The 128,071-nt window shown below is 47.4% G+C and overlaps 3 protein-coding genes across 3 annotated transcripts; 2 read left to right on the plus strand and 1 right to left on the minus strand.

Annotated features, from left to right (window-relative positions):
* Positions 1–10,015: 10,015 nt before the first annotated feature.
* Positions 10,016–53,503, plus strand: SIN3B (SIN3 transcription regulator family member B). Its single transcript, XM_066349111.1, has 19 exons — positions 10,016–10,154; positions 10,425–10,531; positions 12,087–12,240; positions 21,468–21,668; positions 25,651–25,794; positions 33,422–33,544; positions 35,060–35,149; positions 35,969–36,087; positions 37,782–37,989; positions 38,798–38,914; positions 40,223–40,461; positions 41,118–41,301; positions 43,600–44,254; positions 44,757–44,926; positions 47,752–47,925; positions 48,283–48,375; positions 50,356–50,450; positions 51,162–51,366; positions 51,646–53,503. Exons 1-19 carry the CDS (start codon positions 10,023–10,025, stop codon positions 51,874–51,876), a joined length of 3,441 nt encoding a protein of 1,146 aa, XP_066205208.1. The 5' UTR covers positions 10,016–10,022; the 3' UTR covers positions 51,877–53,503.
* Positions 53,504–56,934: 3,431 nt separating this feature from the next.
* F2RL3 (F2R like thrombin or trypsin receptor 3) lies at positions 56,935–58,834 on the plus strand. Its single transcript, XM_066361060.1, has 2 exons — positions 56,935–57,077; positions 57,351–58,834. The coding sequence occupies exons 1-2, from the start codon at positions 56,969–56,971 to the stop codon at positions 58,418–58,420; spliced, it is 1,179 nt and encodes a 392-aa protein (XP_066217157.1). The 5' UTR covers positions 56,935–56,968; the 3' UTR covers positions 58,421–58,834.
* A 3,846-nt stretch (positions 58,835–62,680) lies between these two features.
* On the minus strand, positions 62,681–121,509 carry CPAMD8 (C3 and PZP like alpha-2-macroglobulin domain containing 8). Its single transcript, XM_066369592.1, is given in 38 exon segments — positions 62,681–62,748; positions 62,751–62,877; positions 63,506–63,568; positions 63,603–63,743; positions 64,154–64,194; positions 64,197–64,244; positions 64,247–64,297; positions 64,442–64,514; positions 65,389–65,449; positions 65,745–65,794; positions 65,796–65,897; positions 66,713–66,787; positions 66,916–67,072; positions 70,389–70,410; positions 70,413–70,455; positions 71,542–71,687; positions 71,690–71,731; positions 73,480–73,706; positions 74,277–74,644; positions 76,877–77,108; positions 80,212–80,272; positions 81,898–81,901; positions 83,050–83,184; positions 84,730–84,794; positions 84,797–84,881; positions 86,098–86,206; positions 86,208–86,256; positions 86,843–86,932; positions 86,935–87,003; positions 95,617–95,724; positions 95,727–95,799; positions 112,239–112,409; positions 113,773–114,000; positions 116,363–116,471; positions 117,015–117,049; positions 117,135–117,152; positions 121,194–121,246; positions 121,323–121,509. Coding segments are annotated over 38 exon segments (3,786 nt in total).
* Between the last annotated feature and the right edge of the window lie 6,562 nt (positions 121,510–128,071).

Genomic DNA, 128,071 nt, shown 5'->3' on the forward strand with positions numbered 1-128,071 from the left:
TTTCCCAAACCAGGTTTCCAACAAGTGCTTTGGCAGTTCTGCATATAATGTCAAATTCCCTTTAAAAATATTTTAAACTGTAATTATAAATTGCATGCTCAGGTGCATTGGGTAGTAAGTTTTAAGGTGTTGTAGATCAGTGTTTTTCAACCAGTGTGCCATGAGACATGGTCAGGTGTGCCGTGGGGAAATTAAACATGGGTCCCCAAACTACGGCCCGCGTGCTGGATACGGCCCGCGGAGGCTATTTATCTGGCCCGCCGCCAGCTGCCTCCATCCGAACATAAACATTCCCCTCACAATCCCTCCAGCTATCAGAGACAGGAAGAGTGGAGGCACAGGGAACACTCACTGACCAATCACCTTCTAGGATTCATCCCGACCACTAGCGATGAACCAATAGTAGGCCGCCTCTCATCCACACCCGGGAAGTTCCCCGCTCGGGCTGCCACGCACTTGTCATTGTGTGGTCGCAGCGAGTAGTTGAAGCTGCTACTTCTCCCCATGGTCCTGATTTCTAATCCTGGTCAGGACTGGAGGTAAATGTTGCCACCACTAGATGAAGCCTCAGCCTCAGCTGGTTATGCCTATCCTGATGGTGTATATAGATATTTGACCTTTTTCTTTTTAAAAGAGGCCCCCGCAGAGGGTGATATACAATGCATCACAATGTTATCTAACTTTAAAACTAAAGTTTGCTGATCTTCCTTTGGACAGTTTTTGGTTATCTGTTGCCAAGGAGTTCCTCATTCTGGCCAACAAAGCTATTTTGACATTGTCCCCGTTTTCAACCACTTTTCTATGTGAGCTGAGCTTCTCAAGCCTGATTGTGATAAAAATTAAAAACAGAGAGAGACTGAGAACTGTTGAGGAAGAGCTTTGTGTGTGTCTTTCTACCATTCCTGCCAGGATATCCCTTTTGTGTTCATCAAAACAGGCCCAGGTTTCACACTAAGTGAGTATAAATACATTTAGAAACTATATTATTAACTATATGTATAATATGTACTGTGTTAGATTGTCATTTTGTGTCATTTTGATAGGTGGTGTGCCCCAGGATTTTGTAAATGTAAAAAATGTGCCGCGGCTCAAAAAAGGTTGAAAATCACTGTTGTAGATAATTAATTTAGGAATCTCCTGCTATTGCATTTAACTTAGATTGCAAGGGGAGCCCTTGAAAACATTGTTACTCTTTGCCACCAGTTCTCTGTGAGTTAGGGAACAAAGTGAATGTTGTAAAAAAATGAAATTTCTGGTTTAAAATGTGTGTGTCCATGACTTGTGGTGGCACAGTGGATAAAGCATTGACCTGGAACACTGAGGTCTCCAGTTCAAACCCCTGGGCTTGCCTGGTCAAGGCACATATGGGAGTTGATGCGTCCTGCTCCTCCTCCCTTCTCTCTCTCTTCCTCTCTCTCTCTCTGTTCTCTCTAAAATGTGTGTGCCCATCTCAACAGCCTTAGTGAGAATCAATTGCTTTGTGGGCAAATATTAAATTGAACATAGAAAATAAATTGTTACTAATAAAATGCTACTCCAAATTGTTGCTTATATTGGAAGCTTTGCAGTGAGTTTTCACTTGAGTTAGAATTTGGTTGCTATGAATGTTTGACAAGCCCTGACAAGTACTTGGAAGAGTGTCTTGCCTAAGGTCTCCCAGCTATGGCAGAGACAGGATGCGAGGGTGATTATCAAAATCCTCAGCTTGCTCTCTTATGCTAAGTAGAACCATAACATATCATCCAAACAGGGACACGTTTTGTGAATAAAAATGGATGCTTTTAACAATTACTCCTAGACTACTGAAATAAACTGGACTATCCCAAGACAATTTAAATTTTTAGCCCCACTAGCTATAGCAAGAATTAATTTGTTAAATTCTAGATACTTTTTAAAAATTGAGATAGAAGTGACATATTAGTTTCAGGTGTACAATGTATGATTCATTATGTGTATATATTACAAAATGATCACCACAATGTCTAGTTACTATCCATCACCACACAGTTGAAATTACTTTTCTTCTTACTTATTTTGTGGTTGCTACTTTATCTCAACTGTTTTTGGTTTGTTTTGTTTACTGAGGCATAATTGACATATAACATTACATTAGTTTCAGGTGTGCAACATGATGGATCTATATGTGTATATATTGAAAAACTATCACCACAATAAGTCTAGCTAACATCTATTACCACACAAAGTTGAAACAAACTTTTTGTGATGAGAAATTTTAAGATCTATTCTCTTAGCAACTTTCAAATATACAACACAGCATCATTAACTATAGTCATCATGTTAGATATTATATCACCAATATAATAACTGGAAGCTTATGACCATTTACCCATTTCACCCACCCCTCATTCCTCATTTTTGGAAACCACCATTCTGTTCTCTGTATCTATGAGTTTAGTATTATTTCATTTTATTTTATTTTATTTTTATTTTATTTTATTTTATTTTTTTTCCATTTTTCTGAAGCTGGAAACAGGGAGAGACAGTCAGACAGACTCCCGCATGCGCCCGGCCGGGATCCACCCGGCACGCCCACCATGGGGCGATGCTCTGCCCACCAGGGGGGGCCATGCTCTGCCCATCCTGGGCGTCGCCATGTTGCGACCAGAGCCACTCTAGCGCCTGAGGCAGAGGCCACAGAGCCATCCCCAGCGCCCGGGCCATCTTTGCTCCAATGGAGCCTTGGCTGCGGGAGGGGAAGAGAGAGACAGAGAGGAAAGCGCAGCAGAGGGGTGGAGAAGCAAATGGGCACTTCTCCTATGTGCCCTGGCCGGGAATCGAACCCGGGTCCTCCGCACACTAGGCCGACGCTCTACCGCTGAGCCAACCGGCCAGGGCTATTATTTCATTTTAAAAGTCAATTTACTTATCTCAACTTGAAAATGTTTAGACTTACAGCATAATTGCAATATATAGACAATGAACACACATTAACTCACCATTCTGAGATCCAGTGATTTCCCAATTACTCTCAATCTTCTGTTAAAACCATTTCAATGAGGCCTAGAACGAGGGTGATGGGAGTGAGGCATGCATCTGAGACACAAAGTTTAAGATGGCACCAAAATACTTCAGCAAGCAAGAGAAATAATATTTTATTACCATATTTAAAAAATATCAAAAGATATAAAAATGCATTATGTGCAAAATATCAACAATTTAAATAAAAATGGAACTTGAACCTGCATTTGCACAAACTTGCCTCACTTGCCTCATACTAATTCCAGCCCTGGTGACATCAAGACACCTTATCTATAAATACTTCAGAACAAGTCTCTTGGGAATAAGGTCATTCTCCTATATAACCAGACACACCTATGAAAACTAATAATTGTTATTTGATATCTTTTAATAGGCACCCCAATTTCCCAAATAGTCCTAAAACATCTTTTATAACTCTTTCTTTCCAACTGGGACCCAACCAAGATTAGTTCATGCATTGTATTTAGTTGTTTTGTCTGTTTAGTCTCGTATTCTAGAGCTGGAGTCAGCAAACCACAGCCTGTGATCCTGCTGCCTCTTCTTATAAATAAAGTTTTATTGGAACAGAGCCAAGTGCATCATTTACATGTTGCCTATAGTGGCTTTTATGCTACAGTGATAGAGAACATATGACCCCAAAGTAAAAAATATTTACCCTTTGGCCAGCAGTGGGATTCAAATAATTTACCAACTGGTTCTTTGCCCTAATGACTGTTTGAAGTATAAAAAAACGATATACCAAGAGGTAGTTTATTATTTCATGCATTTAATACTTAAATAAGAACAATAAAAGAAGTACACAAAACTACTTATGGTATAAGAAAGAGTTTTAAAATATTAATGAAAAAATATTAAATAATACCTGACAAAAAACAATAAAACTGTTATTTAAGATATTTCCATATTGCTCCTTGATTGGCATCCTCACTTGCAATTTTTTTTCACCTATGGACAGAATGAACATTACTATGGGTGCTTAGAATACACTGTTGCACAGATGAATGTTAAAAATGAGTAAGGAGTGTAATTTGTGATTTCCACATTGGGCGGCTACCCAGGCACCCACCTTAAAGAGAACTCTGATTACAAGTGCCATTTTAATAACTGGTTCGCCGAACTCAACAAAAAAATTAGGTACCGGTTATGCCATATCAGTGCAAACCAGCTGAATTCCACCACTGCCTTTGGCCCTTTTCAGAAAAGTATGTCAAGCTTGGACTTAAGGCTTGATTAGATTCAGGGTAAACATTTTTAAAATAGATTTTATATTTTAGAGCAGTTTTAGATTCACAGCAAAATTGATTGGAAGGTACAGAGATTTCCTATATGCCCCACCCCCACAAATGCATAATTTCCCCCATCATCAACATCCCACACCAGAGTGGTATATTGGTGACAACTTATCATTATCACAGGGTAAACTTTTTTTTAATGTTAAGTGAGAGTCAGGGAGGCAGAGAGACAGACTCCCGCATGCATCCTGACTGGGATCCACCAGACAATCCCCCTATAGGGGGATGCTCTGCCCATCTGGGGCTCCTGCTTCATTGCTCGGCAACGAAGCTATTTCAGTGCCTGAAGTGAGGCCATGGAGCCATACTCAGTGCCTGGGGCCAACTTGCTTGAACCATTTGAGCCATGGCTGTGGGAGGAGAAAAGAGAGAGAAAGAGAGAGAGAGAAGGGGGAGGGGTGGAGAAGCAGATGGTCGCTTCTCCTGTGTGCCCTGACTGGGAATCGAATCTGGGACTTCCACACACCAGGCTGACACTACCGCTGAGCCAACCGGCCAGGGCCAGGGGTAAACATTTTGACAAGGCTACCTCATAGGTATATTAGTTACCTATAGCTGTGTAACCAATTACCACAAATTTGGCAACTGAAAATAACAACCATTTATTATCTCACAGTTTCTGTGGTCAGGAATCCAGGCACATCATGGCTGATTTCTCTGTACAGGTCTCCACAAGATGTCAGCTGGACTGGGAAATCATTGAGAGGCCAGAGCTCTCTTCCATACTCATTCAGGTTGTTGGAAGGCTTGAGCTTTTTGTAGCTGTAAGACATGGGACCTCAGCTCCTAGAGGCTACCTCTCTTTCTAGGCAGTTCATAACAAAGCAGGTTCCTCCTTCAAGGCCAGCAAGATTACATCTGTTTGCTGCTTAAAGACTCTGACCTCTAGACTGTCTTTTAAAGGGTTCCCTGATTAGGTCAGACCCACCCAGAATAATATTCCTTCCGATGAACTCACCATCAACTCATTTGGGACTGTAAATACACCTGCAAAATCTCTTCACTTTTGCCATGTAGTCTAACCTAATTGCAGGAATGGCATGTATTATACTCCCAGGTCCTACCCAAACTTCAGGATGGGAGATTAGACAGTGCACACACACCAGGACTGAGAATCTCAGTGTCCATTTTGAAATTCTGCCACAACACATGATTCTGGACTTTAGAGATTTTGGTCATAAAGTCTGCCACCTGGGAAGACCTAGATTAAAACAGAATCTTTTGATCTTCTCTTCTTAACCTTGCCAAAATACTGTCCAACAAAAGACCTACTTAAGAATCTTACCTTAATGTTAAATTTGACAAATGGTATAGAAATTTGTGTTCCAAAGCTGCTCTATCTAAACTGTCGACTCTAATATTTTCAACTTAATTGGTGTAGATGACAATAGTAAAGAAAAAAGATTTAGCTTACAAACATTTTATGCTTTCTTTTTTTCTTCTTTTTCCAAGTGAGAGGAAGGGAGATAGATTCTGACATGAGCCCTGACCGGGATCCATCTGGCAAACCCCATCTGAGGCCGATGCTCTGTCCACCTGGGGCCATGCTGAGACCGAGCTATCTTTGGAACCTGAGGCAGAGGTTCTACAGAGCCTCCCTCAGCTCCCAGGCCGATGCACTCAAACCAATTGAGCCATGGCTGTGAGAGGGGAGGGAGAGAGAGAGAAAGAGGAAGAGAGAGAAGGAGGAAGGGGAGTGGTGGAGAAGAAGATGGTTGTTTCTGTGTGCCCTGACTGGAAATCGAGCCTGGAACATCCACATGTTGGGCTGACACTCTACCACTGAGCCAACTAGCCAGGGTCAAATGTTTTATGCTTTATAAAAATGAAAATGACAAGATGTATGTGGATCATTGTCCACATGTTGACACATATACATAAACATTCACATATAGGTTCTGGAACAGCAGTGGGGACAGGAAATATTGCTTTGACCATTATGGAAATATGCCTCCTGCTGCCCAGGGCACTAACCCTAGTCTAGCAGGGATTGAGGAAGGCTTCTTAGAGGAGGTGACATTCTAGCTGAGTTCTGATGGATGTATGCATGCACAAACACACACACACACCCTTAGGGTGGAATTGGCCTGAGGTTTGCCTGTTCTCCAAATGAGTGAGGGCTTCCTCTGACCTTATGAGATCTATGAAAAGAATGAAAAACTAAAAGTGATGTTTAAAATTTGAATAGAATCACACTCCTTGGAGACAGGGAGTGTTGTGTGAGAGAACTCTGTTGGCGTGTCAGAAACCTACACATGCTGTTGGTTCTCCAGGACAGTGACTAATAGATTGCCAGATGGCATAGGTGTGAAAAGGACTGTCCAGACATCTGGTGGCCTCAATCTGCCTTCGCTGCTGTTCTAACAGGAATGCAACGAAACTGCAGAATTCTTTTCTAGGCTGGGAGTCATGAATCCTCATTGCTTCATTTGTCCTCACACCAACTTCCACCCAGCACCTTATCCTCTCTGTTTTACTTCTAAATATTGCTCCCTTCCATCCCTCCTCTTTACCTTCACCATTCCCATCCTAACTCACCACCGTCCTTTGCCTGAAGTATGAAACAGCCTCCCTGCACTCACCCCTGGATCCCTCCAATCACTTCCCTGCGGAACAGTCAGAGAAATTCGCTTCCAAATTTAAAGCTGCCCAGGCACCTCCTTGAGTAAAATCTATGCGCAATTTCTACCAGCGTGAAATGCCAAGACCAAAATTCTTAACTCATCTCATCAGGATAACTAGTCTGCTCTCTCTGGCTTCTCAACAGTTATCCTGCAGCCCCCAAATGCTAGTATTTTTCTTTTTATTTTTTTAGTTTAAATGTGTCAAATTCCTTCCCATTGCAGGCCCTTTGCACAGCTGTTCCCCTAACCTTCCTCGTAAATGCCTATACATCCTTCAGAACTCAGCTAGCATGCCACTTCCTCTGGGAACCCTTCTTCATCCCCTACTAGACTGGGTTAAGTCCCCACGGTGGCAGGGGATATTTTCCCCAAATGGTCATGGCAATATTTTCTGTCCCCCATGCTATTCCAGACCCTGGCCACTCCCCAGCTTCTGGAATCTGTGTGCCCTTTTCTTGACTTTGGGAGGGACTTTGTCATGGGCACTATGAAAAAAACTGCAATGGAAATTATTCTGTGTGACTTGAGAGGCTGGATCAGAAAAAGCGATATATGGCTTCCACCTGGCTCAGTCACTTGTCTCATAGAAGGATTGTTCTTGGAACCCAGCTGCCATGTGTGAGAGCTCTGGCTACATGCAGAGGTAACATGTAGGTGTTCCTGGCAGCAGCCCCAATGCAGGTCTCAGCCTACAGCAGCAGAACAGGTGAATGAGAAACTGTTAGAGGATTCCAGCTCCAGCCTCCCAGCTACCCATCTGACACCCAGGGGCTGTGGATGAGCCATTTCTGCCAAGCCAAAATTGCATATTGGAGAACAAAATAAATGTTGTCATTCTAAGTCTTTAACTCTTGGGGTGGTTTGTTACACAGCCATAGTAACTGGAAGATAGTAATGGTCACATTTGTACCTTCTCTTTGGAGTATCTGTAATAGTTGAAACTTTTCATTTGTGTGTGTGTGTGATTATTTGATTCCTATCCTTCTTGAAAAACTAAAAGCTCTAGGGGAGTAAAAGCCTTGCCAGTTTTGTTCACTATTCTATTCCTGACACCTCACATAGTGCCTGGTAAATGATGCACTCATTGCCAGTGTATTCTTAGCTTTCCCGTACCTCTTCACATATAGAAAGAAATGTTTATTTGGTCATTGAAAGTATGTTCATTCATTTGATAAATGCTCACTGATGTGGCTCTGTGTCAGGAATTTGTGATGAAGCACGAAAAGATGATGTATAGCCTGACCAGGCAGTGGTGCAGGCTACCGCCTGCAGATAGACCAATGGATAAAGCATCAGCCTGGGATGCTGAGGACCCAGGTTTGAAACCTTGAGGTCACTGGCTTGAGCGCAGGCTCACCAGCTTGAGTGCGAAGTCGCTGGCTTGAAAGTGGGATCATAAACATGACCCCAATGTTGCTGCCTTAAGCCCAAAGGTCACTGTCTTGAAGCCCAAGGTCATTGGTTTGAGCAAGAGGTCACTGGCTTGCCTGTAGCCCCTGGTCATGGCACATATGAGAAAGCAATCAATGAAAAACTAAGGTGCCAAAACAAAGAATTGATGCTTTTCATCCCCCTCCCTTTCTGTCTGTCTGTCCTTATCTGTCCCTCTCTCCATCTTTCTGTCTCTGTCTCCCATAAAAAAAAAAAAAGATGATGTAGAAGGGACTGTGGAAGGGCAGAGGAAGGGCCATTTGGGTTGTGCTTGTGCTTTGAATGATGCATAGGTGTTTTCTGTGTAACGAAGAGATAGAACAGAGCTTCTAGCAAGAAAAATGAATGGGCCAATGCATGGGGCCATGAAGCAGCCACACTGGACAGGCATTGGCAGGAGGTTCTGCACAGATAGAGGGGCTGGTGTAAAATTCTGCAAGAAAAGGTTTGTAAGGGCTAGATTCTGATGGCCTTCAATGCTGCATGTAGATGCTTAAATTTCAACTCACAAAAAACAGGAAGGCTTTGTTGGTTTGGAAGCAGCTGTGGAATGATTCCAGTTCTTGATAGCACCAGGGCTGGAAAAAATGGTTAAGTGTCTCCTGAACTGGTCCAGGGGGGAAACGATGGGATCAAGACTAGGAAAGTGAAAGTAGGAGGAGACAGACTATGTTAAAAGTCACAACAACCCTGGAAAGCCAACATCTTTTTTAATTAATACATCAGGCTCTGCAGACCTCAGGATTTCACCTACTCACCCTGCTGTTGTAGCACAAAAGCAGCCAGAGATGATGGAAAGTGTGGGTGTTTCAATAAAACTTTATTTTACAGACACCGAAATTATTTTATTATTTTTAATGGAGTGATATTGATTAATTAGGGTACATAGATTCAGAGAAAACATCTCCAGGTTATTTTGACATTTGATTATGTTGTATACCCATCACCCAAAGTCAAATTGTCTTCCATTACCTTCTATCTGGTTTTCTTTGTGCCCCTCTCCTCCCCACACCCCTCCCTCTACTCCCTCCCCCTCCCTCCTCCTCCCCCTGGTAACCACCACACTCTTGTCCCATGTCCCTGAGTCTCATTTTTGTGTCCCACCTATGTATGAAATCATATAGTTCTTAGTTTTTTTCTGATTTACTTATTTCACTCAGTATAATGTTATCAAGGTCCATCCATGTTGTTGTAAATGATCCTATGTCATCATTTCTTATGGCTGAGTAGTATTCCATAGTATAGGTACCACATCTTCTTTATCGAATCATCTATTGAAGGGCTTTTTGGTTGCTTCCATGTCTTGGCCACCATGAACAATGCTGCGATGAACATGGGGCTGCACGTCAGACACGTAATTTTAATTTCAGAATTTTCACGTGTCACCAATAGTCTTCTCTTTTGGATTTCTTCCAATTTTTACAAAATGTTAAAACCATTCTGAACTTGCTTGCTAAGTAGGGCAATAAGGCGGCAGGGATTGGCTTATCCATCTCTGTACTATAAAAGGTATTACAGTACTCAGTATTTCAGTTGCAGCGTGAGAGATAAACTACAGGCCCTCAAGGAGGATCCCTGTCGCAGACATCACCAGGCCACGCCCCCAGGGCGGAGCCAGCGCATGCGCGTCCTACCTGTGGGCGGGGGCGGGGCAGACGGCGGCTTGACTTCCAACATGGCGCACGCTGGCATCGGTGGCGGCGGTGGCGGTGGCGGTGGCGGTGGCGGAGGCTTCGCGGGCCGGGGAATGAGCGGCCCCCGGTGGGGTCGCTCGGGCTCCGCGGGCCACGAGAAGCTGCCGGTGCACGTGAGTGGCGCCCCAACCCTCCTTCGGGGACCGTGTCATCCGATCCCCACAGTTCTGCGCCCCCAACCCGGGCCCCGCCTGGCCCCCCACCTCAGACTCTCCTCCGTGCGGCCCCGACCTCAGACCCCCGACCTCCGATCTCTCACCTCTCACCTCGGCCCTGTCGGAGGCCGGCCCTTCCCCATCCCCGCCAGAGACCCCCTACCCCAGTTCCCTCCGTTGACCGGTGACCCCGGCCCATCGAGATCCTCCCTCTCCCCTGCCCCTCAGGTGGAGGACGCCCTCACCTACCTGGACCAGGTGAAAATCCGCTTCGGCAGCGATCCTGCCACTTACAACGGCTTCCTGGAAATTATGAAGGAGTTCAAAAGCCAAAGGTACCGTGGGGCTCCTCTCCTTCCGGGGGGCCGCCTTCGGGCTGAGCGAGGTGGGAGCCCCCCAGCTGCATGACCTTGCCCAGGCCGTCGAATCTCTGGGAGCTTCAGTTCCTCCGTCTAAAAAAGCGAATGTAGCGTCCCCCTTGTGGAGGTGTTTATGGGGATTCCTGGAAGGAGGGCAGATGCGGGGATGAGGTGAGAGAGGCTAGTCTGACAAGCCAAGAGTCTTTCTTCAAAATGTTGACTTTTATATGAATTTTGTCCATTAAAGACTTTTAAAAATTATTTTTCAAAGCACTGCATTAAAATGTTATCTTGATTGTTGAATGTTTTGGCACCCCTCTCTCCCTTATGTCTTGTCCCCAAGGTGAGTGCCTCACTGTCCTCATTCACCTCACCCTAGCCAGGCCTGCTAGGAAGTTACCCACATAAAATGCTTAGGGACCTGGCATTTTAGAAGGCATATAAAACACATTAGGTGTTTGTGTAGGCACAGAATTGAGGATTAGCAATCCATAGGGGACCTCACAATCATGCCTTTCTGTGATAGGTGGCTTAATGTGGTTTAGGGGACCGAGTCAGGACTAGAACTTGGGTCCTCTACTCTTAGTTCTAGACTCTCACATCCCCACCATGCTGCTTCTCCCTCTGAGGAAATATAACAGGCTGGCCTGGTTTCCTTCTACAAGTGCAATTCTAAGGCCTTGTCCCTGACTACAGTCATGAGAGAGACCCCATTCCTCCCCTTGAATTCTTTTTTTTTTTTTTTTTTGTATTTTTCTGAAGCTGGAAACGGGGAGAGACAGTCAGACTCCCGCATGCGCCCACCAGGGGCGAAGCTCTGCCCACCAGGGGGCGATGCTCTGCCGAGACCAGAGCCACTCTAGCGCCTGGGGCAGAGGCCAAGGAACCATCCCCAGCTCCCGGGCCATCTTTGCTCCAATGGAGCCTTGGCTGCGGGAGGGGAAGAGAGAGACAGAGAGGAAGGAGGGGGGGGGGGTGGAGAAGCAAATGGGCACTTCTCCTATGTGCCCTGGCCGGGAATCGAACCCGGGTCCCCCGCACGCCAGGCCGACGCTTTACCGCTGAGCCAACCAGCCAGGGCCCTCCCCTTGAATTCTTAAGCAATTCCCATATTTGTAGGGCCTTTGGTATTTATGCATTGTGATCAGTTGCTGGGATCGACTCCTGTGTCAGAGTTTATTCCTAATTTATATAAAATGAGGGAATTTATCTCAGCTCATCATTTAGAAGCCTTTGGCATCCTGCAACTTACAGTTGCTCTCCTGACATTTTCAGCACTGAGTACATGTGCTTGGAGTGCCTTGGGAAGCTGTGCTGTGTGACTGTTCTCTTCTCACCAGGGGCACAGGGAGCTCAAGGCTGGCTTCTGTGGAAGTAGATCACTGTCAGCAGAATTACCCCAGTCACATTTTCGGGCACTTCATTGTCAGTGAGAAGCTAGCTACATGGCGCTGTCATGGGAGGCTGGAGTAGATTTCACTTTTCATTTCTACGCCTAGATGCTTTTGCACATTCATGTTCTTTTTTCTAGTATCGATACTCCTGGAGTCATCCGACGAGTCTCACAGCTCTTCCATGAACATCCTGACCTCATTGTTGGATTCAACGCTTTCCTTCCCCTTGGGTACAGAATCGACATTCCCAAGAATGGCAAGTTAAACATACAGTCACCTCTGTTCAGCCAGGTATGCTGCTGTACAGGGTTTGAGTAACCTTGGCCTTAACATGGCCCACACGATTTTCAGTATGTCATGTCTATTGCTGAAAACCCAGTATCAATCCAGTCTTTTTGTAGATGTGCTAATTGTTCCTGGCAAAAGTTAAAATAGATCAAAACACCTATACAGGTAGCCCAAATTGATCCGTTTGGAGGGTTTAAATCAGGAATGGATGTTTGTGCATATCAATCAGGGAGGCATTCTCCTAACAGTTTTATGTCCATTCAAAATAACTGCATCCTCGGGGGCCAAGGTCTCAGCCTGAGGCCTTCCCTGTGAGTGCACTAGGCAGGCCACATTTATACTTGGGCATGTGGTTGCTCTGATCACCCTTGGTGCCACCTACAAAACGAAGCAGTTGGGATGTGGTGTGAATGGCCATTTTTATAATTGCCTGCAGGGTCACTGGCCCAGCTCAGGCTTGTGGCTTTGGTCTCTTCTCTTTTGGTGACAGCTTGCTGACTTCTCTCTCTACAGTCCAAAGGCCTATTTGAGCTTTACTTTTATAAGGTTGTTATAGTTTTTTTCCACCTCAGCCCTGTTTCCATTTAAGGTATAGTGTTTTGCTTTGGGAGATGGGGGGTGTCCAGAGTATTGGGAGGTGTTTAGTAGTGTCCCTGACTCTAGCCAGTGGCTCTCACCCAGTGGAGACAAAAATAACACCAAGCATTGCCAGGTGTCTCCTGGGAGTAAAATCACCCCTGATGAGAACCACTGGTTAAGTGAACCCACTCTTTCAACCTCCTGCATCTCTGCCCCAGGGGTTTTAGTGGGGAAGGAAAAAATCTATTGCAGGAAGCATTTTGCAGGTTTATTCTCTGATGAAGGAGTGTCCTATCAAATGAAGGTGTCAGATTTGGAAGTAGAAAGGTGAGAGGCCTATGCAAGGCAAGCCCTACTTTCAGGGTGTTGTCTTATTAAAGCTGAAGTATACATCTCACTTTTTGTTATTATTATTAAGTGAGAGTTAGGGAAGCAGAGGGACAGCCTCCCGCATGCTCCCAACCGGGATCCACCCAGCAAGCCCCCTACTGGGCCATATTCTGCCCATCTGGGGATGTTACTCCATTGCTTGGCAACTGAGCTATTTTTAGCACCTGAGGTGAAGCCATGGACCTATCCTCAGCACCTGGGACCATCTGAGCCATGGCTGCAGAAGGGGAAGAGAGAGAAAGAGAGAGAGAGAAGGAGAGGGGGAGGAGTGGAGAAGCAGATAGTTGCTTCTCCTGTGTGCCCTGATCAGCAGTTGAACCTGGGACATCTTCACACTGGGCTGACACTCTGCCACTGAGCCAGTCAGCCAGCGTCCACATCTCAATTTTAAAAGGCAACTTGGAAGTCTGGGACTGCTGAATTCCAAAGAACTTCTATTTAATACTTGCGAATAGAGTTCTAGGATCCAGATGTGGAGTTCATGCCTCCAGACATTAAAGCATTGGCAGGATTAATCTTTGAAACATCACGGTCAGGGGAGGAAACCAAGCTCATTGGCAACAGCTTGCACGGAGCACTTTGTGCTTCTGAAGTGCCCTATAAACTTGGATGTCATTGCCATCACTTTCTGAGAAAGAGCAGAATCTAAGATCTGCTCCCTGTGCGGACATGGCCTTTCTCATTCTGCTCTGGGGGATAGCCACAGGCCCCTGCTATAATGAATACTCTACAGTGGGCTCTTCTAGAGATAACAGACCAGACCAGTCTTGTCTCCCCTGGCTGGCTTAGGTGACAAAGGTCCATTAACTTGAAGAAAGATATGAGAGAACTCAGTTAACAGCTACTTAACAGGGCTTATAGTCTTGCTGTGGTGCAAGAAGGCACATCCAGTGCCTGCTCTTGCAGCTGGAGAGGTGCATTTAGGAACACACCAGCCCACTCAGCCTCAGTCAATGCTAAGGACCAGCAGGGTGTTCAGCCTCCTTTCTCAAAAGTCCTCAATGTCAGGCACTAATGAGATGCCTTCCTGGCTTCCTGGAGTCCTTTGAGGCTCCAATAGCTGGAGCTCTTTACAGGGCTCCCCATACATCCCCTGCCCTTGTGATTTTTTTCTTTTAAATTGATTTTTCCAGCTTTACTGTTTTGAAGTACAGCTTTGTTCTTTTAATTTCTCACCTCATCATGAATCCTGTCAACTATAGACAAGGAAGGAATAGCTCTAAGATGCTGAGGAAGAGAAATAAAGGTATCCTAGCGTTTGTGGAGCCCTTTATGCAGGGTTTCTCAGACTTGGCACCATGACTGTTGGGGCTGGAGGAGTTTCTCATGGGCCGTCCTGTGCACCATAAGGCATGGAACAGCATCTCTTCTTCACCCACGTGATAACAGTAGCACTCCCTCCTCCAGTATGGCAGCTTAAAAATGTCTCCAGACATTGCCAGGTGTTTGTGGGGCAGAAGCATCCCAGCTGAGAGCACTAGTCTAAAAGGGAAGGCTGACAGACATGTACCATGACAAGGGAAGCATGGCCAAAGGAGGGCCAGGGGACCATGGTGGAAAGAACGTCCCCTTGTTGAGACCTCAGCCTCCTGAGTCGGTGCCATTTTGGATGTGGTCATCTTGGCTTCAGTTGTTATCTCTGTGGAGAGTCCCCCATTCCCACCTCCAAGTCATTTTTACATCACACCTTTTTGTATATTTCAAAATAGCAAAGTCAGGGAAAAAGTTTTAAATCCACTGTTTCTTGCTAATTTGCCTTTCCTGGAAAACTGGGACTCTTCCAGATCAGGCAAGACCCTTGTCTGTCTTGGTTATGGCTGTTTACCCCTTTGGGCACATATTGGCAGAGTGAGGTGCTAGATGTCAGTGGGTCCACTTGAGGGCAGACCCTGCCATCTGGGAGCTGACCTTTTTATGTTTGGCTGGGACAATAGCCAGCTTGAACAGAGTCAAAAGATAAACTTTTAGGTACAGCTTATAAGATAAGAGGCCCCCTTGTATTCAAAAGAAGGCCTGCTGTCTACTCTGGGAAGGGTCATTGAAAATTTATTCAGTTCCTGGTAGGTTATCTCTGTGCCTGAGTCACCCACAGAGTGAGTGTAGACCATCTCCTGCATCAGGCCCTGGGGTTGGGGTTCTCGCACAGTTGCGGGAACTCATGAGATAAAGATGGACAGATATGAAGTAACGTGAGGGAGTTCAGCACTGTAAGCAAAAGATGGCAGGTTTAGGGCCTGAGGAGGGCAACTGGAGCCATGCCTGTGTCTGGGGTGGGGGAGAGGGGTCATCCTGGTGGTGGGGGTAAAGGCCTGAGGTAGGAATGAGTGGATGTGCTTGAGAAATAGCTAAGAAGCTGTTGGGGTTGGGACATGAAGGGTAGATGGTGGGATAGAGAGCCAGGAGTGTGGGAAGTTGGAGAGTTCTGGAAAAGCCAGTTTGACTGTGCCACCTGTGGAGTGAGGGGCAGAGAAGTTCTGTGAGGCCAAGGCGGGGTCCATTGTGATCCAGACAGTGGATGGTGATGTGGACCAGGGGTGTATATCAATGAAAGAGAAAAGTCCAGGATGATCCTGGATGCCTGAGCCTCTGGGAAAAGGTCGAGGCCCCTGCTGAGATGAGCAAGGCCAGGGAAGAGTAGGGTGCTGCTGCTCTGTTTGATGAGCATCTGTTAAATACATTTTATTTAACATATATTTGAACAGTCTGGGGATCAAAATTTTTGCTGCGTCCACAAAAACACTTGTTCTTGCCTAATTTGAGTGTGTTGATCTCAAATCTGACATTAGTTTTTCTCTGTAAGCTACAGTTTTTTTTGCAATTCAAGATTTTAGGTTTTCATCTTACTGTAAAATTTTCAACATTTAATTTAACATAATGAAATAGAATGTCTTCTTGGGCATCATCTTTGTGAAAATATAATAATTTATATAATGCAGTAAATACACTAATACACTAAAAGATATGATTGCATCAGAATTTGTCTACAATTTCAAAATAGAACGTATTAAAACAATCATAAAATTTGCGCAAAACTTATTTAAATTCTATTCAGGCAAAAATTTGCGTTTGTAGCTCTTCCGTTTGTGTACTTGTTGAGGACAATCTCATTTGATGCTCCAGCAGTAGTCTGCTCATCATATTAGTGTCCCATCACCCCTGATAATGCTCTTCCATCATCTTCAGATCTTGATGAAAGCACTCTCCCTGCTCATCACTAACAGCTCCAAGATTTTTGGGAAACTTATCAAGGTGACTGTTCAGGAAGTGAATCTTAACTTTAGCTCATGTTACATCCAATGTCACGGAAAGCCAACAGCATCCTTTGAACCAGAAGTTCATAGTTTTCTGCTTTTTTATTGCCAAGGAAGTTCTTTGTAACTGCCACAAAAGACTGTCATGCTCCTCCTTACCCATCTTCCTGGCAAATTCTTCGTCACGTATGAGGGTTCGAATCTGAGGTCCATCAAATACACCTGCTTTTATCTTCTTGAAAGACAAGGCAGGAAAAGCAGAAATAATATGTTGAAAGCATTCACTTTCTCTATTCAAAGCCTGAACAAACTGCTTCATTAAGCCAAGTTTGATGTGAAGTGGGGGCGGAAATGATCCTGTCTTGATTAACTACAGGTTCATTCACAATATTTTGCATCCCTACTTCCAGAGCTTCACGTTTCAGTCACTCTTTCTGTGTCCAGTATTTCTCCTGAGCTCGGCTGTCCCACAAACAGAAAGCAAGGATACTTCGTGAAACCTCTCTGTTGTCTTAACAGGAAATTTACAATTTTAAGATCCACACAAATGATCCAGTTATGCCCCTCATACTTCAGAAAGTCGAGGACAATTTTTTTTTTCTTTCTGAAGCTGGAAACAGGGAGAGACAGTCAGACAGACTCCCGCATGCGCCCGACCGGGATCCACCCGGCACGCCCACCAGGGGGCGACGCTCTGCCCACCAGGGGGCGATGTTCTGCCCCTCCGGGGCGTCGCTCTGCCGCGACCAGAGCCACTCTAGCGCCTGGGGCAGAGCCAAGGAGCCATCCCCAGCGCCCGGGCCATCTCTGCTCCAATGGAGCCTCGGCTGCGGGAGGGGAAGAGAGAGAGAGAGGAAGGGGGGGTGTGGAGAAGCAGATGGGCGCCTCTCCTATGTGCCCTGGCCGGGAATCGAACCCGGGTCCCCTGCACGCCAGGCCGACGCTCTACCACTGAGCCAACCGGCCAGGGCCATCGAGGACAATTTTTATGTCATCCTTACTAAGTCATTCAATTTGGGTTGGCTAAACTGCTGAGGGGTTAATGACTGCTTGGCATTAGAAGAAGACCCTTCAGATTCTACAACCATTTCCTCATGCATCTTATCAAAATACACTTGATCACCATGTTCACTTTCTTCGTCCTTAGAAGAAATAAAACCATTGTAAACTGGAACCAGGAGTGTCTCAGAGTGTGGGATAGGTCGTATTGCTGAAGGAATATTAGGATATGTGATCATATGCCGTTTTTTCTTGCTGATGCCCTTTGTATGGATCAGACAGAAATAACAGTCACTGCTGTGGTCCTTAGGTTCATGCCAAACCATGGGAATACCAAAAGGCATTCCTTTGCATTTTCCTTTTGTCCAATCACGAAGCATTTCCTCACAATTATGACACACAATATGAGGAGCCCAATTCTTGTCTTGATCGCCAAGGGGAACTTGAAAATAGGCAATATATGCACGTGTCACAAATGATGAAATACTGCACTTTTGACGTTGAAGTGTGTAACAGCCACATATATATATAACAGAAGGTGTCAGGACTATTCTTACATTTACACCTACTCGAAGAAGCCATGATTCAATCTTAAAACTAAATAAGAAGGTGTTTTTATCAGATAATAATTTTTTACATTTAAAAACAACTACAATTATGTAAAAGTGATGTTTGTAAAACATTAATTGCCTTGTGGTTATGTTCAATCCAAGAGTCGTTGCACTTAAACTCCAATTTAAAAACCAGTGCATGCCATTAACTGTAACAAAAAGAAATTAAAATTGCATAAAAACTAGAGCATGCACCAAAAAACGGATTTCATATTTGGAATCAGCGATGTAAATATATAGAAACAGTTCTAAAACCTCACGCAACAGAAAATGAAAAAAAAAAAAAATTTGTTCCCCAATGATATCTAGGTAGGGCTGTGTACGGATGCTCAGATAGACTGGTCGGCCTGAGGAGTGGCTCATCGTGTCTAGGAGGCACTTCTAACTTTGCCAGGGCAGGCTGAGAAAGGACTGGGTTGTTCTAGAAGGTTCAGACCAGGAAATGGCAAACTGACCCATGGGCCAAAGACAGCTTGTTTTTGTATGGCTAGTGGTTTTTACATTTTCCAAAGATTAGATTTTTTAAATGTTTTTTAATTGTGGCAATATTTACAGAACAAAATTCATCATTGTAACCATTTTGAAGTGCCCAGTGGTTTTTAGTATATTTAAAATATTGTGCAACTGCCACCAATTCCTGAACATTTCTGTCACCCCAAAATGATACTGTGCCTCCCAATTCTCCCTATGCAACCACTAATCTGCTTTTCTGTCTCTAGATTTGCCTGTTTGAGATATTTCATGTAAATGGGATCATACACTGTATAACCTTTTGTGTCTGGCTGCTTCACTCATCATGGAGTTTTCAAGGTTCATTCATGTTGTATTAGAGCTTCCATGAATCAGAGCATCATTCCTTTTTTATTTTTAATTATTTATTTTTATTTTTAAAATTTTTCTGACGAGAGAAGCGGGGAGGCAGAGAGACAGACTCCTGCATGCGCCTGACCAGGATCCACCCGGTATGCCAACTAGGGGCAATGCTCTGCCCATCTGGGGCCTTGCTCCACTGCAACTGGAGCCCTTCTAGCCTCTGAGGTAGAGGCCATGGAGCCATCCTCAGCACCCGGGCCAACTTTGCTCCAGGGGAGCCTTGGCTGTAGGAGGGGAAGAGAAAGATAAGAGAGAAAGGAGATGGGGAAGAGTGGAGAAGCAGATGGGCACTTCTCCTGTGTGCTCTGGCTGGGAATCAAACCCAGGACTTCCTTTTTAATGGCTGAATAATATTCCAGTGAATGGATAGACCATGTTTTGCTCCTTTATCAGCTGATGGACAGTTGGGTTGTTTCCACCTATTGGTGATTTTGACTAGTGCCACTTTGAATATGCATATTCAAGGATTTGTTTGAATACCTGCTTTCAGTTCTTTTGGAATGATAAGTGGGAGTGGGATTACTGGGTCACATGTAACTATGTTTAACTTATTAAAGAAACACCAGACTGTCTGCTTTAGCTGCTGCACCATTACACTCTGGCCCATTTTGTAGAGTCATGGTCTCTAGGGATAGTTCTCAGTCATGTCACAGTAACTTACTCCAGGGGGTTGGAATGGGCATATGGGTTTGGTGCTTGAAAATGCCCCCTCAGAGTGGTGGGGAACTTTGGTGAGTGCACAGCTGCCTCTGAGGCAAACCCTTCCCCCAAGACTGCTTCTTCTACCTCTTCCATCACATGGCTAACCAGCAAGAGTGTCCCCAGAATGTCTTAGAATTAATTCCACTGCCAGGGAGAAATGGCATTTAGAATTGTGACTGATCTAGATGTCTAGTGTCTCTGTTTTCCTCAGCTCAGACTTTCTTGAGTTGCTTTTACACCTGCTGTTATGGGCTGAATTATATCTCTTCACCCCACCCCAAATTCTTACATTGAAGTCCTAACCTTCAGTATGTTAGAATGTGACTATATTTGGAGTTAGGGTTTTTACAGAGGTAATTCAGGTAGAATAAGGTCTTTAGTGTGACCCGTAATCCAGTCTGACTGGTGTCCTGAGGAAATTTGGATACATAAACCCAAGGATGTACACACAGAGAGACAACCCTGTGAGGACACTATGGAAAGGGGGCTCTCTGTGAGCCAAGAGGCCTCAGGAGAAACCAGCCTCCGGAATTTCTAGTTTCCAGAACTGTGAGAAAATAAGTGTCTGTGGTTGAAGCTGCCCAGTCTGTGGTATTTTGTTATGGTGTCCCCAGCAGATTCGTACACCCACCCAGTGATAGCCAGTGTGCCCAGCAGTCCCTGTTTCACCAGAGCCTTTTGGTCAGCAGTTAGTGCAGAGGGGTTCTGGGTGCCTGGGTGATGGAAACAGTAAGCTCAAGTGGTTCCTTCACCTGTTCATCAGATCATTCCCCGGCAGTGGAGGAAGCCAGCTGTGTCCCAAGCTCTGTTCCAGGCACTGGGGATACAGTTTTGGACAAAGTAGAATCTCTGTCCTCATGGTGTTTGCAATCTGGTCAGGGTAGACAGACAACAAAATAAGTACAATGTGTTACTTGTAGAAGAACAGCAAGAAAGAGGCTCAGAGCACTTGGAGACAGGGTCATTTTGATTTGGCACAGGATGGTTCTGGAAGACTGCCTGAGTACCAGCCCCTGCTTTTTGGGGATCTGTGGGATGCCATGGTCACTGATGGCCCAGCTGGTGTCAGTGGCAGAGGGAGGCTGTCATCAGAAGCACATGCAAAATTCCAGTTCAGAAACAAATGTTATTTTGGGGATGTAACTTGTCCCAACAAGAATTAGGATTCTGAGTGCACAGGGGACAGGTATGTGTGTGTTTATTTGTATTGATGCAAAAGCCTACAGATGAATGAAGGTCATACTTGAGGTGTTAGGGCCCCTCTTTTCTCAGGTGACTTGCCCTGGGCTTATCACCAAAACTCCCCAGGTCTGGGCAGCCTGAACTGTGGGCCTGCCTCGCCTGTGGGTTTTCAGTTTTATACCTGCTGAGAGCGGGTGCTTTTACAACAGAAAACAATCTTGCTGAAGTTGGGTGGCAAAATTGTGGGAAGGCTTCTTTTATAAAGAGACCAAAATGCCACTTCAAAACAGATTAAACAATCCACATTTTGTACATTTCTCACAAATGCTCATTTTTCTGGGGTAGAGTGTTTCTCAAACCTTTGTGTTCTCTAAATTATTTGGGAAGGATCAGGCAGAGGCAAATTCATGAGACTTACCCACGAGTGCACAGACCCACCAAGAGCCGTCTGCTTGTTCTGTGGGTCCCCCCAGCTGCATTCCTACCTCCAGGCCCCCAGAAGTAATATTTTTCTGCATCTAATTGAAACACTTGGCTCTGTGCTAGGTTTTGCCTGTTTTCATACAGATAGTGGCTTGGTCTGGCGTTTGTCACAAATTGTTCCTGGTATTGGGCTGACAGTAACTCACTGTCGTGTTGTCAGGAGAATTCGCACAACCACAGTGACTGTGCTGAGAACTTCAAACAACAGCTGCTGTACAAGGGGGACAAACCCCAGGTGCCCTTGGAGTCAGATTCTGTGGAATTCAACAATGCCATCAGCTATGTGAATAAGATAAAGACCCGCTTTCTGGACCACCCTGAGATCTACAGGTCATTCCTGGAGATACTGCACACTTACCAGGTAAGAGGCCTCTGTGGCTCTTCTTGGCATCATCTAGTGTCAGAATACATTGGAAGCATTTTTCTTGTCTGAATCATGAATCCTATAAAAATCTGACAAGCTTTGGGGCAGGATTTTAAAAATTCTTATAAGCGCTTTGTGTGTGTGTGTGTGTGTGCGCGCGCGCGCGCGCGCACGCACATTAATTTTTTACCCTGGTAAAATATAGATAATGGAAAACTTAATATTTTAACCATTTTTAAGTGTCCGGTTCAGTGGTGTTAACTATATTCACTTTGTTGCGCAGCCACATCTTCACTATCTGTCTCCAAAACTCCTCTTGCACAACTGAAACTCTGTTCCTATTAAACACTAGCCCCCCACCCCCAGCCACTGGCACCCACTGTTCTGCTTTCTAAGTGAATTTTTTGACTCCTCTAAGGACTTCACATAAGTAGGACCATACAGTATTATACAGTATTTGTCATTTTTTGACTGGCTTATTTCACTCAGCACATATTATAGCAGTTTTCAGAATTTCCTTTTTTTTTTACAGAGACAGAGTGAGAGTCAGAGAGAGGGATAGACCAGGGACAGACAGACAGGAATGGAGAGAGATGAGAAGCATCAATTATTAGTTTTTCATTGGGACACTTAGTTGTTCATTGATTGCTATCTCATATGTGCCTTGACCGTGGGCCTTCAGCAGACCGAGTAACCCCTCGCTCGAGCCAGCAACCTTGGGTTCAAGTTGGTGAGCTTTACTCAAACCAGATGAGCCCGCACTCAAGCTGGCGACCTCAGGGTCTTGAACCTGGGTCCTCCGCATCCCAGTCCAATGCTCTATCCACTGCACCACCACCTGGTCAGGCAGAATTTCCTTTTTAAGGCTGAATTGTGGATGGACCACATTTTGTTTATCCATTCATCTGTTGATGGACACTTGGGTTGCTTTCATGTTTTGCCTGCTGTGAACATGAGTGTACAAGTATCTGTTGGATTTCTGTTTGGTTTTGATTTTAATTTACTCCTTGAGGCAGCTCTTCACCCAGGGAAACATGCCTCAGAGGGATTAAAAAAGAACCTGAGGGGAGCGCTGGCCGGTTGGCTCAGTGGTAGAGCGTCGGCCTGGCGTGCAGGAGTCTCAGGTTTGATTCCCAGCCAGGGCACACAGGAGAAGTGCCCATCTGCTTCTCCACTCCTCCCCCTCTCCTTCCTCTCTGTCTCTCTCTTCCCCTCCCGCAGCCAAGGCTCCATTGGAGCAAAGTTGGCCTGGGCACTGAAGATGGCTCCATGGCTTCAGCCTCAGGTGCTAAAATGGTTCTGATTGCAGTGGAGCAATGCCCCAGAGGCACTGAGCATCACCCCATGGTGGGCATGCCAGTGGGATCCCAATCAGGAGCATGTGGGAGTCTGTCTGCCTCCCTCTGCTTCTCACCTCGGAAAAAAAAAAAAAAAAAAAAAAAAAAAAAAAAAGAACCTAAGGGGAAACTCTTTATAAGATGACTTTGTTATTGTTTAGACCACACAGCTTCCTTTATTTCTACTGAATACAATTGGGCCCTGTGCAGGTACTGGGGCAACAGAGATGAATAGTTGCTGCTGCTCAGGAATTCAGTCTAGAGGTGGGATTAACTTAAAGATGACTGGGGTGAAAAGAAGGGAAATGCAAAAGGTATGTCAGGGTTAATGGTTGCTAACTGTGCAGGGAGTCAGAGAGAAGATGTTCAGTTTGAATCTTGACAGATGGCTCAGCACCATCATGTGGACAAATGCAGATAAAGGGTGGACTGTTGGTGCAAAGAACCAGGGGACAGAAGGGACTTGACAGGAAGTATGGGCAGGCCACTGATGAGGGACATCTGTCATGCAAGGAGCTTGGATATCCTCCTCCAGACATGGAGTTTCTGGCACCTTTTCTTCTTCTAAGCAGCAGAACCCACTTTTTTTTTTTTTTTTTTGTATTTTTCTGAAGCTGGAAATGGGGAGAGACAGTTAGACAGACTCCCGCATGCGCCCGACTGAGATCCACCCGACACGCCCACCAGGAGCGACGCTCTGCCCACCAGGGGGCGATGCTCTGCCCCTCCGGGGTGTCGCTCTGCCGTGACCAGAGCCACTCTAGCGCCTGGGGCAGAGGCCAAGGAGCCATCCCCAGCGCCCGGGCCATCTTTGCTCCAATGGAGCCTTGGCTGCGGGAGGGGAAGAGAGAGACAGAGAGGAAGGAGGGGGGGTGGAGAAGCAAATGGGCGCCTCTCCCATGTGCCCTGGCCGGGAATCGAACCCGGGTCCCCCATACGCCAGGCCGACACTCTACCGCTAAGCCAATCGGCCAGGGCCAGAACCCACTTTTAAAAATGAAGTCTTTTGCATAACCTTGATAAGTGAAATAAAGAAGAGGTTCTCTAGCATAAATGTATAAGGCCAGATTGATAGCATTTGCTCCCTGTAAACCCAGTGGAACTGTTTTTATTGTTGTTGTTGTTTTTAGGTGAGAGGAGAGGGGACAATAGGCAGACTCCTGCATGCGCCCCAACTGGGATCCACCCAGCAGCACCATCTGGGGCTGATGTGCGCCAACGGAGCTATCTGCGGTGCCTGAGGCCACTCTCAAAAGTCACTGGCTGTGGGAAGGAGAGAAGCAGAGAAGAAGGAGAGGGAGGAGGGGATAAGCAGATGATCACTTCTCCTGTGTGCCCTGACCAGGAATCAAACCCAGGATGTCCATACTCCAGGACCACACTCTCTATCCACTGAATCACCGGCCAGGGTCCAGGGGAGCTGTTTTGATTCAACAAACTTTTGCTATTGGTGGTGTTGACAGTGTGTTTGGCCCCATCAGACTTACGACTAGTTTGTGTGCAGTGCTTGCACAGCAGTGAGAACTTGCTTCTCACAGATAAGCAATTGCAGTGGCAGCTATGAACATTCAGTCTGGGGGTAAGATGAGGGGACAGTGATGTTTGGGATCATAGGAGCTTATGGATCTTTCATAGATTCCATGGGGTTATTACAGTTTAGGAGCTGGAAGTATCATTAGAGAGAAGGCTGAAGTATCCATTCTATCTGTTTAGGCAGAGAAGTTAGACTTATTTGTCTAAGGTCATGTTGACGGGCCACAGACTCATTCAGAGAAGACTCAGTGGAGAAGATACCGCTTGGCATCCTCCCAACCAGAGCCACTGGGAGTTGGTTGGAAATGCAGAGTTGTGAATCCTTAGGTCTGGCCCAGCATCAGCATTTTAAACAAGCCCCCTGAAGACCCAGACCTCAGGCCATTCATTTTTTCAAGAGGAGCTAGAAGTCTTGAGTTTTTGTGTCAATTATCTTGATTTTATAGCATTGGCTTGGATTTTTTTAAAGACTGTAAGGCTCAAAGCAAGCAGCTCTGGGTAAATTTAGCCACATGTTACAGGGTTTTGATCTCTTTTGGGCCTTGGTTCAAATCTTAGCTCTGCCAACTGTCTCTTCAGAGTTGATGGGGACTTATTTCTAATATCCACCTTGAGTTGGGACCTCCCAACTCAGGTCCCCTCCAGTCTTCATCTTGTTGCTTTGAGTTCCAGGTCAGGCTCTTTCTTCAACCTTCAGGTCTTGGTGACTGGGAAAACAGTTTCATTGGCCTGGAAGTGCCTTCCCTTCCTCTTTACCCTCTTCCCTTTAAGGCCTGGCACTAGCTCCACACTCCCCTGCCCAGCAAAACATGCTCCCTTGCCCTTGGGAGGGCTGGGACCATGTCCTTCCATGACCGTGCTCCAGACTACTAGCACAGGCCCTGTCCAGGGCCACCGCTCAGGCAGTGTTGTGGAACAGGCTTGAGATACACACAGGACTCTTCTCCAGATAAGGAAGCCCAGCACAAGGTACCCCAAGGCGGCAGATGGGCCCCTTTCTCCCAGTAGCAATATTTCTGTCTCCTTCACAGTGGGATGCCTGAATGCTGCAGCCTGGGTACCTGGTTCCTTGACTAACAACTCGTTTTCCTCTTTCCAACAATCGGTAGAAAGAGCAGCTGAACACGAAGGGCCGGCCCTTCCGAGGCATGTCTGAGGAGGAGGTGTTCACCGAGGTGGCAAACCTCTTCCGGGGCCAGGAGGACCTGCTCTCAGAGTTCGGACAGTTCCTGCCTGAAGCCAAGCGGTCCCTGGTGAGTACAGAGCAGCCACCAAGCCCGAGGGTCACCTTCTCAGCAGGACCCCATGCCTCAGTGCAACCCCCAGAGCCAGGCCAGGCTTGTCCAACTCCGAGGACATGCTGGGTTCCCCCAGAAGCCACACAGGATACAGACACCCAGAGGACCCCAGTGCTGGCTACCATCACAGGCTGCACCTCAAGCTGGAGTAGATCCTGAAGAGGGCTTCCCAGTATGGACTGCGCCAGATGGCGAGGGCTAGTTTGGGAGGTGGAGATGAGGGGAAGGGATTTTGTATTCCTCTTGACCTGTGGCCCAGGACTGCAGAACCACCTGCCTTTTAATCAGGACCTTGTGGACAGGTGCAGGAGGGATAGACCTATCACCTCCCCCTCTGAAGGGACCAGTGGGGGTGGGCTGAGACTTGGCAGTAACTGAGGGGCAGAGAGCAAAGGAGGAACCTGGGACAGGGACTGTGAGGGTACTTACTGAACTGTCCGTCTTTCTCCTGTTGTGGCCTGAGGTTTGCTGGGCTGCCCTTTCTAGTCCCTCTTTTCCATAAACATAAGACTGCTTTTTCATTTTTGTGTTTTTTAATTGAAGTCAAATTCACCATTTTAAAGCATACAATTTAGTGGCATTTAATGTATTTACATATTGTGCAAGCCCTACCTCTATCTCATTCTGGAACGTTTCCATTACCCCAAAAGGAGACCCAGTCCCCATTAGTCCCCATTAGACCCAGTCACTCCCCATCCTCCTCCCCCGCCCCTGACAACCACCTATCTGCGTCTGTCTGGATTTGCCTGTTTTGGACATTTCATATAAATGGAATTATACAGCATGTGACCTTTTGTGTCTGACTCCTTTCACTCAGCATATGTTTGAGGTTCATCCATATTGTAGCATGTATCAGTGTTTCACTCCTTTTTATGGCTGAGTAATAGTCCATTGTGGGGATGGACCATATTCTGTTTATGAGTTAGTGGGCATTTTTTTTATCAAGTGAGAGGAGTGGAGGCAGAGAGACAGACTTCCACATGTGCTCCAACCGAGATCCACCCAGCAAGCCCCCTATGGGGTGAGGCTCTGCCCATCTGAGGCAGTTGCTTTATTGTTCCATTGCTTGGCAACTGAGCCTTAGGGCCTGAGGTGGAGGTTACAGAGCCATCTTCAGCACCCAGGGCCAACTCACTTGAACCAATCGAACCATGGCTGCAGGAGGGGAAAAGGGAGAGAGAAGGGAGAAGGAGGAAGGGAGAGGGGTAGAGAAGCAGATGGCCAATTCTCCTGTGTGCCCTGACCCAGAATGGAACCTGGGACTTCCACACTCTGGGCCAATGCTCTACCACTGAGCCAACCGGCCAGGGCCATTAGTATGCATTTGAGACATTTCCATTTTGTGGTGATTGTGAGTAGTGCTGGTATGCACGCATGTGTATAAGGATTTGTTATCAATTCCTTAGGGTCTGTACCTAAGAGTGCAATAGCTGAGTCATGTTATAACTCTTAAATTTTTGAGGAACTGCCAAACTTCTATTTTTCATAGTGTCTGCACCATTTTCTGTTCTCACTAGTAGTTTTTCTTCATCACCAACACTTGATATTTTTCTTTTTTTCTTTTTTTTTTTTAATTATAGCCTTCATGGTTGATATGAAGTGGTATTTCATTGTAATTTTTATTTGTATTTCTTTGATGGCTAATGATAGTGAACATTTTTTCATGTATTTATTGTCCATTTATATATCTTATATTTTCTTTCATTCTGCAGGTTGTCTTTCACTTTCTTGTAGTATTCTTTGAGTTACCTATTTTTTCTTTTGTTGCTCATGCTTTCAGTGTCAAATCTAAGAATCAGTTGCTAAATCTTCTGAAGTCAGGAAAGTTTCTCCCTATGTTTTCTTCTAATAGTTTTATAGTTTTAGTTGTTAAATTTAGGTCATTGACCCCTTTAGAGTTAATATTTGTATATGGTGTAAGGTAAGAGTCCAATATCATTCTTTTGCTTGTGGCGATCCAGTCATCCCAGCACCATTTGTTAAGGAAACTGTGTGTTCCCATTGAATGTTCTTTTTTTTGTGTGTGTGTGTGGCAGAGACAGGGAGAGTCAGAGAGAGGGACAGATAGGGACAGACAGACAGGAAGGGAGAGAGATGAGAAACATCAATTCTTTGTTGTAGTTCCTTAGTTGTTCATTGATTGATTTCTCATGTGTGCCTTGATGGGGGGGGAGCTATAGCAGACTGAGTGACCCCTTGCTCGAGCCAGCAACCTTGGGCTCAAGCTGGTGGGCCTTGCTCAAGCCAGATGAGCCCATGCTCAAGCTGGCGACCTCAGAGTCTCGAACCTGGGTCCTCCACATCCCAGTCCAACGCTCTATCCACTGCGCCACCACCTGGTCAGGCCCATTGGATGGTCTTGACACTCTTGTTGAAAACCAGTTGGCCATGGTTGTATGAGTTTATTTCTGGACTCTCCAATCTATTCCATTAATCTCCATGTTTGCCCTTATGCCAGTACCACACTGTCTGATTACTTTAGCTTTGTAGTAAGTTTGAAAGCCAAAAGTGTGAGTCCTCCAACTTTGTTTTTATTTTATTTTTTCTAAGATTGTTGTGGCTAGTCAGGGCCCTTTGCAATTCCATATGAATTTGAAGATCAGCTTTTCTGGTTCTGTGAAAAAGGCCATTATGATTTGGATTGCATCGACCCTTTCAACGGTTTGGGGGAGGATTGCCATCTTAACAATATTAAGCCTTCCAATCCATGAACATGTAGCATCTTTCCCTTTATTTAAATTTTCTTTAATTTCTTTCAGCCATGTCTTATAGTTTTCAGTGTTCACATGTTACCCTATGCTGATTAAATTTGTTCTTAAGTATTTTTTTAATGATATTGGAAACGGAATTGTTTTTTAAATTGCATTTTATGATCATTCACTGCTAGCATATAGAAACACCACTACTTTCTGTGTGTGATTTTATAACCTGCAATATTGCTGAATTTGTTTATTAGCTTTGTTTTTAGCTTTGTTTTGGTACCTAATGGTATCTCTTCTTCCTTTCAATTTTGATGCCCTTTTTTTTATGTTTTTAATATTATTATTATTTGGGGGGGCTTAATTGCCCTGGTGAAACCACCAGTACTGTGGTGGGAGCAGGCATCCTTGTCTTGTTCTTGATCTTCTAGGAAAAGATTTAAATCACCACTGAGTGTGCTTGGGCTGTAGGTTTTTCATAAACACTGTCAGATTGAGGAATCTCCCTTCTCTTCCTATTTTGTTGACTTCTCTTTCCTCTTTTCATTCTTCTCCCTCTCCGTCCTTGATGACAACTTGGAGTGTGAGCACATGGGAAGTTTTCCCCCCTTATTGCATCATCACTACCTCTCCCTGTTCCTGCTTCTGAATGAAGATGCTGTAGGGACCAGGCCAGGGTGGGAGTCTTGGGCAGCAGTCTGGGTTTGCCCTGAAGACACTTGGTCCAGTCAGGTAGACTTCCAGTGCGTGAGCTGGGGCTTGTCCTGCATGCCCCTCTCCTCTCCACCTCTCACCCCTCCATGTCACTGTCTCTGTGCTACTCAGTGCTATCTCTAAGCAGGGATGCCACCAGGAAACATTTCCTGACACAAGTCAGACAGGCTCTGTGCCTATCCATGGGGCTGATGTTAAATGCTGGAACCTTAAGCATCCCAGGGGGCTGAGGGGCTAGGCAGAGCCCTGTGAGAGCACAGCCTGGTCCATCCACTCCCTCCCTCCTCGGGCACTATAGGTGAGCTTGCGCCCGCCACATCACCTCCTGGGCCTCTTATACGAGATTCAGCAGCCTTCCTGCTCAGATGGGGACTCAGCAAGCTGTTGTTCTTCGGGTGCCTTCTCCAGGGCCCAGCACGTGCTCAGTGCTCCATCTTCCTTCTCTACAAGGCAGAAGGTGCCTCGCCTCCTTCTGCATCCCTGCTAGCTCACACTGCATCCCGTCACACTCTGTGAAACCCCTTATTGCACCCTTGTAGGCGTGGTAGTCTGTGTCTCATCCTTTTGGATCTGGGCCTCACATCTCAGCTCTGACCTTGGCCTTGGCAGCTCTTTCCTTGAATTCAGTCCTCACAGGGAGATGGGTACACAGTGGCTCTCCACCTGGCCTTCCCAGAGCCATCACCATCGCCATATGTACTGAGTGGTCCAGGTCCCCAGCCTGCTCTTACTGCTTTGGTGGAGGTCAAAAGCCTAGGGATGTGTCCTTTCTACATACCCTGTAAGGCTGGAGAGCAGCCCCTCCTTGACCATAGATAGTGGGTACAGCGCCTGGAGCAAGGGCTCATGATTGCACACCTGGTTCTTGTCTCATTTTGTCACCTTCTCACTATGGGAGCCTAACAGGTCACTTGCACAAGCTTCAGTTCCTTCACCTAGAAAGTAGCAATGGGGACCTCTCCCCCTCGGCCAGTTGAAGATTTCTTAAGGAAGTGCCTGGCCAGGGTGAGCCCTGGGCTTTGCTAGGAGCTCTGCCTTTGCTGATCTATGCTGCCAAACCACCCTTGGCATCAGGTGGAGAGCTCTGTCCATTGGGGTTATGGGGGGCATGGCACCCCAGACACTAGGTTTTTGATAAAACTGTCCACACTGCTTTTTCCAACTCTTAGCAATATTTTGGCAAGGATGGTCTTAGTACCATGAAAGTTAATCTTGATGATGATTCTTCAAGCCCTGGGTGGTTGGGTGGTCAGTGAGTGGAGTCTCTTACCTCTGATGGCTGTGGTCGCAGTGCCCTCTGGTGGGCACAACTGGGAATTTACAAAATTAGACGCAGACAAAGCCTGCCCCTGCCAAATAATCATTTCCCTCAGAAATGTGCCCCATGGATAGGCACAGAGCCTGTCTGACTTGGAATCAGGAAATGTTACTTGGTGGCATCCCTGCTTAGAGATAGCTGCCTGCCCACAGTTTTTTTAAATGGCATTTGTTGTCAGTTCAGCAACATTTTTTAGTGTACGTATATTGGATGATTAGACCTACCTTACATTACATTATATAGAAAGATTGAATTAATTTTTCAATTATTGAAAGCACCCACATATAATCTGTTATATAAAGTTACCTTTACGGTAGAGCATCAGCCCGGCGTGTGGAAGTCCTGGGTTTGATTCCCAGCCAGGACACACAGGAGAAGCGCTCATCTGCTTCTCCACCCCTCCCCCTCTCCTTCCTCTCTGTCTCTCTCTTCCCCTCCCGCAGCCAAGGCTCCATTGGAGCAAAGTTGGCCCGGGCACTGAGGATGGCTCCATGGCCTCCGCCTCAGGTGCTAGAATTGCTCCAGGCACAACAGAGCAGTGGCCCAGATGGGCAGAGCATCACCCCCTGGTGGACATGCCGGTTGGATCCCGGTCGGGCGCATGCAGGAGCCTGTCTGACTGCCTCCCCACTTCTAACTTTGGAAAAATACCAAAAAAAAAAAAAGTGACCTTTATATTCGCGATTCTTGATGTTAATTTTTGGATTTCTATTAAAACTTCAGGAAATATAAACCAAAGATGAAATTTGATGTCCTAATTAAACTCAACTGTTTGGCCTATAGTTCAGAGTTGGCAGATGCTTTTCTATGAGGGGCCAGATTGTAAGTATCTCAGGATTGTAGACAGGCAGCCTCTGTCACGAAGACTCAGTCTTGCCATTCTGTCAGGGAAAGCTGCCTTGGGCTGTATGTGGAATGGGTGTACCTGTGTGTCACTAAAGCTTTATTTACAGAAGCAGGCCAAACTTGGTGAATATGCCAGCCCCCAGCCAAATCGGCTTTGGAACCCGTTTAGCTCAAATGATCACATATTGGAACTGTTAACTGATGTTTTTAACTAGTGTTGTCTTTCCAGCTGGCCCCACTTGGCAGGGCGAGCAGTGGCTTTCCCCTTTAGCCTCCGACCCCATCCCAACTGAGTATGCGTCACAGTGTCGCCTGCCCACCTCCTTTAGGAATTGGTGTTTGTACCTGTTGGCATCTACAAAAATTGAGAATTTTTCACTTAAGGTTTTTGGAGTAACTGAATCTTCAGATAATAATTCTCCAGAGAAGTTTATCCCCTAAGGGACAAGTGGGGCCTGTAGGTCAGTATAATTATTATAAAATAGTTTGAGCTCATGAAAAAATCAAGTGTCAGTAAGAGCGTCAAATATGAAAAGTAAGTTTCCCTTCCTTTCCTCAGTTTCTCAGTCTCTGTCCTCAGAATTCAGCACCCCTAGTGTCTGATATTATGTGTTCTTCTAGAAATTTCTACTGCACGTGTAAACAAATGTTTATCTTTTTTTTTTAAATGACATCCTGTTTATTCTGCTTCTAGGGTTTTTCTCTCATGTAACAATGTATCAAAGTACACCTGTTTCTGTGCACACACAGAGCTCACTCTAATCTGATAGATGCAGCACGGCGTGTTCACCGGGCCCACACTTTGGGCCTACTGCACATCCTTTGTGTGGTGTGTCTGCATCCAGATCCCATGGTAGGGTGATTTTGGTGTACCTACCTGGCCCTGCCCACATCCTGCAGAAAAGCTGCAGTCTATTCACTTTTTCTGACCCACTCCAGCTTTCTGGCACATTCACATAGGGGCAAATTCTAACTAGATTCTTCCAGAGCTGTTTTTTGTAAATATTGTTGACACCCTGTAGAAATCCCACTTGGGAGAAGCATCATTAACCTATTAATCGATGACTGGTATAGATAGAACCTGAGAGGACCAGCCTGACCAGGCGTTGGCACAGTGGATAGACCGTCGGACTGGGATGCAGAGGACCCAGGTTCGAGACCTCAAGGTCACCAGCTTGAGCGCGGGCTCATCTGGTTTGAGCAAAGCTCACCAGCTTGGACCCAAGGTCGCTGGCTTGAGCAAAGGGGTTACTCAGTCTGCTGAAGGCCCATGGTCAAGGTACACATGAGAAAGCAATCAATGAACAACTAAGGTGTCGCAACGAAAAACTGGTGATTGATGCTTCTCATCTCTCTCCGTTCCTGTCTGTCCCTATCTATCCCTCTCTGACTCTCTCTCTGTCTTTGTAAAAAAAAAGAGAACCTGAGAGGACCAGCGATGAGCTCCCACCCAGTGATGACACTGCTCGTTCATAGAAACAAATACAAACTTGGCTGGGAGGCCCCCCAACCCCAAGTGACTTGGCATCCGTCAGCCACTTCCTCTTGCTGCTGGGGCTTTGTGCCTGCCAGTCATCTTGTCTGGAATGTTTTTCTTTTCTGTGGTGCACTTGAACACTAGACCCTCATTATCAGTGGTCCTCTGAGTGAGCCCTGCATACCAAGGCCCACCTCTGGTGTTTCACCCTGAGGCCTCCCTTGCCTGTCAGGACCCATTCTCCATCACAGCCTTCTGTGAGCCTTCTCCTAGCCCCATGGCGTTCATTACACTGTCATGATCCGGGTACACACGTCTCCCCCCCCCTCCCCCGGTAAATGAGAGTATCTCAAGAGCTGGGGTCACCTCACATGTGGGCAGAGCCCCTGGCCCATGGCAGACAGTGCTCTCTGGGGCTGGGGGCCGAGCTGAAGGTGGTTCCGTGAACTCAGACAAATGAAGAACTAGCACTGGTGGGCCTGGCCATGTCTCTCCAATGCTGACCACCTCCTGTGTCTGTATCCTTAGTTCACAGGAAATGGGCCCTGTGAAATGAACAGTGCCCAGAAGACTGAGCACGAGAAGAACCTAGAACACAGCAAAAAGCGCTCCCGGCCTTCTCTTCTCCGTGTCGTGTCAGCACCAGCCAAGGTAAGTGTCAGCCGTGTGTGTAGATGTCTGTGTGGACATCTGGCAGCCTGGCCTTCTCTGTAAATAATCTCGGGAGCAGCATTTGCAGGTCCCAAGCAATAGGCCTGGGGAAGGAGGCTGAATCTGGACCCTGGTCTGGCTCGAAATGCACCAGCTGTGGGAACTTGGGCAATCAGCTTACCTCCAAGGTGGCTGTTTATCTGTTCCCTGGCTCACAAGATTGTTGTGAGGACTGTTCCCTCCTCCTCAAGAAACCTGATGTAATTGCTCCATATGCTTCTTTTCACATTCACAACTCTTTCATGGGTAGGCCCGTGTACAGTTGTCAGGTTGGTCACTGCACCAGGTGGCGCGCTCAGGGATAAGGGGCTCCTGTTGCACTTATCACCCATTATAGTGATTTTCTTTTTATTTATTTATTTATTTATTTATTTTCTTCTTTTTCCAAGTGAAAAGAGAGGAGATAGAAAGACAGACTCCCACATGCTGCCCAACCAGGATCCACCCAGTAACCTCCATCTGGGGCCGATGCTCTGCCCATCTGGAGCCATGCTCACAACCGAGCTATTTTTAGTGCATGAGGTGGAGGCTCCACAGAGCCATCCTTAGCACCCAGGGCCTGTGTGCTCAAAGCCATCATCATGGCTGCGGGAGGGAGAGGGAAAGAGGAGAGGGATCGGTGGAGAAGCAGGTGGTCACTTCTCCTGGGTGCCCTGACCAGGAATCAAACCTGGGACATCCACACGCCAGGCCAACGCTTGACCACTGAGCCAGCCGGCCAGGGCTGGTAGTGATTTTCTAATTCCATCATTCCTTGTGCATTTACTCAGTGACTTTCTACTGTAAGAAAGGGCTTTCTCTTTATCTCCATTTATTTAGTAATTTATGTCAACATTATAATCTGTGACTATTAGTTTATCTTGATGCCCAAACTGTCTCAAAATCGGCTAATGGGGCTCTTCTGGGTTGGCTCCTGTGTCCTCTTGACACATTTCCATCATTCTTCGGGCACTTGAGAGATGGTTTTGAGCCTCAGCAGTACAACCAGGTTCAGGTCCTAGTCCAGTTTAGAGAAAAAGTCTTCACAGGGATTTAAAACCCAGACTTCTCCAGGATCCCACGAGTGCTGTCCTCTTCCTGTTCCCTTCCCATCACTGTCGCAGCTCACAGGACAAGATGGGCAGGGGAAAGATTTCTGATATTCAGGGGCACAGCTCTGTTGTCATTCCAACTTTATAATGTTCCCGTCTGATAGCAAGGGTCCCAAACTGTCGATACTTAGATCTAGGTTGTGGGTGGGGCAGTTGTATGATCTTTACTTTTCACTAGGTCACAGGTGGAGGTGGGTGGTTCTGCGATGTTCATCCACAGCAGTCAGGGGAAGACCTTCTTCAGCACCTGTGACGGTGTCTGTCAGAAGCACTCAGTGCTGACGGTATTGTCTCTGACAAAGATGGACAGAGGGGCTGCCCATGGAGTGCAGAGAGCACTGAGAGCACGAATTTTTCTCTACAGAAGAAAATGAAACTGCGTGGTACCAAAGACCTGTCTATCGCTGCCGTTGGGAAGTATGGGACTCTGCAGGAGTTCTCCTTCTTTGACAAGGTGCTTGGTGGGGCTCAGATGTGCAGGGGAGAGCCCCTGGGAGGTGATCTCCTGGGTGGGCCTGGGAGGAGGGGCTGGCTCCAGCTTTCACGGTGGAAGGACTATGAACCATTATTGAACAGATGGCAGATGGTGGGCCAGAAGCACAGAGCTCAGAGTTTGAGCCGGGTTTGAGGACACATCCCTGCTGCTCCCCAGCTATGAGACTTTCTTTCTTTTTTTTTTTTTATTTTTTATTTTTCTGAAGTTGGAAACGGAGGTAGTCAGACAGACTCCTGCATGCGCCCGACCGGGATCCACCCGGCATGCCCACCAGGGGGCGATGCTCCGCCCATCTGGGGCGTTGCTCTGTTGCAACCAGAGCCATTCTAGTGCCTGAGGCAGAGGCCACAGAGCCATCCTCAGTGCCCGGGCCAACTTTGCTCCAATGGAGCCTTGGCTGCGGGAGGGGAAGAGAGAGACAGAGAGGAAGGAGAGGGGGAGGGGTGGAGAAGCAGATGGGCGTTTCTCCTGTGTGCCCTGGCCGGGAATCAAACCCGGGACTCCTGCACGCCAGGCCGACGCTCTACCACTGAGCCAACTGGCCAGGGCCGAGACTTTCTTAAAGGCCCAGGTTTGGTGGGATAAGCCGATGAAATTGCCCATGCTATCTGAACTGCGATTACTACAATGAGAGCTTTGCCCCGCAGACCGCTGCCAGTCACTTTAGAGCATGCCCATGTAGGTGACTTCATGTACCTAGTGATGTCTAAACCAAGTGGGCGTGGGAGCCAGGCTTGGACCCAGCCCACAAGGCCTCTTCACTTGCTCTTCGTACAGGTACGCAGGGTCCTGAAGAGCCAGGAGGTCTATGAGAACTTTCTTCGTTGCATTGCACTCTTCAACCAGGAGCTCGTGTCTGGCTCCGAGCTTCTCCAACTCGTCAGCCCATTTTTAGGGTGAGCAATCCACACGAGTTTGGTTTCTGTAAACTCTGTCCACCCTTCTTTGGGCTGTATTGTTTTTGAAAAACGTTAGGTGCTTTTTACAATGTTGTCTTTAAATGGAAATTGGTGTGGAGATTGTTACAGATTCACTGGCAGTTGTAAGAAAGAACACAGATCCTGGGGCTAATTCCCTGATGGTAACGTCTGAAGTCAGCACCACAACCAGGGTGGTGATCCTTGAGCAACCTACCTACCTTTGCAGTTTCCCTGTTTCTAGTAACCCTGTGTGTGCGTGCCCCCAGATGTTTGTGTATTTCTGTGGGGAGCTCAATTGCTGGGGAAAGGGCGTGTGTCCACCACCACAGTCAAGGTACTTAGTGACTCCAGAACCACAAGAATCCTTGTGCTGACCTTTGATACCCAGGCCTGTGTCCCTCCTGCTTTCTACCCCAGGTCCCTACGCCAAGTCCCTGCAGCCACTCCTCTGTGCTCCATCTCTAACACTTACGTCACAGAAGTGTTACATAAATGGAATCATGCCATAACCTTTCGGGATCAGTTTTTTCCACCTGGCATAAAACCCTGGAGATTCTCTTAATGTAGGCTTTTAAAATTCTAACAGAAATGGCAAGACTGAAGGACTTCCTAGCATCCCAGGCCCCAAAGGGACAGACTGTTAGCGACCAGCTTCCAGCACATGCCGTTGTAGTGTATGCACTGCATTGTGTGGGCAGACCCAGGCCAGGGCACCATGGGGAAAGTGGGGATGTTGCGGGAGGTAAATGCATGCTCACCCTTCAGTGAGCTTCAGGCAAGCGGGTTGGCCAGGTCCCAGCATTGCTTCCCCTTCACCAGCCCTGTCATGTTGGGTGAGTTCCATAGGCAGTCTGACCTTAGTTTTGGAAAGCTCCATTTAACCTCTGTACGAAAGACCTCCAAAATAGAATCTGGACTATGGTGAGCATGCATTATACATAACTGTATGTGTGACCTATTTAGCCCCCAAGGTAACCCCAGGGGAGGAGACTGCGTGGCTGTCATGGCAGGATCACCATGCCAGCTGTCAAAGTAACTATACACTTGCAGTACGGTTTGATATTCATTTAAATATAAATCAAGATGACATTGGGGTAGATTGCATGAAAACCTTCCCATCAACATGTACGACTATTACAGTATGACTCATGAGAATGTGTTCAAAGAGGGTGTTCCCAAAAGGGTTTCCTATGGGGGAGGAGAATTCTGAAGTAGAGCTTGGCAGACTAACCTGTCAAGGGCAAAGGGCTAGGACTATCAACTCAAGTGTTGTACAAAAGAAGCCACAGCAATGTGTCAGGAATGGACATCACTGTGCCAATAAAACTTTATTTACAAAGAAAGGTGTGGGCATGTTGGCTAAACCTAGCCTCTTCTAGTCAAAGAACATTGCTGACCTGGCTTCTGCCAGTTGCGGTTGTCTTTTCCAGTGTGTTCAAGGCCATCCTGCAAGTGGCAGGGCCTGGCTGGTGACAGTTTTGGGGGGCAGATTCACTTCCAAGTGGGGACCTACGCACATCTGATGTGAGTTTCTGCCTCTTGCCTCCTCCCTGACCTTGCATTCTGACCATTTTTAACCATGGTATCTATATGGAGCCATCCTGAAATCTCTAGATCATTTCTTGAAAGCCCCAGGGCTGCTGAATTACCATTTGTCTTTATTTCTGAAGGAAATTTCCAGAACTCTTTGCACAATTTAAGTCCTTCCTGGGGGTGAAAGAGCTGTCATTCGCCCCGCCTATGAGCGACAGATCTGGGGATGGAATAAGCCGGGAAATAGACTACTCATCTTGCAAGCGCATTGGATCCAGCTACCGGGCCCTCCCTAAAACCTACCAGCAGCCCAAGTGTAGTGGGAGGACGGCCATCTGCAAGGAGGTAACTCCCTGGGGCTCACATTGGCTTGTGTGATGCATGCCTTCCCGCAAAAACACCCATCACTCCTTTGTGTCAGATGAAAGACTGAGTTAACCCCCATGTTGAATAATGGTTGGTGCTGGGATGTGGCAGAACAAAATATCTGAGCAGGGATGTTAGTTTCTTACCCTACTAACAGTTTTGGTAAGCCACAGGGCCCTCAGCACTGTAGGGTTTGGCACATTCCTCTGTTATTTTGACTTAATTTTTGCTGTGAGCTGCTCTGTCCTGGGCTCACTGCCCTCAGTATGTTTCCAGTTAGCTTGACAAATTGAACACTTCTTCAGGGTTAGAGAACATGCTTTTACTGTATATCCAGAATTTAAGAGTACCTGCTGGATTCCAGGGTATAGTCCAGGGGTTAGCAGAGAACAGCCAAATCCCAGGCCAAAGCTGGCCCACTGGTTGTGTTTGTCAATAAAGTTTTATTGGCACACAGCCATTCCCATTGCTTTGCATATTGCAGGACTATGACAGAGTTGGAGTAGTCCCAACAGACTGCATGGCCCACAAAACCTGAACTATTTATTATTTGGCTTTTTACAGAGAAAGTTTGCTGACCTCTGAAGTGGTATGATTTATTCACTTTATCAGAGTCATGTTGTCTCTTAAGACTGCTTTAAAATTAATTTTACTATTTGTAGAATAAGGAAGTTTCTATAAAATCAGAATGATATTGCTTCTTGTATTTTCTACACTGGACAACACAGTAAACAGTTCCAGCTGCCACAACTTGTCACCTGAGTAACAGCATTTCATCTTGGTGCAGGTGCTGAATGACACCTGGGTCTCCTTCCCTTCCTGGTCAGAGGACTCCACCTTTGTCAGCTCCAAGAAAACACCCTATGAGGAGCAACTGCACCGCTGTGAGGATGAACGTTTTGAGGTGCATATGCTGGTGCTGCAGGCCTCTCGGAGCAGCCAGGGTTCTAGCCAGGATGGGAGTGACCTGGGGTGTGTGCCTGTCCCCCCTCCTCAGCGGCACTGCCCTCTCACTCTTTCCTGCTTGTGCCCCTCCATCCTGGGACGTATCCTGACCCTCCTGAACCCTCTAGTCTCGAGTCTCGGGGGTGCCAGCACTTTTCAACAGGGACAGCTCCTTACAGGTCTCTTTTCTGCCTTGCTTTCTTTTGGGGTGGCTAGGCAATGTATTTGAATTTAATTACTTTAATTAAAGTGAAGTTAGCTTAAGTTAATTTTTTGAAAATTTTGCTGAAATCATTGTAGATTCACATGCAATATAAGAAATAACTCAGGAGCTCAGTTGCTTAGAGGGTCGTCCCCATACACCAAGATTGTGGATTTGATCTCAGGTCAGGGCACATAGGAGAATCAATGAGTGCAGAAATAAATGGAACAACAAATCAATCCTGAGCTCTTTCCCTCCCTCCCTCTCTCTTTCCCTTCCTCTCTTATAAATTCAATAAATTTAAAAAGGAAAAGAAATACTACTGTAATCCAGGTTCCCCTCCCCCAGTGGTAACAGCTTATAAATCCCTGTCACAGTGTCACAGCTGGGTCAGCGACACTGGCCCATCTACCTAGTTGGACTGAATCTGTGCGTGCCTGTGTTTCCTAATGTGGTGTGTAGTATGTTGTATTGTGTGTGCACATGTTTTTAGCTTGGCGCAATTTTCCCACATATATTCAGTGTTGTTCATGTATCTACCACCACAGCTAAGATCATGAATGAATCTTTAACTAGGACCCCTTGTACTGCCCTTCATATCTGAGCACCTCCCTCCCAGCCCAGCCCTGCCCCGCCTTGCCCCACCCAGCAATGCTGACTTGTCCCTTCGTCTTTCTCATTGTATCATAAATGGCATCAGACAGTATATACTTTTAGGGGATTGGCTGTCCCTGCACATGCCTTGAGAGTCATCCAGGGGCTAAGTGCACCATGGGTCCCTTTCCTTTTTTGCCAAGCAAAACTTGCTCTCTATGCCTGTGAACGTGGTCAGCCAGCAGTGAGCAGCCCATGGCTCTCAGTCCCTCAGCTCTGAGTCCTGTATTTGTGCCTCCCCTGGCTGGACTCCAGCCCAGTATTCAGCAATGCTTGCTCAGCCGCCCGCCTCCTAATGCCTGTCAAATCGCCCCAGATGTGGAGTTTGTTAGCTCTGTCCAAGCATCCCTTCTGCCAGTCCAGGCTCCTCACCAGGGCCCCACTGACCCCTTCTCGCCTTCCTCTCCATAGTTAGACGTTGTCCTGGAGACCAACCTGGCCACGATTCGGGTGTTGGAAAGTGTGCAGAAGAAACTCTCCCGGATGGCACCAGAAGACCAGGATAAGTTCCGGCTGGACGACTGTTTGGGGGGCACGTCAGAGGTGATCCAGCGTCGCGCCATCCATCGCATTTATGGTGACAAGGCTCCTGAGATCATCGAGAGCCTCAAGAAAAATCCTGTCACTGCTGTCCCTGTCGTCCTCAAAAGGTTTCCTTGGCTTCTGTCCCCCAGGGAACTGATTAGTGTTGTTGATCACAAATGTCATCACAAGGGTTGGGGGGGTTCCCTGGGGCCTCAGGCTGGCTTACTGGGTTTTCCAGTCTTCATCTTCCCATTCCCCTCCTGAGAGGAAAGCATGGTTAACAACTGTCCTTCAGCTACCAACAAATAATTAGAGCTAAACATGAAGACTGGGGCCTCCATCACAGCTTGCCTTTTATATAGTAATGTGTCTTAGGAGCATTTCCATGATGGTGAACAGGTATTGATTGAGTAGCTGCCCTCAGTTGGGTGCTGTGGTTGGCCCTGGGGTTGTAGAGTCTTTTCCTTCATGGTGTTCATAGTTGAGCCAACAGCTACACAGAATATGGTCAGTGGCGAGAACTGGGACAGGGAGGAGGTTGGTTCTATGGCAGCAATGTTTGAGGAGGCATAAAACCAGCCACGTTGCATCCCTCAGGGCCATGGCTTCCTCTTTCCCTCTTTTATTCAATATAGACAGGCCTGGAGCTGGCTGTCCCAAGTTTTCAGTGCAGTGACTGGTCCAGATGGAAGACAGGCTGGTCTAATGCAGGGATGACTCAGGCGGGTATCCTGGGCTATCCCCACACTCTCCCTGTGCTGAGTCCCTCTGGCCCCTGCAGGCTAAAGGCCAAGGAGGAAGAGTGGCGAGAGGCCCAACAGGGCTTCAACAAGATTTGGCGGGAGCAGTACGAGAAGGCATACCTCAAGTCTCTTGACCACCAGGCTGTGAACTTCAAGCAGAACGACACCAAGGCCCTTCGCTCCAAGAGCTTGCTCAACGAGATTGAGAGTGTCTACGATGAGGTGAGACCCTCCTCTGCTCTGGGCCTCTGGGCCTCTGGGCCTGTTTCCCAGTGGTTAGGTGAGGTTGGTGGCGTCACTTACAGGGCTGCGTAAGGGTGAAGACGAATGTATCTGTAGGACACAGACTAGGGCTGGTCAGGGGGAGGACCGCAGCAGTTCTGCTGTTGTTAGATGGGGCTCTTCCTCTTCCTCCCTCTCCGCCAATGGGGCCTTGATGGACCTTCCATCGGATGCCTGATCCTAGCAGCTTTCCTTCCTCAACTACCAGTGTATGCTGGGCAGCGTTAGAAACCCCAGAAAGGGCCATCTCTTATACCCCTTGCTTATAGACCTTGGATAATGCAGTACCATTATCCAAATTTTAGCAGTGAGGAAACTGAGGCACAAGAGGTGGCCAGTTGCCAGGGCCAATCATAGAAGACCTGGGCCTCCACCTCCAGCAGCTACACCATGCCCTCTTGCTAGTCTTGTAATGTCTAGGCTCATGGGCCCTGATCCACACAACTGAAGCAGGGGTGGGCTCTTGGCTCTGAGAATCTGGACCTCTGAAAAATGCATGCAGGGGGAGGCTTGGCAGAGAGCTGGAGGCCACTGGGGTGGCTGTCAGGGAGGTTGGCCGGAGCTCACGGAGTGACAAAGGAAGGGCTGCTGCTCCCAGGCTGTGCCGGGAGACAGGCAGAGCAGCACCAGTGACTAACACTTGCCTGGGTAGGGTCACTTATTCCGCTTACATGTGAGTAGCAAACGGTCGTATCTCCTCTTATAATGGTACAGAAGCGGAAGGCAGAGGAGTCAGGCTGCTGTGGTGGTGTGTCTGCCCAGAGTGAATGCTCTTCCATGTGGCTGTAGAGACCACCCAGGGCCATGGCCCTGACAGCCTTCCCTCCAGCTTCTCTGCCCCCAGCTTCACCCCTGCAGGGCCCACCCCTTGGCTCCCAACTCTACCTTTCAGCCTGTCTGACCTCCTCATCTGATTCCTCAGGTGTGACTTTGAAGCCTGAGACCCACCCCCATGTGGTCTGGTACATTGTCAAATTGGGGCAACGGTTTAGCCCCTTGGTTAGCAAACTGCGGCTCACGAGCCACATGCGGTTCTTTGGCCCCTTGAGTGTTTAGCAAAGGCCAGCTTAGGAGTACCCTAATTAAGTTAATAACAGTGTACCTAACTATATCGTTTAAGTTTAAAAAATTTGGCTCTCAAAAGAAATTTCAGTCATTGTACTGTTGATATTTGGCTTTGTTGACTAATGAGTTTGCCGACCACTGGTGTAGCCTATCAGACCCACCACTGACCACTGAGTTCCTTGTCTGTTTTCCTGGCGGCAGCAGAGAAAGGAGTGTTTGGCTGATGGGGGACAGGGTAGGGCATGGGAGGCCCCATCTCTCTTTCCTGCCAATCACTAGTTCTTTTTGAGGAACAGACTGTACCTCTTCTTCCCCCTGCCTTGCCCTCAAATGGTTCTACCTTACAGGGGTGGCATCCACACTCACTGTGCCCAAGAGCTTGGGCACCCCTCCACACACACATGCTCGGACAGTCTGGAGGATATAGTCATTGTCTTCAGGTTTTCTAGAAGAAATATTAGCTGAAGACCAAGGGGAGGGGTGAACCCAGGGACATAGTTCCTCAGGGAGAAAGAGCAAACAGACTCATGCAGAAGTCCTGTGCACAGCAGAACAGAGCACCCCTGAAGCATTGGAGGAGGAGCACTGGGTGCTATGTGGCTGGGGTGGCTACAGGACAGCATGCCAGGGGCCGGAGTCCTCTACTGAGCAGTGTGGGAGGGCCGGGCCTGGGGCACGGTGATAGAGTTGGCTATGCTTGTGTCAGCCAACTTGCTCTACACTCAGGACAGTGGTTTGAGTGTGCAGGTGAATGGAAACAGGCAGGTAGGAGGCCTCTATAGGGCGATATAGGAAGACCGTGGAGGGGCTGGTGGGGGTGCACAGAGGCAGTATAAGGCTAGGTGTGAAGGGTTGAGGGAGGAGAGGGTTAACTTGTAAGCAGTCCCAAGTCCATGCATCCATGTATGAATGATGGTGAGCAGAGAGGCCCAGGGTCTGCCTTCCTCATCCCTAAGGAGAGCTTGGACTGGGCAGCTTGGGTCTGCTGGAATTTGGTGATCAAGGCACTGCTCCCCTCATGTCCCTTGGCCTCTGGTACTGCTGTAGGGAGGTTGGCCCTGATCTGGTCCTCATGCTGAGGAATGTGACAATGTGAGAGCCCCTTGGCCCTTGGGTCCCAGTTGGGGTTCTCCCAGCAGGTCCTTTCCTGCTTGACATGCACTCTGTCCCCAGCACCAGGAACAGCACTCAGAGGGCCGGACCGCCCCCTCCAGTGAGCCGCACCTTATCTTCGTGTATGAGGATAGGCAGATCCTGGAGGATGCGGCTGCACTCGTCAGCTACTACGTGAAGCGGCAGCCAGCCATCCAGAAGGAGGACCAGGGCACCATCCACCAGCTGGTACACCAGTTTGTGCCCAGCCTCTTCTTCTCCCAGCAGCTGGACCTAGGGGCGTCTGAGGACTCTGCTGATGAGGGCCGGGGGAGCCCCCAGGGGCAGAATGTGGACCCTGGTGACCGGAAGAAGCCGGTGCCTGGGCCACAGAGCAGCCCCTCAGAGGAGAAGGGGGCCTCTGGAGAGGGTTCCACCCCTGAGCAGCAGCAGCAGCAGCAGCAGCAGCAACCGCCGCCACCACCCCCACCCCCACCGCCACCGCCACCACACAAGCCCATGGATGACGTCTACAGCCTCTTCTTCGCCAACAACAACTGGTACTTCTTCCTGCGTCTTCACCAGACCCTGTGCTCCCGGCTCCTGAAGATTTATCGCCAGGCTCAGAAGCAGCTCCTGGAGTATCGGACTGAGAAGGAGAGGGAGAAACTGCTCTGTGAGGGACGCCGGGAGAAGGGCAGTGACCCCGCCATGGAGCTGCGGCTGAAGCAGCCTAGTGAGCTCCCCAGACTGTGCCAGAGCCCAGGGGTGACATGCAGGCACTGGGAGACGGGCGGCAGCCCAAGTGGGCCCTAAGGGTTTCAGATCATAGCTCATGATTAGAAATATGTTCCCTTGTATTTTTTCTGTCTTTTCATTTTAAAATAATTATGGCATCTCAGATGAGAAGTGAAAATATTCTTGAATACCCTTCCTTAGCGGTAGCACCACTTCTGTCTGTAGTGCCCTGGTAGGACCAGAAAACCGCCATTGCCCAACCACAGCCATGGCTGCTTCCTGCCTTTCCTCCCCAGGCACAAAGCTCTGGTGCTTTCCCCCAAGCTGGGACGTGTGGAGCTACTGCTGCCCAGTCAGAGCTTCTATCCCGGAGTCACGGGCCCAACCTGTGGTGGGAGGCAGAGAACATGGGCTGCTCGGTTCTGTGGAGATTCCTGATTCACCCTGGTCAGGGCCTTGTGGGTATAGCCCTGGGTCACCTGGTCTCCGCCCACCCTCAGGTGAAGTGGAGCTGGAAGAGTACTACCCCGCCTTCCTGGATATGGTGCGCAGCCTGTTGGACGGCAGCATCGACCCCACTCAGTATGAGGACACTCTGCGCGAGATGTTCACCATCCATGCCTATGTCGGCTTCACCATGGATAAGCTGGTGCAGAGCATCGCGCGGCAGGTGAGCGGGTGTGGGATGGGCAGCCAGCCAGGTGGCTGGAGGCCTGACATACAGGACAATAGCACCTTCCCGAGACTCCTTGCCAGTCCTCAGCTTTGCAGACTGGCTCTCCTGTCACTGTTATGCTGTGTGGTTGGCCCCATGTCAGCATCTTTCCTTTTTTTTTTTTTTAATTAAGGTAGAATTCACGTAACATGATATTAACATAACATAACCATTTTAAAGTGATCAAAGTTCAGTGACATTTCTTACATTCAGTGTTACACAATCATCAACTCTGTCAAGTTCCAGTACTTTTGTATCACCCCAAAAAGAGACCCAGTCCTTATTAGTCATTCCCCGTTCCCTTCCTCCAGCCCAGCAACCACCATTCTGCTTTCTGTCTGTGGGTTTGCCTGTTCTGAGCACTTCATAAACATGGACTCATTCACTATGTGGTCTTTTATGTCTGGCTTCTCTCACTTGCCATGATGTTTTTAAGATTCATCCATGTTGTGTTGTGACAGTGCTTCATTCTTTACGGCTGAGTAGTATTTTATTGGATGGATGGACCACACTGTGTTCATCCATTTATCCATGGTTGGGCACCTGGGCTGCTGTCACCTTTTGGCAATTGTGGATAATGCAGCTGTGAATGTGGATTTGAGTCCCTGCTGATGGAACTTTTGTGAGGGTAATTTAGCAATGTGTGAAGAACCTTAACCCAAATCTGGGGAAGTGGGCGAATATCAGTGACATTCCTCAGCAATCAGCGTCATTTATAGTAGCAAAGCACTGCCCACAGTTCAGTGTCAAGGAGAGGAAACTAGTCACATAAACATAAACAGCAAAGCCCCAGACAGATCGGGCGTGGTCCTGGGACATGGGTGCTGCTGGCGGAATACTTCATCTTGACTTGTTTCCTGATTATCAACTAAGGCTTTTCACTTAAAGTGGAAGAGAAACCAGGAAGAGAATAATGTTATTACTCTCCCACCCAGATACAGTCACTGAGAACATTCTCAAAAAGGCATTTCCTTGTAGGTTTGAGAAACTTCTTATTGTAGTAGAACACACATACAGAAAGGTGTCCAAATCCTATGTATATGGTTTGGTGGCTCTTCACATATGGATGCCTTCACCCATAACCTCTTCCAGCCGTTCCTTACCAGGGACACCCTCTGCCCTCATTTCTGATGCTGAGATTGATTGAGTCACAGGTCTTGAGCTGTGTGTAAATGGAAGTATACCAACCGTCTGGCTTTATTAGGCAGTGTGAGTCTGGGGCATTTCTTTTTGTTGAGATGTCCATGGCTCCTTCATCCTGGCCTATTCTAGGAAACAAGCTCCCATTTGGGTCCTTGGAGCAATGCTTCATGTCTCCTGGTGGCCATCTGTGAGGTTCCTCTACTCCCTTGGGTGGGGCATAGGCAGGCCCACCAGCTGCAATGGAAGCTTCCAGTTTCCCAGTGGGTACTCTTTCCTGCCCAGAGTTGGGCATTAGTGGTCTCTCTTATCTCTCCTGAGCTTTAGGGGGTAGGGTGATCTCATTGTTTAAATTGCATTTCCCTGATGGCTCATGAAGTTGGCACCTTCTCATCCCTCTGGAACTGTTTGTATGTCCTAGTTTGTGGAAAGCCCATCCACATCGTTTGCCAGTTTTCCTCATTGATGACTAGACTTCAAGTCTTCTGGCCACAAGGACACATCAAAATCAACATCTTTGACCTGTCCAGTGGTGGCATAATGATAGAGCATTGACCTGGGGCACTAAGGTCCCAAGTTAAAAACCACAAGGTCACTGGCTTGGCTAGAGCCCCCCAGGTTAAGGCATATATGAGAAGCACTCAATAAACAACTAAAGTGCCACAATTACAAGTTGATTCTTCTCCTTCTTGTCTATCTGTTTCTCTTTCTCTCTGTTCTGCCACCTAACTCTCTTGTCTCAGTGCCTTCCTGTTCCTCTGCATACTGGGCTGGGCACATGTCCCTCCATATCACCATCCATGGTCATGGCCACTGTGGCCCAGTGATGGGGAAGTTCACGTGGGGCCCCTTGCACACAGCTCCAGGAGACAGTGACTTGGGATGCCACAGGGCTGAAAACTGCACCCCAGGACTGGAGTTTAGTCTGCCCCCAATGGGCCACAGCTCTGTGGCTCCACCAAACGCCCCTAGAAATGCCCTGGGTCAGATGCTCAGGGCCCCTCCAGCTGACATCTGTAACCTGCCTTGGAGGTATCATACTCACCAGCGGCCAGTCCTTTTGGGAACCTGCCATGAACCAGGCACCGTATGAGATCTGGGTGTTACTGTACTCAACAGTGTGATATTCAGGCAAGAAGCCCAGGCTGAGTCTAATTGCTTGTCCTGCTGCAGTTAGTGATGGCAGGCCGAGTCACTGGCTCCATCTGACCCTGTGCCTCAGCTGTTTCTGTCACTCGTTTCTTTAACCCTATATTTTTAAATGTAGCTGAAAGTTTAGGGATAATAGCCATCCTTTATCTCACCACTTTCAGATAATTACCACCCCCAATTTGGAACAGTTTCTTTGGTATTTTATTCTGTACGTTTCTCAAACCCAAGCAAGGTTTGCTGGTCTGGTCTAATTTGGACGAGTCTGCTTTGCTCTGGACTGGTTTGCTCTTGTCTACTCTAGTCGGCTCTGCACCCTGTGCTGTCAGTCACTCTCCATGGCCCATCTGACTCTGGTCTTCATCCCCATATTGTGGACCTGACCACATTCTCTTTGGATGAGGCCCAGGGACTCCAGCAGGAGGTGTGCTTGGCAGTTGTGCTCACCCCTCCTGGGGCACAGGCACCCACTGACTCTCCCCTCCCACCAGCTGCACCACCTTGTGAGTGATGACGTCTGCCTGAAGGTGGTGGAGCTCTACCTGAATGAGAAGAAGCGGGGTGCCGCCGGTGGGAACCTGTCCTCCCGCTGTGTCCGCGCTGCTAGGGAGACCAGCTACCAGTGGAAGGCTGAGCGGTGCATGGCTGATGAGAACTGCTTCAAGGTGAGAAGCCCACCGTGCTCAGCCGCATATGAGGCTGGAGGTGCCAGAGGAATGCTCAACACGGGGGGGCCTGGCCATTGTGCTCGGGCCTGGGGGGCAGGATTGGACTGCACTGTGACTGCTGTGGACCAGTCTGATAACATGCATTTCTTTGACTGGGCCTCTGGATGTTAGCCCTGGCCTCAGAGGGTGCCACCCGGCAGGGCCCCTGAGCTGGGCACCCAGCATATGGTCCCTGGAGGAAATATCTAGGCGCAGAGGCTTGCAAAGGTGGTTGCATTGATGACCTTTTGACCTCATCCTGTGTCGGCTTAGGCTATTCCCATGGCTTCAGGCTTTGTCCCCCACCTTCCCCAGGTAATGTTCCTCCAGCGCAAAGGGCAGGTTATTATGACCATTGAGCTCCTGGACACCGAAGAAGCCCAGTCAGAGGACCCCGTGGAGGTCCAGGTGAGTACCACACCCTTGTGCTCTGTGCCTGTGCAGATAGGGCCAGGGGAATCCATGATCAGCAGCATGGTGCTCCCACCCCAAGAGCTCCACACACCAACACAGGCCACATGCTCTAAATCAGGCGTCCCCAAACTACGGCCCGCAGGCCGCATGTGTCCACCCTGAGGCCATTTATCTGGCCCCCGCCGCACTTCTGGAAGGGGCACCTCTTTCATTGGTGGTCAGTGAGAGGAGCACTGTATGTGGCAGCCCTCCAACGGTCTGAAGGACAGTGAACTGGCCCCCTGTGTAAAAAGTTTGGGGACCCCTGCTCTAAATGGAAGCCTGAGAGGGGGCTGGAGCTGCAGACAACCACTCAGTAGTCTAGGGTGTGTCCCAGGGCAGGAAGGCCAGAGCATGCTCCTGCAGACCATGGCTTCTGACTCCTGCCACCAGCTGTAGACATTGAGACATCCCAGCGAGCCTGTGGCCTGCTTGGTCACTCACCCCACGCTGTGTGACCTCTGCACTCCTTGCACATAAAGCTCCATGCTCTGGTCCCTAGCCTTAATCATCAGGAGAGCATCACCTGGCCCACACTCAGAGTCCCAGTTCCACTAGATTAGATATTTTCCCCTGTGTCTATTTTCTGTTCTTAGAAGGGTATCAGGCACTGGATTTAGGGTCCACCTTTCTTCAGTGTGACTTCACCTTAACTTGACATCCTTAACCCTTTGAGTAGTGAAGTTTTTCATGCTCGCTGACCCCCACGAGTGAGTTATCAAAAAAAGAAATTAGTTCCAATTAGTTTTATTGACTTAAAATCATGTTTGTTAACCAATTTATGGAAACAAGAACATACATTTGCCTTTTTTTAATGTTGCCTTGCACATTTTTAAAATAAAAATTTTTGTACGATCGCACTCTGGATGGTCAGGAGGCACGAGGACGTACATGAACATTCATACTACTCAAAGGGTTAAAAAGACTGTTTCCCAAATGAGGTCACACTAATAGGTGCCAGGGGTTAGGACTTAGACATATCTTTTCCAGGACACATTTCAACCCACAATAGTGAATAGCTTATCCTAATTTACCTGGGACATTCCTGGTTTTATCACCAAAATTTCCACACCCCAGGATGTATTCATTCTCAGACAAACCATACAGTTGGTTCCTGACAGCTACATCCAAACCTTTTGTGGAGTCAAGCAGTATGTAACCAAATAAGTAAGGACATCAACAAGTATGGTTTCAGGTGCTGCATTTTGAGCCTGAGTCAGACAGCCAGGATCTGTGGACCAGGAGCTCTGGAGCATCCTGTCCGCTCAGTTCTGTCCGGGGAAGCAGGAAGGTGCAGTGACATGGTGCCCTCGCACCACTGCGAACAGGGTGGCCCAGCTCGCCACAGCTGCAGGGGCTCCCCACACAGGAAACTCGTTCCAAGACAAGTGAGGGTGGAGACCTGCATACCTTGCTCCTTATGGAAGTTTCCAGCAAATGTGGTTTTGTTAAGGTCATGTCTAGGGGAGCCTCTGGCTTTAGCAGAGCAGTGAGCGAATGAAGGGTCACTGGATACTACCAGCCATGTCCACCCTGGACCTTGGTGGCCTGTGCCAACCCTCCTTTGATCCATTCCCACCTTTGACCTGGTCTTTTCTCTTTCTACTGTTGTATATGTCCTGATGTCCATCCCTGGACCCACTCTCCATATGAGGGCCCGTTTCCCTGTGTGAACTTAGCCACGCGATAAGAGGTTGTTATGCTGCAGGGATTTTTCCACTGCAGAATGCCATAGAATGCCATAGACTGTGTAATTGTAGCTGGGTGTGCATGTCCCACTCCAGCTGCATGCAGTCTGGTGGTGTCTGCCACACATCAGAGTCTTCAACAGCTGCCATCCCCCTAAAGCTTTGGGTAGGGTGAGGACAGCATCCCCAGGAATCCTGAGAGGCCCATTACATAGAAAGTCATGGCCGTGTCTCCCTCTGCCCCCAGCACCTGGCTCGGTACGTGGAGCAGTATGTGGGGACCGAGGGTGCATCCAGCTCGCCCACCGAGGGCTTCCTCCTGAAGCCGGTGTTCCTCCAGAGGTGAGGGTTACTGCAGGGACGCCCTATGTCTACTTGAGGCTGAACAAGTTTTCTCTGTCTGGAAACACTTGAGTGCCTGATGTGTGTGAGGTGTGGCCCTGCCCTCCTGAGGTCTGGGGTGAGCAGAGCAGTAATCTCAGGACAAGAAAGGTACAAGGAGACTGCCCTAAGAGAGCAGAGGGTCTGGGAGGAGGGGAGGGGGGCCCGAGGGCCCAGAGGGAGAAGTTACTGGAAATGGCAGCCATCAGGCCAGGAGTGTCAGCCTCAGTGGACTCTGGACTGGGGGCCAGGCAGAGCCAGATCTCATCTTAGGACAGGCTGAGACAGGGAAGTGTAAAATCAGTGGGGGCTGTTGGTGTTTAGATTTGAGTGGGGACCCCCTTGCCAGATGGGGACAAGCCTGGGAGTGGGATCCCAGGCCCACTGATGGGAAGGTGGTGGGACTGGATCTGGGAGAGTGGAGGCAGGAAGGGGGATCCTGGACGAGGGGGCTTTCTTGTTGGTTGGAGGGACATAGAAAGCAAATGAGAGGAGCCAGCAGGGCTGGCCTTGCGGCCACTCCAAGGGTTACCAACACCCTGTGTGACTAGGGCTGGTTTTTACTGGAATGATGGTTTGGGTGGTGGTGTTATACTTTGATTTGGATCTCCCTGACCCCTGAGGAATCCAGCCAAAGATTTCTTGGTCTTCAAATCCTTCTCTGAATGCCAGGAATCTCAAGAAGTTCCACAGGTGGCAATGTGAACAGGTGCGAGCCCTGCGTGGTGAGGCCAAGAGCTCCTGGAAGCGTCTGGTGGGGGTGGAGAGCGCATGCAATGTGGACTGCCGCTTCAAGCTCAGCTCCCACAAGATGATGTTTATTGTCAACTCCGAGGACTACATGTACCGCCGGGGGACCCTTTGCCGAGCCAAACAGGTGCCCTTCCCACCCTGTCCTGGGCACCTGGGTTTAGCCCATGGCCAGCTGGGATGCCTGGGCCCCTGAGATCCAGTCCACAGCCATCTAGGGCTGCCTGGGCTTCCATCCTGGGGACCTGGGTCCAGCTCACAGCCAGCTGGAGGGACCTGGGTCCAGCTCACAGCCAGCTGGAGGGACCTGGGTCCAGCTCACAGCCAGCTGGAGGGACCTGGGTCCAGCTCACAGCTAGCTGGAGGCACCTGGGTCTCTTGACCTTCCACCCACCCACCCCTGCAGGTGCAGCCCCTCGTCCTGCTGCGGCACCACCAGCATTTTGAGGAGTGGCATAGCCGCTGGTTGGAAGACAACGTGACCGTGGAGGCAGCCAGCCTGGTGCAGGACTGGCTGATGGGTGAGGAGGATGAGGACATGGTGCCCTGCAAGACACTCTGTGAGACAGCCCATGTGCACGGTCTGCCTGTGACCCGCTACCGCGTGCAATACAGCCGCCGCCTTGCCTCCCCCTGATGCACCTGTGCAGCCATCATAACACGCAGTTTGGTGCGGTCACTTCCTTGGCCTAGGTGTCGAGTCAAGGCTGTTTTCATGAACCCACTGAAGGAAGGAGAACGTCCCTCAGCCTTGCTGCTACAGGCTGCCAGCTCTAGAGAAGGGGGTTTTGTTGGCTTGCGGTTCCATGCTGCCATCCCTCCCAGCTCCCTAGCTTCCTTTGGGCTGGCCCTGTGCCAAACCTGAACCCCCTTGCACTTGAACTTGGGGCCCACTCCCCGGCAGAAAGGGGAGGGTCCATTTGCTGCCTGAGGAACAAGCAGTTGTGCTCACACACCTGCCAGGCGCTTATATCACATGTGCCAAATCTCTGGGCAGGGCCATGCTGGTCATTTTGTGCACAGGGCATCTGGAAAAGTCAGTGACAAGCCGTGTGAGGGTACACATTTGGGAGGAATCAGCATTTGAAAGACCTCAGCATACGAGGAGTTGGGCCGGGAACCTGCTTGAAAAGTGTGTCCTTCCCGAGTGGTTCTGAGAACTTCCAGAAACATTTCTCAAGGTGGGCAACACCCATATCTGGCAGTGTGAGCATCAGCTTGGACCAGCCGATGCTCAGATCCTCATCATTTTATAAACAGTAAGAGCCCTTTCAGCCAAACCGTTGGGCGCAGGGTGGGCAGGGGGCACCTGAATGGCCTGGAAGACCCCACTCTGGAAAAAGATCACTGAACTCAGTGTTAATCCAGCAGCCAGACTCTGGGTCTGTGAGGGACAGGGCTCAGCCCAGCACTCCCACCAAGCTTGAGTGGCCCATGTTAGGAGGGCCCTACAGCAGAATTGTGTACCTAAGATGGACATTCTAGAAATACATAGATGCATACATATTTATTCCTTTACACTCTTTTAGTGGTTGTAACTTTTGCAACAACCAAATCCGGAGCCTTCTTGGGGAGTGAGAGCCCACCTCATACCCACCCTGGCCCTGCTGTTCTGCAGCTGCCATCTGGGGAGGGCATGTGTGTGAGGAACTGAGGCGACTGTCCCACAGAGGCATCCAATGCTTTCTATGTGAAGAACGCCAAGCTGTTCAGCTGGGGACCGGCTCTTTAAACTTCTGCACAATGAAAAGCCCTAGCTGGGTCCCTGGATCCACAGAGAGGTGGGCCCAACCTAAGGTGGGTGCGAAACACTCCCTCTGCAGCCTCCTCTGCCATCCACAGCCCTTGCCCTCCTGCCACTGAGCTGTGCCAAACCCATGCTTCCTGGAAGTGGGGACATGTTTCTAGAAGTACCTGTTTAACTCAAGGTTTGTGAAGCCTTTGACTCTAGTGCCAAGGCCAACATGTCCCTCTTGGGTCACCCTGCCCATGTTTTCTCAAGTGTAATCCAGGCACTTTGTCCAAATCCTTGTTTTGTAAGAAGGGAACTGAACGGAATTCCTGACCCAGCCCCTCTGGGCCTCAGTGGGGTCTGGGGCGTCCACCAAATCCCTGAACCCCCGCCCTGCATGCTTCTAGGGAGCGCACTCTCGTTTGGAAGAATTTCTGTTCTGGGGCTTGGACTTCCTTTGCAGCTGTTTTGAATGTAGTTTCCTTTTCTATTTATTTGCACATTAAAGTAAAAAGTTAAATGTTGATCTGAACCTGTGTGATTACATCCGTTATTTCCTGTGAACGAAAACCAGGGTGGACCCCGAGGGAGGGTCTGTGCTTGCACACCTAGTGGTTCCGAGGCCTCTCTGGGGGTCCGTCACAGGCTCCATGATTTTGCGTGGTGAAGTTCATTTCCCATGGGTGGCACTTTCTCCCATACTAGAGCATTTCCTAGAATGTTCATTCCCAACTCAGTTCTTATATTCGATAGAAATACAAGGTGTTTCATTCTAGTATGCATGCAAAACCCAATTTTAAGACATGATGTTTGCTGTGAGCTTTCTCTGCCCTGATGCATCTGATGCCAGGTCCTGAGGCCCACGGGAGATGGCAGGGGTGGTTCATTCTCCAGCCCCGCAAAACTACCCTCTGAACTCTTCCCCCTGGGGGGCCAACCCTTTTACCTCCTGCTTCTTTCTCATCACTGTGTCCTCTGAACATTGCTAGGACCCCCTCCCCCTGGGCTGCTCCCACCACCTGCACAGAACGGAGGAGCCCACAGGGACCTCTTAGTTGGCACCTCCTGCTTTTCCTCAGAGGACCTGGCTGCACCCTCCAGCCGCACCGTTTAAGTGGACAGTTAAGTGGCAGTAGGTACGTTCACACTGTTGAGCTATCACCACTATCCATCACTGGAACTTTTTTTTCCATCTTACAAAAACTGAATTTCTGCCCCCTTTAAACACTAACTCCCCCTCCTTCAGTCCCTGGCACTCACCATCTACTTTCTGTCTCTGTGAACCTGAATCCTCTGGGGACCTCAAGTAAGGAATCACACAGTATTTGTCCGGTGACTGGCGTATTTCACTCAGTATGATGTCTTACAGGGTCATCCATGTAGCAGATGTCAGAATTCCCTATTTGAAGCTACCTTGCTACTTTCTTTTTTTTTTTTTTTTTTTCATTTTTCTGAAGCTGGAAACAGGGAGAGACAGTCAGACAGACTCCCGCATGCGCCCGACCGGGATCCACCCGGCACGCCCACCATGGGGCGGCGCTCTGCCCACCAGGGGGCGATGCTCTGCCCATCCTGGGCGTCGCCATATTGCGACCAGAGCCACTCTAGCGCCTGGGGCAGAGGCCAAGGAGCCATCCCCAGCGCCCGGGCCATCTTTGCTCCAATGGAGCCTTGGCTGTGGGAGGGGAAGAGAGAGACAGAGAGGAAAGCGCGGCAGAGGGGTGGAGAAGCAAATGGGCGCTTCTCCTGTGTGCCCTGGCCGGGAATCGAACCCGGGTCCTCCGCACGCTAGGCCGACGCTCTACCGCTGAGCCAACCGGCCAGGGCACCTTGCTACTTTCTAAAAGCATTTTTACAGAAAGTGACACGTGCAGAAAATTTCAATAGTACAAACAAACACGGAGAAAAGTAGGGACCCAAGTCCCTCTCCCCAAAGGTAGCTTCCCCAGTGTCCCCAGAGGAGGTACACTCTGCAAGGCTTGTCATCCAGTTGGGACAGGACAGCAGCCCCCACCTCCACCTGCCCTGGCTGGGGTCCCTCGTTCTGCAGGCACAAGTTTGTCTCCATGGTGGCATCCACTGCCCCATATTGCTGGTAATGTCCCCTGCACAGATGCCTTTCTGCACGTGTATGTCTGCCATAAACTCCTATACTCAACCCCTGAGTCAAACTGCCCTCCTGGGGGGCTCCAATCTGCCCAGGCCTGGTGTCACCAGCCCCCAGCTTTCCTGTGCAGGTTTCCTGGAAGATGTCGGGGTCCCTCTCCTGGTTTTCCTGTGCTGAGGGTATCATTGGGCACATGTTGCCCAGATACATGGCATGGACTGAATTTGTTCCTGATGGAAACTGCCCAGAATGCGGGCTCACCAACTTGAGCACAGGGTCACCAGCTTGAATGGACATGACCCCACAGTCACTGGCTTGAGCCCAATAGTTGCTGGTTTGAAGCCCAAGGTCACTGTCTTGAGCCCAAGGTTGCTGGCTTGAGTAAGGGGTCATTGGCTTAGCTGTAGCCCCCTGGTCAAGGCACATATGAGAAAGCAATCAATGAACAACTAAGGTGCTGCTTAGATGATGCTTCTCATCTCTCTTCCTTCTTGTCTGTGTCTCTGTCCCTCTCGCGTGTGCATGCTAAAAAATAAATAAATAAAATAAATAAAAATAAAAAATTCCTGCCCCAGTGGGAGTGCTTTAGGCCTCAGTCCCCCTCACCCTGGGGTTGGGAGCAAGGACCTCAGCATCTCAGCCTCTGGCTACACTGTCCAAACTGCTCAGTCACTTCCTGCTGGTCCCTGTGTTTCTGAGTGTGACTAGATTAGGGTTTGCTGTGCCAAGACACGCCACATCTGACCCCCTCTCCCACCCCTAGTTCATTTTCTCTTCCTTGACTCTCATTGCCTCCTTGGGGTCCTCCTACACCCAGATACACACACGCCCCCACCACCGTGACCCAGCGCTGACCACACAGGGCCAAGAACCCCCAGTTCACAGTTCCCCAGGGCAGGACTGTTGGAGGCTTCTCTCTAGACCCTGGAGGGAAATTGGGCGAATGTGTGTAGGAGAGAGGACTATGCTCCCTCTGAGCCTCAATTTCTTCATCTGCCCAGTGGTCCTCCAACAGAACGTGGGAATGTGGAGGGGCTAGAGGAAGGTGGGCTCCCGGGGAGGTGGTCCAGGTGGCCTTCTGACCTGCGCTGGTCTGCCTGCCTCCCTTGGGGTCAGATATGGCTGTGGCCATCTCTGCCAGTCATACCTAGGGCCCCAGGTTGAGGTGGGGGCAGGAGCAGAGGGCAGATACCTCCCAGAGAGGCTGTGCCAGGCTCCCTTCAGGCACTCCGGGCACACGTGGTCCGTGTCAGAAGCTCTGGCTAAGGCCCATACCTCCTCAGCTATCCCCAGCTGACTCACAAGGCACCTTCCCCTCGCCGCACCTCCCCTTGTGCCTGCGCAGGGCCACCCTCACACAGGACCCACTGGGGCTTGGGAGCCTTGCAAGGGTTGAGGGAGTTCACCTACTCTGACCTATGACCCGGAAGGCAGCACCTTAGTTTTACCCGCCAGGAAGAGACAAGAGGTGTGTGTGTGCGGGGAGAAGGTTTCAGGAAGAGCTCCTGTGGAGAGACGTGACGTGGAGGACTGAGCTGCTATGGGAACGGGAACTGTGACTGGCCAGCAGGATGTAGCCACTTGACCCACAGAGGCTCCCTGGGTTGGAGAGGGGCTAGTGGGGGGCACTGCAGCCTGGGACTTCCTCCCCCATCTTACTGGCACAGCACTTGGACCCCTCTGCCAGACAAAGTGGCCCCTGTCACCAGGCCACCTTAGGTCATCCATGGGCCTCCCATGGGCTGGCTGGGGGCAGGGGCTGGTTTATCTCACGGGGCCCTGTATGCTCCTCCGCCTGTACTCAGGAAGCTGGGGGTGGGAGTCCAGCAGACAGGAAGCCTGAGGCCAGTTGACCAAAGCCCAGAGCAGCCGGCACCCAGCCCTGATAACATGTGGGCGCTCCTGCTGCTGTGGCCCCTGGCACTGGGGTTCAGCCTTGAGAGTGGCACCCAGATCCCCAGTGTCTATGACGAGGGCGGGAGCACCGGGGAAGGAGATGGTGAGTTACTCTAGGCCCTGCCTTGGGACCAGGAGGAGGGCATCATAGGTGAATAAGAGGACACAGGGGGCTGGGAATCCTCCAGCCCAGCCCTGAGCCCACAGAGCTGAAGGTTTCCATGTCCAGCTCTGTCCCACCAACCTAGGGATCTTGAGACCTGGAGGCTTGGACTGCAGCCCCTGGGTGGGCTCACCATCCAGCAGGAGGAACTGATTGAAGGGTGGGGGTAGACCCCTGAGTTCTCAGCACCTCCTTTCCCCTTCCTTCCCCTAGATGGCGCACTGGGACCTTGGACCAAGTCCCAAATGGTGACCCCTTGCCCACCCCGGCCCCGCAGCTTCCCCAGCTGGTTCTGTGCCAACAACAGTGACACCCTGGAGCTTTGGGACAACTCTCGGGTGCTGCTGCTGGGCTGGGTGCCCACGAGACTGGTGCCCGCTCTCTACGGGCTGGCCCTCGTGGTGGGACTGCCCACCAACAGCCTGGCACTGTGGGTGCTGGCCACACGGGTGCCTCGGCTGCCGTCCACAGTGCTGCTCATGAACCTAGCGGCTGCTGACCTGCTACTGGCCCTGACCTTGCCACCCCGCATTGTCTACCATCTTCGGGGTCAGCGCTGGCCCTTTGGCGAGGCCGCCTGTCGCCTGGACACGACCGCACTCTATGGCCACATGTACTGCTCCGTGCTGCTGCTGGCTGCCATCAGCCTGGACCGCTACCTGGCCGTGGTGCACCCACTCAGGTCCCGCGCCCTGCGCGGCCAGCGTCTCGCCACTGGGCTTTGTGCTGTGGCCTGGCTGGTGGCAGCCATCCTGGCCCTGCCCCTGGGGCTGCAGCGACAGACCTTCCAGCTGTCACGCTCAGACCATGTGCTCTGTCATGATGTGCTGCCCATGGGCACGCAGGCCTCCTACTGGAGACCCACCTTCCTCTGCCTGGCTGTGTTCGGCTGCCTCCTGCCCCTCCTGGCCATGCTGCTCTGCTGTGGGGCCACCCTGTGTTCGCTGGCCACTGGAGGCCGGCGCTACGCCCACGCCCTGAGGCTGACTGCGCTGGTGCTGGCCTCGGCCCTGGCCTTCTTCATGCCCAGCAATGTGCTGCTGCTTCTGCATTACTCAGACCCAAGCCCTGAGGCCTGGGGGAACCTGTATGCTGCCTATGTGCCCAGCCTGGCGCTCAGCACCCTCAACAGCTGCGTGGATCCCTTTGTCTACTACTACGTGTCGACCGAATTCAGGGACAAAGTGCGAGAGGGGCTGCTCTGCCGGATGCCAGGTTCCACTTCCTCCTCCAGGGAGGGGGGCAGCCCGGGGACAGTCGTCTTGTGCTCATCACTTGTGTGATGGCCCCTCAGGAGGAGGCAGGGGAACAAAGGGGGTTGTGCTGGGTTGAATAGGGTCTCCTCCCCAAATTCATGTCCATCAGGAACTTCCAATGAGATTGTTCAGAAACAGGATCTTCGAAGGAGTAATTAGTTAAGATGAGGTCACATTGGGGTAGGGTCGGCCCTAAACCTTCTATGACTGATGTCCTTATAATAAGAAACAGAGACACAAGGAAAAAGGCCATGTAACCATGGAGTCAGAGATCATGGCCACAAGCTAAGAACACCAAGGGTTGCTGGCAGCCACCAGAAGCCGGGAGAGTAGCCTGGGAGGGACTCTGCCTCAGGCCCTCCAGAAAGATACTACCTTACCTACACCCTGATGTTAGACTTCTCATCTCTCTCCAGAATTGAGACAGTAAATTTGTTTTGTCACTTGGCTTGTGGTGCTTGGTTTCGGTAGCCCCAGGAAAACCAAGAGAGGGGTTGCATGCAGAGTCCCAGGCCCATCCAGTTTCCCTGTGCCCAAGGTAGGGATGAGATGAAGTGAATGAGATGGCCCACTGGAGAACCCCACCCAGGAGAAGGCTGGGGCCCCCCACCCACAGGTGGCCCAGGCAGTGGGGACTGGATCAGTGGTTCTCCTCAGATGCCCAGCTCTGACTCCAGGGTTCGGGGTTCCTGAGCAATCACTGTGGAAACCCCCACTCTGCTCCCCCAAACACTCTGCAAAACATCATTGGGAGCCACAGGGCTCAGTCTCCTGCTGTCCTCTGGCTGCAAGATATCACCTTTTCTTTAACCTGACTTGATTTCTCTTCTCATTTGATGTTAATTCCCCACCACCAGGATGAGATGGGAGGGGAAATAAAGGGAAAACGCTCTGTGCCTGGAGGCAGGAAGCTTCTGTCTCTGCCCCCTACCCCAGCTGTGGACTGAGTGGGAGAGGGACACCACGTGGGGAAGAGGCAGCAGCCCCCTCCCCCCCGCTTCAGAGAGCAGCATGGCTGGTCAAGACCCACTGCGGCATCAACTGTGGGAGTCAGCAAGCTTCCCAAGGCAGAGGGGAATGGGGGTCATTACCGGACTCCACATTGGGCCTATGTCTGTGGTCTGGGGACAAATGAGCTGGTGAGTGGACACACCTGAGGAAGTGTAAGATCTGTAAGATCAGTGAAGTGTTTCAATGCTAGTACCCTGGTCTGATGATGTTCTGGTTTTCTAAAACGTTACCACTGGGGGAGTCTGGGGGAGGTTCTGGGACCTCTCTGTGTTGGTGTCATTTCTTACAAATGCACAGGAACCTGATTCTCTTAGTGTGCAGGTAAGCAACACCCTCCTCCCCACCCTGTTCTGGAAGCTTGGGCTGTGGATGAAGAGCAGAGGCCTGGGGGCCAGATGGGAACTGGGGCTGTAACTTGTGGGGCTGCTCTTCTCCAAGGCCAAAGCATGCCAGTGACTCTGTAGAAACGAGCTTTTATTCTACGAGCAGCCTCCAGTGATTGTAAGATGGGGCCTCCATCATCCCTCACAGACTGGCAGGAGTAGAGCATGGGAAATGGCTGGCACTGTACCACAGAGACCACACGCATGGGTCAGGGGGGTGGCCACCTCAGGCCTCGGAGAGGGGTCTCTGTGCTGCTCCCAGTGTTGGTCTGAAATCAATACCACACAGAGGTGGGGGTGGTGATGGGGACACAGGCAGCTGTGAGGTTTACAAAAAGGAATCAGATCATAGGTGGAGGGTCCTGGCAGAAAGCAGGTCCGCACTTGTGGCTTCAGTGAGTTGTGGAGCTGGGGCACCCACCATGGGACTGCAGAGGGAGGTGGTCTTCTAGGTGGGGTGCTGGGGAAACAGGGTTTCAGGGGGTGGGGCCTTGACAGCAGTAAGAACAGGTGCATCTGCCCAAGACTAAACATTCAGGCACCCCTGGGGCAAGACTGGGGCAGAGTGTGTGGGGGCTGCAATAGTCCTGGGACAATTTGGGGTCTGAGGGGATGCTCATTGGCCCCGTTTCTCCAAAATAGAGACTGGGGCTTTGCATTTTGGAAAAAGGTGGCCTGTTTCATTTGGAAGTACTGACAAGGCATGGATGCTGTCCTTGATTTGTCCAGAGTCATGTCCTCTCAGAAACAGCCCTTAGGCCAAGAGTTCTTCCCAGAAACATCCCTTCACTCTGAAGCAGAACGCCCAGCTCAGGGAGCTGCTCTGGTCCACAGAAAGTGGACACCAGCACTGGATAGGGGCTGGGATGCCTAGAGCTCCGGCTGAAGCTGGGGAGTTGGGGGTGGGGAGGAAGGGCCTGCAGCCACCCCCACAATGTCCCCTCCTGTGGAGGTGGGGGCTGGGCTGGCTCCTAGGACACCAGTCATCCATCAGGGCAGGGCAGGTCTCTGCAGTCTCTATTTGTAAGGTTCATTTGGAGGTGGGGGTCACCTGGGGTGGGGTCCACCAGGCAGTTAGGGAGCAATACAGTCAGTGGCCTCTCTCCATGAAGCAGATAGGAACAGGAAGCAGCCAGACCCAGTCCTGCTTGGAGCATTAGGAAGAGAAGCCACTCTGACTGATGGGGAGAGAAGGACAAGAATGTTGTGGGCTGCCTGGTGCTGACGGGCCCCTGTGCACTCTTCCTTGGGCCTGCCTCTGTGTGGTTCAGCCTAGCTGCCCCAGCCCATTGAGCCTATGGAGCCGGCAGAACCTCACCTGGGGGGCCAAACCTACTGGGCCACAAAGATTAGATGTGCACTTCTGTAAAGAGGTGAGTAACCTGTGTGGGACCATTAAACAAATCAAAAACTATCTGTGAACCTCAACTAAGCTATGAAAAAGGGAAGAACTGGTGATATACAAAACCACAGGATGAATGGAAAGGGAACTCCACTGAGTGAGAAAGCCAATCTCAGAAGGTTGCATACTCTACAGTTCCGGTTCCACAGCTTGCTGGTCAATGGTCAGCCCATTTCACAGCTGAGACACAGGTCGTAAGGACAGGGCCTTACTGAGGGTTCTGGGCCTGAGCCAGGTCTATGGCTTCTGGGCTGCATTTTGTCCTGAATCCCGCACTGTGCCCCCAACATGGGAGGCCAGGTGACTAGGAAAACCAAGTCTCCCTAGTGGTAGACCTCAGTTTCCCCTTCTTTGACATGGGATGTGATAATTGGCTTCTGGGGCCTGCTACATGCCAGGCCCTCCCTGTGCTGGATCCTGGTTACAGGAGGGAGGATGACATTCAGAAAGGAATGTGGGCCCAAGGGGATGGGTGGCCACAGCCTCTAGGGTGGGCAGGGGGAGGGGCTTCCTGCCGGGGGAGGCCCGAGTGAGCCCATACCCAGGTGGCACACACAGTAGATTTTATTCTAACACCAGCAGGCTAAGGGTTAAGTCTAGGGCAGGTGCTTGAAAGGGCTCACAAATCATTGCCATGGCAATGAGTATCCTCATGAGCAGAAGCATGTACCCTCCTGAGGACTCACTGTGGCTCAATCCTGGGGCCACCCTGGGGAAACCTAAAGGTTGGAGTGGGTGCATTGTGCATGGGCCGCAAATAGCCATTCCACCCACAGCCTGGCACTGGGTCTGCTATATCCATTCAGAAGCATCCATTTCTTTCATTCATTTCAAAGCCCATCTGTAGTGTGACGGACTAACATTAAGCTTTTTGCTTGTGACATAAGAGGCTGGCATTAAGTTTTTGATTGTGGAGGCATCTATTTCAAAAACATTGCTCTCAAATGAGCTGTATGACAGAGCTACTAAAGAGACAACTAGGTAAGAAGCTAAGCCGCCCCACCCAAAAAGGTCCCCTTGCAGAAAGCTCTGGTTGACCTAGATAACTGACTGCTTGAGTGGCCCCAATTCTCCCTTTCTGCATCCTAATTCCTACTCATATTTTAAATTTACCAATAGTGAACCTATGAAACCTTAGATGCCCAACCCTTGGACCCCAACGAAGGCAGAGCCCCTTGCTTCTCTCTTTCTCTCTACCCGCAGTTTTGCTGTGTGGCCCGGGTGTGCCATGGACCCTCTAGGACCTGTGAGCAATGAACTTTGTTTATTGTTTCCTGACAGTTATGGCTGAGGTGCATCCTACAGTCACAAAAAGAACCACAAGGACCAGTGGAACCACAGCATTGGCTCCTGTCAGAAGAAATGTCTGGGGTCTGGCAGCAAGTAGTTGGGGGCCCAGGTGAGCATCCCACGGGGTTGTAGCCAATACCATCACTCCTGATAGGCTGGGACTGACACAAAACACCATCCCTGAGCACAGGGAAGATGGCCTCACCTGGTGCACACTTCCAGGGCCACCTGGCACTCCTGGTCGGTAGCTGGGTCATCATCATCGGTTGGGGTGCTGGTGCTGGGTGCCAGGGCTACTCCACCTTGGGCTCCCAGAAGCTCACAAGCAGCTGGAAGGACGGCTTGGCCACTGGGTCTGGCACATCGTAGGTGATGTCAATGTGGGGAGTGTGGGAGGACTGAGTCTTAGGGGCCCTGAGGGTGGAAGAGAAGGCAAGGCAGGGCCAGGCAGGGGATGGCCAATGGCTGTGACAGTGACATCAGCAACAGCTCCAGAGACTACTGTCATACCATTTAGCTTTGAAAGAGCCAAAGCTGGTTAGGCAGACCATCAGCCCATTTTCACACATCTCAAGTCCAGGTCTGTCCACTTCCAGGACTCTCTCTTTTACCCACCATGCCATCTGGGCACCCACTTTAGAGATGGGAAGGCTGAGGCTGCAAAGGTCTTCAGGCATACTTGCCCTTCACCATCCGCCAGAGCCCATGAGGCCGCCCTACTCCGGCCCAGAGCTCAGCTAAACCTCAGGACCTGATGACATAGGGGCTACAGGTAGAGCCAGGTTGAAGCCAGTCAAATGGATCTTCCTGGATGGACCCCATACCCAAGGGAACACGTGGTCCCCTTCACTGAGCCTGCCTTGAGCAGAGTGGGCTGCATATGGAATGCTGACAGTCTGTCCTGGGGTCTCTCAAGCACTCATATCCATCTGCATGCTGAGCTCAGAGCCCCAACCCACCCCTCCCGCCCCTCCCAGGGTCCCGGGTTCCAGATGCCACTGTGAGTGCCCGTTCCTGCAACCTCACCTGCATCAAGCAGCAGCCTTCACCCTTGGCACTCACAAACAGCCCCGTGGGGAGGCTGGGGGTCTGAGGAGAGAAGACGTCACGATGCCCCGCAGACACACATGGGGTTGGCCCTGTGCAGCTCGAAGGTCTCCTGGTAGGCCAGGTTGGGGGAGGTCAGTGAAACGGTGAGGTTGACGTCTCCAGCGTAGAACAAGGTGGCATACTCTGCCAAGGCCTGCAGAGCCACACAGGTGTCCTGGGGACAGTAGAGGAGGCTGCCCTCAGCACTAAGACCAGGTTGGCCAGCAGTCCCTCTGCCCTCCATCCGGGAGGTTTGGCCCAAATTAGGGGCACCAGGGATTCTCTCTGACGGCCAGGGACTCAAGCACCTGGAATGGAGGAGAGTGGATCTCGTGCAGGCACCCATGGAGCTGGGGACCTAGACAATGTGGACAGTGAGCATCCTCATGAGCAGAGCCAAGAGCCAAGGTCCACAGCCAAGTACATTTGTCCCCCAGGCCTTCTCTTGGACTCCATGTCCCCAAGGACTGCAGGCAAGGAACCTTCCTGAGACTTGAAGCATCAGTAGCTTTCTGGCCAGCTCTGATCCCTGAGCTTGGACAGTAGTGACCCTGCTTAGACCCCAGCCCTTCCCTCTGGCCCTGCCCAGCTCTCCTGAGTGGAGGAGAAGCCCCCGAGTGCATTCGCTGCTAGGACAGCCACTTCACCACAGGCAGGGCAGTGGCCACATCACCTTGAGAGTGTAGGTCAGCAGGGCGTAGGCCATCATTTCCACCTCCACTGAGACCACTGTAACGAAAGAGGCGGCCGGGGCCCTTTTGACACCAGGACCCAAAACAGGCAGTGGGGGTAGGGCTGGCAGCGCCCAAGGCAGGCAGTGGGGGTAGGGCTGGCAGCGCCCAAGGCAGGCAGTGGGGGTAGGGCTGGCAATACCTGCTTGTGAGACTCTGTCACTGAAGCTCAGTAAGGTGTCCTTGGGACATCCGTCAAGCTCCAGTGACCCCATCTGCAAGGCCAGGAGACATGAGGGCCACAGCCCTCACTATTTAGCCTGGCATCCTATGGTGTGCACCGGAGCACGAAGTCTCAAGAAGAGACCCCAAGCCCCTGGCTGGGTAGCTCACTTGGCTGGAGCATCATCCTGAGATATTAAGGTTCCAGGTTTAATCCCCGGTCAGGGCACATATAAGAATCAACTAATGAATGCATAAATGAGTGGAACAACAAATTGATGTTTCTCTCTCTCACTCTCTAAAATCAATCAGTAAAAATAAATAAGAAAGAAGGAACTCTCAGACTGGGCCCCAGTGGGAGGGGTACGCCAGGTGGAGATGGCTGGGGCCTCAGGGCTGTTTCAGATCTGCAACTACATGACAGAACCAGCCTTCCCTGTATCCTTAGCAGACACCACTTATCAATGGCCTCACTCCCGGCTAAGCCCTGATATGTCCCCCGGTGTCCCCTCAGCACCGATGAAGTCACTCTCCACTTGCAAAGCTCACGTGAGCTGTGAAAGGCCCTCAAACCTGGAGAAAACCAGCCACCCCCACTCTTCATCCTTAGCATTTAGTCCCAAATAGACACCGCCCTCCGGTTGGTTGTTTCAGTTTTGCTTTTTAACTTTTTCTTTCCTTAAGTAGTAAAAACAACTTTTCAGGTGATGTCTTAAACAAAAAAGCCAGAATGGGAGCTCAGCCCCAGGGCAGCCGCTGGGGATATGGGGGAAGCCTAAGGTGGCGTAGGAAGGCAGGGGCGGGGCTCCGCTTGGGGCATTCGGAGAAGTCGCACCTCTGTGACTGGGCTCCTTGAACACAATAGGTAGTCATTTTGTAGTTGGGGAGATGGACACCCTGAAGACAGAAAGGCTTCCTGAAACTCACCCAGGGATGGGGGCAGGGCAGGGTGAGGACCAGCAGCGGCCCTCCCAGGCCTCCCAGCACCCTGCCAGGGATGGCTTAAGGAAGGCTGGAGGACCCTCTGCTGGGGAATCCCTGAGCAGTGTTCTCCCTGGTGCTGGTGGCGTCAGTGTTCCTTATCTCATTGGGGAAGAAAGTGACACTCAGGCAATAATGAATAATATAATAAACAAAATAAAGAGAGCAAAAGATGTCTCCTTACTCCATGCATGTGTTCATGAACTGCTTCCTGGGGCCCATAATGGCTAGGCCCCACGTTGTGGCCACAGAGTGGTGGCGAGGGGCGGGGGTGGGGGGTGGGGGGGTGGACAGACACCTACTGCAGGGCCACAGGGGCTGCTGGGCTGCGGAGCAGGGTCAGCATGTAGGCACGTAGGCACATGGGCGGTCAGAACACTGCTGTAAGGGTCCAAGGTCAGGGCTACACTCAACTCCAGGAAGTGCTGCACTCTGGCAAGGGCAGCCCCCTCCTCCTGTGGGGTGGGTGGAAAGTAGAGCCCTGGGAGGCCACTCTGCCCCCACCCCGCCCACCACCCTGCCTGTAGGTTCCCTGGTGTGCTGGAGGAGAATGCTGAATGGCTCCCAGCCTTTGTTTTCATCTTTCTGGAGTCGTATGCAGCCCCAGTTTTCAAAACTCACTTCCGTTCTTTTATGTTGGAATCAACCTTTTCCAAATGAAGTCTGAGCATAGCAGATCAACCCAGAGAAGCTCTGGGCAAAACAGGCAGAGCCCTGGCTGCCTCACCCCACCCCACATTATCACCAAGCTGGCTTCTAAGACCCACCACTCAGGCTTTTCTCATCTTCAAGGTCTCAAATCCATTGCTGCCTCCTCCAGAAAGTTCACCAACCCTGCTCACACTCACCCCAGCCCAATGTGAACTGCTGGAGGGAAGAAACCCAGAACATTGTCCAGTGATGAGCTAGGTTCAGGGAAACTGCCCAATACTAATGGTTAAATGGAAAAAATGAGTGATTGGAGCATTAATGAATTTAGCAAATGAGCAGCAATGGTGTTCCTGGGGCACCGGTGGAGCCAAGGACTTAAGATGACTCTGCTTTGGTGTCATGAAAATTGCAGAAAGTAGGCTCTCCCACAGCTTTCCACCTCTAGACCAGGACAAGGCATGGGAACGGCTACAAAGGTGTGGTGTCAAGATGTACCTCCTGGGGCACATCCAGGGACAACACAGCAGGCGAACCAGACTCTAGGCCTGACCCACACAAGGCCTGCAGGGGAAATCATGTGCTCAATTCTCAGGCCTGATCGCCCAGTCCCCCTGCTCACCTCTGAGACCACATTCATCTCCGGGAGTGCAGCTGCCACGCAGGCCGTCAGTGGGACTATGCCGTGGATCCCGCCCTGCAAAAGGATTCCAAGGCTTTACCCAAAGCCAGAGGGGACAGCCCCCACTGCACAGGCCCCAGGCAGCACCAGGAGCAGGCAGGGCAGGCCCAAGGCAGCAAATGGGGGCCTGAGAAGTCACTCACCTGGATGTCCTTATTTAAAATCTTGCCTTCAGCTGGGAAGGAGCCGTCTGCCTGCTGCTGTCTAACAATCCAACCCTTGGCAGCTGCCAGCTCCCATGGGTCAATGAAGATGAAGTTGTGTGCCTGGGCAAAGGACTTCAGGACAAAGGCAGTGAGCCTGGAACAGAACCAAGAGGGGCTGCGGTCATCTCCCACATGCCCCCAGAGGGACTGCGGCATGCTCTTCAAGTCTCCCTGGGCCTCCACTTCCTCGTGTTAGACAGGTGAGTCCAGTCTGCCCTGGCAGGGCTGTCGAGCACACTGGGTGGAAGTGTGTGGGCACCCTGCTGGCCCAGTGATGGGAGCCTAGTCTCCTTACTGGGCCCTCCCACCCGAGCAGCACCGAGGTCTGCTCCTTGCCTGGCACTCGGGCCTTGCTGTGAACTGGTCCAGTCCCACCTCCCCATGCCATGTGCAGAAGACCTTCCTTATTATACCTCCAAAACCTTTCCCCAAGAGATCCCCAGTGTTGCCAAGAGATCCCTGGTCTTGCTTAGAAACTGGCAGCCAGGTGCCTTAGATGCTGGATACCTATCCAGCCATGCTTACGGACATTCCAGTCCCCAGGCCTGCTAATGGTTTTGGAACAGGCACATGAAGTGATGCTGGGAGCAGCTACAGCCATTTTGCTACCACGAGGGATAAGCTGCCATGCTGAAGGAGTCCACAGGAACTGAAGGAAAAACCAGGGGTCCTGATGCATTGTGGGGCTGGCCAGCCCTGGAGCCTCCTCGGTGCTGAGATGTAAACTGACATTCAGAATTGCTTTTTGCCCTGGCTGGATAGTTCCATTTGTTAGAGCATCGACCCAAAGTGCAGAGGTTACCAGTTTGATCCCTGGTCAGGGCACATACAGGAAGAATTTGATGTTCCTGTCTCTGTCTCTGTCTCTCTCTCTCCCTTCCTCTCTGGCTAAAATCAATCAATAAAAAAATTTTATAAAGATTTAAAAAAAAAGAATTGCTTTTCAGCCAGTTTTCTATTGCTTACAACCAAAAACAACCCACCAACCCAGTAGCTTCAGTTACTCCATCCAAGCCCTGAATGCACCATCCCTCCTCACAGAATGAGGTCCCCCTTGTCTCTGAATGCTCAGCACAGGGTTTCTCCTCAAAGTAAACCTTCCAGACACCCCCACTCTGGGATGGGTGCCTCTGGACCTCCAGGATTCCTACTGGACCCTCTACAGCCCTGCCTTTGTCACTGTTATCTGTCCTTAGCTTTAGGTCATTCCCTGGCTCCCATCTCCCAGGCCTGCCCTGCCCTGCCCCACGGCTTGCAGTGCACGCAGCCACCAGAGGGAAGTTCCAAATCCGTGTGATCGGCAGGAATGGGGGCCAAGACAGAATTCAGCTGCCCACGTGCTGAGAGCTGTGGAATTCCCACATTCTGCTACATGGTTCTCTTTACTTTTCCACTTTTAAAACACAGACAGGGATGAACAAGCTGGTACATCCCTATAAGGGAACATAAAGAAATGAGCTATTGAGCCATGAGACAACACGGCAGAATATATATTGATATATATTGCTAAGCAAACGAAGCAAGTCTGAAAAGGGCACAGACTGTCTGGTTCCAAGTCTATGACATCCTGGAAAAGGCAAAACTATGGAGAGAGTCAAAAGATCAGTGGCTGCCAGGGTTGGGGTGGAAGGAGCAGCAGGGACAAACAGGCAGAGCACAGGGGATGTCTGGAGCAGTGGAAGTACTGCCAACGACCCTGTAACGGTAGTTCTGTGACATTGTACATTTGTCCAAACCCACAGAATGTACAAAAACACCAAGAGTGAGCCTGAATGTGAACTCTAGGAACATTGGTCCATCGACTGTAAAACTAAGAATGTGGTTTGGCACACAGCACTTGTTGAATGAACAAATGAATGAATAAATCAACATTGGATGCACGGGAAACCATCTGTAACAGATGCTGAGTTTTAAGGCTTCAAAGCTGGATCTTCCCAGCCAAGTATTTAGGTAGAGGCACTAACAGGGTGTCCACCTTAACGGATACCTGGCACTGCACTGAGCAGGCCCACATCCTTATCCCATTGCTTCTTGAATCCCAGTCTTGAGAGGGATGTATGGTAAGGAAACAAGCTCAGAGAGTTTGGCATGTAATCTAAGGCCACTCAACTGAGGAGAGACACAACCTGCTTTTTGCAGCTCCAGGGTGGACGCTGCTGCTACTGCCTGTGCTTTCTGTAGCCTCATCCTAAAGGGACCTTTCACAAGGGGTGGGGAGTGGGAGAAGCTTCAGGGTGTTACATCTTCATAACCACGGTGAAATTGGTCTTGCTCATACTGTGTGCATATCCCCAGTGTTTCTAACTGCGGAGGCCTCTAGGGGCTGCTGGGGCTTGGCCAGCTTTCAAAGAATGAGTCAGTGGCTTTGGCCATCCAGTGCCAGGCAGGGGGCCTCTGCTTGCCAGGGTATTACTGTGGTCTTGAATCAAGGGCTGTCAACAAGGTAGGACCTGGGACCAAAACTGGGAGCCAAGTGAGTGACGCTGCATACTTCAGGGCTCAACCAGGTGTGTCCCCACTCCTCCAGTCCCAGGCACTGTGGCTGGCAATGGACACTGTTGGCTTAAGGACAGGGCAGTCTCCATGCCTACAGCTGCTGCAGGTGCTTCCAGGTTGGTGCTTTGGGAGAGGGAGGGCCCCTGGGGACAGTTGGGGGTGCCCCACAGTCTCTGTAAACCCCAAAGTAGCTGAAGTAAATACAGGATGATGCCACAAACTGCCATGGTCCACAGATCCCAGGAAACAAGACGTAGGTGTGCCCAGCTCCTCACTGGGCTCTCCCTGCCTTAATCACTCTAAAAGTCCAAGGGAGCGGCTTTTAAGGGAAACAGGACCCCAGGCCACGCCTCCCGCACATCCTGACCCAGGCCTCAAGGCAGTGTGGTCTGGCCCAGTGATTTTCAACCTTTGTTTTTCATGGCACAAACACACACTAATTACTAAGGTCAGTGCCCCTGACTAAATACAACCATTTTCATCTTATGGCACAAATAAATTAGTTACTAAAGAAGAAGAGGTCAGGGCCCCTTTTTCTTTAGTAATTAGTTTATGAGTGCGTGAGAAACAAAGGTTGAAAATCACTGCCTCTCCCAGCCCATCCCTTTATGTTCGGGGGTCATCCCTGTTCTCTGAGGAGGCCCAGCGTGCCCAGGTGCTATGGCAACAATGACAACAGCCAAAAGAGTAACAGTAATTGTCACCACCACTCCCATCGCACACAAGGTCAGGCAGAGCCTCCCGCATTCACCCCTCTGAACTCTGGAACTGGGACCATGCCGTCTCCATTTCCCAGACTGGCTCCCTGTCACCCTAGGGGACCAGGCACTGAGTGTCCGGACCTCGCTGTGCCGGATGCCAGGCCAGGGCTGCAGAGGGAGGAGTCTCTGCGGCAGTGCTGAGAGGGGACTCACCACATGCTCACTGATGTGTCCCCTCCCCGAAGGCACTGCAGGAGCCATCCTCGTGTTTACAGGTCAGCTGCGCTGGCAGCCTGTGGATTAGCCCAGGTGACAACATCCTGCTGAGTGGCCCAGCTCAGACCAGCCAATGCCCAGCTCCGGGACCCTCAAACAATGCCACAGCCACATCTGAGATCCCTGAAACTGTCCCATGTCACCTCAGAAGTAGCTGAAACGTCTGCTTTATTTCTCTCGGTTTTCCTGACATCACCCCTCTATGACTCCTGGTCACACACCAGCCCCCAGTCATGCCTGGTAGTCAGTGAAGTACACTATTTCAAGGTGACACCGTTGGGTGGGGAGGGGACTGTTCTACCCAATGGAGCCGGAGCTTGGTGTGCTAGGAGAACGGAAGGCGCCAGAGTAGCCAGAGCAGGAGAGCAAGGAGGGACGGGAGGGTGGGAGGGAAACCAGGCAACCACTGGGGCCCCAAGCTGGACTTCAGTCTTACTGTGAGGGCAGCAGGGAGCATGGGCTGCGTAAGCCTCAAAAGTGATTACAAACTGAACAGATCCTGAGACCCTGAAACCCCATGCCAGTGATACTCAGATGTGTCTTTGCCTAGCCCACAAACGGGACAATTCATGGCAGCATCATTCTAAAAGTCCTGACCTGGAAACTGCTCCAGGGCCTGTCAACAGACACGCTGATTGTGGTCCCTCTACACAGCCACACGCACAGAAAGAACCACAGCTTCCCCCAGGGGAAGCTCACACAGCACAGGGCAGGGACACACTGTGGATGCTGTGATACCAAGCACCCCCCCCCCCAACCTGTGCTGCTGGGGGCAGGAAAGCAAACCCAGATCTAAGCCCGACAGGGGGCATTATAGGCAAGTTTTTTTCTATCCTAAATGTTTCTTATAATGTTATTATTATTGCTCTTGTTAAAAAAAAATCAACATTTAAAAACAATTGCTGTTCCTTTCCCCATGGCTGGTTACGAGCACTCAGAGCCTTGTCCTAATAGCTATGGATGCCAGGCTCCGCTGACAATGTCCAGGGAGGCCTCGTTCCTGCACTTCCTGCCCTCCAGCCTGTCCACCCAGTGCAGGCTGTTCCCAGAACAGTCGTGGCTGCCTTCCTCCCCACACCTCAACCTAGGCAGCTCCCCCAGTACCTTGTACCAGGTAATCAGTGGTCTCTCTTTCCACTTCGGGGCTGAGCTGCTGGGTTTCCTGAAGGTACTTCAGGACAAAGACACCGGGTGCAAAGTGGACCATGTTTTGCTCTCCACAGCCAAAGGGCAGTGCAGGAGGACGCTGAGGTGGTTCAGGGTGGGCCCCACGATGTCTCCTGGTGAGAAGGAGAAGAAGGCCAAGCTGGGAGCTGGCCTTGCCTGTTGCCCTGGCTGGCTGAGCACAGTTGTCCTCAGAGGTGGGAGCCCATCTGCGGCTGAACACTGGCCACCCCACCTCTGACCGCTAGTGCTGCCCTTTGAGACTGGACTGCAACCCTGCCCACTCAGACTCCCAGCTCTGGGGGCTCCCTGCTCTGGGGGCCATCTCCGGCACACCTCCCTCTCTGTGCCTTAGTTTTAACTCAGGGGCTCGCTCTCTCTCTGCCTCTTCATTAGGCTAAATGCTTTTTTATTTCTGGCTTTTATTTTTATTTTTTTTAGATTTTATTTATTTTAGAGGGGGGAGGAGAGAGAGAGAAAGAGAAGGAGGGAGGAGCAGGAAGCATCAACTCCCATATGTGCCTTGACCAGGCAAGCCCAGGGTTTCAAACCCACGACCTCAGCATTCCAGGTCAACACTTAATCCACTGTGCCACCACAGGTCAGGCCTCTTTCTGGCTTTTTAAACAGGTGCATTCAAGTATATGGATTTCCCTGTAAATATGACTTTGCTGCATCTCACAAATATTAATGCATCAATACAGTCATTGTATTCTAAATTACTCTAAATATTTTTTCTGACTTCTAATATAAAATGCAATTTTCCCCTTAATCATAAGTATTTAGATTTTTAATAAAAGTTTTCATTCTTGTGTAGTTTGTTGGTACATTTTAAAGTTCTTTTTTTTTCTTTTGTTTCTGGTCTCCTGTATTCCCATCCCTTCAGCACTCTGTCTGCCTCCAAAATTGCTGATGGGCCCTCTGGAAACCCCACTGTTCCTTTTCCTTCTCTGGCCTTTCCCACTGAGGCTGCCATTGCTCCTGCAGCCTCCTCCCATGGCTTCTTTCTCATCAACTTCCTCTGGGTTTCCCAGCTTCTTCTCCGCCCTTCCACCCTGCTGTGCTGAAGGCACTGGCCCACGGGTCCAGCCTTCACCTCCTTTCCGTCTCTGTCGTATGCCTCCACACAGACGCCCCTCACCTCCTTCTGGGCCACTCACATCTCAACCACCACTGACTTGACCTCATGCTTCAGAAATCATAACCTCCGATAACTTCTGATCAGCCACAACCACCAACCTGTCTGAGCCCCATGATCCCTCTTTCAGATGTCAGAGAGACCCGAGACCTCATTCAGGTCTATATGCCCCCTCCTGGCCTCTTACCTTCTCTCCGCCCTTCTAACTCCCAGCATTAGATTGATCCCACAGTCCTCACTTTCCACTCGCATGCCTAGGCTATGAAGGACAGCCCAGAGCCAAGAGACCGCTGGTCACAGCCTCTTACCCTGCTTAACCGATGTTCTGAATGCCTGCCCTTCTCACTGAGAACTCCAGGACCCCCACTTCCCGCCTTGTACTAACCTGGCTCCTCCTGGCCTTTGGCCTTCTTTACATATCGCCCCGGACCCCTTGCTCCTGGAGTGTACCACCTGCCCCTTGGGGCCACCCCACAACTGAGTAGTTGTGGACCTGACTTCTTAGCCAGGGTCCTCCTCAAGGGCAGGGTTGGGGTCATCTCTGAGTCTGCCCCTAAAGCCCAGCACGGAGGCACTAGAAACTGCTTGTCAGGTGAGTGGTGTTGCGAGGGGCCCCAGGGACACAGGTTCCCAGCTACTCCCAGTGTGTGACTGAGCCTGAAGTAACCACCTTGCCTTCTGGGACTTGCCCCTGTCCTCCCAAGCCAGGCTGTGGAGCAGACACACCTATGATGGAAGCAGACGCAGGGACGGCACTGTGCGAGACCCCCAGGGTGAAGGCCTCGCTGTAGCTCTCATCCACCTCCATCTTCCTCTAGACGCGGAACTTGCCCGTGGATCCCCAGCCAATGGAGAAGCCAATGAACTGGACCTCTGGTGCCTGGGGGAGGACCCAGGTCATAATGACACTCTCATTGGATGGTTCGGACCATCGCCAACCTGGAGAAAAAGAGGTCAAGGCTGCTGGAAGTATGCAGTGGTGCTCAGGCAGCAGTGACACTGGCGACAGGGCCATGGTCAGAGAAACTAAAGGTCACCCTACCCATTAAATGGGCAACAGAAACACAAGCATGGTGTGTACAGTTCCAAAGCGTTCAGGCTCCCTGGAACCTCTGGGCCTTTGTATATGTCGTTCCCTTTGCCTGGAACATCCTTTGCTCTGGTTTGCCCAGTCTGGCTATGTCCCTCTCTTAGGAAGTCGTGTTAGCTGTTCCTTCAGTATGTCCCCTCTGCTTGGCTCAGAAAGTGCCCCCAGTCCCCATTTTACCTGCTCATATGCACTTCCTTTCTCTGTAACCTCCTCCCCACCCTTCAACTCCCAGATCCCCAGGTGTGTACTCTGCCATAGGTCTCACCATGGTTTTTTTGTAAGCAACTCCAAGAAGACTGTGAGCTACTTGAGGTGGTACCCTGTGTTCACCCTCCCTCCTCCCCATCCCGCACAAGAGTCAGACTCAGAGCAGGAAGCAGCAGATATCAGAGAAACGCAAGGTTCCCATGCCTGCCCAGGCTAGCCCAGCCATGCCTGGATAAGTCCGCCATGCCAGTTGATCCAAAATGTTCTGAACTCATCCCAGGAGAGGATCTTGGCCGTGTGTGTGCTGGCCACGGGCTCGCCCATCTAGCTGGTGGATATCCAGGACCTGGTGTTCTGGTGTCCCCCCAGGACAATCGCAATCATCCCTGCTGTGTCTTGGGGCCTGGGGGACAAGGCCATGTGGGCATCAATGTGGGCTCGCACAGCCAGGTCAAAACAAGTGAGGAGCTGTGGCCGCTGCACGTCCTGGAACTCGTACTTGTTGGGCATGGAGATATGAACTCTCTCTGGACAGGAGAAAGGAAGACGGGCATTGTGTGGCACCTGAAGGCACCCACCTCCCTGTGCCTGTTCCTGGAGCAGAGTTGGGACAATGGTGAGTGGGTCTCACTGTGGCTCAGCTAGCAATGCAGGAAGACTCCAGGGCACTGTGCGAGACCCCCAGGGTGAAGGCCTCGCTGTGGCTCTCGTCCACCTCCATATTTTTTATTTATTTATTTATTTATTTATTTATTTATTTATTTATTTATTTATTTTTGGTATTTCTCTGAAGCTGGAAACGGGGAGAGACAGTCAGACAGACTCCCGCATGCGCCCGACCGGGATCCACCCGGCATGCCCACCAGGGGGCGATGCTCTGCCCCTCCGGGGCGTCGCTCTGTTGCAACCAGAGCCACTCTAGCGCCTGGGGCAGAGGCCAAGGAGCCATCCCCAGCGCCCGGGCCATCTTTGCTCCAAGCCTTGGCTGCGGGAGGGGCAGAGAGAGACAGAGAGGAAGGAGAGGGGGAGGGGTGGAGAAGCAGATGGGCGCCTCTCCTGTGTGCCCTGGAGGGGAATCGAATCCGGGACTTCCGTACGCCAGGCCGAAGCTCTACCACTGAGCCAACCGGCCAGGGCCTCCACCTCCATCTTAACAACTGTTGGCTTAACAACACTTTTCCAATAGCACAGAAAAGATGAAACGCTCACAGGGATAATTCCTATAAACGATGCAGAAGACCTGGAAACTGCAAAATGCTGCTGAAACTAAGGAAGACCTAAGTCAGTAGAGAGCCAGACTGTTTTTGGATCTGAAGACAATATTGCCAAGATATTAATCTATGGATGTGATACAACCCCAACAAAATCCAAGTAGGGTCTTGGGAGAAATGGCAAAGCTGATTCTAAAATTTACCTAGAAATGCCAAGGACCTAGAAGAAACAACTTTGGTAAGAGTCAAGTTGAGGACATACCCCATCTGACACTGAGACTTACTCGAAAGCTACAGGAATCACATGGTGTAGTTTTAGTGTCAACATAGACAAATACTCAATGGAACAGAGCAGGGAGTCCAGAGAGGGACCCACACATGTGTGAACACTGACTTTCAACCAAGCTATGAAGGCGATTCCACAGAGAAAGAGAACTCTTTTCAAGAGGTGGTGCTGGAACCACTGGGAATCTAAATGCAGAAAAATGAGCTTTGATCTATACTTTGCATGGTCTCCAAAAATTAACTCAAAAGGCTCATAGCTATTTTATAACTGTGAAACCTAAACTGTTAAACTTTGAGAAGATTTGGCAAAGATTTCTTAGATACAACAAAAAAAATTCATAAAAGGGAAAATTGATAAATTGGACCCCATCAAAATAAAGAACTTCTGCTCTTTGAAAGACACTATTAAGAGAATGAAAAGACAAGCCACTGCCTAGGAGAAACGTCTTTGTATAATAAAACACCAGTCTAATTAAGGAGTAGTATTCAGAATACACATTCACTGGATGCCTTGGCAATGGGGAGGTGGTTCATCTGAATGGTGGACATCACCCAAGGACTCGAGGTCCTCAGCTCTGCCTCCTGGCAAAGTCCCCAGGTGATTGTCTAGTGCCCAGCCTGGCCCAAGCTCTAAGCTGAATGGCTTCTCAGGCAGGATCTGTATGGGGAGAGGAGAGACGGCCCTTCTCTGACTACTCTACCGTGGGGCACTCTCTGTACTCATTTTGTGCTCATGGACCAATGTGCAGGTATAATGTTCATTTAAGGGAGGGTCAAAGTAGACCCAGGATCCCACACCTTCTGGAACTCGCTTTAATTCCCCATTCCTACCCTGTTGTGCCAGGGACTCCCTCATTCCCCTGATGTCACCCTAAGTCTTCCCTTCCCTGGACCTCCTCACCCCAGGGTCTGACAACAGCTCTACTCCTGACCACTCCCTGCAATTGTATGTCTCCACTTTCTGTGTGACAGATGCCCAGCCCTCACTCTGGCTCATGGTTGTCCCCAAGATAGTACATTCATATGCTGGAATATTATATATCAGTGAAAAAGAGTGAGGTAAGCATATGCCATATGTGCTGATATGGAATATCTCCAGGACTTATTGTCTCCATTGTCCCTCAGGATAACCCCATCTCCTATATCTCCTCAATATCCTAGATGCTTAGCCCACAGCCCCACAGGATGACCCCATCTCAGCCCTGCCTCTGTGACAGCAGAGGTGCAATGCCCCCTCCAACCACCCCAGGATGACCCCATCACGCACCCCCTGACACCATGGATGCTGCTCCTATAACAGGAGAGGCTGTGAAGGGGGCAAGTTCAGTGCCTCCGTGCAGACGCCCATGTAGTTGTAGATGCTCAGTGGAATCTTGACCTGCTCCCCGTGGACCACGTGAGGGGACAGCGTGAAGTCCACAAAGAAGGGCTTGAAGGTCTTCAGCTGGGAGGGCCTGGCGATGCCCAGGCCCCACACAGAGGACAGCCCCATAGTCTCGCCCACCCAGCTGGTGATGGAGTCAGGGACCTGCACACTGAACGTCTCCTCGCCGGACGGGTCACTGTAGAAAGACGGACAACCTGTGGGGCCTTCTCCAGGGCCCTGTTGCACGGCTAGGTGGGAACCGATGACTCTAGCCACGTGGCCTCAGGGCTCGGGGAGGTGTCCCCTGCAGCTTGGAAATAATCATTGAAGGCACCACGGAGTGTGAGACAGCAGAAAGCCATCCCTCTGCTCTCACTCTGTAATCAGAAACATGAATGGCTCTGAAGGCGACTCTGGATACAGCTCTTCCCCCTAAATTCAGGTTCAGAGGTAGAAACTTTAGCAGTGTGTGCTCCATCCAGTTTAGGGGAGAAAGACGCTAAATCAAGGGGACCAGTCACTTAAGGAATGCTCATGCATCGTAGAAAGGAATGCCTACATTCTGACCCCTGGTACCTGTGAATGTGGCCTTACTTGGAAACGGGTCTTTGCAGAAGTAACTACTTAACATAAGGTCATGCGGGAGTAGGATGGTCCCTAATACAATGAGAGGTGTCCTTATAAGAAGAGGGAAATTCTGATACAGAGAGAAAAGGCCATGTGAAGACAAGACAGACACATGGCAGAAAGCCACAAGAAGATGGAGGCAGAGATTGGGCTCATGTGGCCACAAACCAAGGAGCCCCTGGAGCCCCTGGAAGCTGAAAGAGATAATGAAGGACCGTCCCTTAAAACCCCCAGAGGGAGCTCAACCTTGCCAACACCTTGACCTTGGAGTTTGGCCTCTGTAACCATGAGAAAATAGATTTCTATTATTTTAAGTCTCCCAGGTTGTGCTATTTTGTTACGGCAGGCCGAGGAAATTGCTATAGTACCCCCCCCCCCCCAAAAAAAAGAAAAAACATAAAATGTCCTATCCATAACTTAAGTTGATTACATGAAACAACAATATTTTGGACACACATAAATTATAATTCAAATGAACTCCACCTGTTTCTGTTTAACCTTTGTTGACATCACACTAGGAAATCTGAAATGACACAAAGACGCACACCAGATTCTCCCTGCCCCCACCAATGGCACATCGATCCCTCTAGATTGGCTCTGGGGACAAACTCTGTGGTCTCCTTTTCATTTCCAGGATCTCTTTTTGAGATTTGTCTTAGTATTTGGTGCAAAAATGATCACTGGAAAATAAAACCTACAACCCGGCCCTGGCCAGACAGCTTGGTTGGTTAGAGCATCCCTCAAACCACAGAGGTTGCCAGTTTGATCCCCAGTCAGGGCACAGACAGGAGTAGATCAATGTTTCTGTCTCCTTTCTCTTTCCCTTCCTCTCTCTCTAAAGTCAATAAATAAAAATTTAAAAAACACCCTCAGCCTGAGGAGAAGCCCCAGAATCGAAGCTGGAATGGCACCTGACCTGGCAGGGAGCCAGGCTGCTGCTCCTCACCTGCCCGCTCCGCCTCTGTCCTCTGGGCAGCCAGACATCACAGGCTACAGCATGCCGAGACCAAACTGCCTGTCAGGCCCCACATTGCCTGTGGTGTCTGTTGTCCCCTCTGGGAGGGTCACACGCTGCCACCCCCTCTACAGCTCAAGCTCAGCCTCTTCCCATTTGGCAGAACTTTCATGGTTTCATATCGTCACGATCAACAGATAGGGAGGGGACATCTCCAATCTTAGGTCTCAAATCCGTGGTTGCAGACCTCTGTGGCTCTCCACATCCCCACCACAGCCCATGGGCCTTCACACCCCTACACCCTCTTCTTGGCCCTGGCCAGCTCACTGCAACTTTGTGGAAACAAACCCACCAGCCTCGCCCAGCTCCCGCTCTTGCCCATCCTGGTTCTTCCACCTGGATGTCCTTCCCTTTCTTGTTTATCCACCTTGTGGGGCTCAGCTTGGGCTCCATCTGCCCTGGGAGACCCCTAGCTTCTCCAAAGGGTTCCTCTTCTGCTTCTCGCACCCCTTGCCTGGCCCCCCATGAGAACACCAGCCCCATGACACTTCTTAGGGCATAAATCATAAATTCTGTGAATCAGGGGACCCTGCACACCTTATTCAAGACACCATCCTGCACCAAAACCATCACCCAGCACCCAGAAAGCAGATACATTTGAATGATGGCGGCCAGATAGGCCATTTTAAATCTGGGTCCAGAGCAAAATGCAATCATCTAGATCTCTTGTGACCAGGAGTTCAGCCTTCCCATAATGTGGGCACACACATCTGGGAAGCAGCCTGAGGAACCCCCAGCGGTGTGCTCCATTCTGTGCTGAGCACATGCTGTGTACCCTGTGGCACTGCGTGCCTTGAAGGGGGACCTGGTTCGGGGGGTCAGAACTTTCGTGCCTCACTGGTTTCCCAGCGCAGGCCACCCCTCTTTCTACTGCTCCCACTGGTGTTCTTACCCTGAGCATCAAAATAAAAAGCCAGCTGCGCCTGGCAGGAATTTGGCAGGGCACTGCTGCTTCAAGGAGAGCTAAGAGGAGAAAAAAATGTGGGAAGGAAATGTGCTGATAAAAGGAGCCTGGTATTAGGGCAGGAGTCCAAGTCCCCTGAGGAGTGAGGAGGAGGTAGATGGGGTTGAGTTCATGGGGACAGACAGACAGGAACAGAGAGAGATGAGAAACATCAATTCTTCGTTGCGGTTCCTTAGTTGTTCATTGATTGCTTTCTCATATGTGCCTTGACTGTGGGGCTACAGCAGACTGAGTAACCCCTTGCTCAAGCCAGCGACCTTGAGTCCAAGCTGGTGAGCTTTTGCTCAAACCAGATGAGCCCGCGCTCAAGCTGGTGACCTCGGTGTCTCGAACCTGGGTCCTCTACATCCCAGTCCGACACTCTATCCACTGCGCCACCGCCTGGTGAGGCAAACTGTAATTGTTTTAATGAGCTTGTTATGCAAACACCATGGAAAGAGTTACCCCTAGAGGGAGTCATAAGAGGCATAAAGCCCATGCATTTTATATTTCATTGGCAGATGTCTGAAGCTGCAGTGGGATTCAAGATTGACTTCACAGCTTTGAGTTTTATGTGTTAGAAAAAAGTGTCCGGTGTCTTCCTCAGATGTGGGTGTCGGATCTGCAGGCAAATCCACTGGGAACAATCCGGACTTACGTGTGTGCCTCCGAGTTAGTTCACAGAGACGGCAAAGGAAAGGAGTCTTACCGCACCTGATGTCGAGGCAGTGCCAAATCCATGTTTCTGGGAAGAAGGTCCTTTTCCTCATCTCTGCTCCATGGAAAATAAAAAAAAAATTTTTTTTAAGTGATTAAAGTTTTATTGACATAACAATTCTGTTACCTGGCAGGTTAACATTCTACTTGATTAGGATATAACATGTTAATTCACTTGTCAGTTAACATTCTACTCAACTGGGATATAACATGCTAATTCTTTTACTTGGCAGGTTTAACATTCTACTTGATTAGGGCTAGAGCTGAGGCATCAAAGGCTTGGCAGAGTCACCTTAAAAGGATAGTGGTGTTTCATATCCTGAGTTTAGTAGGTAAGAAGGGCATAGGGACAGCCCCACATACTCCCCTTTGCTAATTTCCCTCCCTGGGTTTGCCATGCTTTTCTGCACCATTACCTTGAGCTCTTCACCACTGTACCCCCTCCCATTCCCTAAGGGGTGCCTTTCATTCTTGGTCCATCCGCAGAAGCCTCACAGTCCACCTTCCTTAGAGACTGTCCCTTGACTTAAAAAAATAATAAGCCCAACTCAAAATTTAGTGAAACTTCTCAAGACTAAAAATGGTCACATTTTTTCAACCTGTAACACCTCTCCTGGAAATACCCACAGACACCTATCCAAAGACAGACAATTGGTGTAGTTCATGACAGCCTTGGGAGAATTAGCAAACAGCCAAGATCTCCATTAGTAGTTAATCCCAAGATAGTACATTCATATGCTGGAATATTATATATCAGTGAAAAAGAGTGAGGTAAGCATATGCCATATGTGCTGATATGGAATATCTCCAGGACTTATTGTTGACTTTAAAAAATGGAGGTACAGGAGGGTGACGGAGGATGATCTCTCTTTGGGTGATGGGTATGCGGCAGAACTGGATGACAAGATAACCTGGAAATGTTTTCTTTGAATATATGTACCCTGATTTATTGATGTCACCCCATTAAAATAAAAAAATGGAGGTACAAAACAGTATTATAGTCTTCTCCCATTTATGTTTTTAAAAAATCCTTGTAAATGCACACAAAAAAGTAAAAATTCTTATATATGCACCAAAAAATTTCTAGGATACCTAAGAAATTATTGACCATAATTGCCTCTAAGAAGGAAAGGAAGGCTCTGGAGGTGGGAGACTTCTATTTCATTATATAACCTTTTATACTGTTTGAAAAAATTTTAACTTTATGCACACAGTTAAGAAAAACATCTTGTCCTCAGAATAAGGATGTTATCCAGTTACAAAAAGACACAGACACCTGCTTTTTAAGGCATTGCTTTACAGTTGCCTTTCTGGTTTGGGGGTTCTGTGCCCACTCCAGGCTCCTGGGGCAGTGGCTGCCTCCCTCACCCAACCACATCCTTGAAATGCCTCTGTGTGCTACTACCATAGGAGGAGCCTGGCCTGCCCACGCTCTGATTTGGAGTTTGAAAATTAAGACCCAGGTGGTCCTGCCCCATTCCTGTTAAGTGTGTGGTCCAGGCAAGAAGAACCCAGGGAACGCAGGTGCCCAGGAACCACTGCAGAGGGGCTTCTGATGTGAACACTTCTCTCTCAGTAGTTGATAAGTTAGCAAACAAAAATGAGTAAGGATGGCCCTGGCCAGTTGGCTCAGTGGTAGGCCTGGTGTGTGGATGTCCCCGGTTCGATTCCCAGACAGGGCACTTCTCTTTCTCTCCTCCCCCCCTGCAGTTATGGCTCAACTGGAGCAAGTTGGCCTTGGGTGCTTTGGATGGCTCCATGGCCTCTGCCTCAGGTGCTAAGAAGAGCTTGGTTGCAGAGCAACCAAGCAATGCCCCAGATGGGCAGAGCATTGCCCGGTAGGGGCCCTGCTGGGTGGATCCCGGTCAGGGTGCATGAGGGAGTCTGTCTCTCTGCCTCCTTTCCTCTCACTGACTAAAAAAAAATGAGTAAGGATACGGAGGATCGGGGTACCACCGTCAGTAGGCTTGACCAAAAGTATGCATAGAGACCCCTGTACCCAATGCTGAGGGTTTGGATGTTCAAATAGACATGAGCATTTACAAACACTGGCCATATAGTTAATTTCCAAAATAAGAGACCATACTCATTGGATACAAAGCACATTTGAAACAAATTTACAAAGCACATTTAAAAAGCACTGAAATTTTAGAACACTTCTAGACAAGTCACAGCTCAGAAGGGGAATATCCTGAGCTATAATGGAAACATTTCACAGCGCAACTCAGGTGCAGTCAAAGCAGTGCTCTAAGAGAAATGCACAGCCTTCAAAGGCTTCAACATTCAGGGTTAAAATAAGAAAGACTGAAAAGTAATTATTTGGTGTCCAACTTGATAAGGCAGAGAGTTGGAGGAGGAAGGAGGAAGGAAGGAGGAAGACAGAAAGAAAAGCAGGAGGAAAGAAAAAAGGTAACAGAATTTTCTAAGCAGAGTCTCTGGGGGCTGGAGGATCAAGCCCCAGCTTCCCTCCCTGCCCTGGTCCCCCTGCTGCTAGGCGGATCTGCTCCCTGGTGAACCTTCTTCTCTCTACACCCCCAACCTATGCACTGAGGCAGGGCTAAGAGCTAGGAGGGTGGGGCTGAGTGCTCAGTACCCCAGCCCACTAGTCAGCTATAATTTTGTCCCCACTGAGTAATGTCTAAAGACATTTTTGTCACACAGGGGGAAATTGGTGCTATTGTCATTTGATGAGTGGAGGCCAGGGATGCTGTTTGACACCCTATAGTACATAGGACAGACTCAGCACAGAGAATGCTCTGGCCCCAGCTTTAGATGTCAACAGGGTGAAGTTAGAAAACCCTACTTGAGGCAGCAGCAATTACCTGGAATTACCACTGGTGGCAGAGGATGCCACTGCCACCAGGCTCCCGTGTGAGGCTGGAACGCAGGGACAGTCTCATCAGTGTATAGGCAGCTATCTTGCCGGTGGTTCAGACTCACTAGATCAGTCATCACCACCAGTCCTGTTTCCTAGGCAGCAGACAACAGCCAGACCTACGGTGGGGAAGTGGCTATGATGTCCCCAACAGTTCTCATCACCCTGACATCACTAGTCCAACAGTGTTGCTGAGTCATGGTCCTGCTGCGGGCCTGGTGACAGAGACTGAGGGGGTCATAGCACCCAGTGACCATCCACGGCAGACTAGAGGGAAAGCCAATACATTTGTGGCTCAGACACAAAAGGCCACATGTTGTATGATTCCATTTTTATGAAATGTCCAGAACAGGCAAATCCATAGAGACAAAAAGCGAACAGGTGATTGGGGGAAGGGACTGGAGGAATGGGGCTGGGGGAAGGGACTGGGGGAAGGGACCGGAGGAATGGGGAGTGACTGCTAATGGGGATGGCTTTCCTTTTGGGGTGATGGGAATGTTTTGGAACTAGACAGAGGTGGTGGTTGCACAACATTGTAATTATACTAAATGCCACTGAATCATTTATTTTAAAATGGGTTAATTTTCTGTTGTGTGAATTTCACCTTAATTTTTTTTAAAATCAATTGTTGCAGTGCCTGAGCCAGACCAAGGGCCCATGACTGTGGGCTGCCCTGATTACTTTTAAAATCATCTTCATCATTCTGCTAATTATTGGGAACAAGTGGATTGAGAAGCAGCCCCATCCTAGACTGGCTGACTGCTTTGTGAATAGGAATTTAAGCAAAATTACTTTGACTCAGAAACAGTATCTCTTAATTCCAAAAGCTGGAAGGATTCAGGGGTTTAAATCGCCAGGCATTCAACAAACACGTAATTGAAGCATCCTTTGAGCCAATATAGATATATAGATATAGATATGTAGTAAATATATTTTTAGCTAATATAGCAAAATAAGCCATTTGTTCAAATATATACTGTATGTTTTATATACATATTCTATTTTAAGCTAATATAGCAAAATGTTAATTATGAGATCTAGGTGGTAGGTATAAGGTGTTTATAAATTTGTTCAACTTTTCTGTATCTGTGAAAAAATTCCACAGTAAAAACAGGGAGGGGGGGTGTCTTTTAAATGATTTAAAAACGGGGACGGAAAGCACGTTTAGCTGGACCATGCACTTGAGTGGAGACCATCAGCACGCGGATGCAGGCTCCCAGCATGACTGAGACTGACACCTGAGCATGTTGCAGCTGCTGGCACAATCTCCTGCCCTTCTAACTAGGAAGGAGAGGGACAGCCAGGAGCTAAAAATGTCACAGCAAGTGAACCTGCCACCTGGGAACACAGCCACCTGCTCCCAGTGTGAAGGGTTTTCTGCCAGCAAAGCACCTGAGCATCACTGCTCCCTATCAGGTTCAAGTCGTCAGTCCACGCTGCTAACACTCTATTCTCATTTGCTTTGCACCTTGGGAGGGTGCGCTTATGAACTTTCATTGAGGAGAATCGCAAACAAGTTCTTCAGCAATCAAAGTGTGCAAGCTTCCATCCTCACGCATCTCTGTATCCCCGACAGCCTTCGTTTCAAAATGAGAGGACTGTGGAAGTGGGTAGTGGGCTCCAAGACCACCTCTCCTCACGGTGAAAGCAAACTCAGAGTCCTTGGTGATGCCCCAGGGCCACAGGAAGACCTCCAGCCTCAGAAGGTCAGCCCAGCCCACCAGAACGGTCCATCCTCCCACGACACCCTGAAGGCATCAGAAACATCCTAATCTTCCAATTCCTGGAAAACCTACAGGCAAGAAAGGAGTGGAGATCAGTCAGCTAGAGATTTCTTTTCAGCCCAAACTGGCTCTTATGGGTCGGGCATGCTCCTGACTCAACCTCCTTTCACATATATCACTGGGAGACAACCTTAAGAGGCAGGCATTGGTGGTATTAACAATAATATAAACAGAGCCAGAGCTGCCACGTCAGAGGAATGGCCTTCCACGTCTTACACCTCAAACCTTTGCAATGTTAAAACAGGGCACAATGACCCTTGGACTGGGCCTAGAGCAGCACTGTGCCCAAAGAACTGTTTGCAAAGACAACAAGAAAGCAATTATAACTACCAGACTGATGACTACTGGACTGAATTTATTTTTTAAACTGTTTAGAATTAGCATCACCATGTTATCTGCACCAACAGAAATGCCTTCTTTCTATTGATGTCATTGTTCCCCTTCCTCGACTCATTATTACCCTTTGCCTCTGTCTCCTAATCGGACACTATGTGGGCTTCTATCTGAATCAATACATCCCAAATAGCTATTCTCATTGATCTCAAATAAATGCTTGTTGCCTCTCACTTTGAAATTCCTTTCATTTTTAGGTCAGCAGTGGCATTAGCCCATTTTGAATACAGGAAGACTGAAGCTGGAGAGGTGGGACCTAGACAAAGTCATGCTGCAAAGGTCTTCTGAATTTGACTCCAAGCCCACTACTCTCTTTCCAAGTGCACCAAAGTAGCAACAAGGAGAGGGTTCACTGAGAAATAAACCCAATGGAGGGAGAGTATCTGGATTCACACCAGGCTCATCACTTGTTGAAAAGCAAGAGATGCCTGACCAGGCAGTGGCGCAGTGGTTAGAGCATTGGACTGGGATGCGGAGGACCCAGGTTCAAGACCCCAAGGTCACCAGCTTGAGCGCAGGCTCATCTGGTTTGAGCAAAAAGCTCATCAGCTTGGACCCAAGGTTGTTGGCTTGAGCAAGGGGTTACTCGGTCTGCTGAAGGTCCGCGGTCAAGACACATGTGAGAAAGCAATCAATGAACAACTAAGGTGTCACAACAAAAAACTGATGATTGATGCTTCTCATCTCTCTCTGTTCCTGTCTGTCTGTCCCTATCTATCCCTCTCTCTGACCCTCTCTCTGTCCCTGTAAAAAAAAAAAAAAAAGAAAGAAAAGAAAAGCAAGAGACCCCTGTAGAGGTATTGAAACACGGCACCCGAGGGCCCCACTCACCTGGGCAGGAGTCAGCCGAAAACCAGACCTCAATAAGTAGACATGCTTATCAACCAAGGCGACACACACGCAGCTGTCCCTTGCAGCCCTGACCCACATGTCAACAACTCCCGGGTTGGGTCTCACTCACTGAATATGTCAGTGAAACCTGGACCCAAACACAGCAGAGAAATCAGGAATTGGTCAAACCCTCCAAAACCACCCACTCACCCCTCTTCACCTGCCAAGAAGAGCCGGTTCTTGCTAGCTCAGCCAGGACCCTGACCTTGCCAGGTGAGGACAAGAATGATAGAAACTAGGTTCATGCAACTGGAACATTTTATGCAGATGGGAGAGGAGGGATGGGGAGATGGGTGCTACTGAGGACATGCTGCAGCCAGTTTCAAAGGGTCCAGGGAAAGGGTGAGCAGGACTGAGCCTGCAGGTGGGGACATAAGAGGTATCCCTTAGGTCTGGGGCCCAGAAGGGACAAAGAATAGTTGATCGCTTTTCCCTGTGTGTGATGAATGCAATCCCATCTGGGTGACTTTAGAGAAGCTCCATCTAAGATGCAACTTATGTTCTAATGACTCCTGAAGGCAGGGCAGCCCTTACAAGTCTTGCTGTGACACCTCAATGTCACAGCCCTGCACAGCCCAGAGGGCATTGACACCCTGGGGATCCCAGCCCTGAATGACGATGGCCCATCCCCTCTCCCCCTCTCCCCCTCTCCTCCACTGGGATTCCAATGTTCTACCTGGTTTTCAGAAAGTTACCACAGTGAACTGAAGGTTATCAGCAAGCCCTTCTCCATTCTCCCTGATATAGAAAACCAACAGGTGGCTGAGGGGAATACACTGGGGGTCACGATCAGTTGGAGAGAGGTCATGTACACACTGAGATCAGATGCTAGGGTTGCAGGGGGCTCTAAAGCAAGTCAAAGGTGGGAGAGGTATGAGAACCTGGTTCCCAGAATAGGGCCAGCAATTCCCCTAGCTGCACAGTGTAAGGCCAGTGTTCCACCGACACTCACAACCCTATCATTTCACCCTAAAGGGAAGGGAAGTCCCTGAGTATGTAAATGAACAATAACTGAAGCTCCATTCAGGCCAGCGGCTCTTATGCAGGGCAATGCTGCCCCCCTCCCCGGGAACATTCAGCAACATCTAGGGGCATTTGTGGTTGTCACAACTTGGAGGTGCTACTGGCATCTAGTGGGCGAAGGCTGGGATGCTAATCAACACTCTGCAGTGCACAGGGCAGGGAATGAGCTGGCCTGGAATATCAGCAGGGCCAAGGGTGAGAGGTGACTTAGCCTGACAGAGACCCTGTCTTCCTGTCTATCTATGAATCTAGGTATCTGTTTATCCATGGATCTATCCATCTATCTGCCTATCATCTACCTACCTACAAATCTACAAATCAGTTAATTTGTCTGTCTACCTATATATAGAACTATCTATCTACGAATCTATGTATTATATCTATCTGTGAATCTATCTACCTATGTGTCAATCTGTCCAACTGGCCATTTGTCCATCCATCCAATCATCCATCCATCCAATCAGCCTTTCATTCATCCTTCTAGCTTCCCTCCCTTCCTTCCTACTATACACCAAACTCTTTCTATCCATCCATTCTTTTATCATCTATCTATCTATCTATCTATCTATCTATCTATCTATCTATCTATCTATCTATCTATCTATCTATCCATCCATCCATCTATCATCTATCTATCATCTATCTGTCCATCTATCTATCCATATATCTCAGGGATTCTCACCCTGAGTAAATTTTCCCCCTACAGACATTGGTAATATCCAAAAATTTTTAGGTTGTCACACTATGTGGATGGGTTGTTACTGGCATCTGGTGGATGGAAACGAGGGATGTTTCTCCACATCTTACAGTGCACAGGATGTCCCACCACAAGAGATGATCTGCCCTCAAGTATACACAGCCTCCACTTTGGAGATCCTGCTTGAGGCAGAAGGACTGTAAAAAGGAGAAGCCTAGGGAAGACTGGGACACAGGTGGGTCTTGCAAGAAAAACATGGAGTCAAAAAGAGAAAAACAGAGGCAGATTTTTTTTCTTTTTTTTCCTTTTTTTAAAATTAATTTTAATGGGGTGACATTGATAAATCAAGGTACATATGTTCAGAGAAAACATCTCTAGGTTATTTTGACATTTGATTATGCTGCATTCCCATCACCCAAAGTCCAATTGTCTTACGTCACCTTCTAACTGGTTTTCTTTGTGCCCCTCCCCTTCCCCAAATCCCTCCCTCTCCCTCCCCACCCCGTAACCCCCACACTCTTGTCCATGTCTCTGAGACTCATTTTTATGTCCCACCTATGTATGGAATCATATAGTTCTTAGTTTTTTCTGATTTACTTATTTTGCTCAGTATAATGTTCTCAAGGTCCATCCATGCTGTTGTAAATGATCCGATGTCATCATTTCTTATGGCTGAGTAGTATTCCATAGTATATATGTACCAAAGCTTTTTAATCCACTCATCCACTGATGGACACTTGGGCTGTTTCCAGATTTTCGCTATTGTGAACAATGCTGCCATAAACATGGGGGTGTATTTCTTCTTTTCAAACAGTGCTATGGTGTTCTTAGGGTATATTCCTAAAAGTGGTATAGCTGGGTCAAAAGGCAGTTCAATTTTTAATTTTTTGAGGCATCTCCATACTGGTTTTCACAGTGGCTGCACCAGTCTGCATTCCCACCAGCAGTGCAGGAGAGTTCCCCTTTCTACACATCCTCACCAGCACTTATTCTGTGTTGTTTTGTTGATGAGCGCCATTCTGACTGGTGTGAGGTGATATCTCATTGTGGTTTTAATTTCCATTTCTTTAATGATTAGTGATGTTAAGCATTTTTTCAAATGCCTATTGGCCATATGTATGTCCTCTTTGGAGAAGTGTCTATTAATTTCTTTCGTCCATTTTTTGATTGGATTGTTTGTCTTCCTGGTATTGAGTTTTACAAGTTCTTTATAAATTTTGGTTATTAACCCCTTATCAGACATATTGTCAAATATATTCTCCCATTGTGTAGTTTGTCTTTTTATTCTGTTCTTATTGTCTTTAGCTGTGGAGAAGCTTTTTAGTTTGATATAGTCCCATTTGTTTATCCTGTCTTTTATTTCACTTGACCGTGGAAATATTAATAAATCGGCAAATATATATTGCTGCAAGAGATGTCAGAGAGCTTACTGCCTACGTTTTCTTCTAAGATGCTTATGGTTTCATGGCTTACATTTAAGTCTTTTATCCATTTTGAGTTTATTTTTGTGAATGGTGTAAGTTGGTAGTCTAGTTTCATTTTTTTGCAGGTGGCTGTCCAATTTTCCCAACACCATTTGTTGAAGAGGCTGTCTTTACTCCAATGTATGCTCTTACCTCCTTTGTCAAATATCAGTTGTCCATAAAAGTGTGGGTTTATTTCTGGGTTCTCAGTTCTGTTCCATTGATCTATATGCCTGTTCTTATGCCAGTATCAGGCTGTTTGGAGTACAATGGCCTTGTAGTATAACTTGATATCCAAAAGTGTGATACCTCCCGCTTTATTCTTCCTTTTCAAGATTGCTGAGGCTATTTGTGTTCTCTTTTGGTTCCATATAAAGTTTTGGAATATGTATTCTATATCTTTGAAGTAAGTCATTGGTATTTTAATCGGTATTGCATTGAATTTATAAATTGCTTTGGGTAATATAAACATTTTAATGATGTTTATTCTTCCTAACCATGAGCATAGTATATGCTTCCACTTGTTTGTATCTTCCCTGATTACTTTTCCCTGATCAATGTTTTATACTTTTCCGAGTACAAGTCTTTAATCTCCCTGGTTAAATTTATTCCTAGGTACTTTATGTTTTTGGTTGTAATGGTGAAGGGGATTGCTTCCTTAATTTCTCTTTCTGACAGTTCACTGTTAATGTATAAAAATGCCTCTGATTTCTGAGTATTCATTTTATATCCTGCCACCTTGCTGAATTCATTTATCAGATCCAGTAGTTTTCTGACTGAGACTTTAGGGTTTTCTATATACAATATCATATCATCTGAAAATAATGATAGTTTTGTTTCTTCTTTTCCAATTTGGATGCCTTTTATTTCTTTTTCTTGTCTGATTGCTGTGGCTAGGACTTCCAGAACTATGTTGAATAAGAGTGGTGAAAGGGGACACCCCTGCCTTGTTCCTGATCTTAAGGAGATTGCTTTTAATTTTAGCCCATTGAGTATGCTGTTGGCTGTGGGTTTGTCATAGATGGGCTTTATCATGTTGAGGTATGTTCCCTGTATTCCCACTTTGCTTAGAGTTTTGATCATGAATGGGCGCTGGATTTTATCAAATGCTTTTTCTGCATCTATTGAAATTATCATGTGGTTTTTCTCCTTCCTTTTGTTTATGTGATGAATCATATTGATTGATTTGTAAATATTATACCAGCCTTGCCTCCCAAGAATAAATCCCACTTGATCATGGTGTATGATATGTTTCATATATTGCTGGATCTTGTTTGCTAATATTTTGTTGAGAATTTTAGCATCTAAATTCATCAGGGATATTGGCCTATAATTTTCTTTCTTTGTGTTGTCTTTGCCTGGTTTTGGAATCAGGATTATATTCGCCTCATAAAAGGAGCATGGAAGGCTTCCTTCCTCTTGAATTTTTTGAAATAGCTTGAGAAGGATAGGAGTTAGTTCTTCTTTGAATATTTGGTAGAATTCACTTGTGAAGCCATCAGGCCCAGGACTTTTCTTTTTTGGGAGTTTTTTGATAACTGTTTCAATCTCATTTGTTGTAATTGGTCTCTTTAGGTTTTCTGATTCTTCCAGATTAATTTTTGGAAGATTATATGTTTCAAGGAATTTGTCCATTTCATCCAAGTTGTCTAGTTTTTTGGCATGCAGTTCTTCATAGTATTTTCTTACAATATTTTGTATTTCTGTTGTGTCGGTTTTTATTTCTCCACTCTCATTTCTAATTTTATTTATTTGAGTCCTCTCTCTTTTTTTCTTGGTGAGTCTGGTTACAGGTTCTTTGATTTTGTTTACCTTTTCAAAGAACCGGCTCCTGGTTTCATTGATCCTCTGTATTGCTTCTTTAGCCTCTATATCATTTATTTCTGCTCTGATCTTTATTATTTCCTTCCTTCTACTACCTCTGGGCTTTACTTGCTGTTCTTTTTCTAGTTCTTTTAGATGCAGGGTCAAGTTGTTTATTTGAGCTTTTTCTAGCTTCTTAAGGTATGCCTGTAATGCTATGAACTTCCCTCTTAGGACTGCTTTTGATGTGTCCCATAAATTTTGAGTTGATGTACACTCGTTATCATTTGTTTCTAGGAATTTTTTTTATCTCTTCTTTGATCTCATTGTTAACCCATTTGTTATTTAATAACATGCTATTTAGTTTCCAAGTGTTTGTGTATTTTTCAGTTTTTCTGTTGTGGTTGATTTCTAGTTTCATACTATTGTGATCAGAGAAAGTGCTCGATATGATTTCAATCTTCTTAAATTTGTTGAGACCTCTTTGGTGCCCTAACATGTGGTCTATCCTAGAGAATGTACCATGAGCACTTGAAAAGAATGTATATTCTGCTGCTTTAGGGTAAAAGGTTCTGAAGATATCTATTAAATCGAGTTGATCTAATATGTCCTTTAAGTCTGCTGTTTCTTTGCTAATTTTCTTTCTTGAAGATCTATCTAGTGATGTTAGTGAGGTATTGAAATCCCCTACTATTATAGTATTGCTATCTTGCCCTTTAAATCCATCAAAGTCTGCTTTATATTTTTAGGTGCTCCTATATTAGGTGCATAGATATTTATAACTGTTATATCTTCCTGTTGGATTGCTCCCTTTATCATTATGTAGTGACCTTATTTATCTCTTACTTTGTTTTACAGTCCATTTTGTCTAATATAAGTATTGCTACCCCAGCTTTTTTTTCATTTCTATTTGCATGAAATATTTTTTTCCATCCTTTTACCTGCATCTATGTGCATCTTTTGTTTTAACCTGTCTCCTGTAGATAGCATATGTATGGGTTCTGTTTTCTTATCCACGCAGCTACCCTACGCTGTTTGATCAGATCATTTAATCCATTTACATTTAAGGTTATTATTGATATGTAGTTGTTTATTGCTATTTTATTCTTTACAGCTGTATTCCTCTTTTGCTATATTCTTTTTCTCCTTTGATCTGTTTACAACAGGCCCCTTAGCATTTCTTGCAGCTTTGGTTTGGTTGTATTGAATTCCTTGAGTTTTTTTTTTGTCTGGAAAGCTTTCTATTTCTCCTTCAATTTTAAACGATAGCTTTGCTGGATAAAGTAGTCTTGGTTGTAGGCTCTTGTTCTGCATTACTTTGAATATTTCTTGCCATTCCCTTCTGGCCTCAAGTGTTTCTGTTGAGAAGTCAGAAGTCATCCTTATGGGGGCTCCTTTGTAGGTGATAGTCGTTTTTTCCTCTAGCAGCTTTTTAATATTTTCTCTTTATCACTTTGCTTTGGTATTTTAATTATGATGGGTCTTGGTGTAGATTTCTTTGGGTTTCTCTTTAATGGAGTTCTCTGTGCTTCTTGAACTTGTGAGATGTTTTCCTGCCTTAATTGAGGGAAGTTTTCAGCTATGATATGTTTGAACAAAGTCTCTATCCCTTGTTCTTTCTCTTTTTCTTCAGGAATCCTTATGATGCAGATGTTATTTCTCTTCATGTTGTCACAGAGCTCTCTTAGAGATTCCTCAGACTTTTTGAGTCTCTTTTCTTTTTTCTGCTCTGCTTTTGTGCCTTTATTTATCTTGTCCTCTATCTTGCTGATTCGATTCTCAGCTTCATCCATCCTGCTTTTAATTCCTTCCATTGTGTTCTTCATTTCTGATATTGTATTTGTCATTTCTGACTGATTCTTTATTATTATATCAATGTCCTTTTTTATATTTGCTATCTCTTTATTTAGGTGTTCATAATGACCATCTATTGTTGTTCTAATATCTTTGAGCATCCTAACAATCATTTTAAACTCTGCATCTGGTAATTTGGTTATATCTGACTCATTCAGGTCCTTTTCTGGGGATCTCTCTTGATTCATTTGTGTTGCATTTCTCTGCCTCATTATTTTGTCTGTGTAAAAGAAGGTTTGGCCACTGGAGCCCACTGGGTGTGGCCTCTGTATTTCCTAGTTGTGGTCTGTCTGCAGGCCCTCCACCTACTCTGCTGTTGCTGTCTAGGGTGTTCAGGTATGGGTGTTGCCAGTGCCTGCCCACTGGGGCTGTTGCTGTGGTTTCTGCCTCTCCTTCACGGGAGTGGCTGTGATCACATGCTCGGGTGTACAAGCCTCGGTGGCCTTGGCCTTAGCCCCACCCCTGCGGGTGGCATTATGCTTGGCCCTGAGGGCAGGGGTGAGCACCTTTGCTCAGCTGCAGGTCTCCACCTGATTCTGGGCTTTTGCCCCGCCCTTGCAGGAGGAGCCCGCTCCTGGGACAGCTGCAAGCCTTGGCTCCACAGGCCAGATGGGGCTGCATGCCCATGCTCAGTAGCGGGACTCCGCCTGTTCTGGTCCTTTGGTTCCACCCCTGTGGGAGGAGCCAGCTCCCAAGTCAGGCCACAAGCCTCAGTTCCGTGGGTGGGGCAAGGCTGTGCTCCTGAACCCTTGCTCAAGGGTGGGTCTCTGCCCCTTCCGGGCTCCTGCCCTTCCCCCGCAGGCTAGATTGCAGGTGGCCCGCAGCTGGCCTTGACCACCTTTGCACGTCTCTTCCTCCTCAGCCAGGCAAGACTGAGCTCACACCTGGGCCTCAATGGTGGCCAGCCGGCTTCTGCCCTTGCCGACAGAACCGCACTTCTGCATCCTGCCACTGCCCACCCTCGGGTGAGCCCTCAGCCGTGTGGGTGGGGGCACTGCAGCTCAGACTCTAACACTCGCTACTGTAGTCCAGAAAGCTCCCTCCTTCTAAGCGACTCTGCTCTGAGTGCCGTGGGAGAGCCTGTTTGGCTGGTGTCCTGCTTCCCTTTGCTGGTATTGCTCTTTCCAGGGGAAATATTCACATCAGATTTGGGGAGTGACTCGTCCCAGAGTTTAGGGTGGCTGTCTCTCAGAATGTTTCTCCCTGTGCCTCCTAGATTACACTCTCTTCCTGCTACTCCGGTCCTCTCCTCTCTCCCCATCCCCCAGATCCCCAGGTGAGTGGTTGTGAGAAAGGTTTTCTGCACTGTCCCTTTAAGAAGAACCCTGGGTCTGAGAAATCAGTCTCTTTCCCACAAACAGTATCCTGTCTTGTTTCCAGCTAAATAGTGTCCATACACCTCTTCTAGGCTCTGGAGCTGCAGGCTGGGGCTTTGTTCCTGGGGCTTAGGACCTTCCTCTTTCTGCTAAACTCACTTCCTGCCACGGGAGTCTCTCCTGGCTGCCGTTTGCTCTGGGGAGCTGGGCAGCCCTCTCCACGTTTCCGCTTTTCCTACCAGTCTCAGTGTGGCTTCTTCAGTGTTCCTTGGTTGAAGAGTTCTCTTACTTTAGTCCAAAATTGGTTTATCCAGATGATGGTTCTTAAAATTAATTTGTAATCCACTTTGGTTCTGGGAGGTGGAAGTTGGTACGTCCACCTACTCCATCGCCATCTTGTCTTCTCCCCAGATGCAGATTTAATGGTGGGTGCACTGGGCGCTTGCCCTGGGTCCCGACTTCTGAAGGGCCTCACAAATCCCAATTTTATTTATTTATTATTTTTTATAAGGCTGAGGAAGAACCACTGAGTGGTCTTCCACAAACTCTTTTTATTATTTTATTTATTCATTTCAGAGAGGAGAGACAGAAAGAGAGAGAGAGAGAGAAGGGGAGAGGAGCAGGAAGCATCAACTCCCATATGTGCCTTGACCAGGCAAGCCCAGGGTTTCAAACCGGTGATCTCACCATTCCAGGTCGACACTTTATCCACTGTGCCACCACAGGTCAGGCTAAAACCCCAACTTTAAACTTTTTTCTAATGACTTCAAGTGTGGTTTTATATGTGCAATTTTAGCATTAATAGTACATAATATTTTATTTATTTTAAAATATGGTTAACATGGGGAAAAAATATGGTTAACATGTATTTTTCTTATCCTTGTCTCTCTTTTTTTTAAGGGGCCCAATATTTTCTTCTGCTCCCAGGCCTCAACCGACCTTAATCTGCCTCTGAGGAAAAGGACACCTAGGTGGGGGAATAGCCTGTGCAAAGGCAGGTCAGGGGCTGGCAGAAGGCAACATAGCAGAGTGTGTGCCAGTGCAGGGGCCCAGCCTGTTTCTGGCCTGCCCCAGTACCCTGATGGTACATAGTAAGGATAGCCTTGAGAGGACCTCTCCATCTCAAGCAGCTGGTCACTCCTGCCATCTTGGTCCCAGCCCCTTCTTACCAGGGACATGTGCCCCACCCTGAGGCAGGCTCCCTTCTTAGCTGTGTCTGGCTTACCTCCCCTTTCTGTGGTGCCTGTCCCAGTTTCAGTGGTTCAGAGACAGAGCAGAACCTTCAGCATGCAGCCTGGCTCACCTGTCTCAGAAAGGTGTGTTAAGTGAATCGGTTTCTCCAGGGCCGCCCACCAGCTCCTCTGCTGCGTGATGCGGGCAGGTTGCTGGCCTGAGAGCACAATGTGCCCCATGCAACCATCTCATAGTACAGAGTGAAATTGCAGGGACATGTGGACTTCACAGAAAAATGAGCTTCTTCCCCGACCTGCAGAAAACACAGCATGGCAGGCCCTTCCTGGTACCCACTGCCTGGTAGCAATGGCACAGCCCACCAAGAGAGATGGCCACTTTGGGGCCACAGGAAGTCTGGAAAGGCTCAGGGAGGAGTGCTGGCCTCAAGGCACGTCACCTGGTGTCCTGCCCTGGCTGTGTCCATGTTCCCTTGGCAGCCTCAGCTGCTGCTCTGTACATGGAGTTTAAGTGCACATGAAAAATGATCATGGAAGCTCTCAGTGAAGTGTTGTGTAGTAAAGAATTGAACGTGGCTCAGAGAGAGATCTGGCCTTTGCCCCTGGCTCCTAATAGGTGATCTCTAAGCCACTGAAATGTCATTCCTAATAAGTATCTTTTGTTTATCTATGGTCTTAGACTATACCAGATAGTGACAATATGATTTATGGTGGCAGCTATGAGCCATGCTTTATCAGTTTGACCTCTGGAGGGGCTGGGACTGAGGCCAGCCATGTAGTGGTCAGCTATGTCTATGTAACTGACCCCCAGTAAAAACTCTGGCACTGCCTGACCTGTGGTGGCACAGTGGATAAAGCGTTGACCTGGAATGCTGAGGTTGCCATTCAAAACCCTGGGCTTGCCTGGTCAAGATACATATGGAAGTTGAAGCTTCCTGCTCCTCCCCCTTCTGTCTGTCTGTCTGTCTCTCTCTCTCTCTCTCAATCTCTCTCTCTCCTCTAAAATGAATAAATAAATAAAAATAATTAAAAAAAAACTCTGGCACTGAGGTTCAGATGAGCATCCTAGTTGGCAGTACACCATGCATGCTGTCACACATAATTGCTGGGAAAGTAATACAGCCCATGACTCCATGGAGAGAGGACAACCTGAAGTTCACATTCAGAACTTTCCTGGACCCTGCTTCTTTCCTAGGCTGATTTTAATCTGTACCTTTTACTGTAACAAACTGTGACTGTGAGTATGACAGCTTTCAGTGATTCTGTGAATTTCCCCTTGAAATTAGAAAAACTGAGATGGTTTGGGGCCCCTCAAACTCTGCAACTGGTGTCAGGAGGGATGGTAGTCTTGCAAGTGCCAATGCTGGTAGTGAGCTAGCCCTTCTCACTGAATATGCACTTGACACATTGGGTCCTCCCATTATCTCCAAGTTTCCAGAAGAGGAAACTGAGGCTCCATCCCTTCCCCGTGTCAGTGGGTGGTAGGGGCAGGATTCTAACCCAGGCAGGCTGATGTCAGAACCCCCTGCTTAATCACCTAGTTGCCCTTCTTCCTTGTGTTACAGCTGAGACTGCCCAGGTACTATGACCTCCCTGGTGGCTTGCAGCATAACCATGTCCAATACTGAAGCCGCAGGCTATGTGGGAAGTCGTCCCTTGGGCCTTTGCCCCAGAAGCTCTCTCCTGTGCCCATGTTTTGCAGTCCATGAGTCTCCTCAAACATCTGATTTCCCAGGGAAGAGAAACCTGTGCTGGCTGGTGAGTCTCATTCTTATTGTGGTCCTTGGGCAAGTAATTTAACCTTTCTGAGCTTCAATTCCCCCATGTGTAAAATAAGGTCATATCTCCTGGACAGAAAGTCCCAAGGATCCAATGAGATAATAATGGTGCTATGCTCCTCACCACATTTGGTCACTGTGGGTGGTTAACAAATATCACTTTACCTCCCCCTGAAGATGAGAACAGGCTGTCAACGGAGCTGGCCCAAAGGCACTCCCATGGCCAAATCTGAGAAATTTGTGCAGCAAAAAGAAGAGTAAACTCTTCAAAGGTGTAAAGGTCATTAAAGACAAGGAAAGGCCCTGGCTGGTTTGCTCAGTGGATAGAGCATCAGCCCGGTATGTGGGTGTCCCGGGTTCAATCACCACTCAGGGAACACATGAGAAGTGATTATCTGCTTCTCTTCCCCTTCCTCTCCCCCTTCCTCTCCCCCTTCTCTCCCCTTTCCCCTCCTGCACCCAGTGGCTCGATTGGTTCGAATGTTGGCCCTGGGTGGTGAGGATAGGTTAGTTGATTCGAGCACTGGCCCCAGATGGGGGTTTCTGGGTGGCTCCTGGTAGATGCATGCAGGAGGAGTCTATTTCTCTATCTCCCCTCCACTCACTTAAAAAAATAGATGAAGAAAGCCTGAAAAGCCATCAGGAGGAGACAAAACACATGTGGGATCCTGAATGACATTCTGCACCAGAGAAGGTCATGAATGGAAAAACTGGAAAAAAAATTTTAAAAAATTAGAGAAATCCAAGTAAAGTTTAAACACTGGTTTAGTTAACAATAATGTCCAACGTTAATTTTTTAGTTTTGACAAATGTATCATGGTTTTATAAGATGTTAACATTAGCAGGAAGCCTATCAAAATGCCAATGGCCTTTTTTGCCAAAATGGAAAAGCTGACTGTAATGTTCATGTGGAAATGGAAAGGACCCAGGACAACCAAAACAATCTCGAAAAGAACAAAATTGGAAGATACACACTTGCTGATTTCAAAACTTACTACAGAGATATAGTAATCAAGACAATGTGGTAATAGCATCAGGATAAATGGATAGATAAATGAGATAGAACTGAGTGTAGAAATAAACCTATATATCCATAGCTTAGTGATTTTCTTTTCTTTTTAATTAAAAGAATTTTAATTAATTTGAGAGAGAAGAAAGGAGAGAGAAAGAACATTGATTTGTTGTTCTTTATATTTATGCATTCATTGGTTGATTCCCGTATGTGCCCTGAGTGGGGATTGAACCTGCAACCTTGGTGTATTGGGACAATGCTATAACCAACTGAGCTACTCAGCCAGGGCCCTAGTGATTTTCAGTGAAGGTGTTGAGGCCACTCAACAGGAAAAGAACAGTCTTTCCAACAAATGGTGTAAAAAACTGAAATTGGATCTTAACTTACATCATATACAAAAATTAACTGGAAAGAATACAAAAAGTTAAATGTAAGTTTTGTGGGTGGCATCAGAGAAATGGCACCATGAGGAACACTCTCAATATTTCCCCTTAAATTTCAACAAATTCAACAACTAAACACAGAGAGAAAAAATCTCAGGAGCACCTGAAATATACATACATCAGACAAAGGTATGATTGGGCAAAAAGGTGGCTGAATATATAATCCACTCTGAAGGAAATAAGAGAATAGATATTTCGCTTTCCTCACTGATCTGAGGAAAGGGCGCTTTTGTTTGGAGCCATGTGAGGTAGAGAGCCTGAGTTAGAGGGGAAGGAGCTCAAACCGAAGAAAGAATATACCAGCTCTGCCTGGGATCACAGAAGCAGGGTGCGCACACAGGTGGTGGGCTCCACCTAAAATTACCAGTGTAGGGTGCCCACATGAGCCAGTGCCAGTATCTTGTGCATTCCCAGCTCCGCTCCACCATCACCAGCGTGGGGTGCGTGCATGGGCCAAAATCCTTGGCCTGAGACTGCAGGGGCTGGGTGCCTCTGTAGGGCAGATGCAGGCTTCTGAATGCATTCCCAGCTCTGACTGAGATCACAGGTGCTGTGCACCTGAGTGGGCAGGTGCATTGCTGGAGTCCTGGGAGCTGGGCATACACATGGCTTACTGCAGGCTACCAAACTGTGCGCAAGGGAGAAGCCAGTGGAGATTAGACCCGTGGCATGCTCAGGTGTGCTAGACCTGCCCATGGGCCCATAGGAAGGTGCTTGATCTGCAATTGGCTCCCAGCCCTGCCTGCTCTCGCTGGCAGCTCTGGTTGCCACTGCCTTACCCAGAACTGTGCTTTGAATGGTACTGGAGGAAGGACCTGGCTTCTCTTAGAACCTCTTGTTCTACAGACAGTGGATGGGGCGAACCTCACAGCTAAGTCCCCAGGCAGCTAGCTCAGGTGGGAGGGACATGGGGGAGAGGCACCTGGAAAACTGAGACTGCCATTGTTAGAGACTTAAAGCCCTAACAAGCCCCGCCTACCAATGGGACTGAGGGCCTGCCTATGTCATTGCCACAGCAACACACCGAGGGACCTCTAAGAGCTCCACAGGAGCAAAACTTCTAGTACATCGCCACCTGCCGAAAAAAAGGAAGAAGTTACTTCTCAAAACTAGGAAAAAAATTATATTTTTATAACTTTTTTTTTCATTTTGGTCATTTCATCTTCTTTCCTTTTCTTTTTGAATTTCATTATCCATAGTAGTTACATTTTTCACTTTTGTTTTTGGTGAGGGTTTCATTTCAGAAAACTTCTTTTTTTCCCCTATTTTTTCTCTCTTCCCATTTCTGCTCTTCTCTTTTTTCTTCTTTTTTCTCTTTTTTTCCCTCTCATTCAATAATCATTTATCATCAAATTATTATATTTTGGACTCATATTTTTCTTTGTGGCATCTTGCTTGTTTTTTTATTTCATTTTTTCTCTCTTTTGTCATTTTTTCTCAGTTCCTACTCCTTGTTCTCTATAGTTTCTGTTACACTTATCATTATAGAATTTTCATTTTTTCACTGTATTTTTCAATTTTTATTTTTTAATTATCTCTTATTAGTGTTATTAACAATACCACTCTCAAATGCCATTAAGGAAAAAGAAATCAAACATCATGGATACAAAAGACAGAAATGTAGCTCAGATAGATGATGAAAAAATCTCCAGAAAAAAATTCCAACTACATGGAAACCTTGGAGTTAAATGACAGAGAACTCAAAATTGAAGTCATAAAAATACTCAGTGAAATACAAGAAAGCTTGGAAAGGCAATTTAGAGAGCTCAAAAAACAATTTAATGAACAAAAAGAATACTTCACCAAGAAAATTGAAACCATAAAAAAGAACCAATCAGAGATGAAAAACAAGCTTAGCTAATAGAACAGGCCAGACAGAGGAGATAATTAGTGACATAGAAGACAGGCAACTAGAAATACTACAGAGAAAAGAGGAAAGAGACTTACAAATTAAAAATTTTGAGAAAGCACTGCAGGAACTGTCTGACTCTATCAGAAAGAGCAACATAAGAATAATGGGTATATCAGAAGGAGAAGAGAGAGAAAAAGGAATGGAGAACATATTCAAACAAATAATGAGAACTTCCCAAGCCTTGGAAAGAATTAGAGCCTCAAATCCAAGAAGCAAACAGAACACTGAGTTACCTTAACCCAAACAGACCTACTCCAAGGCACATCATAATGAAATGATCACAAACCAATGACAAAAAATCCTCAAGGCAGCCAGGGAAAAGAAGAATACAACATATAAAGGAAGGCCCATTATGCTATCATCAGATTTCTCAGCAGAAACTCTACAAGCCAGAAGAGAGTGGACCCCAATATTTAAAATACTGAAAGAGAGGAACTTCCAGCCAAGAATACTATATGCATCAAAGTTATCCTTCAAATATGAAGGGGAAATAAAAACATTCACAGATATAGTGATGAGGGAATTTATCACCAGAAAACTCCCACTTCAGGAAATACTAAAGGGGGTTATCCAATCAGTTACAAAAAACAAAACAAAATCACAAGTAAAAGCTCCAACAAGATCACAATAAAAACAAGAATAATCTGTGACAACAAAAACAAAAAAGGGGAGAGGACAAAGATTAGCAGTAACAAAGGAGGATGAAGTGAAGAAGCACTCATGAGATAATGTACTACAATGAATATGATACACATTATTTTAATTACCTAATGGTAACCACCTCTGAAAAGACCACTACAGAAACACATGGCTTAAAAAAAGAAGAAACAGAGGAAGATGTATAGAATACAACCAAACAAAAACAAATGACAAAAAAAAAGAACCAAATAAGAAACAGAGCTATCAAAAAGCAATATATAAAATGGTAATAGGAAACCTTCAAGTGTCAATAATTACATTAAATGTAAATGGATTGAACTCACCAATAAAAAGACACAGAGTAGCAGAGTGGATCAAAAAAGAAAATCCAACTGTATGCTGCCTTTAAGAAACACATCTAAGCTACAAGGATAAAAACAAATTCAAAGTGAAAGGTTGAAAAACAATTCTCCAAGCAAATAATATCCAAAGAAAATCAGATGTGGCCATACTCATATCTAACATGCTGACTATAAGACAGCAAAGATAATCAGAAACAAAGATAGTCGCTTCATAATGATAAAGGGGACATTGAATCAAGAAGACATAACACTTCTTAATATTTATATATATTCACCAAACCAAGGAGCACCAAAGTATATATGACATCTGCTAACTAATCTAAAAATTAAAACCAACAAAATACAATCATACTTGGAGACCTCAATACACCACTGATGGCTCTATCTAGATCGTTCTTCCAAACAGAAATTCAATAAAAAAAATATTGGCCTTTATATGAAACACTAGAACAATTGGATATGACAGACACCTACAGGACATTTCATCCTAAAACGTCAGAGTATACATTTTTCTCCAGTGTACATGGAACATTCTCAAGAATTGACCATATGTTGGGACACAAAACTAACATCAACAAATTCAGAAAGACTGAAATCATACCAAGCATATTCTCTGACCATAAAGCTTTGAAACTAGAATTCAACTGCAAAAAAGAAGTAGACAAACCCACAAAAATGTGGAAATTAAATAACATACTTCTAAAAAATGAGTGAGTCAAAGAAGAAATAACAGCAGAGATCAAAAGATATATACAGACAAACAAAAATGACAACATGACATATCAGAATCTCTGGGATGCAGCAAAAGCAGTAATAAGTGGGAAGTTCATATCACGACAGGCCAATATTAACAAACAAGAGAGAGCCCAAGTAAACAACTTAACATTACATCTTAAGGAACTACAAAAAGAAGAACAAAGGTAACCCAAAACCAGCAGAAAAAAGGAAATAATAAAAATCAGAGCAGAAATAAATGAAATAGAGAACAGAAAAACTATAGAAAAAATCAATAAAACAGGAAACTGGTTCTTTGAAAAGATCAACAAAATTGACAAACACTTGGCAAGACTCACTAAAGAAAAAAAGAGAAAGGACTCATATAACAAAATCCAAAATGAAAGAGGAGAAATTACCACAGATACCATAGATATACAAAGAATTATTATAGAATACTATGAAAAACTATATGCCACCAAATTTAACAATTTAGAAGAAATGGATAAATTCCTAGAACAATACAATCTTCTTAGACTGAATCACAAAGAAGTAGAAAGCCTAAACAACCCATAAGCAGGGAGGAAACAGAAACAACTCTCAAAACCTCCCCAAAAATAAAAGTTCAGGGCCAGATGGCTATACTAGTGAATTCTATCAAACATTCAAAGAAGACTTCGTTCCTATTCTACTCAAAATCTTCCAAAAAATTGAAGAAGAAGCGATACTTCCAAACACATTTTATGAGGCCAACATAACCCTCATACCAAAATCCGGCAAGGACAACACAAAAAAAAGAAAACTACAGACCAATATCTCTAATGAATACAGATGTAAAAATCCTAAACAAAATACTAGCAAATCAAATACATACAACAACACATTAAAAAATAATTCACCATGATCAAGTGGGATTCATCCCTGACTCACAAGGATGGTTCAACACACGTAAAACAATTAACGTAATACACCATATCAATAAAATAAAGGACAAAAACCATATGATCCTGTCAATAGATTCAGAAAAGGCAGGGGTAGTCAACCTGGTCCCTACCGCCCACTAGTGGGCGTTCCAGCTTTCATGGTGGGTGGTAGCAGAGCAATCAAAGTATAAATAAAAAGATAGATTTGGCCCTGGCCAGTTGGCTCAGCGGTAGAGCGTCGGCCTAGCGTGCGGAGGACCCGGGTTCGATTCCCGGCCAGGGCACACAGGAGAAGCGCCCATTTGCTTCTCCACCCCTCCGCCGCACTTTCCTCTCTGTCTCTCTCTTCCCCTCCCGCAGCCAAGGCTCCATTGGAGCAAAGATGGCCCGGGCGCTGGGATGGCTCTGTGGCCTCTGCCCCAGGCGCTAGAGTGGCTCTGGTCGCAATATGGCGACGCCCAGGATGGGCAGAGCATCGCCCCCTGGTGGGCAGAGCGTCGCCCCATGGTGGGCGTGCCAGGTGGATCCCGGTCGGGCGCATGTGGGAGTCTGACTGTCTCTCCCCGTTTCCAGCTTCAGAAAAATGAAAAAAAAAAAAAAAAAAAAAAAAAAGATAGATTTAACTATAGTAAGTTGTTTTATAAAGATTTATTCTGCCAAACTTAGTGAAAATCCAACATAAAGTACTTGGTAAGTAATTATTATTATATGCTTTAACTTGCTGTAATTCTGCTTTATAAATTTTATAAAATAAAGTTACTTCCCTATTTTATAAATCACCATTACTGTGGAACTGGTGGGTGGTTAGAAAATTTTACTACTAACAAAGATACAAAAGTGGGCAGTAGGTATAAAAAGGTTGACTACCCCTGAGAAAAGGCATTCGATAAAATACAACATCATTTTATGTTTAAAACACTCAAGAAAATAGGTATAGAAGGAAAATATCTCAACATAATAAAGGCCATTTATGACAAACCATCAGCTAACATCATATTAAATGGCAAAAAACTGAAAACTTTTCCTCTAAAATCAGGAACAAGACAAGGTTGCCCACTCTCTCCACTCCTATTTAACATAGTGCTTGAAGTTCTAGTCAGAGCAATCAGACAAGAGAAAGAAATAAAAGCCTTTCATATTGGGAAAGAAGAAGTAAAGGTTTCACTTTTTGCAGATGACATGATCCTGTACACAGAAAACCCCAAAGACTCCACAGAAAGACTGTTAGAAACAATAAACCAACACGGTAAGGTAGCAGGATACAAAATTAATATACAGAAGTCTATTGCTTTCTTATATGCCAACAATGAAACTTCAGAAAATGAACTAAAAAAATTTATCCCTTTTACGGTTGCAACAACAACAACAAAAATACCTAGGAATAAACATAACAAAGAATGTAAAGGACCTATATAATGAAAACTACAAAGCATTGTTAAAAGAAATCGAAAAAGACAGAATGAAATGGAAAAATATTCCTTGTTCTTGGATAGGAAGAATAAATATAGTTAAAATGACCATATTACCCAAAGCAATATACAAATTTAATGCAATTCCCATCAAATTTCCAATGTCATTTTTTAAAGAAATGGAACAAAAAATCATCAGGTTTATATGGAACTATAAAAACCCCAAATAGCCAAAGTAATCCTAAGGAAAAAGAACTTAAGAAGTAATCCTAAGGAAAAGCTGGGGGCTTTACAATACCTGACTTCAAATTATACTACAGAGCCATAATAATCAAAATAGCATGGTATTGGCAGAAAAATAGACTCTCAGACCAATGGAACAGAATAGAGAGCCCAGAAATAAAACCACATATATAAGGTCAAATCATCTTTGATAGAGGAGCCAAAAACACACAATGGAGAAAAGAAAGCCTCTTCAATAAATGGTGCTGGGAAAACTGGAGAGCCACATGCAAAAGAATGAAACTCAACTACAGTTTGTCCCCTTGTACCAAAATTAATTCAAAAGGGATCAAAGACCTAAATATAATATCTGAAACAATAAATTACACAGAAGAAAACATAGGTACTAAACTCATGGACCTCGGCCATAAAGAACATTTTATGAATTTGACTCCAAAGGCAAGGGAAGTGAGAGCAAAGATAAATGAATGGGACTTCATCAGACTAAGAAGCTTTTGCACAGCAAAAGAAACTGACAACAAAACAGAGAGCCAACTAAATGGGAGATGATATTCTCAAACAACAGCTCAGATAAGGGCCTAATATTCAAAATATACAAAGAACTCACAAAACTCAACAACAAACAAGCAAACAATCTGATAAAAAAAATGGGAAGAGGCCTGACCAGGTGGTGGCGCAGTGGATAGAGCATCGGACTGGGATGCAGAAGACCCAGGTTCAAGACCCCGAGGTCGCCAGCTTGAGTGCGGGCTCATCTGGTTTGAGCAAAAGCCCACCAGCTTGAACCCAAGGTCGCTGGCTCCAGCAAGGGGTTACTCAGTCTGCTGAAGGCCCACGGTCAAGGCACGTATGAGAAAGCAATCAATGAACAACTAGGTGTTGCAACGCGCAATGAAAAACTAATGATTGATGCTTCTCATCTCTCTCCGTTCCTGCCTGTCTGTTCCTGTCTATCCCTCTCTCTGATTCACTCTGTCTCTGTAAAAAAATTTAAAAAAATTAAAAAAAAAATGGGAAGAGGACATGAACAGACACTTCTCCCAAAAAGAAATACAAACAGCCAATAGATATATGAAAAGGTGCTCATCTTCACTAGCTATTAGAGAAATGCAAATCAAAACTACAATGAGATACTACCTCTCGCCTGTTAGATTAGCTATTATCAACAAGACAGATAATAACAAGTGTTGGAGAGGCTGTGGAGAAAAAGGAACCCTCATTCACTGTTGGTCAGAATGTAAAGTAGTACAACCATTATGGAAGAAAGTATGGTGGTTCCTCAAAAAATTAAGACTAGAACTACCATATGACTCAGCAATCCCTCTACTGGGTATATACCCCCAAAACTCGAAAATCACTGATACATAAAGATACATGTAGCCCCATGTTCATTGCAGCATTGTTCATGGTGGCCAAGACATGGAAACAACCAAAAAGCCCTTTAATAGATGATTGGATAAAGAAGATGTGGTACATATGTACTATGGAATACTGCTCAGCCATAAGAAATGATGACATAGTATCATTTACAACATGGATGGACTGTGATAACGTTATACTGAGTGAAATAAGTAAATCAGAAAAAACTAAGAACTGCATGATTGGACACATAGGTGGGACACAAAATTGAGACTCACGGACATGGACAAAAGTGCAGTGGTTACCAGGGGGAGGGAAGGGAGGAGAGGGAGGGGTAGGGGAGGAGAGGGGCACAAAAAAAACAAATAAAAGGTGATGGAAAACAAAAACATAGTTTTGTGAATAAGACTGTATATTGGCCTACCAATGCAATAAAATTAACATGTAACTAAATAAATAAATACTCCAAAATGTTATATGATAAGTGGTGCATGGGGAGTGAGCGGGAGTGAAATTCCCTACGCTCGAACTTCTCCATGCAGGCGGGGTGCCTCATCCGGAGTGAGAGGCAGCCAGCCTAATATCCTGGTCAGTGAGCACCAATAGTGGGCGAGAGATTTCCCCGGGAGTGGGCACCCGTGTTACCGGACAGAGGGGCAGAGTCAGAGGCCTTTGTGTGGGCTGAACCTGGAATCTCGGGGTCACCCCTGTGCCCTGAAAAGCAGCGCATGGGGAGTGAGCAGGAGCGAAATTCCCTATGCTCGAACTTCTCCCAGCGGGCAGGGCACCGCCTCACCCAGGGAGAGAGGCAGCCAGCCCAATATCCTGATCGGCGAGCACGGATAGTGGGCGCCTGTGTCCCTGGACAGAGGAGCAGAGTCAGAGGCCTTTGTGTGGGCCGAAACTGGAGTCTCAGGGTCGCCCCTGTGCCCTGAAGAGCGGCGCACAAAAGGGAGATTCCCTACACTTGAACTTCTCCGGGTGGGTGGGGCGCCTCACCCAGCCACACAAGCTAACAAACCCATGAAGGATTAGCTTAACCCACAGTCTGCTCACCTCCCAACTGACTTATGCAACCCTAACTGACAAGATTTCTCTCAGGGCAGCGATCTAAGACAAGAGGGGAGATATTTTTTGGTACCTCTTGTTATGCTATGCACATAGGGGTGGGGGCAACCTCTGATTGGCAGAGCTTGCATACTCAGGGCTATATGTTAAAAAGAGGGATTTGGCAGCTTGTAAGTCCTCATGCTTTGCAAATAGTGACTAGGGCATCTTCTACCCAGCCAAACAGGTTACAAAGTGCCAAAAGCCTGGGGAAAGTGGTCCCATAGAGTGCTGAGGCATTCGAGACATGTCTAGAGATGCATAGAAAGGCACCTTGAAAACAATTGGCTCCCAGCCCCGCCTGATTATGCTAGTGGCCCTGACTGATTGAGCCTTACCCAGAGCCCTGCGCTGAGTGGGAATAGAGTGGGGATTTGCCAGCTTTTTGAGCCTCTTACTCTCCAGGCAGAGGCAGCAGCAACCCCATAGCTGGATAATCAGGCTGCTAATTCAAGAAGGAAAGACTAGGAGAGAGGCTCTGGGAAAATGGACTCTATCATTGTCGGAGCCTGCAAATACTAATGAGCCTCAACTGCCAATGAGACTGAAGCCCAATATATGACATCGCCATAGAGACTTATCAACTGCAAACCTCTACCTAAGCGTGCCACAGGGGCAGAACCTGGGGTACAGAGTCACCCTCCAGGAAGAGGGAGAGAAAAGAAAAAGCAAGAAGATAACCTCTCAAAATCAAGAATAATCCACAGACTTTATAACCTATCCCATTTTATTATATTTGTTTGTTTGTTTCTCTTATCTTCTTTTCTTGATTATTTTCTTCCTCTTCCAATTTGGTCATTTAATTCTCTGCTGGTCTTACTCTCTCCTCTCCTGGAACTACACTACCCATAAGTGTTACATCTCCCATTATCTTTCCTTTCTTCTTCCTTTCTCTCTATGAGCGTTGCACTCCAAAACCCTTAACTCTCTCTCTCTCTCTCCTTTTGTTCTTTTTTCTTTTTTCTTCTTTTTGTGTTTTCCTCTTTCTTTTTTTCTCCCTCTATATTAGTTTATTCTTTTCTTCTTTACTTTTCCTCTCATTCAATCCTCAATCACAAACAAATTATTTTATTTGGGACTCAAATTTTTTTTTGTGGCACTTTGGGGTTTTTTTACTTCGCTTTTTTTTTAACTTACTAGCAGTGCTCCCAACCCTGGTTCTCCATTTTATCTAGTTTTTGCTCCACTAAATACAATAGTAATTTTTAAATTTTTTCCCCTTTTTCCTGTTTCCCTCTTATTCCTTTTATTATATCTCTTAGTCAACCATCACCTAAAAGCAAATCATTTTATACTTGACCCCAATTTTTTCCTTTTTTGCATTTTGTGGGTCCATACCCCCTTTTTTTGCCCTTTTATCACTTCTCCCCAACTCAGGCCCTCAATTATAGGTAGTTTTTGTTCTATTTAGCACAATATAATTCACAGTTCACCACAAGATTTTCTCAAGAAGGAGGGGAAAGGAAAGGAGAGGAAAAAAGGGGGGGGGGTAATATTTTTTTCATTTTTTATTTTTATTTTTTTAACTTTTTATTCTTTATTAACTCTCATTAGTACTATCCACAAAACCACCCTCAGATGCCATTAAGGAAAAGGAAATCGAATATCATAGATACAAAAGACAGAGAGGTAGCACAGATAGATGAGGAAAAATCTATGGAGAGAAAATTTAATATATTGGAAACCTTGGAGCTAAATGACACAGAATTTAAAATAGAAATCCTAAAAATACTCTGAGATATACAAGAAAACACAGAAAGGCAATTTAGGGAGCTCAGAAAACAACTCAATGAATACAAAGAATATATTACCAAGGAAATTGAAACTATAAAAACAAATCAAACAGAGATGAAAAACTCAATTCATGAGCTGAAAAACAAGGTAACAAGCTTAGCTAATAGAACAGGCCAGATAGAAGGTAGAATTAGTGACATAGAAGACAAGCAACTTGAGGCACAACAGAGAGAAGAAAGAGTCTCAAAAATTAAAAACATAAGAAAGCCCTACAGGAATTGTCTGACTCCATCAAAAAGAATAACATAAGATTAATAGGTATATCAGAGGGAGAAGATAGAGAAAATGGAATGGAGAACATATTCAAACAAATAATAGATGAGAACTTACCAAGCCTGTGGAAAGAACTAAAGCCTCAAATTCAAGAAGCAAACAGAACTCCGAGTTTTCCTAACCCCAACAAACCTACTCCAAGGCACATCATAATAAAATTGGCACAAACCAATGACAAAGAAAAAATTCTCAAGGCAGCCAGGGAAAAGAAGAATACAACATATAAAGGAAGGCCCATTAGATTATCATCCGATTTCTCAACAGAAACTCTACAAGCTAGAAGAGAGTGGACCCTAATATTTAAAGTCCTGAAAGAGAGGAACTTTCAGCCAAGAATACTATACCCATCAAAGCTATCCTTCAAATACGAAGGAGAAATAAAAACATTCACAGATACAGAAAAGATGAGGAAATTTAGCATCAGAAAACCCCCACTCCAGGAATTACTAAAGGGGGTTTTCCAACCAGATACAAAGAATAAAACAAAACAAAACCACAAGTAAAAGCTCCACCAAGAACAAAATAAAACCAAATTTAAACTGTGACAACAACAAAAAAAAAGGGGGGGAAAGGATGGAGATTAACAGTAGCAAAGGACAACGGAGTGCAAAAGTACTCACAAGATAGTGCACTACAATGAACAGGGTAGGAACCCTTTTCATTACTTAATGGTAACCACCATTGAAAAAACCACCACAGAAGCACATGATTTAAAAAAGATAGCAACAGAGGAAAGATGTATGGAATACAACCAAACAAAAACAAAGGATAGAAAAATGAAAGAGAAGAATCAAACAAGACACAAAACTAACAGAAAGCAATGTATAAAATGGCAATAGGGAATCCACAAGTGTCAATAATTACACTAAATGTAAACAGATTAAACTCACCAATAAAAAGGCACAGAGTAGCAGAATGGATTAAAAAATAAAATCCAACTGTATGCTGCCTACAAGAAAGTCATCTAAGCAACAAGGATAAAAACAAATTCAAAGTGAAAGGCTGGAAAACAATACTCCAAGCAAATAACATCCAAAAAAAAGCAGGTGTAGCAATACTCATATCTGATAATGCTGACTACAAGACAGGAAAAGTACTCAGAGACAAACATGGTTATTTCATAATGATTAAGGGGACGCTGAATCAAGAAGACATAACAATTCTTAATATATATGCACCAAACCAAGGAGCACCAATATATATGACAGCTACTTATTGACCTTAAAACAAAAACTGACAAAAAATACAATCATACTTGGAGATCTCAATACACCGCTAACGGCTCTAGATCAGTCATCCAAACAGAGAATCAATAAAGATATATTGGCCTTAAACAAAACCCTGGATATGATAGACATCTACAGGACATTTCATCCCAAAGTGACAGAGTATACATTTTTCTCCAGTGTACATGGATCATTCTCAAGAATTGACCATATGTTGGGCCACAAAAAAAAATCAGCAAATTCAGAAAAATCAAAGTCGTACCAAGCATATTTTCTGATCATAAAGACTTGAAACTAGAATTCAACTGCAAAAAAGAGGAAAAAACACCACAAAAATGTGGAAACTAAACAACATACTTTTAAAAAATGAATGGGTCAAAAAAGAAATAAGCGCAGAGATCAAAAGATATATACAGACAAATAAAAGTGACAATATGACATATCAGAATCTCTGGGATGCAGCAAAAGCAGTGATAAGAGGGAAGTTCATATCACTTCAGGCCTATATGAACAAACAAGAGAGAGCCCAAGTGAACCACTTAACTTCACACCTTAAGGAACTGGAAAAAGAAGAACAAAGACAACCCAAAACCAGCTGAAGAAAGGAGATAATAAAAATCATTCCATTAAAGTGACATTTTTTTGGAAAAAGCTAATTTTTAAACATATATCTATGACAGAGAAAATTATTCAGCTAATTCTGATATTAGAGTCATTTTGGGGCTTTGCTGCTACTTAATTGCTAAAGGATTAATGAAAATAAAAGAATGTCTTTCAATCATTAAAAAAAAAACTTTAGTTATAAGAGAGTGGGGAGCAGGAACACTCAGTTTTGTTTTGTAGCCAGTTGGTAAAAAATGTGAGTGGGCTGGGACCCCCAAGCTTATGGCTTTGGTGGATACAAATCTTTAAGGACATGCTGCCCACAAGGGACACAGAGATCACAAGTGTCCTCAGCTCCCACCTACATAATTATTCTCAGCTGCCCTATGTCCTCACCATCCCAGTGTTCATGGGCTCCTCACAGAGCTGGGACCCCCTCTTCTATCACTTCTGCTCCTCCTTCCTCTAACAATCAGACACCAAGTCCTACTAATTCTACCTCAATAGCTCCAGGCTTGGAGTCCCCTCCATCATCATCTCCTGTGTGCCCACCTGTGGTCCCTCAGTTACCCTCCACCAACTATGGGCACTGAAGCAGTTGCTAGGTGTCAAAATTCAAATCACTCTGTCCCCTGACACTACCTTCTGGGTAAACTCCAAGCACCTCTGGGAGGTGGGGGTTAGCCCACTGGCTCCCTCTTCCATATCTTCCTGAAATGGCTCAGCCCGGCTAGGTACTTGCAGGACCAAACTGCATTATGATCATGGGCCTCTGCACATTCTGTTCCACCCTCCCAAAAGCACCCTCCAGCCTTGCCCTAGAATAGCTGAGTTATCTGTTCCCCTGGGAGGCTCCCCTATCAGACTGTGAACTTCCTTAGAGGAGGAAAAGTTTGTGCCTGTTAGCTGAATGACAACAGTCCAGGTGACTCACCCACCTTCAGCCACACATGCTGAGCTGATTTGGGGATGGAGGGGATTTCAAACCCCACAGGCCCTTCCCGGGATACAGATTCAGTGGTGTGGATGTTGTCCTTCGGTGTTAGCTCTGCCCTGATCTGGACTGTCACCCCATTGGCTGGGCTGCCATCTGAGTAGAACAACTCCACCTGGGAGGGGTCATCAAGGATTCAACATGGTTAGGGTGGCTAGGGTGGCAACACTCCTTAAATGATCTAGACTCGACCTGATTCCCATTGGAACCCCAGCCAGCTTCTTTACAGAAAGAGAAAAAATTCACAAGGAATTACAAAAGGCTTCAAGTAGCCAAAACAATCCTGAAAAAAAGAACAAAAGAAATTCACTTGTTGCAATTCAAAAGACACTACAAAGCTATAATACCTAAGACAGTGCGTTTTGGCATAAGGATAGACACCGTGAGCAGTGGGATAGAATTGAGAGTCCATAAATAAATCCACATATTTATGGCCAATTGATCTTCAACAAGGGTGCCCAAGACTGTTCAGTGGTGGAAAGTATAGTTTCTTCAACAGATTGTTCTGGGACCATTGGATCTCCACATGCAAAAAATGAAGTGGGACCCCTAACTCACACCATATATAAAAATTTACTCAAAATGGATCACAGCCCTAAATGTAAGAGTTAAAACTATAAAATGCTTAGAAGAAAACACGAAAAAAAAACCTCAGGACTTTTGGACTTGACAAAATAGTCTCAATGTACAAATGAACACATGCCCGTCGTTAGCCTCATGCCGTGCCAGAGTATGAATGGCGTAGGCAGTGTAATCAATAGCTCCTCATGACTTTCAGACCTCACTCGTTCAGGTGAGTAGAACACATGGTCAGAATGAGGGGTTCAGAAAACATGGGTGTTGTGAAAAAATATATAGTCAGTGGGCCCTGTAGGACCCTGCAGCAGCCCTAAAAATGTGCAGATTTTTGGTGATGGGGTTTCATGGGCTTCAGCCTATTGATTCCCTTGAACAGTTCTGTTCTTTAATGTGGACAGTGGGTGACTCCTCAGATACACATAAAATGTTCCCCTTTCACTGAATCGAAAGTCCCAAGCCACTTCTTCATACATATCCTGACCTTGCATGTGGGACTTTAGCTTCTACGCCAGCTGGGACCCTAAAATCAAGGGACAGTTGAACTATGTCTCCACGCATGGGACAGTGGTGGCTGAGATCCTGGCATGAAGAGAGAAGGGAGGTCCCAAAGTGGAGCAAGAGAAGGACACAGTGTGAGGACAGACCACCATGATCCTGTGGGTGACCCATGGAAGGCAAGAGGGCCAAGGGTATGTGTGGTAGGGAGAGGCAGGGGTTAAGGGGTGTGTCCAGCTTCCCCCTGAGGTGATATCAGGCTCTGCTGGCTCCGCCCATCCCAGCTGCAATTGAGACCCTACTGTAGTGGTTTTTCAGTGGCCCTCAGGCAGGAGCTGGGATGGATAGCAACGCAGAGCTGTGACTTCAGACAGCCCCTGATGGGCAGGGGCCTCAGTGCTTACCATCCCCACATAAGACAGACCCGGCTTGAACTGCTTCCTGGTGACCTTGGAGTACCAAACATCCACCAGCTCCTTCTGGATGGGGGTGGAATCATCAAAAGCCACTTGCTGGTTCCAATCCATGATGGTCACCATGGCCCAGATGCTGACTGTGCCCCAGAAGTGCTCAGGGATGTAGGCTGGGATCATGTCCCTCACGCAGATGTTAAAGTCCTGGGAGCCGTGATTCTAGAGGCAGGAGACAATAAGCTGTGCTCATTAGGGGGTTGAAGTGGCTTCGAGGAAGGGCTAGCAAACACACCTGGCAAGTCTGGGACTCTCCAGACACCGGTAGGGCTAGGGGACACTCGGTGACATACCCAGTCCATGCTGTGGATCCCTGCATGGGGATGGACCCTGCTGGATATGCATGTCTCTGTCTGTACTGTTGGGCAGAAAGTGAGACAGTTCCCTTCCAGCCAGATGGCAGGGCAGGGATTGGAACCTGGTCAGCGTCACTCTGGTGCACTTACTCCCCTCCTGCTCCCAGGGCACAGAACCCTCCACCCCATCAGTGCCTGGAAAATTCACATCTAGAAACATTTGTGGAGTAAATTATTCAGTAAATGATAGAACTAAGAGAGAGGCCACCACCAGCAGGGAGAACAGAAGTGACAGAAGTTTTGGATGGGTGGGTTGAGGGGAAGCTAGTGCCGGCAGGGTTCAATGGTCGAGGACCCTACAGAGGCACAGACTCTCCAGAATGTGTGTGCAGGGACACTGTAGCGCACTCATAATGTAAAGAAAAACAAATACCAGATTAAAAACTTGACATACACAGGAATGTGAAATCTTACAGCTGCTTTGAAAAAGTCTAGAGTTTCTCAAGTGGCTAAACACAGAGCCACCATTGAGAGACTGAATAGACAAATGGGCCACGGCCAGATCATGTAGGAGAAAAGAACACTGACCCACAGCTGGCAGTCACTGGCACAAGAAGCCAACCCATCTTTTACAGATCACACTTACATGAAGTCAGACCCCTATCACTAGCAACTAAACAATAACCTGTAACCATTGGCCCCCAAAGGCCAGAACTTGATTAATAACTGACAATTTCCCTGATTTTTAATCCCACTTCCAATTTAGGACCAACTTGAAAGCCAAATGTGCATCCCTAACCCATTGTACTGGATGCCTGCGTCTAGTCAGCTGCTCACAGCTTCTCCAGGTCACCAGCCTCCAATGGGGCACACCTGAAGCTGCACCTCTTGTTTTCACTAAAGATTTCCTGTAAATCTCCACCTGCCATTGAGTCTCTGCCAACGGACGGCTGATTCCCTGGCTATAGCAAACTTTGTTCATCCTTATTTAGGTGGTTTTCATTTAATTGCACACCACTGGCCCCAGGAATGCCATATCCAAAAGAAATGAAAACATCTGGCTACCCAAAAAACTTGTACATGAAAGTTCAGAGCAGGTTCAGAGCAGCACTAGTCAAAAATCACCCAAAGTCGGCCCTGGCCGGTTGGCTCAGTGGTAGAGCGTCGGCCTGGCGTGCAGAAGTCCCGGGTTCGATTCCCGGCCAGGGCACACAGGAGAAGCGCCCATCTGCTTCTCCACCCCTCCCCTCTCCTTCCTCTCTGTCTCTCTCTTCCCCTCCTGCAGCCGAGGCTCCACTGGAGCAAAGATGGCCCGGGCGCTGGGGATGGCTCCTCGGCCTCTGCCCCAGGCGCTAGAGTGGCTCTGGTCGCAACAGAGCGACACCCCGGAGGGGCAGAGCTTCGCCCCCTGGTGGGCAGAGTGTCGCCCCCTGGTGGCGTGCCGGGTGGATCCCGGTCGTGCGCATGCGGGAGTCTGCCTGACTGTCTCTCCCCGTTTCTGGCTTCAGAAAAATACAGAAGAAAAAAAAATCACCCAAAGTCCATCAGTGAAATAATGGATAAACACAATGTGGTCCATCCTTTCAGTGGAATATTATTCAGCCATTAAAAAGGAATGAGGCACTGATACTCTGCAACATGGATGAACCGTGAAAAAATGACAGGGAATGAGAGAAACCAGACACAAAAGGCAGCAGAGTCAATCATTCCATTTCTATGAAATGTCCAAAACAGGCATATCCACAGACATAGAAAGCAGAGTAGTGGCTGCCAGGGACTGGAGATGGAAACAGAGGTTAACTGCAGAAGGACATGAGAGACTGGGGGGATGGGGGAACTATTCTACAACTAGCCAGTGGTGATGGGGGCACAACTCTGTGACTACACTAAAAGCCACTGAATTGTACACTCTATATGGGTGTTCAAATGGTGTGATATGTCAATCACATCTCAATAAAAAACATATTTTTAAAAACTTTACATACAATATACTGGTAGGAAACACATCAAAATATCAATAGTGGACAAGCCATCTTTATTATTTTCCTTTTTGAAAATATTCTAAAGTCTCTATGTTCAGCCCACAAGAATTTTATCATCAGGAAAATCCCCACCTTCTAGTTTTAGTTTAGCAATTAAACTAAAATGGATGATAACAGAGCTGGAGCTAAGGGAAGACCCTGCGGGAAGGGTCCCACTGGGTCAACAGCATGATTCCTGCTCCTCACCTTCATGGTTCTGAGGATGGGGCGTTCCACCTCCTGGCTGTAGTATCCCACACCATTCACGGTCGTGTTGATCGTTAAGGTTCCAGAGACAGGTTTCCCAAAGGTATACCTGGGACAAAATGACGAAGCTGGTTAATTTCACAAGCAGAAGTGTGGTCACTGGAGGAGGGTGGAGTTGCCCAAGGCTTCCTAGTGACTATTACCAGGAAGTGCTCAAGGATGTCTGCCAGGATCATGTCCTTCCCACAGGGACACTACCCCAGCCTACACTCCAACCTTAGAGCCCTTCCTGCAGCCGAGTCAGGACAGATAACATCAGGGCCCTGCAATTCTCTGTACCAGGCCTCATATTTAACAGAAAGAGACAGAGTCAAAGAATAACTCTGGACTAGGATGTCTGAGACAACCACTGGGGCTGGTGACAACCCTGGAGTACAAGGAATGCCTGGTCCTATCTGCCCTAAGAGGTTCAGCTTCGAACCAGGGACTGACTTCTCTGAGCTCCTGTTTCTGCACCCAGAGAAAGGAATGAACTATCATCTCAGGGATGTTGGTGAAATGTGAATTTGTGTCATGCCCGATACAGAGGCAACACCTGTGCAATCTACTAAGAGACAGGCAGACACACGCCTGGCTTGTGCCGATCAGGTACCATCCTTGTGAGGCACCGGGTGGGGGGAGCAGTGGCTGGGCAGTGGGTGAAGACAAACCAGGTCTTGCTGAGAATAGGCTAACCAAGCTGAGCCAAAGCTGAGGAGGGTAGGCCACTCACCAGGATGTAGGCTTCCAACTGCAACAGAGGCAGTGAGCAAATCATCCCCGCTCCCCAAAATACCTCAGGTTCTGTGCACGTTGCCTGTTTGTCCATGCATGGCCTGGTTCCCTTTGGATATGCACAACCACTGTTATGGATTGAACTGGGCCTCCCCAGCCCACCAAATTCATAGGTTGATATCCTTAGATTCTTAGAACCTCAGAATGTGACTGTATTTGGAGATAGTTCTTCATAGAGATAATCAACTTAAAATGAGGTCATTAGAATGGGTCCTAATCATATAAGGTGTCCTTATAAGAAGTGGTGATTTGGACACAGACATGCACAGAGCAGCGAATTTCAACAGGTGTGCCTCAAGAAATTCGAAAACATGTAATACCTGACTATTCAGTCAGGGGCACTGACTTCTTTTCCCTTAGATTGCCAAATAGAAGACTGACAACAGCCAACACAATAGCCATCCAGTGTGGATAAATCAAAATAATATCTTTTTTTTATCAGACAGGCAAAAAATACATTTTTTGGTGTGGGGCAGAATTTTACTAATTAGTTTATGTGTGCCAGGAGATGAAAAGGTTGCAAATTGCTGGCATAGAAGGAAGACAATGTGGAGACAGAAGGAGAAGACAGCCAGAGGCCTGGAACAGAGCCTTCCCTGCTGACACCTTGATCTTGGCCTTCCAGCCTCCAGAACTGGAAGAGAATAAACTTGTGTTGATTAAGACACCCGATTTACAATCTCAGTTACAGCTGCCCTAGCAAACCTGTACAGTTGCCATTAGCAATGAGAGTGGGTGACCAAGTCCTGTCTCAGGGCTTTCTGTGCTCCCTTCTTCGCATCACAGACCTGCCCTCCTTTCCAGATTTTCTTCCACCCCTAATCAGGGTTGGCTCACCCAGGGAGCCCATACAGACTGACGCTGATGGATTTTCTCAAGCAGCTTCTGCCAGTTTCCTGGAATACCCAGGACATATGCATTCATGTCAGAACACCGAGCACCTGCCTGGAGCCTGGCAGCAAGCTGGTGCACATCAATGTCAATCTAAACAGTTGATGCCAACTCTGACCAAGACACAGAACTCTCTGGTGGGGTCGTGGCTTACACAGCTATGTTTCCAGACCACGGCAGTGTGCCCCGCCTGATCTCCATGTGGGGCTGACCCTGGGCATGTGGACTCATTCCCATAGGCTCAGAGCTGCCATTGTGTCCAGGGGTGTCCCAGTTGAGCCCAGAGACACCTGGAAACTTTGCACTTTAGATTCAATCTCTTGTGATTTTTTCTCCTTGGACCCAGCCAGCTTGGGCCCTTGACCAACCTCCAGAGGAAAATGGGCAGCCGCACACAGCCAGGGCTCTTCCCTTCTATGGTGTGTGTCAAGCCCTTCCTGGCTAGAACTGCACATGGGCAGGAGCTAACAGGTGAGTGAGCCCCAGCGCTCCCCAGGGAAAGCTGTGGGCACATGTCCCCTCAGATATCTGGGTACAGGAATTTGGCACTGCCCACTCAGAAAGCAAAAAATATACACATCTGGGGCCTGAGAATCCCACTCCTGGGGTCCAGCAGAGCCTGAGGGACGCACCAGGGGAAAAGAAGGTTCACACATAAAGAACTCTGACGGCAATTCTGACCAAGGCCAAAATGTGGAAACAAGCAAATATCCTCCAGGAAGGGGTTTAGGTACAGAGCCTTCCTTGGCAGAAGGAATGCAGGCACTGAGGTGAATTTACAAGGCTGCCTCCAAAACATGTGCAAGTGCATTAGAATATTAAATGAAAAACGGAGAAACTTGGGGTGCTGGAAGTTAAGGCAAAACTGTGTGCACCCACAGGACTCCTCTTCTGGGCTGGCCACCGCCCACTAGGAACTTTGCAGCAGTACTTTCCAGAACGAGAGCCCCGTGGGGGTGGGGTCTGCTCGGCTCAGTGATGCACTCAATACTCAAGAACATGCGCGTCCCACATGCCTTAAACATGTCCCCTCAGGGTTCCCTAAACCCTGCGTGGTCGCCTGCAGACCATGTTTGCATCTTTGTTATGTTCCTGTGCAGTGCCTTTAACTCTCTTTCTTCACAATCAGTGCTGTTCTGAAAGATCCTCCTTGCAGCAGAATGCCAGCTGAGAAATGCAGAGGAAATAACGGAGCTGGAAAAATCACCACTTTGCAATCATCATAGAAAGTTTTGTTTCACGTAATTTTGGAATTATCTTTGAATGCTGAACTGATAGCTGAGATTCTGATGGGTAACAGGGTATGCACAGAATCTCAAGTGTCCCCCACAGATTATTTATTGACTGCAAATGTGAAGTACAGACTTTTGGTGGGAGCAGCACAGCAGACTCAACCTGAAGCATTGGCTGCACTTAACATCACCAGCAATGAGACAAACCAATGTCAGGTGCCTCCCAATATGATGCAACAGGGAGGGCCAACATCATTCATGCTGATTCTGCCCCAAGATGCACATCCTGGTCACAGAAAACCAGCAGGCCAGCCCACTGGGGGCATTCTGAGAAACAACTCCTGAGACTCCCCCGCAAAATGTCAACATTATGAAAGACACAGAGAGGCTAAGGAACTAAATCAGATTAAAGGATGGCAGGAGACACAATGATTAAGCCCAACATGTGGTCCAGGGTTATATGCTGGACCAGCAAAGAAATATGCTACAAAGGATATTATTGGAACGATGTGGATTCTATATTCGATAACACTATTGCATCTATGTCAAACATTCTAAATATGATGATTGTACTTTGGTTGTATAAAAGAATGTTCTTGTCCTTAAAGAATACAGGTGTTCAGGGGTGATAACTGCAAATTATTCTCAAATGATTTATCATTAAAATAATTTTATAAGTATACATGTATATATGTGTATATATAGAAAGAGAGTGAAAGCACAGAAATGTAGCAAAATGTTTGTAATTGGTAAGTCAAGATCCATGGCTCTCAAAGTCTGTTCCCTAGCCCAGCAGCAGCACCAACTGGAAACCTGTTAGAAACACAGATCCAGCCTGGCCTGGTAACTCAGTTGGTTAGACTCTAACCATTAGAGTATCATCCCCATACACCAGGGTTGCAGGTTTGATCCCCCATCAGGGCACATACAAGAATCCACCAGTGAATGCATAAATAAGTGGAACAATAAATCGATGTTTCTCTCTCTCTTCTCTCTTTCTAAAATCAAAAATTTTTTAGAGAAAAAAAGAAATACAGATCCTCAAGCACCTCTGGAGAAACAGCTGAATCAATAACTTGGGGAGGGCTCAGCAATATAACAAGCTCCCCAGGGCAATCTGATACACATTCAAATTTGAGAACCACTGCTCTAGATAAGGACTTGGTCAACTACAGCCCCAGCTCACTGCCTATTTGTGTAAAGCTTTACTGACACCCAGTCATATCCATTCATCCACCTACATCTGTGGCTGAATTTGTGTGACAGCAGCAGATCTGAGTTGTGCCAGAATCTTTCTGGCCCACATACCCAAACATATTTACTACCTGGCCCTTTAAAGAAATTGGCCCTTTGCCAATCCCTGGGATGAATGAAGAGCATATGAGACCTCTCTGTGCTGTTCTTTCAACTTTTTTGTATGCTTGTAGTTATTTACAAATAAACAGTTAAAAGAAATCAATGCCTTCTTTCTGTGACTATGTTTATCTCAAAGGAGAAATGGCGGGTTTGATGTGCAGTTATATTTCTTTCTAATACACGTTAAATAAACCCAGAGCTACTAAAATTTCCTATGGTAATACATAGCTACTTAAATCCTTCCTAAACCTGCCCAGAAGAGCATTGGCCACTTCTGAGACCACTGGTGCTCCCTTACTGAAAAACAGGGCACTCAACCAGCATTCTTGGCTATTTCTGTCACACAGACCTCCTCCTGGGCCTTCTAGGAGAAGTGGAGCCCCAGAAAGGAACCAGTATTGTAGACAGGAGTTGTAAGAGGACAGGAGAGAAAGGCCAGTTGCTGATGATGGCCATGGCCATGGTGTCTTAGGTGGATGTGTTCTAGGAACACAATTTAGATGAGAAGCAAATCTCACCTTCTCATTGATGGGCCTCAGGTCTGGGGTGATGGTGATGACACTCATGAGCAATGGAAGAAAGGAGAAGGGCATGTAGTAGCTGCAGGCCATGGCCAGCCCTTCCCCCAGCCCACACCGGCCACCCACCTCGGGGCTGGGGCCTGTACACGGGCTTGTCCGTCTGGATGAACACTGAGGCTCCCCAGGCAACCACAGTCACGGAGGTCTGGTTGTGGAAGACGGGACCCTCCTCTGTCCACTGGCTTTGGCCCCACACCTTCAGGAGGGCCTGGCCCAGAGACCTGTGGGTACCTGCCAGCAGAGCATGAACCATTGGAAATGGAGTGTCACTCTGGAAGGGACCTAGCTGTTGGGAAAGTAGTGTGGAGGTCTAGGGTAGGTGTTATCCCAGAGTGACTGGGTCCCCCAGGGGATACTTGCCAGTTTCTGGAGACATTTTTGGGTGTCACAGCTGGTTGAAGGGCATCTAGTGAGTGGAGGCCAGGGATGCTGCCCAACAGTCTAGAGACTTCCCCAAAGGGTTTTGGATCCTGAACACATATAATAGCTCTAAATGAGCATTTCTCAACTTGGGTTCAGCGGAGGGGGCAGAATCCTTCCCCATCCCGGGGACACTGGCAGTTGTCATAGCTGGTGATGAGGGTGCTACTGGCATCCAGGAGGTTAAGGTCTGTTAGCCCTTTCTCCCAGAATTATACAGACCTTTCTTGGTCTCCTGTACAAACTGACAGCGGCCATTCTGGGAAGAGTGCTTTCTTGTATGTGATGGCTGAGGACAGCACATCTTAGCCCCTGTCCTGGGCAGCCCGCTTTTTGATTACAAGAAAGTAGATCTGCTCAGAGGAAGCCGCCAAGGGCAACTCTATTGTATTTATTAAGGGTTTCCCAACTGTTGACATCTAAGGCTGGTACATTTGCTGGGGTGGGTGCCGCGGATCGGTGCGGCTCCTAATAACGGTGTGGAATTAAGGAAACACACTTACCAAAACAAAAACGATGGGACCGGAAGGACTCTTCAAAATGCCTGGCAGTATCCAAGTGCCCCATAGCCCCAGTTCGCTTTATTATATAGACATATGCAAATCAAGGACCTTGATACAAAGTTGCACATCCAAGGCTAAGACAGGAACTCTCTCAAGGCAAAAACAGGATACATTAGTGAAATCTACCAACATCTGAAACAAAGAGTCAGAGGAAGCGCATGTATATTGCTTCCTGCAACCCAAGGAAGCAAGTAGAGTGGGTGCAAATACTCAGCATCATAGCCAATATGGAGGTGAAGGGGGGAGAACTTAGCCTTTTGCTAAGCCCCAAATCTAAAATGGCTTTTTGCCATTTTGGTCCACAACATATCCCCCTTTTCTTTTTTATTTTTAATTTGTGTGCCGAGATTTGCACTCATCTGATTTCCTGGTTTCCCAGATTCTAATTTGGAGGCAAACTGAAAAAATACAGAACAAACACAAAATTAGTATAGTCAATGCTAACAGATACCCAAACAAACATTCTAATACTTTACAGTGATTAAAGCCTTTAAGCAAACTCTTGGCCAATACAACAAGAATCCATAAAAGAGTAGTGTCCTTAACATGTTCACCAAGTCCAAGTTGGCACCAACACCATTCCAAATTTCTGCAAATGCAACCCAACCACAGTTCAGTCCATCAAAAGCTGTCTCAGGAGCAGGAGTCCAGGAAAAGTCCACATGGCACTGGAATTGCTGTCACACTTCTATACTTTGCAGCTCGTGTCCAAGTCCCAAAGACCGCTGCTTCTAGCTGGTAATGACCCAGGTAGACTGGAAAAGCCATCCGCAGCACGCATGAAGATGGAGCTTCCGTTTTCTTAAACTGGAAAGATTAACCCAGGGGGCCTTATACTGGAGCTTTACAGCCATGGGGTGGTAAGGAGAACCTTGGGATACACTAAGCTAGGTGGCAGAGGTAAATTTGTAAGTTGGCAAAAAGGAAAAAAGGAGCTCTAAATTAGGAGTAGGTCCCAGCCTAAAATATGAGTAGGGCATTGAGGCAGGAGGAATAAAGGAAACACTATATATTAAACAAAGCATCAGAAAATAGAGGACTATCAACATCCACAACAGAGATCTTCGAGGGAAGAATAAAAAACCTGAATATTCAGGCAAGACATAGTTAAGTGGCCCTTGTGTAAATGAGATCAGTTTACCTGCTACTTGGAAGAAAGACCCTAGGCTCATCCACAGTGTCGTAGATGGGGCCAACGGCCCTGGGCACCTTCAGCCTTCAGTGGCAAACCCCAGCATTCTGGGCAAGGTTAGGTCACAGGTGGCTGGAGCAGGGCTGGAAGAGACTGAACCCTCCCTTAGAGGAGCAAGGGGGCAGCTTACCTTCCAGTGTCCCTTTTTCCTCACAGCAAAGGCATGTAAGCCTAGCAGGCTTTGGCTTAAATAACCATCCTTTCCATTATTGAAGCAGGGCCCTGATGGAGTCCTATGAGGCCCCGTTAGGGCATTGGAGTCTTTTCAGGGTGTATCCCAAGAGCTAGTATTTCATCTGATCTCTTTTGGGCTTTTTCTGCCTCTTGGTACCTTAAAAGCCATGCTCAGGAGATCTTGCTGAGGGGTTTGAGGATCCCCATCCGCCTATATAAACCTTTTCTGTATATCTGGAGCTATTTGGAAAAACACAAAACAGTATTATTAGCTGGATCAAATAAAAGAGGGTAGAAGTTTGCAGGAGAAAAAGATTTGGCATCTCCTGTTCATCAGCATTCAAAAAAAAATTTTTTTTTTTAAAGATAAGGTAGATTTGCAGGAATTCCAGGATATGACTCCCCCTTTTATATATTTTTTAAAATTGACCTTAAATATTTGCTGGGTACACTTTAATAATTCCTTGACTTTAAAGATTTTAAGAAATACCCGTAATTTGAAAGGTTTGACAAAATACAGTAAATGCTTTTGCTACATATTCAGGAGCATTGTCAGCTTTAATCACATCAGGAAGTCCAATAATAGAAAATGCATACAGACAATGAGCTATAACATGCATAGCAGCCTCTCCTGTTCTAGTAGAGGCTACTATAAATCCAGAATAGGTATTCACTGTAGCGTGGACAACGGACTGTTTGCCAAATGAAGGTGTATGAGTAACATCCATTTGCCAAAGTTGTCCTGGTAGGAGTCCTTGAGGGTTAACTCCAACTGTAGTATAGGACACCTCGGACAGGATTTACCAATCTGCTGTGCTGCTTCCCGAGAAAGTTGAAACTATTTACGTAGGGCTGCAGCGTTCTGGTGATAAATAGTATGAGACTGAATTGCTTGATCTGTCATGGTTGCTCCAATAATTTTGTTTTGGGTAGTTTGATCAACAAGGGCATTCCCTTGTGCTAAAGCTCCAGGGAGCGTGGAGTGAGCTTGAGTATGTCCTATAAAAGATGGAGCTCTATGTTGACGTACAAGTCTTTGAAGAAGGAGAAATTGCTGAAATAGTTCATCAGCAGTTGTCCCTAAGACAGCAGTCTCTATAGTGGAAACAACCATTAGTAAATAGTGAGAATCAATTTGGCCTGCAAAATTTGCAAAAGCAATTTGCCATTTAGTGGAAGTTTCCCAGAGCCATTGTTGTTGATCCTTTGAAAAAAGAAACAACAATAATTTTGAGACTCAAAACCTATAAGCTGTAAGGGTCGCCTATATCCCTTGATAATCAAGGAGGCGACAAGATCAAAATATGGAGAACAGCTAAATGAATCCATTCAATAGGATGTGAAGCTTGCCACAATAGTCCCGTTGGAGTGTAACTTGAGGAACAAATTAGTAAGGCAATTGATTCTTCAGGATTTATGCATTTTAGTTGTGCTTGTTGCAAGGCTTTTCCTACAAGTTTTAAAGTTTGTTATCCCGCAGGTGTAAGTAGCCGAGGAGAAGCTGGTTCAGCTGAGCCTCTAAGAATATCAAAAAGCGGCTTCAGTTCTCCAGTAGTTAATTTCAAGGAAGGTCTAAGCCAATTAATGTCTCCTAACAGTTTCTGGAAATCGTTTAAAGTTTGCAAATGATCTGTCCTGATTTCTATTTTCTGTGGGCGAATTTGTTGTCCCTCAATAATTTGTCCTAAATAAGAAAAAGGTAAAGATTGCTGTACCTTTTCAGGAGCTATATAAAGTCCTAATTCTTTCAGAGAATATTCTAATTGTTGCAAAATGTTCAACACAGTGTCTTTATCTGAATGAGTAATAAGAATATTATCCATATAATGAATTATGTACATCTTAGGGTGCTGCCTTCATACTGGAGAGATAGCTTGAGAAACGTATTTTTGGCACAAGGTAGGACTGTTAGCCATACCTTGAGGCAAAACTCTCCACTAGTATTGCTCCATGGGAGCCTGGAAATTAAGTAAAGGAACACTGAATGCAAAACGCTTGCAATCATGAGGGCTTAAAGGGATAGTAAAAAAGCAATCTTTCAAATCAATAATTACAAGGTGATAATTTCATAGAATGGCAGTAGAAGGAAATCCTAGCGGAAGAGGACCCATAATTTCCAGTCTTATTTATTGCTCTCAAATCTTGTAATAGTCTCCAGTTTCCTTGATTTCTTTTTAATGACAAATATAGGCATATTCCATGGACTATTAGATGGTTCAATGTGCCCAAGCTGTAACTGCTCTTGTACCAATTGAGCAGCTGCCTTAAGTTTCTCCTGAGAAAGGGGCCATTGGTCTACCAAGACAGAATTATCTGATTTCCAAGTAACTGGGTCTGCACAATGCATTATTGGGGTAGCAGGAGCTACCAAGGCCCCTATGCTAAATTTTGATATCCTAATCCATGCCTTCTGGTATTGGATGCCTCTTCTATGAGGGTGAGAATTTCCTGCTGTTCTTTTCCCTAGACCCTTAGTGGGCAAAAAATCCCTGATCAAGCATTTGAGTGCTAACTAAACTATTAGGACTAACAAGCAACACTCCCATATTTTTCAAAACATCTCTACCCCACAAATTAACTGGCAATCCAGGAGCACATAAGGCTGAAAAAATCCAGAATGACCTTCTTTATCTTCCCATTGTAAAAAACTAGAACTTTGTTAAGGGGATTTACTCTGCCCTATACCTTGTAATTCTGTGGCTACTGCATGAGTAGGCCAGGAAGGAGGCCAATGTAGCTTAGCAACAACAGATACATCAGCTTTAGTATCTAATAGTCCTTTAAATTTATGTCCTTGTTTTGTTAGTTCCATTTCACGGCGTTCTTGAGCTATTTTTTTTTAATCCAATTGGCAAAATCAGAGAAGCCAAATCACCGGTTTCCTTGGAGCCTCCTTTGCAAGATGTAGCCTGAGAAGCAGAATTAGCATCCTTATACTTCTAAGTGCCTGAATTAGCCGTGAGACAAATTCTTGAAATGACTTATTAGGGCCCTGCTTAATTTTGCTCAATTCCTTTGTTTTGCCTGAGTATAACCTTACACATAAACAAGACAATTTATGCACAAAAAACACAAGTATAACATGTAACTTTGATTAATATTTAAATTGCTATTTGGCTCCTAACTCTGAACACACCTCACAATGCACTAACAAAATCAGTAAGTCTTAAGGATCTACATTCTATTCTATTTAAATTTAAATGAGCGCTCCTTACAAGTTCTAAAAACATTTTATTTTTTCTAAATACTAGAGCCAGCATTTCCAATTTTTGCATGCAAAAAAAAACACCTTAATTCAGGCCTTAAAAACAGACACATTTTGACAACATTAAACAAAGACTAAACAGAAACAAGAATTAGACAAACCAGACAAACCAGAGAGAAACCCGGGACTTCAGAGAACATCCAGATTAGAAAGATGCCTGCCTGATATTAATCAGGGCATTTTCTGACAGAGGGACTGAAGGATGTGACTAAACAAAATCTCCCCAAGAAAATTTTCTCTCGGCAGCTGCTGGGATATTTTCTATAGTCAGATCCAACACAGGTCCCTGCCTCAATTTCCAGGCAAAGAATAAGAAAGAAACAAAATGATAGTTCAGAAGATCATAGTTAAAACATTAAAGAAAATCAGATCATGACTGGAAAAGCTGTAACTTTCCTAATACCTGAATCTCCTATCCATTCTCAAATTCTATAGTTGCTGTAACCCGCGGCTCAGGTTGACTATGCTGAGATTTCTCCCCTACCTCAACAGCCCCTTCATGAAAGTCCAACTTCCACAGCAAATAATCACCCCCGGAGAGACAAGCACAGGCAATCGCCTTCCAGTCATTTGGGGGAAGAGCCTTTGCCCTAATAGTATCTAATAAACCAAGTGAAAAGGGGGCAGTAGGCCCATACTGAACACAAACAAATTTAAGCTCTTTCAGAGTTCTAAAAGGTACAGGTTCATGTTCTCACACTAGTCTCCCTGTATTATCCTGTCTTTCTACAACAGGAAAATGGGTAAAGCCATCATTTATTGTTTCCCCTACATTTTGAGCCTGGTCTATAGATTGTTGGAGAGGGGATTTCCCAGATTTTGAGCTATAGACTCCGCAATCAGCCTGATAAGGGAATAGAGGAGCAGAGGGTTGAATGTAGGAAGGAGCTGAGGGCAGTGGAGGGCCCGCGGCTAAGGCAACCATAGCCACGGATTTTTCATCCCCCGAGTCATCCTCAGACTCCAAGTTATCCTCGTATTCACATCCCTCTGTTTCCAGCTCACCTTGATACCCTTCAGACAATGATTTGTCTTCATACGGAAACATTTCTACATAAAGGTCCCTTATTTTTTACCCTATCTGTCCCATAATCTTTTACTCCCGACTACACTTTCCCCAAAAACTTTCTTTACTCACTGTGCGCACTTCACTTTGGGGAGTTCCGTCACCTTCCTTCAGTTTTAGTTTCCTCATACTCAA

Source organism: Saccopteryx leptura, chromosome 1, assembly GCF_036850995.1.
Source record: "Saccopteryx leptura isolate mSacLep1 chromosome 1, mSacLep1_pri_phased_curated, whole genome shotgun sequence".
In the NCBI taxonomy this organism is placed as follows: Eukaryota; Metazoa; Chordata; class Mammalia; order Chiroptera; family Emballonuridae; genus Saccopteryx; species Saccopteryx leptura.

What these genes read in the sequence shown, in the direction of transcription:
- SIN3B (XM_066349111.1), top strand. Translation starts at nt 10,023, where the DNA reads ATGGCGCACGCTGGCATCGGTGGCGGCGGTGGCGGTGGCGGTGGCGGT. An exon ending in TCGTGTCAGCACCAGCCAAG is followed by an intron (nt 33,545 to 35,059) that starts GTAAGTGTCAGC and finishes TTTTCTCTACAG; the next exon opens with AAGAAAATGAAACTGCGTGG. An exon ending in CTGATGAGAACTGCTTCAAG is followed by an intron (nt 47,926 to 48,282) that starts GTGAGAAGCCCA and finishes CACCTTCCCCAG; the next exon opens with GTAATGTTCCTCCAGCGCAA.
- F2RL3 (XM_066361060.1), top strand. Translation starts at nt 56,969, where the DNA reads ATGTGGGCGCTCCTGCTGCTGTGGCCCCTGGCACTGGGGTTCAGCCTT. An exon ending in GAGCACCGGGGAAGGAGATG is followed by an intron (nt 57,078 to 57,350) that starts GTGAGTTACTCT and finishes TCCTTCCCCTAG; the next exon opens with ATGGCGCACTGGGACCTTGG.